The sequence below is a fragment of the Geotrypetes seraphini genome, chromosome 12, assembly GCF_902459505.1.
Source record: "Geotrypetes seraphini chromosome 12, aGeoSer1.1, whole genome shotgun sequence".
Lineage (NCBI taxonomy): Eukaryota > Metazoa > Chordata > Amphibia > Gymnophiona > Dermophiidae > Geotrypetes > Geotrypetes seraphini.
Genome location: NC_047095.1, coordinates 96,207,554 through 96,329,449, shown reverse-complemented (window position 1 = coordinate 96,329,449; position 121,896 = coordinate 96,207,554). Strand labels below are relative to the sequence as shown.

At 42.9% G+C, this 121,896-nt stretch overlaps 1 protein-coding gene across 1 annotated transcript; it reads right to left on the bottom strand.

Annotated features, from left to right (window-relative positions):
• Positions 1 to 1,510: 1,510 nt before the first annotated feature.
• Positions 1,511 to 78,661, bottom strand: LOC117346144 (vomeronasal type-2 receptor 26-like). Its single transcript, XM_033915546.1, has 7 exons — positions 78,522 to 78,661; positions 47,077 to 47,368; positions 41,527 to 42,318; positions 33,605 to 33,817; positions 25,745 to 25,785; positions 6,176 to 6,285; positions 1,511 to 2,400 (listed from the first exon to the last, which is right to left on the bottom strand). The coding sequence occupies exons 1-7, from the start codon at positions 78,659 to 78,661 to the stop codon at positions 1,511 to 1,513; spliced, it is 2,478 nt and encodes an 825-aa protein (XP_033771437.1).
• Between the last annotated feature and the right edge of the window lie 43,235 nt (positions 78,662 to 121,896).

The window sequence follows — 121,896 nt, the reverse complement described above, 5'->3', positions numbered from 1 at the left end:
TTTCCCATGTGTACCCTACCCCCTTTTCTATCCAGCAATATAGTTCACAACCTTTCTTCACATTCTATTGGTTTGTACTCATGTTCCCCACCTATTACTTCTCAAATTGTATACAATGTAATTTGATAAGCGGTGTATACAATAAGCCCCTGATACACTTGTTTTTATGTTACTAAGATGGCACAATGCATTGAAATTTAAAGTACAGTGGAACCTTGGTTTACAAGCATAATTCGTTCCAGAAGCATGCTCTTAAACCAAAGTGCTCATATATCAAAGCGAGTTTCCCCATAAAAATTAAGGGAAACTCGCTTGATTCGTTCCTGATCTCCAAAACAGGCCTATGTCTTTTTGTGGTCCAACACTTCTCCCACTCCCTGTTTCAGCATTTCTCCCTCTTCTCCCCTTTCTTTCCATTACCACAGACATCTTTCCCTTTTCTTATTTTCCAATCATCTTTCTTTCTTCGTTTCCCCCATCCCTCCCTTTTTCTTCCTCACCTCCCTCACAGGTACCGAAGGTAGCAGTCATTGTCTCTCCAGCAAGTCCGGCAAAAAATTGTCCAAAATGGGTGAAGTCGATGAGCGACGGAATCCAGGAGAAGGTGCCGCAGCACGCCGCTGTCATAATCAAGCAACGGCAGGAGCGCGTAGGCAGCAGAGGGGAAGGCGGGGCTCAGGGGCAGGCAGCACTGAGCCATTCTCCTCCGGCGGCGCATCCTGGCATCTGCGCTCTGTGGCCATCCCAAGCCGGGTCTGCTATGGTTTCACCCTCTCCCCTCTTGCTATGGCTTCTTAATCGGCGGCAGAGGAGGAGGAGGTGTGGCAGATTCCTTCCCCCCTCTCGCACCTGAACAAGAGCGAGTGCCCGACTTGCACTCTCGAAGCACGACGACACCGCAGAGGAAACACTGCAGCAGGAGCACACTCAGGCGTGTGTCCTCGGCTGGGAAAAGTCAAGTTTGACTAGGAGAGGAGAGTTGAGAAGCTTTTGGAATGGCAGCTGACAGACTTATCCGATTCTCACTTCAAAGTTCTACAAGTTTGTTTGACTGTTGCAAGGAGAGAGATTATATGATTGCACGTCTCTCATAAGCGGAAGGAGACCCACAGAGCCAGCCCACAGACACACACCTCCCTTTCCGGCAGGCCAGGTAGATCGTTGATCGAGTCAATGATCGGTTTGCGAGTTAAAGTTTGCTCGAGTGTTTTGCTCATCTTGCAAAACATTCGCAAACCGTGTTACTCGCAAACCAAGGTTTGACTGTAGTAGCTATTTAGAAAGTTGCTAAATATTGCCACTATCAAGATAATTTCCTAGCCTATCCTTGTTCAACCCTCTTGAGACCAATGAACTTATAGCTGATTTTGAATTTTGGAAGGACTGCATATGGGTTGGATGGACTGTGTATGAGTTGGACTATAACTGTAGAACTTAAAAATGTCTGAGGTCATGCAATATCATATTGTAATTATTATTTCCTTTATTATTCATGGAAGTTTAAGTAAATTTATTTTTTTGTGATATACTTCCTGTTATTCATATGAGGCCTCAACAAAATAATGTAGCACTTAGGGAAGAAGATACAGCCCAGTATTCCAGAAGTAGAGGCCAGAATAGCAAATACCTCCACTGCTACCATATATTTTCCCCTGGTGCTCAGATATGTTGGGATGAAAGAAACCCAGACACTGCAAAACACTAGCATGCTGAAGGTGATGTGCTTGGCCTCATTGAAACCATCAGGTAGATTTCTTGCTAGAAAAGCTACAATGAAGCTGATACCAGCCAGAAATCCCAAGTAACCCAGAACACAGTAAAATGCAATTGCTGACCCTTCATTACATTCAATTTGAATTGTTTCTGCTTGCATATTAAGATGTGGGAATGGAGGAGCTATATCTAACCAGATAATGCATAGGATGACTTGAAGAAGGGGGCAGGAAAAGACTATAGAGTATGAGACCCTGGAACCCATCCATTTTTGGAGCTTGCTTCCAGGCTTGGTGGTATAGAAAGCCATCACCACAGTGATTGTTTTTGCCAGGACAGAGGAAAGAGAGATGGAGAAAGTTATTCCAAAGGCAATCTGTCGGAGAAAGCAGGTCACCTTCTGAGGATAGCCTATGAATATCAATGAGCAGAGGAAGCAGAGCATGACGGAGACTAAGAGAATATAACTTAGGTTTCGATTGTTGGATCTCACAATGGGAGTGTCTCCGTAATGGATGAATATTCCCAAAATGACAACAGTGATGAGAAAGAAGAAAATACTGATAAACATCAAAATGATTCCCAAAGGTTCTTGATAGGAAAGGAAACTTATCCTTTTTGGGACACAGGCATCTCTTTTTTCATTAGGCCATTGATCTTCTGGGCATTGTATACAGTTGTCCATATCTGAGAAGAAAGAATATTTTCTTAGCATCTCAAAATTGGCATCAGAATTTCAAAATATTGCTTTTTATAGATTTAAATATATTTTTTTCTCTGTTACTTAGGCTATGCCAGAATTTAGGGATGAGTCATTATTTTTTGTAAAGCTTTACCATACATTCACAGGGTAATTTATAACAGATCTCTTATATGTGAAGAATAAGTAGGCTCCTGATTTGGTAGTATTTTATAAAAAGATTAGGGGCTGGATTCTGATTCTGATATTGGTGGCCACCTTAAAAGTGTCTGCTCACATCATCAGGGGTGTCTATTCCATTGCAGATTTTGGTATTATCTGCACAGAGGCAAACCATACCTGTCAGCCATTCAGCAATATCACTTACAAAAATGTTAAAAAGAGCAATCCCAAGAACAGAACCTTTAGATACACCACTGGTAACAACATCCCTTTCCTCAGAGTGATCTCCATTGACCACTACCCTCTTCAGTCTTCCACTCAACCTGTTCCTGACCCAGTCTATCACACTGGGGCCCATACCGAGGTTGCTCACTTTATTTATTAGACGCCTATGTGGGATACTGTCAAAGGCTTTGCTAAAATCTAAATACACCACATCTAGCACACTCCCTCTATCCATTTCTCTGGTCATCCAGTCAAAGAAATTGTTCAGGTTTGTCTGACAAGACTTGCCACTTAGTGAATCCATGTTGCCTAGGGTCTTGTAATCTACTAGATTCCAGAAACATCACTATTCTCTGTTTTAAAAAGTGTCTCTATTAATTTACTTACCACAGAAGTCAGACCTACTGGCCTATAGTTCACTACTTCTTCCTTACTTTCACTTTTTTGGAGAAGGACCACATCTGCCTTCTCCAGTCCTCCAGTACCACTCCTGACTCTAGCGAAGCATTGAATAGGTCTGCCAGTGGAGCCATCCCTTAGGTCTCTTCATTACCCTCAGATGAGACAGGTGTGCAAAACAGAAAAGGTGGTGGTTATGGGGGACTTCAACTATCCGGGAATAGACTGGGACATTGGGCACTCAAAGTGCACGCGAGAAACTAAATTCATAGAGGCAATAAGGGACTGTTTCATGGAGCAGCTGGTCACAGAACCAACGAGAGGGGATGCCACTCTAGACCTAATCCTCAATGGGCTAGAGGGACCCGCAAAGGAAGTGGAGGTACTAGCACCGTTAGGGAACAGCGATCACAACATGATCCAATACAAATTAAACATGGGAACAACCAAGGTGAAAAGAACCACAACGACAGCACTCAACTTCAGAAAAGGAAACTACAAGGACATGAGGAAAATGGTAGGAAAAAAGCTCAGCAGCAGCTCAGGAAAGGTGAAGACCGTAAAGGAAGCCTGGACACTGCTTAAATGCACAGTGCTCGAGGCACAAGACCTGTACGTCCCAAGGTTTAGGAAAGGGTGCAAAAAAAATCGAACTAAAAACCCAGCATGGATAACATCTGCAGTTAAAAAGACGATAAGCGACAAGAAATCATCCTACAAGAAATGGAAAAAGGAACCAACAAAGGAAAACCAGGAAGAGCACAAAAGACACCAGAAAGAATGTCATCGAGAGGTCAGGAAAGCAAAGAGAGAATATGAGGAAAGACTGGCAGGAGAAGCAAGAAACTTCAAACCCTTCTTCAGGTATGTGAAAGGGAAACAACCAGCCAGAGAGGAAGTGGGACCACTGGATGACGGAGATAGGAAAGGAGCGATAAAGGAGGAAAAAGAGATAGCTGACAGGTTAAACAAATTCTTCTCGTCAGTCTTCACCAGAGAGGACACAACCAATATTCCAGAACCCGAGGAGATTATAAACGGAGAACAAGATGAAAGGCTGGTAAAACTAGAGGTGAGCAAAGAGGAAGTCCTCAGGCAGATAGACAGACTAAAGAGCGACAAATCACCAGGCCCGGACGGCATCCACCCAAGGGTACTAAAAGAACTGAGAAATGAAATAGCAGAGACACTTCACCAAATATGTAACCTCTCCCTAAAAACAGGGGAGATCCCAGAGGACTGGAAAATAGCGAATGTCACGCCTATCTTTAAGAAGGGATCAAGGGGTAACCCGGGAAACTACAGGCCTGTGAGCTTGACCTCGGTTCCAGGGAAGATGATGGAAGCAATGGTAAAGGACGCAATATGCGAATACATAGAAAACAATGGACAACTGAAGGCGAGCCAACATGGCTTCTGCAAGGGAAGGTCATGCCTCACGAACTTGCTGTACTTCTTTGAGGGAATAAACAGCCAGATGGATAAGGGGGAATCCATAGACATCATTTACCTTGACTTCCAAAAAGCCTTCGACAAGGTACCTCACGAACGGCTACTTAAAAAGCTGTGGTACCACGGGGTACAAGGGGATATCTACCGATGGATCAAACACTGGTTGGCGGGCAGGAAGCAGAGGGTTGGAGTAAAAGGCCAATACTCAGACTGGCAATGGGTCACGAGCGGAGTTCCTCAGGGGTCAGTGCTGGGACCTCTACTGTTCAATATATTTATTAACGATCTGGAGGCAGGGACAAAATGTGAGGTTATCAAATTTGCTGACGACACCAAACTCTGCAGCAGGGTTAGAAACACGGAAGACTGTGAAGACCTGCAAAGGGACCTAACGAAACTGGAAGACTGGGCAAAAAAGTGGCAAATGAGTTTTAACGTAGAAAAATGCAAGGTCATGCATGTAGGGAAAAAGAACCCGATGTTCAGCTACAAAATGGGGGGAACACTGCTAGGGGTGAGTAACCTTGAAAGGGACCTGGGGGTGATGGTCGACACATCACTGAAACCATCGGCGCAATGTGCGACAGCCTCAAAGAAAGCAAACAGAATGCTGGGCATCATCAAAAAAGGTATTACAACCAGGACGAAGGAAGTCATCATGCCGCTGTATCGCGCAATGGTGCGCCCGCACCTGGAGTACTGTGTTCAATACTGGTCACCGTACCTCAAGAAGGACATGGCGGTACTCGAGGGAGTGCAGAGGAGGGCGACTAAACTAATAAATGGTATGGAAAATTTTTCATACGCTGACAGGTTAAAAATGCTGGGGCTGTTCTCCCTGGAGAAGAGGAGACTTAGAGGGGACATGATAGAAACCTTCAAAATCCTTAAGGGCATAGAGAGAGTAAATAAGGACAGATTCTTCAAACTGAGGGGAGCCACAAGCACTAGGGGTCACTCGGAGAAATTGAAAGGGGACAGGTTTAGAACAAATGCTAGAAAATTCTTTTTTACGCAGAGGGTGGTGGACACATGGAACGCGCTTCCGGAGGAAGTGATAGGCCAAAACTCTGTACAGGGGTTCAAGAAGGGTTTGGATAGGTTCCTGGAGGATAAAGGGATAGAGGGGTACAGATAGAACTTGAGGTAGGTTATAAAAGTGGTCAGAAACCACTTCACAGGTCGCAGACCTGATGGGCCGCCGCGGGAGCGGACCGCTGGGCGAGATGGACCTCGGTCTGACCCAGTGGAGGCAACTTCTTATGTTCTTATGTTCTTATGTACACCATCCAGCTTCACATATACAATCCTCTGAAAATTGATCAGGGTCTACCTCACCTCCATCCTTATGTCTTCTGTGGTAATCCAGATTGATCATTGCTGAAGACAGAATGCTGGACGGGATAGTCTATTAGTCTTTTTTTTCAATATGGTTTTTTATCATGTTCTTATAAATTTGATAGAATAGGCACCTTACTGAAAAGTATATCTCCATGAGCATCTCAAGTGTTACACATCACTCACCAGTTTGATTGGAGATTTCTCCATCTGGACAGGGAATACAGTCATAGCAGCAGATAGGCTCTCCTTTTCTGAGTAATTTCCTGTAGCCAGGAGCACAACTCTGACTGCATCTGGATTGTGGAGGTGTCTGAGGATTGAGGAAAATAAAAAACTGTCTTCAAATGACAATGGATTTTGATTTTAAAAGTGCAATATTCTCTTCCTGTTCCTCTTCCAATCCAGAAACTATTCTTTAGATGTCATAAATTACCTCCAGAAGAATCGATCTAATGTAACCATATTCTACTAATAATTTACCACTAAATCACCTGAATTATAGGCAGTTTACTGTATATTTAATTTCATAACAAGTAGACATTGCTGTTTAGGAAAGAAACATTAAAAAATGAAGGCAACCCATATGGCTTAATGTAAACCATCATTAATTAGCACCAGGGCTGAATTTTTAACATCTTTAATATGATTTATCATGTTGCAATTTTAATTCATATTAATCATTTTAATATATTAAACACATTAAAATGCCACTCGCAACTGAACCCCCTTTCTTTTTGCAGGTCCAGCATCTATGCTTTCCTTGTCCCTCCCTCAGCCCCTGCCACAGTGCTTTAAATGTTACCTTGCTAGCAGCAATTCCTACAGGTCTGCTCCAGGGGCTTCACTGTGCTGCATCAAGCCCTGCTGATATAACAACATGACAGAGGGAGTACCTTGGAGCAGGCATGTAGGAATCACTGCGAGCAAGGCAATGTTTGAAGTGCTATGGTGGGAACTGAGGGAGGAAAAGGGATCAAACAGATGCCTGACCTGCAGTTGCACAAGTAGGCGGCAGAAATGTGCTGATAAGCAGAGATGCTGGAGAGAAATAGAGGCTGAACCTGTGTGTGTGTGTGTGTGTGTATGTATGCGTGTGTGTGTGGGGGGGGGGGTTAGGAAGTTAAAGGGACCTTAAGAGGGAATTAGAGGGAGAGAATAGAGGTGCTGATCTGCACAGGAGGAGGCTGGAGGGAAAGGAGAGAGTTTCTGGACCTGAAAGGGGGTAGAAGGCTGGAGGGAAAGGCGAGAAAGGAGAGAGGTGCTGGGCCTGTAGAGGAAGGGGCTGAGGGAAGGGAAGAAGTCCTGGACTTGCAGAGGAGGACTTGGAGAGAAAGGAAAGAGTTGTTAGACCTGCAGAGGAGGGGGCTGAAGGGAAGGGAGAGAGGTGCTGGACCTGCAGAGGATGGGGTTGGAGGGAATGGAGAGAGGTTTTGCTATAGCACAATGTGATTAATCACAATTAAAAAATTAATATTCCTTTATCCTTAATTAGCATATGAAAATGCCTCATATGCTAACTGATTAGTGACATCCCCAAACATGCCCCTTCCCAGAAAATTAAAAATAGTTTTTAATATGTACAATATGTAATATGTATACACAAATTGTCCATTTTAACATAGGATACCAGCACACCTCCTGTGGTAAGACTTTTTAATGTATGGTAGGAGCACACTAACACTTAGGGCTCCTTTTACTAAGCTGTGATAGCGTTTTTAGCACACGTAGCATTTTAGCGTGCACTAAACCCATGCTATGCGGCTAGAACTAATGCCACCTCAATGCTGGTGTTAAGGTCTAGCACGTATGCTAAAACCGCTATCACAGCTTAGTAAAAGGAGCCCTTAAAGAGATTTAGTAAAAGGATCCCTATACTTCTTAGAAGGTATTTATCAGGCTGAATTACTGCTATAATGTGTGTTATATGTCTTTAAACACATCTTAAACACATCTATGGTTGTTTGGTGTTATATGCTTCCTTTTTTTATCTTTTTAAGGCTATCTATTTACATTGTTTTTATATTTTGTCTTTCATGTTGATGTTTTGTGGTCTTAGTAGTTATGTATTATTGACTTTATGAGGTTTTCATTGTCAATAATTCTGATGAAGTTTATTTTATTTCACCTGATTTATGAATATGATAAATCACTGCATGAGTATGAGATATTGTTAAATTATCATTTTGTGGTTATATGATATATACTTTGATGGTATATGTTATAATCAATGTTGTTCTTGTGATCTTCTATTTTGATAATTCAATGTTTTTTAGTTTTTACTTTTAATGTATTCATGATTTGATGCACTATTTAATATGATATTTTTATTTCTTCTATATGTTTATACATATACCTGTAGACTCCTGAGGCAGGCCTGGTTGGTCGAAACATGTACATGTCAAGTCATTGAGTCGGATGAATTATTGTGTCATTGGATGAATAAAGAGTTTTACACTATCAGATGAGTTGGAGGACACTTTTATTAGTGCACATCATTCTGATTTGGACAATTCCACTCTGTCTTTTACATATTTGTGTTTGTGGTTTTGTTTTCCCTTGTTTTGTTCCTCAGATTTATAGATGGCATATTCCTGATTTGGTCTGACACTGTTGGAAGATTTCATGAATTTTTGTCTTGGCTCAACTCGTTGGACCACCATTTGAAGTTCACCGCCTGTGTTCATCACCAATCTGTCACCTTTTTAGATACTAAGGTGTTGAAGAATGGTTCGGTTTTGAGTACTTCCATTTATAGGAAAAGCACTGATCAAAATACTTACCTTCATTTCAATAGCTATCACCCATTGAGGCTCAAACAAGCTCTTCCTGTGAGTCAGTTCCTTCGTGTATCCAAGGTTATAAATAAAAAAAATATTTAAAAAGATATTTCTGTAGGTTTAAGAATTTTGAGCTGTACATGTTACTTTTAGAATTTTGGACAGCACAGCTCTCTCCAGGAAGTGAGCAGTGCTGGAGAGAGTTCTAAAACTGCCTAGGAGAGTTGAGTTGGTTTGTTGGCAGAGACAGGTGTTTATTATATGTTGTCTCTGTAAAATTGGGTTTTAAATATAAATTGGATATTGGAAATTGGATATTGGATATTTATAGATCCTATAATGGAATTGTATTGATTTTTAATTAAACCTCGGTTCAATAGAAAGTGGGTGGGATTAGTTTTTAGGGAAATTCCAATTATTCTTTGATTTATTTGGGTAGCTAGTGTCACAGTGTTTATTGTTTTGTTTTTTTAACAAATAGGGATATAAGAGTTTTGCTTCCTTTGGGTTTTTATAGATAGGGAGTAGGAGATTTCACAATCAAGAACAAAGAAGAAGGTACCCAACATAGGAGAGTCAAACCCAAAACAAGGAAAAATGAGAAATTTACTTACCTAGATCCATCGGGTAGAGAAATCATAAGAGAAGGAAAAACAAGTATCAACTCTCTTAGCGACTGTTTAATTGGAGTAGCATTTTCAATATTTAGTGCAATGTTACATTAAAATTATTGTACTTATCAGGTGTGTGAATAGTTTTCTTTTAATTATTTATTTTATCCCAGTACTTAAAATTTTGGGTTAAAGAAATTTTATATGTAAATCTTTTACTTCCTTAAAGAAAACATAATTGAACCCTTGACCAAAACGACTACATTGTTGAGGAATACACTTTGAGGAAATAGCAAGTTACATTCGTATCAGACACATCTGTTCTACTTTTTGTGAATTTAAGACTCAAGCTAGAACATTGTCTCAGCTAGAGAATGACATGGTGGCTGTTACTTGAAGCTAGCTGCAGGTAGCAGCAGGTAACCCACCAAAATGGTGTGGGGGGGAAGTGCTCACTGCGGGTTTGGGGACAAGGCCATCCACTACCCTGTGGAATGGTGAATGGCTTTGTCCCCGCAGTTAAGGTAGGGAACACGTGCGGTCACCAATCACGTGTGGCCCCCCTCCCTCCTTCCTATCTACCGGATGAATCTATCTCTTGCCCTCCCTCCCCCTTACTTTTGTGGCATGTTAGTTTCCAGAGTAACTTGCTCAAGCCGCCGGAGCCTGCCTGCAGTCGCTTGCATCTGTGGGTAAAAGCTTCTCCTCTGACGCAACTTCCTGTTGCTCCAACGGCTTGAGCAAGTTACTATGGAAACTTAAAATGCACCGCAAAGATAAGGGGGGGGAGGGAGATTCTCAGACCGCACGAGGGGTGCTGAAGGGCAGTGAGGTGGTTAGAGGGAAGGGTGATGGTGCAAAGGAAAGGAACAGACGCTGAAGGGGGGTGGAGAGGAACAAACGCTGAAAGGAAATGGGGAACAGAGAGTGGGGAGTAGACACTGAAGGGAAATGGGGAACTGAGAGTGGGAAGACGCTGAAGGGAAATGGCGAACAGAGATGCCAGACTATGGGGGAGGGGAGGGAAGAAGATGGGTGCCAGACCAATTGGGGGGTGAAGGGAGAGGCACAGTAACAGAGCAAAAGGAAGACGCAGAGAGAAGACAGACAGTGGATGGAAGGAATTGAATGAGAAGATGAGGAAAGCAGAAACCAGACAATAAAGGTAGAAAAAAGATTTCTATTTATTTTCTTTCTTTCTTTTTTTGCTTTAGGATAAAGTAGTATATTAGTTGTGTTGATAAAAATTTTAACACAAATCCCTGCCAGCTGAACATCTCTTTCTCTAGTTCAGCAGCCAGAACTTTGACTTATAAGGAAAGAATAGGCTTGTATGGATGCTGCAGGGATAATAGTCAAGGGGACAGGGCAGGGACAGTGGTCGAAGGGACGGGGATGGAGCAGGGAGAGTGGTTGTGGGTAGAGAATGACACAAGGACAAAATTTTTCCCCGTCCCCATGGGAACTCATTTTCCCGTCCCGTCCCCGTGAGTTCTTTTCCTGTCCCTGCCCCATCCCCGTAAGCTCTGTCCTCATCTGCACAAGCCTCAAAATTTTAAAATCATAAGTGTTTGAGACTTGTGCGGTTAAGGCAGAGCTTACAGGAATAGGACAGGGACAGCGACAAAACTCACGGGGATGGGATAGGGAAATGAGTTCCTGCAGGGACAGGGGCAAATTTGTCCCCGTGCTATTCTCTAGTTGCGAGGACAGGGACAGTGGTCATGGGGATGAGGCGGAGGTGGTGACAGGGACACATTTTTTTCCCATGTCATTCTCTAGTCTCAATGTTTTTGAGCCTGGGATTACCCTGAATGGTACAAAAAAACAGAGTGGAATTGTCCTAATCAGAATGATGTGCACAAATAAAGTGTCCTTCAACTCATCTGATGGTTCAAATGTCTTTATTCATCCAATAACTCAATAATTCATCCAATGACTCAATGATTCGACATGTACATGTTTCGGCCAAACAAGCCTGCCTCAGGAGTCTTGAGAATCTTCAATAGTTATATTGAATAGCATTATGTGTGAATATGCAGTCACTCATATGATTGCTACCGAACTTCAGAAGAATGCTGACAAGATTCAGACCTGAGATTTTCTCCCTGTTTCCTGTGGAAAATGCTGATTTCTGACCCCCGGATTGCACTGGTGTGCCTCTTTCCAAGGGCTCAGGCAGGCTGAAGGTTGTTGGCTTCTCAGACTGAAGGTTGGTGGGGCAGTAACAAGGATGGTGGTTATGGGTACAGGGTGGTGATGGGGACAAATTTTTTCCCCATGTCATTCTCTAGTCTCAGTGTTTTTGAGCATGGGGTTACCCTGAATGGACCATCAAAATGGGCTTATCAAAGGGCAAGATTTGCCAAACCTGACCTTTTGCTTCAACCTCAGCATAAAGCCACCATGAACAGACAAGTATGTGTGATTTCATATTCTGATCAGGCCCGCTCTGTTGCTGATATTGTTAAAAGACACTGGCATGTTTTGAATATTCATGAACCCTTCACTGATGACCCTTGCATTGCTTTTTCTCATCCCAGGAATCTAGTTAATTTATTGACAACTAAAGTTCAGGGACTGAGTAGTAGCATGGATGCTGTAGGAGTGGTCACAAGCTGTGCGGTGCTTGTAGTATGTGTGCAAATTCTTTACAGCTAACCACATGGATTCATCCATGCACTCAATGCACCTATGTCCTCAGACAACAAACGAATTGTGGGTCGCAATAGGTGGTGTATGTCATCATCTGCCCGTGCTAGCACTTGTATGTGGGCCATACTATTCGCACCATGAGAGTGAGACTGGTTGAACACAAGAGTAAGTTACATACTGCCAATCTCACTGCTCCTCTGATGGCACACTGTTTAGAGTTTGAGCATACTTTTCAAGACTTGTCATGGTTCATTTTGGAACAGATTCCTGACACTATCACAGGAGACCACCTGGCTCATGTTCAATTTTGTGAACAGTACTGGATATTTCAACTTAATACTGTTCACCCAGGTGGCCTAAATTAAATGCTGGAATGGAATACCATAATTTAAAGCTCCTGCTTCTGTTTTTTTTTCTATCAGCTGTTTTTATTTTCTCACGTCACCTGCTCTGCTGTTTTAAATGGAGTCTTCCACTCTGGTAGCTCCTCCCTCCAGCCTCCTTTTCATATCTGGTTTTAGCAGCCATTGCATAGTTGGCGGCATCTTTTCTCCGGGCGTGGTTTAACACCAGTTCCTGATGAAGTGGATCTTGCAGTTCTTGAAACCTTGCTGGGCTGAACTATCCATGAAGTTGACTGAAGTAACTTCTTCCATCTTTGTGCTAGACTTGTCCGTTGCTGCAACAAGTTAAGTACCTTGTTCCTTGCCTTAACATTCTTTAGGGGCTGGAACAATTCTCCTATACCACACTGTGTTATTAGTCTACTGCTTTTGATTTTATTATTAATTTTTGAATACTAGCAAATTTTGCACTTTAAATAAGCACACATGTATGCCCAATGATGGTGTGTGGTTGTAGTGGGCTATGTGATTGGCTCACCCGACCTTGATCTAAGCTTGTGAGGTGCAATTTTTTGACTCTGCTTCCTACCCACACTGAGGGCTCATATCACATATAAATATATTTTTTCCTTAATATTACATTACATTGCATTAGTGATTTTTATTCCGCCATTACCTTGCGGTTCAAGGCGAATTACAGAAGAGGATTTCTGGACATGTCCAGAGGTATTACAGAGTAGAGCGGGTTGCTTCAGATGATTGAAATGTTTCATATGGTGTTAGTTAGTCTTCATGGATTTCTTAAATAGCAGGGTTTTTGAAAGTTTTGTAGTCTGGGGTCGCGATTAGTAGATTGGAGAGTTGGTGGTCTAGTTTTGCTGCCTGTGTGGCTAGAAGGCCATCACAACTGGACGATGTTCTGGGGGAAGAGCAAGCTATTCAGGAAGGACAGACTCCACCTCAGCAGAGATAGAATGAGGCTACTTGCAAGCAACATCCAGAGAGAAGTTGAGAAGTTTTTAAACTAGGAAGAAGGGGAAAGCCGACAGATGACCGAGAGAGAGAGTAGATGGTTCAGGAACTGGTATACCTGGAGGATACCGTGCAGGAAGATAGAGGGGAAGACTCACAGGATCACAAGAGGGAAGGAAATGCAAGAAAATAACAGGCCGCAAACTCAAGTGTATGTACACGAACGCAAGGAGCCTAAGGAATAAGATAGGTGAATTAGAAGCTATGGCACAAAAAGATAATGTTGACATCATCAGCATCACGGAAACATGGAGGACTGAGGAAAACATCTGGGACACTGTGTGTGGGATACAAACTATACCGCAGACACAGAGTGGCTCAAAAAGGTGGGGGCATTGCCATATATATCAAAGAGGGAATTGAATCTACTGGAGAGACTACACCACAACTGATGGATAAGTTAGAATCTATATTGGTCAAAATTACAGAAACAAATAAACTGGAAACTAAGATTGGCATCTACTACCGACCCCCAGGGCAGTCCGAAGAAATTGATGGAGAAATGACAGACGAGATTAAATGCAACTGCCAACCCAGTTATCATGGGTGACTTTAACTATCTGGGGATAGACTGGGACCTAGGCACCTCCAGCTACACTAGAGAGACCAAGTTCCTGAATGCTGTAGGCAATTGCTTCCTGGAACAACTTGTAAAGGAAAATACAAGAGGAAATGCAATTCTGGACTTAATTCTAAATGGACTGCGAGGACAGGCACAAGGTGTAGAAGTAGAATGGACACTGGAAAGCAGTGATCACAATATGATCTGCTTCGACCTGGATGCAGGGGAGAAACATCGGTCCAGAATGCCGACCATGGTGCTGAACTTCTGAAAAGGGAATTATGAAGGGATGAGACTCATGGTGGGAAGAAGATTGAAAAGAAGATAAGCACTGTAAAAACGCTAGAGCCAGCTTGGTCCCATTTTAAGAACACAGTCACCGAAGCACAAAATCTATGTATACCGTGTATCAACAAAGGATCCAAGAAGAAAAAGAACAAAGAACCGGTGTGGCTCACTGTAGAGGTGAAGGAAGCGATCAGAGACAAGAAAACTTTGTTTAAAGAAAGGATAAGGTAAAAAAATGGATAAAAACTGGAATAAGCACAAACAATATCAATGCAAGTGCCATAAGGCAGTAAAAGAGGAAAAAATTAGCCAAGGAGGTGAAAACCTTCAAGCCTTTCTTTCAATATATTAAGGGAAATGACCCACGAAGGAAGCAGTGGGACTGTTGGATGACCATGGAATAAAGGGAGTGCTAAAGGAGGACAAAGAAATCGCAGACAAACTGAACACATTTTTTGCATCTGTATTTACCAAAGAGGATATACACTGCATATCGGAACCCATCAGGCTATATGCTGGAAACAAAGACGGGAAACTGACAGGGTTGTTAGTCAGTCTAGAAGAGGTTTGCAGGCAGATTGATAGGCTTAAGAACGATAAATCCCCGGGACTGGATGGCATCCATCTGAGGGTCATCAAGGAACTGAAAGGGACTATAGCTAAACTGCTTCAACTAGTAGCCAATCTATCGATTAAATCAGAAAAGATTCCGGAAGACTGGAAGGTGGTGAATGTTATACCAATCTTTAAAAAAGGTTTGAGGGGAGATCCAGGAAACTACAGACCGATGAGTCTGACCTCGGTACCAGGAAAGATGGTAGAGGCACTGATAAAGGACTGCATCATTGATCACCTTGACGGACATGGTTTAATGAGGACCAGCCAGCACAGTTCAGCAAAGGCAGATCTTGCCTGACGAACTTGTTGCACTTCTTCGACGGAGTAAACAGGCAGATAGACAAGGGTAACACAGTCGACATTGTATATCTGGATTTTCAGAAGGTGTTTGACAAGGTCCCACATGAACGACCACATTGGAAAATTGCAAGCCATGGAATCGAGGGTGAAATACTCACGTGGATTAAAAACTGGCTGAAGCATAGGAAACAGAGAGTGAGGGTAAATGGACAATACTCAGACTGGAAGAGTATCACCAGTGGGGTACCACAGGGCTTGGTGATCTGGACATAGGTAAGATGAGTGAGGTGATCAAATTTGCGAACGATACAAAGTTTTTCAGAGTAGTGAAGACACAGGGGGATTGCAAAGATCTACAAAGATCTACAAAGTGACATAATCAAGCTCGAGAAATGGGCATCAACATGGCAAATGATGTTCAACATGGATAAGTGCAAAGTGATGCATGTCGGTAACAAAAATCCGGGGAGAACATAAGAACATAAGCAATGCCTCCGCTGGGTCAGACCTGAGGTCCATCATGCCCAGCAGTCCGCTCACGCGGCGGCCCAACAGTAATCATCTATTTATACCCCTCTATCCCCTTTTCCAGCAGGAAATTGTCCAATCCTTTCTTAAACCCCTGTACTGTACTCTGCCCTATTATGCCCTCTGGAAGCACATTCCAGGTGTCCACCACTCGTTGGGTAAAGAAGAACCTCCTAGCATTCGTTTTGAATCTGTCCCCTTTCAACTTTTCTGAGTGTCCTCTTGTTCTTTTATTTTTTGAAAGTTTGAAGAATCTGTCCCTCTCTACTCTCTCTATGCCCTTCATGATCTTATAAGTCTCTATCATATCCCCTCTAAGTCTCCTCTTCTCCAGGGAAAAGAGACCCAGTTTCTCCAATCTCTCAGCGTATGAGAGGTTTTCCATCCCTTTTATCAAATGTGTCGCTCTCCTCTGAACCCTCTCGAGTAACGCCATATCCTTCTTAAGGTACGGCGACCAATATTGGACGCAGTATTCCAGATGCGGGCGCACCATCGCTCGATACAATGGCAGGATAACTTCTTTCGTCCTTGTTGTAATACCCTTCTTGATTTTGCCTAGCATTCTATTTGCTTTCTTAGCGGCTTCTGCGCACTGTGCCGTCGACTTCATTGTCATGTCCATCATTACATTTCTCAACGTTGAACTTCATCTGCCATCTCGCTGCCCATTCCCCCAGTTTGTTCAAGTCCCTTTGCAATTCTTCGCATTCCTCTTTAGTCCCAGCTCCACTAAATAGTTTTGTATCGTCCGCAAATTTTATTATCTCATACTTCGTGCCTGTTTCTAGATCATTTATGAATATATTAAATAGCAGCGGCCCGAGCACTGAGCCCTGCGGAACACCACTCGTGACCCTCATCCAGTCCGAGTAGTGGCCCTTCACCCCTACCCTCTGTTTCTTACCCGCCAACCAGTTTCTGATCTACGTCTCCGTCCACTCCATGGTTCTTCAGTTTCCGGAGTAGACGCTCGTGAGGCACCTTGTCAAAGGCTTTTTGGAAATCAAGGTATATGATGTCTATGGGATCTCCTCTGTCCATCCGTTTGTTAATTCCTTCGAAGAAGTGCAATAAGTTTGTTAGGCACGATCTCCCCCTGCAGAAACCATGTTGGCTTGTTATCAGAAGTTTATTTCTTTCCAAATGTTCATCGATGTGTTCTTTAATCAGTGCTTTCACCATTTTCCCGGAACCGAGGTCAGACTCACTGGTCTGTAGTTTCCCGGGTCACCTCTTGATCTCTTTTTAAAGATGGGCGTGATGTTGGCTATCTTCCTATCCTCCGGGATCACGCCTGTTTTCAAGGATAGGTTGCAAATTTGCTGCAGTAGTTCCGCTATCTCCTCCTTTAATTCCTTCAGAACCCTGGGATGGATTCCGTCCGGACACGGGGATTTGTCAGTTTTAAGTTTTTCTATCTGCCTGTGTACATCATCAAGGCTCACTTCCATGGATGTTAATTTTTCTGCTTGATTTCCATTGTGTCTTCGTTTGTAAATACAGACGAGAAGAACATGTTGAGTCTTTCTGTGACTTCTTTCTCCTCCTTCACCGCTCCCTTCCTGTCTCCCTTGTCCAGCGGTCCCACCTCCTCCCTAGCTGGCTGTTTCCCTTTAACATATCTGAAGAACGGTTTGAAATTTCATGCCTCCCTGGCTAGCCTTTCTTCATACTCTCTTTTGGCTTTTCGAACCACACGGTGACATTCTTTTTGATACTTCCTGTGCTCCTTCTGGTTCCCTTCAGTTTTGTCCTTTTTCCATTTTCTGAATGAATTTTTCTTATTGCCTGTCGCTTCCTTCACTATTTTAGTCATCCATACCGGGTCTTCTGTTTGACTTTTTTTGCACCCCTTTCTGAATCTGGGGATGTGCAGATTTTGCGCCTCGCTCACCATGTCCTTGAAAAAAGACTAGGCATGTTCTCCTGTTTGCCATTTTTTGGAAGTGTTCCTAAGTTTCTTCCTTACCATTTCCCTCATTGCTTCATAGTTTGCTTTACTGAAGTTGAAAGTTGTCGCTATGGTTCTCTTTCCATTCGGTATTCCTACTTCAACCTTGAACTTGATCATATTATGATCGCTGTTTCCCAACGGTCCCACTACTTCCACTTCCTTTGCAGGTCCCCTTAGTCCATTTAGGATTAGATCCAGAGTGGCATTTCCTCTCGTCGGTTCTCTAACAAGCTGCTCCATGAAGCAATCTTGTATAGCCTCCAGGAATTCTGTCTCCCTAGTGCATCTTGAGCTTCCAAGACTCCAGTCTATCCCAGGGTAGTTGAAGTCTCCCATAAGAACTGTGTAACCGCTTTTGCATTCTCGCTTCATCTCGGCATCCATTTCTTTATCGCTATCTCCGGTTTGCCCGTGTGGACGATAGTATAGGCCCATCTTTATTTCATGCCCTTTCCTACCCGGTATTTTAACCCATAGTGATTCCAGTTTGTTGGTCGTCTCCGCTGTGTCCATTCTTGTCGATTGTATGCTTTCTTTTACATATAGGGCTATTCCTCCTCCTTTCTGTCCTGACCTGTCCTGGCGATAGAGCTTGTACCCCGGCAGTGCTGTATCCCATTTGTTTTCCTCATTCCACCATGTTTCAGAGATTCCAATGATGTCTATGTCCTCTGCATTGGCCATGGCTTCTAGTTCCCCCATTTTGTTTCTTAGGCTCCTTGCATTAGTATATATGCAGTTTAGATCCTGGCATTTTGTCGTCTTCATTTCTTTTCCCTGTGCTTCGATCTTTGGTGTCTTCTCTTTTGCTACAATCTTTCTAACCTCCTCTTCTGGGTTAGTTGACTCCTGTAATTTGTCCCTTGTTTCTTCCCAGCCTTTTTTCCCCTCTTCCGAATCATCGACGCTAGGTCGACTGTCGGCTTTCCCCTTTCTCTTAGTTTAAAGCCTGTTCTATTCCTCTCTTGACGTTGTTTGCTAGAAATCTTGTTCCCGCTGTGCTCAGGTGCAGTCCATCTCTCCTGTAGAGCTTGCTCTTGCCCCAGAACGTTGTCCAGTTTCTCATGAAGAGGAATCCTTCTTCCTCACACCATCTCCTCATCCACGCATTTATTGATTGTAGTTCTTCCTGCCTTTTCACAGCTGCCCTCGGTACCGGTAGGATCTCTGAGAATGCTATCTTCTGGGTCCTCATCTTCAGCTTCCTTCCCAGAATCTTGAACTGTTCTATCAGCGTGCCTCTTCTGTAGTCTCTCCTGCTGACATCATTCATCCCGATGTGGATCATTACTGCGGTCTCTTCCGTCTCCGCTCCTTCCAGGATCATCCCAATTTTGTCCACGATGTCCTTGGTTCTCGCTCCTAGGAGGCAGGTCACCAGTCGATCCTCTCTCCCTCCTGCTATGTGGCTGTCCACATGCCTCAGTATCGAGTCTCCCACCAGGATCGTTGACTTTCCGTTCTTCAATTGTCGTTTCAGTCTCAGGTCAATGTCCTCGGCATGCTTCGCTCTTTCTTCTTCTGGGCATCGACTAGCCAATTCTTCCCCCTCGTGCGGTATTCTTCTGTGGGTGTCTTCTATGAGGTCACCTGCTTCTTGCTTCCCCTTCCAAGTTGGTGTTGGTGAAGCTTCATCTCTCCTCTGGAGTTCGTTCTCTTCCATCCTCCTCCTGTATGCTTCCTCAATGAATTCCTCGAGTTCCCTGACTTCCTTCTCGATGTGTCTCTCACTCTTGAAGTCTTCAAATGCCCTGGTAGGGTCCTCTGTGGTGTAAAGTCCTTCTAGCTCCTGTATCTTGTCCTCAAGTCGCTTGACTTCTTTCCTCAAGCTTTTCAGCTCCTGACACCGACTGCATACGTATGACTGTCTCCCCGAGGGGAGGTAATCATACATATGACAGTCCGTGCAGAACACTGGAAAGCTCATCTTCTGGTTACCTTCTGCTTCCATCGGGGTTACTACTTTAAGAAAACAGTTAAGTTTACTTGCTCCTTCTGTGCCTGCTTCCTTCTGCACCTGCTTCTTGCCTTGCTGCCTTCTTCTTTGTGTGGGCTGCCTACGCTCTACCTTTCCTTACTTTTGCTTGTGTGTTTGTTCCTTCTGTGCCTGCTGCCTTTGCACAACCTTGCCTAACTTTTGCTTGTGTGTGGTTGTTCCTTCTATATCTGCTTCTTGCCTTCTTTTCTCTTCCTTACCTTACTGCTGCTTGAATGTGTTCGTCCCTTCTGCATCTGTTTATTCTTACCTTCTGTGTTTCTGTGCTTGCCACTTCTTTACCTTTCAGTCCTTCCCTGTGCTCTTGGGTGTAGTGACTTGGCCCTTCTTGAGGCCCTTCGCAAAGGCGCTCTCGCTAAGGCGAGCACCTTTGCCCCTCGCCTTCGCCGCGTGCCTAATGGCTGTGTGCCGTTGGCTCCGCCCCCTTTTATGGGGGAGTTCGGTTGCTGATTCTCTGACGTGGTGGGGGTGGGCGGAGCTAACTCTCGCCCTGCCCCTAGCCTCCTGCTCTTCTCTGTCTCCCTCCTCTGCTCGTTTCTGCTTTTAAAACTGCTTTTCTCCCTTTCTCCTGCTACTCCTCTTGCTTTCCTCCTTGCTTCTGCTGCTCCTCTTGCCTGATGCTGTGCAGGGACTGTAGGGACCTCCCAGTAAAGAGACTTGGGAGTTCTGATCGGCAAGTCGATGAAGCCTTCTGTACAATGCGCTGCGGCAGCAAAAAGGGTGAACAAAATGCTAGGAATGATAAAGAAGGGGATCACGAACAGATTGGAGAAGGTTATCATGCCACTGTACCGGGCCTCACCTGGAGTACTGCGTCCAGCATTGGTCGCCGTACATGATGAAGGACATGGTACTACTCGAAAGGGTCCAGAGAAAAGCGACTAAAATGGTTAAGGGGCTGGAGGAGTTGCTGTACAGTGAGAGAGTGGAGAAACTGGGCCTCTTCTCCCTTGAAAAGAGGAAACTGAGAGGAGACATGATCGAAACATTCAAAATACTGAAGGGAATAGACTTAGTAGATAGACAGACTGTTCACCCTCTACCAGATCAAATGCTGTGGTGAGATCTAGTTGTATAATCAGCATTTTTTTGCCTGTGCTGAGGTGTTGTCTAGCTGTGTCCAGAAGGGAGCCTAGTAGTGTCTCAGTGCTGAATTTGGTTCTGAATCCAGACTGTGTAGGGTGGAGTAAGTTGTGGTTTTCTAGGTTGTTGGTGAGGAGTTTATCTACGAGGCCTTCCATTAGCTTGACATATAGTAAAATTGAGGCTATGGGTCTATAGTTGGATGGTAAGATCAGGGTGGCGATGATTTCGGAGAGGTCTTATGAGAAAAGGCCATCTGTGAGCATAGTTTGTATCCATTGCATGAGAAGAGTGCAGAATTTTAGTCTGGAGGTTTTTAATAGGTATGGAGGGCATTGGTTGAGCTTGCAAGTTGCATGGCTGTATTTTTTAGAGTTTGTTAAGGTCGGACCATTGTATTGTAGAGAAGTGGGACCAGGTTCTATCTGCTGCAGCTGATTCTTTTTCTGTGGGGAGCATTGTGATATCTTCTAGGTGGGTTGGGGTTCCTGCAAAGTTTGTCGTGGTAGTTGTAATTTTGTTTTTAAAGTATTCAGCTAAAAGGGTGGCTGAAGGTGGAGGGTTTTCATTTTTGGCTAGGTAGGGTTTGGTGTCTGAGTTCTTTTAGTAATTGGAATAGTTTTTTGTGTCTTGAGCTTCTATGCCTATTTGGTTTGTGTAGTATGTCTTTCTTTTTTCTTTTAGTTTTAGTTTGTATTGTTGGTTTTGTTTTGTCCATGCTGCTCTTGTGTGTTCTTGGTTAATTTTTCTCCATTTTCTTTCTAGTCATCTGCATTGACTTTTGAGTAGGAGTAGTTCATTGTCGACCCATTTGTCTGATTGTCTGCTGATTCTGGTTTGTGTTTGTATTGGGGCTAGCTCGTCTAGGGTAGTTGTACTTATATTGCACCATTGTGCATTGAGGTCACATTCTTGGATTGTAGTGTCTGTTTTATTCCAGAATTTGGAGGGGTCGATATACTAAACTAAACTAAACTAAACTAAGCCTTAAGTTTATATACCGCATCATCTCAACGGAAGTGGAGCTCGACATAGTTTACAAAGCTTAAAAATATAAGAGCATATGGATAGAGGGGATGTAAACAGGAGAAGAAATGTTATATGTTAGAAAAAAGCCAGGTTTTCAGTTGTTTTCAGAATAGTTGGAGTCCAGGTTCCGCAGCGGGATAGTGAGATCATTCCAAAGGCCCATGATTTTGGAGAGGAGGGATTTTCCCAGTTTCCCCAGTATGTAATCTGTAGGTTAAGCTTTGGGATTATGGTTTGGTTTTGCCTTTGGCCCAGTTGATATTGAAGGTGTATGTGTAATGGTCTGAACAAATGGATCTGGACCGTTTTCCATTTGAGGTTTGAATCTCTGGTAGAATGGACTGTTGGGTCATGAAGGCTGCAATGTCAAGTTCTCGTGTGTGGTTTGTGGGTCTAAGATCTTGTAAGTTAAGGCTTTGAGGTAAGATAGTAGGTTTTCTACTTGCTTAGAGGTTTGGTCTTCAGATGGAGGTTTAGATCACCTAGAATTAGGTTGTAAGTTGCTGTTAGTGAGTTTTGGTATATAAAATCTTCAAATTCTGGTCTTGCTGTGTTCCAATTCCCTGGTGTTATATAGCAGAGCTTGCAGGTTATGGATTCTTTTAGTGTGGTGCATGAAAGTTGGCAGGATAGTAGATACATGTATGAAGTGGACATTTTGTCTAGTACATTTAAGTTTAGGGAGTTTCTGACTAATATGGCTAGACCTCCTCCTCTTTTTTTCCCTCTGCAGGCCACTGTTATGTTGTATCCCTTTGGGTAAATTTCTGTTATCCTGGGGTCTGAGTCTGAGGTTAGCCAGGTTTCAGTGAGGAAGAGGCAGTCTAGATTTTCTGTTTTTATCCAGTCTTATATGTGTTCTGTCTTTGGGCCTAGAACTCTGTTTATATAGGCACATGTTAGTGTGGTGTATTCTGTTTGTGTACTATTTGTTGTTTTTGGGTAGACAAGTGCTCTTGTTTGAGGGTGTGGTTTAGTCTTGGAAGGGTTTTTGGTCTTCTTCTCCATGTTGGTGTGATGATGTGGTATATACAGGTCTGGGAGTTTATGTTTCTGTCTGTAATGGTTCTCCTGGCTGGGTGGTGAATTCTATTTGTAGTTGAAATAATTGGTATTGGAGAGATGTTGTTTGCCATAGGATGCTCCCCTAAACCCCCAGAACCCATCTGGTACCTTTTCCCATTGTTAGCAACAGGGAAGTTTCAATTTTCAAGTTTGTTTAAATCTTGATATACCACTCATCAAATGTCTAAGCGGAAGTACAGTCCCTCTACCTTCAAGACCCACCGATCCAAAATGATGGGCCTTCCTTCCTTGGTGTATCATGTAATGCATGTGGAAGGGCACAAGGCACTGATTGGCTCAGATGCCTAAAGACCCTCCACGTAGGTCTTAGTCTCTCTATTACCATCTCCATTTTGCCCCTTTCCCAGCACAAATGGCACAGCTTCTTTCTTTGTCTCCTTCTGCTTTCCCATGTGTCCCAGCATATAGCCCTTTTTCCTCTCCTTCCCATTCTAGCTCCCCCATGCAAAATCTCTCCATAAAATTGCCCTATCCGCCTCCCCCACCTTCTACAGTCTACTCTGGCCCCTCCCCTCCAACCTGCCATGATTCCATGTTCTTAAACAAACAATAAAAAGCATAATAGGGCTATACTTCATGGTACAATGTGAGAGGTTCCAGCAGAGCCTATATGTAAAAGTAGCACCATGAAGCTCTGTGCCAGCTCTATCATTTTTTTTGTTAAAGAGTAAGGAACTGCAGCAGCCTGGAGGGGAGGGGGTTAGGAGTGGATTTTGGAAGGTACAGGAGGCAGATGCTGCTACTATTTGGGTTTTTATCAGGTACTTGTGACTTGGATTGGCCTCCATGAAGACGGGATATTGGGCTAGATGGACCATTGATCTGACCAAGTAAGACTATTCTTATGTTCTTATATGAGCCAATTGTAGAACAGTCAAGCCATTTTGATATCACTGATGAGGTTGACTCTTAGACATTGGTGGAATGAGGCATTATGACATCACAATCTCAGCTCTAGAATGTTGCTACTATTTGTGATTTGCCAGGTACTTGTGACTTGGATTGGCCTCCTTGAAGATGGGATACTAGGCTGGATGGACCACTAGTCTCACCCAATAAGGCTATTCTTATGTGCCTATGAGACAAAGAGGTAGCAGGGGCACAAGGGGAAGGGAGTCAAAGGAAGGAACAGACTAGTGGCAATTGGAGGGCAAAGTCCCCTCTTCTCCAAACTACACTCATTCTGTGAATCAACATTTCTTCCTTCTCTTCCTTGTGAGTTTAGCACTAGAGAATGAAACGGTGACTGTTACCCGAGGCTAGTTGTGCCAAAAATGGTAGAAAAAAATATTCACCACAACTAGGGGGACAAGGCCATTTACTGCCCCATGGAGCGGTGAATGGTCTTGTCTCTACAGTTAAGGGAGGGAATGTACATGGTCACCGATCGAGCTCCCATCCTCCTTACTAACAATTGCCGCTGCCGCCATCTGTTCGATCACCACCTCTGCAGTCAATCCGGACATCTATCTCCCTCTCTTCCTTCCCCTTACCTTCATGGCGAGTGATTTCTACATTTTTTTCTATGAGCAGCCAGAGCCTTGCAGTCACTTGTGGCTGCCTGAAAGGTCTCCTCTGATGTAATCGGAAACCAGAAGTTGCATCAGAGGAGACCTTTCTGGCAGCCACACATGACTGCAAGGCTCCGGCTGCTCATAGAAAGAAGGGTGGTGGATACCTGGAATGCACTTCCGGAGGATATGATAGGGCAGAGTACACTGCAGGGTTTTAAAGAAGGACTGGATAAATTCCTGAAGGATAGGGGGATTGAGGGATACAGAAAGAGGTGGAGATAGGTTATAGAAAGAGTAAGGGGGATTAAAGGATTTAGACAAGGATCACCTTACTGGTCATGGGCCGCCGCGGGTGCGGACTGCTGGGCGCAATGGACCTCTGGTCTGACCCAGCAGAGGCAACTTCTTATGTTCTTAATATATACAAACAAACCCTATGATGCAAGACTATGCATGCAGTACAATCCAAGAGAAAAAGAAACAAATACATTTCTTCCTGAACTGTACAAAATACTGACAGCAGATGTAAATTCTCAAAATTGACATAATTTATTCACTAAATTAAAAAATAAAATCATTCCCCCCTACCTTTGTTGTCTCCCTCCCTCCATGCTATGCCTTACCTTCTGGCCTGCTCCTGCCTGGCCGTTTTATGCTGCCCCCGGTGTTATCTTCAGGCTGGCTCCCCCTTCCTCACTAATGCAGTGCACAAAGCTGCGGGCAGTGGCTCCTATGCGCATCCCGTGCCTTATCTGGAAGCCTTCCCTCTGACGTTGCGACATCAGAGAGAAGGCTTCCGGTTCAAATGCAGGACACGTGTAGGAGCCACTGCCCGTGGCTTTGTGCACTGAGTCAGTGAAGAAGAGTGAGCCGGCCCAAAGATAACGCCGCATCGATCGCACCACGGACCGGTGGTTGAGGAACACTGTTTTGGATCTTATGCACGTGCCGGCCCTGTGGACTGGCAGGAAATTTCTGTGGACATGCACCAGTCCATGGACCGGTGGTTGAAGAACATTGGACTAGAGTACATAGAAAAAGAAGCATAAGAGAAGTAAGAACTATAGCATTATCATTTCATTGAAACTGTAGTCAAACCATTTAAAAATTGCGAGATCAACAAAGTTTTCAAAGTTTTACGAAATAATTGCAACTGGCGTATAAGCCCTGCCAGCTGAACATCTCTTTCTCTAATTCAGCAGCTAGAACTTTGATTTATAAAATGACAATTGTACAGAATATTCTTTATTTTTATACTTTAATAAAATAAGTTCAGTATAAAACTATTCAAAGTGGCGAGGCTTGTATATATGGGATCAGATGGTTTGCGGGGATGGGGCAGTGGTAGAGACTGAGCTCATGGGGATGGGACAGTGACGGGAATAGGGGACAAATTTTTCCCCATGTCATTCTCTATTTAGCACCATTTTCCCCTTGCCCCAGGTTACCAGACCTCTGGTTTTCCCTGGACATAACCTCCTTTTTGAGGTTATGAGGGGTCTGAATGGCTTTTCAAAACCTGGCACTTTGTCTTCTAGTGATGAGCGATGTCAGGATGGCATCTGCGCATGCTCGAATGGAATGTGGTAATATCTCATGCATGTGCATGACATCATTGTGTCACACTAGCACATGCGCAGATGCAATTCTGACAAATAAATAGGTTGAGGGGGTGGAGCTCGGGTAGAATGGGGCGTAACTCAGGCAGATTGGCGTGTGGCTGGGCCAAATTGGGGGAGGCTGGGGGGGACCATTGGTCCAGATTTTCATTTATGGAAATCTGGTAACCCTACCCTTGCCCTGTCATTCCTGAGTGCTGTAGTGCACAGAAATCTCTGGGTTTTTTTCCCCAGGTACAGTGGCGGTAACGTATTGGTGGGACCAACTGACATCCTTCTGCAGCACCCATCCCTCTAATATAACTTCCTGTTTATACATGGGTGTGATGCTGCAAGGGAAGGATCCAAGTCAACCATAGAAATGTGTTACTGCTGCTGGCACCTGATAGAAAAGCAGGTTTTTGTATATCACAGTCCTCAGAAAGGACAAGGGAAGACTTGTGAGAGGGAGAAGTGCTGGACTTGCATGGGAGGGAAGGGAAAAACACTATTTGAGAACCACTGGCCTAGCTTAACTTTTGGTCTGGTGAGGTCATGAGTGCAGGCATTTGGCATCCTTTAGCACCGGCACTCTGAACCTGAGCCTCACCCGGTTCATTGATTAAACCAGCCCTGGGCAGCAATAAATGTCTTAAAAATGGGATGAATAATGACCAATAAATACACATGGGGCACCATGTATAGTTTTCCCTGTAGAATCCAACAAAATTCTCCTTTTTAATGTATGTTTATGTTTATTTGTATTTATATACTGCTCTTTGATTATAACATCAGTGTGGTGTACATCAATTAAAAAAAGGAAAAGAACACCAAATATTCATGATACATGGATTAAAAATAAATAAATAAATACCGCATTTTTCGCAGAAGCACTTTTTTCCCCCAAAAAAGTGGGTGGAAATATAGGTGCATCTTATGGAGCGAATATACCCCCGGCACCTTTATAAAATCTTAGTCCAGCTCTGTATCGGCAGGAGCTTTCCGTGCTCCTGCCCCTCCCTCAATGGATGGCTGCCTCCATGTCTTGTGGCAGAATGGTACACAAGGCAGGAGTGAGCTTTTTGCACTCCTGCCTGGTCCCACACCACTCCCTGAATGGCTGCCATTAGTTCTTGTGAGACACGAGATCTAATGGCAGCCATTCAGGGAGTGGCATGGATCCAGGCAGGAGCGTGAAAAGCTGACATAGAGGCAGCTATCCAGCGAGGGAGGGGCAGAAGCGTGGAAAGCTCCTACCGATACTGCACTGGACCAGGATTTAAAAAAAGTTACCGGGGGGGTCTGCCTATGGGGGGCTGCCCTGTACCTGTGGCTGCCTATGAGGGGGCTGCCTCGTACCTTGTTCCCTGTCCCAACCTACCACTAGACAGGGTACATCATTTTTTCTTGGTTTTTCTTAATCTACAGGTAGGTGTATCTTATGGTCAGGTATATCTTATAGAGTAAAAAATACAGTAAATAAATAAAATAAAGTGAAAATAAAAATCATTTTGTTGCTGTATTGAGAGGTGCTTAATTGAAAATTAAATTCAAATCATAAAGGAAATAAAAACATACTTAAACTAAAATAAACAGGAAATGCCAATCCAAATAATTAAGGGTCTGTTTTACAAAGCTGCACTAGCAGCTGCAGTGCAGTAATGGCCCCAAAGCCCATAGAGATTTAAAGGGCTTCTGAGCTGTTGCTGCGCAGCTTTGTAAAACAGTCCTTAAGTTTTTAGCTTGGCTCTAAATGTAATATTAGTAAGCTCACCATGAAGTTCATTAGGAAGTGAGTTCTACAAGAAAGATACTGTTGCAAAAAAAATGCAGAATTTTGAGTTGACTCTTCATACAGGCACCTACTTGAAAAGAAGGCATGTTTAGGGGTAGAGTTTGGGCATGGATTATGCTAAGAGCTGGTATTATCCCAGGACAAGCAGGCATGTGGGTGACGTCATCCACGGAGCCCCGACGCGGACAGCTTTTCAAGCAAACTTGATTGAAGATTTCAAGTTTGCTGGTGCTGCACCACGCATGTGTGTGCCTTCCTGATCCACTAGAGGGCGCATCCCCTCCTCATGGTCTTCAGTTCTTAGTTTTCCGGGAAGCCAGAAAGCCCTGTCTCTCTTCTCTGCGTTCTTCTAAGTGCCTTTCTAGCACCACGGCTTCTTTATTTTGTTAGGGAGTCGCTGTGCGTTTGTTGATTGATCGTGTATTTCTTTGTTTAAAAAAAAAAAAATAGGACTTTTTATTGTGTTTCTGCTGGTTCCACCGGCAGGCCCTTCTTGGGCCTCAGCCATGCTGCTATGCCTCATTTGGCTGCAGCTGTATTTTCTTCTTCCCTGGCCTCTCTCTGGGCTCACCTCGATTGAGCAGAATGGCCGGGACCCTTTTTCCTTCGTTGGAATCGGACTGAGTAGCTTCGATCCCCGGTAAGTCTTCTTTCTTTCTTTTTGTTCTTCTAGGTGTGTTACCTCGGTAACGCCATCGACTGAGTCTCAGGCATTCCAGGCATCGAGTGCAGTCATGCCCGCCTCTACGAGACCTTCGAAGCGTGCCTCCTTTCATGGGAATACTCTTCTCGAGGTTGCCCTTTATGGAGCGCACTGCTGCACCTTTATTACCAGTTTCATTGGTACGGTGCTGACTTCTGAACCTCGACGGACTTTGGTGTGCCTCGACGTCGACTGAGGCTTCGTGCCTCGACGTCGACTGAGGCTTCGTGCCTCGACGTCGACTGAGGCTTTGTGCCTCGACGTCACCTGGGGCTTCGTGCCTCGACGTTGCCTGGGGCTTCGTGCCTCGACGTCGACTAAGGCTTCGTGCCTCGACGTCGACTGAGGTTTTGTGCCTCGACGTCGACTGAGGCTTTGTGCCTCGACGTCGTCTGAGGCTTTGTGCCTCGACATCGACTGTGGCTTGGTGCTGGACGTCGGCTGAGGCTTTGTGCCTGGACGTCGTCTGGGGCTTTGTGCCTCGACGTCGTCTGAGGCTTTGTGCTTCGACTTTCTGCCTTGACGTCGACTGGGGCTTGGTGTCTCGATGTCGACTGAGGCTTGGTGTCTTGACATCGATGGATGCTTTGTACCTTCGACGTCTGCTGTGGCCGTGTGCTCTGCGTCGCCTGACGCTTGTGCTTCGACGTCGCCTGAGGCTTGTGCCTCGACGTCGACTGAGGCTGGGGGCATCATCGTCGGCTGGAGCTCTGTGCCTCGTCATTGACCGAGGCTTCATGCCTCGCCGTCGACTGGGGCTTTGTGACTTGACGTCGCCTGGGGCTTTGTGCCCTTTGGTTGGCTGTGGCCTTGTGCCTCGAAGTTGACTGTGGCTTGGTGCCGCAACGTCGCTGGGGGCTTTATACCTCGGCATCGGCTGAGACTTTGGGTCTCAGCGTCGACTGCGGTTTTGCGCCCCGTTATTGACAGGGGCTTAGTGCCTCGATGTCATCTGGGGCTCTGTGCCTCAGCGTCTCCGGCTCCTGTTCGAGAGGGTTCCCCGCTTTCTCTTCGGTTCATTCCAGGCAGACGTGATGGAATCTTGTAGGATGGAGTTTGGTTTCCTAGAGGAGACTCTCTCCCTGCTCCGGCTCTATTGCTCCACCATGTGCTGTCTTGCTTGGCGCAGAGTGTGGCTGGGGATCCGAACCTCCAGGATTGTCTTGCCACTTTTACTTGCTTGAGTACTGCGCTTCTTGAGGCCTCTCTTGCGGAGGCCACTACCCGCCTCTCAGAACGCAACCGGTCCTTCACCTCTTGGGACGCCTTCAGCTGAATCCTTTCTGCCTTGGTGGTTTGGACTCCTTCTCCAGAGGGGCCCTCCGGATACCTTTCTTGTGTTATCTTGGCCTCCTTCGCAGCAGCCGCAATGGCTGCAGCAGCGCCGGGTTATGGTCCAGCCGCCTGCTTCGGCGACTCCTGGCTGTCTTTTTGACTATTCTCGCAGAGCCTCCGGGCTGCTCTCCTTCTGGGGATTCCTCCCCTCCCTTCGGGAGGGGTGTCTCCGTGTCTACGCACCGGGAGTATAGCCTTGCCTCTGTCAGTTGGGCGTTCCCATCCTCCCATCTGCGTCTGGTCCTGGCCCTTCGTGACCTGCACTAGTTTCTAGTCCGGGAGCGGTTCAGACTCTGTCCGCCCCAGTCTCGGGAGTCCATCGGGGCGGACCTGGACCCTTCTTGTCTCGGCCTCAGGGAGAGGCCCTTGTTTGTTTATGCCGGAAGGTGGCCCCTCTGTCCTCGGTCCGCCTCCGGTCTTTTCTGCCTCTGCCTCGGCAGGCCGCCTGTCTGCGCCTGAGTCATCTGGTGTCTCAGCGGTCTTCGGCCTCGGCTGAGCTGATGCTGATCCTTTTGGGATCATGGGTCTCCACGGTTCATGTCCCGATGTTCGCCTGGTTTCATCTTCGTGTTCCCCGCTGGACCCGAGCATCTCAGTGATGGCAGGATCGGGATCCCGCTTCCCAGCACATTGTGGTGCCTCCCTCCTTGACACATTTGTTTCGTTGGTGGGCCACCTCTTCGTATCCCCGCATCAGAAGGTTCTGCCAATGGACTCCTCGGCATAGGCTTAGGGGCACCTCGACGGCCTTCGGACTCAGGGTCTTTGGTCGGGTGCGGACCGTCGCAGCCGCATCAATCTGCTGGAGCTCCGGGCCATTTACAATGCCATGGTGGATTTTTGTTATTGGTTGCGGGGTCCTGGTGCGTCCCAACATCCCGGTGGCGATGTATTCTGTGACCAAGTCAGGGTGTACAGGTTCCCTGTTACTTTGCAGGGAAGCCCTTCGTCATTGGCAGGGGGAGTTACACCACTACTTCTTTCTTCGGGCAGTGTATTTCCAGGGTGAGCAGCATTGTCTGGTGGACACGTTGAGTCGCCCTTTTCGGCCGCATGAATGGTCGCTCCATTCTCAGACTCTGCAGCATGTTGTTGTTCGGTGGGGAACTCCACAGGTAGTTCTGTTCACTTCGCCCCTCACTCACTGGTTGCCTCGATATTGTTCGAGGATGTTCTCCCAGGGTCGCATCGAGGTGGATGCTTTCCTTCTCGATTGGATGAGCAGGTTCCTTTATGCGTTCCCTCCCTTTATTCTGATTCTCAGGTCTTTGATACACCTCCTGTCGGTCTGCGCCACCATGATCTTGATGGCTCCTCTGTGGCCTTGGCAGCCGTGGTTCTCCCTGCTCCTCCAGTGTGTCAGGGAGCCTCTGCTTCTACCTATGTTCCCTTCTCTGCTGTCTCAGTGTTGAGGTTTCTGTTGCATTCCAATCTGCAGTCTCTACACTTATCAGCTTGGTTCCTCGCACCGTGCCTCCCTCCTTCTGTTTCTTTCAGTCGGTGGGGGTGTTCTCGAGGCCTCTCGAAAGAGCTCCACTCGGCAATGCTATTCCCAGAAATGGTCCTGATTTGCTGCGTGGTGTGCTGAGCACCGCATGGATCCGCTCTCTGCCTCCTTGTCTTCAGTGCTGGATTATCTGTTTCACTTGTCTCGGTCTGGTCTCAAATCGTCATCTATTCGAGTCCACCTCTGTGCATTTGCTGCCTTTCATTGGCCGCTTGATGGGACGCTGCTCTCCGTCCATCCGACGGTTTCCTGCTTATGAGGGATCTCTTCAATGTACATCCTCCGCTCAAAGCCCCTCCGGTGGTTTGGGATCTTCGTGTGGTCCTGGCTCAATTGGTGATACCTCCATTTGATTCCATTGATAAAGCTCTTTTGAATTACTTCACCTGGCAGGTGGTATTCCTGGTTGCTCTCACGTCTGCTCGCAGAGTCTGTGAGCTGCAAGCTCTGGTTGCGGACCCGTCTTTTCCTGTATTTCATCATGACACGGTGGTCCTGCGTACTCAACGCCAGTTCTTGTCCAAGGTGGTTTCAGACTTTCCTCTCATTCATTCCATTATTCTTCCGGTCTTTTTTCTGAAGCCCCACTCGCCTCCTGGCGAGGTGGCACTTCACACACTTGACTGTAAGAGGGCGTTGGCTTTTTATCTTCAACGTACTCAGTCTCCTCGGATGGTTCCTCAATTGTTTTTGTCCTTCGACCCTAATCGGTTGGGACGCCCAGTTTCCAAGCGCACCTTGTCCAATTGTTGGCTGCTTGTATTTCCTTTTGCTACGCTCAGGCTAGTCTCGCGCTGCATGGTCGAGTCACGGGACATAAAGTCCGAGCGATGGCGGCTTCTGTAGCTTTCCTCAGGTCAACGCCTATCGAGGAGATTTGCAAGGCTGCCACTTGGTCTTTGGTTCATACTTTCACCTCCCACTACTGCCTGGATACTCTGTCCAGGAGCGACGGCCGGTTTGGCCAGTCGGTTTTGCGTAATCTGTTTTCTTTAATTGCCAACTTCCCTCCGTCCCTTTTTGGTTAGCTTGGAGGTCACCCACATGTGAGAATATACTGCCTGCTTGTCCTGGGATAAAGCACAGTTACTTACCGTAACAGGTGTTATCCAGGGACAGCAGGCAGATATTCTCACAACCCGCCCGCCTCCCTGAGGTTGGCTTCTTTGCTAGCTATCTGAACTGAAGACCATGAGGAGGGGATGCGCCCTCTAGTGGATCAGGAAGGCACACACATGCGTGGTGCAGCACCAGCAAACTTGAAATCTTCAATCAAGTTTGCTTGAAAAGCTGTCCGTGTCGGGGCTCCGTGGATGACGTCACCCACATGTGAGAATATCTGCCTGCTGTCCCTGGATAACACCTGTTACAGTAAGTAACTGTGCTTTTTAGACTAAGAATACTATGGCCTAGGGTTACCTTATTTTTGTCTGGAGAAACTTGGACACATGGCCCTAGCCCATTTTTCCCTTAGCCATGCCCTGTTCTGCCTCACGCCCTGACCCATTCTGCCTCTAGCCCCACCCTGTTCTGCCTCTAACCCCGCCCCTGAAAAGCCTCATCTTTGTTTTTTTAACATCCAAGCCACATCTGGAGGGTCTCTGAGCATGCACAGATGCATGTGACATCCTGTGTGCATGCTCAGAGTCACTCCAGATGCGGCCGGGAGATCAGGGCTTTCCAAAACCTGGACAAACTGCTAGCTTTTGGAAAGTCTGTCGAGGCATCCAGACAGTCCTGTAAAAGAGGACATGTTTGGGTTTTCCTGGACATCTGGTAACCCTACTATGGCCTAATGTGCAGGCACCTAAGTCTTTGATGCCTACTGGCACCTAATTTGAGTTAGACACCAGTAGACATAATTTTATAAATGATGCCTAACTTTGAATGACATGCCATTTTCCTAGATGCCTACTGATTTAGGAGCCATTTATAGAATCAATCCCATAATATCCATACCAGGACAGAAAACAAATTTCCTTGGCTAGATCATGATGATCTAATAGATTTGTAAGAAATAAATTTATTCCTCAAGTAATCTGGATTCTGACAATATAGTCAAGGTTAAGCCTACATATAAAACATTGTAATAATCCAGAAGGCTTAACATAAAAAAGCATATGTAATTGTTATCAACACTTTCCTATCCAAATGTGGCTTTAATTTTCTGATTATCACCTTCTTATAATTTAGCAAAATCATGAAACAAAACATCTACTTTGTTGTATGCAAAACCATATGAATTATGAGGTACCTTACATAATATTTCATCATCTAACCTGATTAAATGCAGCCTCCCATACTATCACTTTTTCATTGATTGTGAAATCCTCCCCAGATGGAGCATAAGGTTTATAACTTCCAACAATTTCATGTTTCACTGTCCCATTGGGCAGAAAAATCTGATTAATAATACTGTAGTCCATGGGCAAGTTTCCATTCTCATCAAAAATAATCTCTTCACCAAGAATGTTCTTAAAGTGCACATTCCTCAGATAATGATGAAGCTAAAGAATAAAGGGTATATTTTAAGAAATGCCTAGAGTTGCCAATTTTCTTTCTATGTATTTGTTTATGAACACATAATCTGCCAGTCTAATGTTCACTCACGATAGCATAAGTAAAACACAATATCACCTACAGTAGATTAAGGTTACCAACTGGACACAGATTCACTGGACATGGTGGATCCAGCCTTGGGTTTACCCCATTGCATGCAGGGACTTGTAGTTCTAATTGCCACATTGCATTGATACCACTGCAAGCAATATAGGCCTGAAGAATGTGCATGCACACCTTCCTTGAATCAGCAGTAGGACAAGAGTTAGCATGGCTTGCCTGTCAATATCATATAATGGGCCTGCTGCTTACAAGTGTCTTCATCCAACTGTTTGGAGCTAGTGGAGGAGCAGATGTTGTGATATTCAAAAGATTTAAGCAAAATTGGCCATATGAGGATTCATATGAGGTTGCTGCGGGTGCAAACACATCAGTCCTTCAAAAATAAATTGCAATTTTCTTCAGAACGGCCTTGAATGCATCACATCCAAGGGAAGACTACAAGGAGCTTTTTGAATTCTGTTTAATTTTTATTGGCAACTGTCCAGATGCAGATAAAGGAAAGCCATCATTTTGAGCACCTGGAGTCTCCCACCATGTACAATGAATGGCACAAGCCATCAACATTGTTCCAGCAGCAGTTCTCTCTTATTGCCAAAGAAAGGCAGGGAATCAGAGAACTTGTTCTCTTTGTTAGTCCAATCTACATTTTCTACTGGCAAAAACACCTACTCTTGTAAAAGCACCACTCAATGACATGCTTCTGCATTCAGATCTTCAGAAATATCTGAACCAGGCTGTTGCCAAAGCTGCATCAACATTCACCAGATATTTCTGGTACTTGTCAGCATTTTCGGCTGGTCTGGCCTTTTATGATGACAGACTAAGCAATGAAATAAAGTCCACAGTGGTGGAAAACCTTCAGCTTCAACAACTCATAAGAAATATTTTGACTGCCTTCCTAAATCACTTGGTCCCATCAGCCTGACATCATATATAACAAGGAAAATGAATGTCTTCTTTGGTGTTCTTGACACAAATGGACAAGAAAAGACTTAACAATTTCTGGTTAAGGATCCTTCAAGTTGGAGAGATGATCCAAATGACCAGTATAAAGCAATCAACATCATCAATCACAGTAGTCAATGACTAGGCTGAAAGAGCAATAGCTTTAATGCAGCAGTATAATTCAAGCCGCACAAAGAATGAGCAGCAGAAGCAGTTCCTCCTTCAACTTGCTGCTCAACATAGAAAGATTACTATATACTAAAGTGAACATAAGAACATAAGAAATGCCTTCACCGAATCAAACCCTTGGTCCATCTAGTCCGGTGACCCACACACGCGGAGGCTCAACTAGGTGCTTGCTAATGAAGGCCTAGGTGGTCCCAGATGAGACCTTGTTTACCTATATCCCTCAAGGAGGTGTGCATCCAACTTGCTCTTGAATCCTATAGTGGAGGTCTCCATCACAACCTTCTCCGGGAGAGCGTTCCAAGCGTCCACCACTCACTGTGTGAAACAGAACTTCTTAACATTTGTCCTGGGCCTGTCGCCTCTCAACTTCAGTCCATGACCCCTCGTCCGAGTCACATTTGACAACGTGAATAACGCTGCATCTTGCTGGATTTTGTCAAATCCTTTTAGTATTTTAAAAGTCTCTATCATATCCCCACGCATTCTTCTCTTCTCTAGGGTGAACAAGTTCAGATTTTGAAGCGTTCTTTGTAGCTCAAATTTCCCATACCTTTTACTAGCTTTGTGGCTTGCCTCTGCACCCTCTCCAGCAGGGTTATATCTTTCTTTATGTAGGGAGACCAGTGTTGGATACAATACTCCAGTTGTGGCCCAACCATTGCTCTGTAAAGCGGCATTATGACGTTAGCCGATCTACTTGTGATTCCCTTCTTAATCATGCCCAACATCCTGTTCGCTTTCTTTGCAGCCGGCGTGCATTGTGCCGACGGCTTCAGGGTCCGGTCTATCAGCACTCCCAGATCTCTTTCTTGTTCGCTCTTGCTCAGTGTTACACCTAACATTGTATATTCATGTTCCTTGTTTTTCGTGCCTAGATGCATCACTGCATTTTTCTATATTGAACTTCATCTGCCACGTTTCCGCCCATTTCTCTAGCAGGTTCAAATCTCTCTGGAGTTCTTCACTATCCATCTGTGAACCAACTGACCGACATAGTTTCGTGTCATCTGCGAACTTGATTATATTACTCGTTGTTTCATCTCCCAGGTCATTTATGAATATATTGAATAAGATTGGCCCAAGGACCGAGCCCTGGGGCACACCGCTTGTCACCTTTTCCCAAGTCCGAAAACCTCCCATTAATGCTAACCCTCTGCAATCTGCTCTCCAGCCAATTGGCTATCCATCTTAGTATATCCCCTTCAATTCCATGGCTTTGTAGTTTCTTCAGAAGCCTAGCGTGTGGAACCTTGTCGAACACCTTCTGGAAGTCCAAGTCTATTATATCCACCGGGTCACCACTATTGATTTGTTTGTTAACCTTCTCAAAAAATTGTAGCAAATTTGTCAGACATGACTTCCCCTTCCTGAAGCCGTGTGGACTATCTCTCATCAGGTCATGATTTTCCAGGTGCTGCACTATGCTGTCTTTGATTAGCGTTTCAACCATCTTCCTTGGAACCGACATAAGACTCACAGGTCTGGTTCTCCTCTCGATCCTTTTTTGTAGATTGAAATGACATTCGCTATCTTCCAATCCTCTGGTATTCGCCCGGTTCTGATTGACAAATTTGCTAAGGATTGTAAGAGCTCTCCGATTTCTATCTTAAGTTCCTTTAGCACTCTCGGGTGAATTCCATCTGGTCCAGGGGACTTGTCACTTTTTAGTCTTTCGATCTGATAGTATATCATATCCAGGTTCACACTCAATGTGGTGAGGCTATCCTTGATTTCTCCCATGAATACTTTCCCTAGTTCGGGCATTGATGTAGTGTCTTCCCTGGTAAAGACTGACACGAAGAATGAATTTAGCCTATCGGCAATCTCTTTGTCTTCCTTGATGTACCCTTTTATTCCCTGATCATCGAGAGGGCCCACTGCCTCCTTTGCCGGTTTTTTCCCTTTTATATATCTGAAAAAGGGCTTGAAGTTTTTGGCTTCTTGCGCTATCTTTACCTCATAGACCTTTCTGGCGTTTCTTACCGTGAAGTGACACTTCTTCTGGTCAGCCTTATGACTGTTCCAGGCCTCCGTTGTTTGTTCGCGTTTCCATTTTATAAACGAGTTTCTCTTTTCCCTTACCGCATCCTTCACCTCTTTTGTCAGCCAAGCTGGTTCTCCTTTGTTCATAGTTTTCCTTCTTTTGGCTATCCACGGAATGTAGAGATTCTGCGTTTCGGTGATGGTAGTTTTTAGTAGAGACCATGCTTGATCGACAGTTTGGATTTCGGATGTCCTTTTCTTGAGCTGTTTTTTAACCATGGCTCTCGTGCTATCGTAATTCCCTTTTCTGAAGTTAAAGATTGTAGTTTAAGTCTTGGTTCGTTTCTCATTTCCGATGCCGATTTTAAAATTGATCATGTTATGATCACTCGTCCCTAGCGGGACCGTGATTTCCACGTCTGATGTCCTTACTGTTATGCCATATAGGACCAAGTCCAAGGTTGTGATTCCTCTTGTCGGTTCCCCCACCAATTGTTCTAGGAAGGAGTCTCCTATTAATTCCAGGAACTTTGTTTCTCTTCCGCAGTTTGAGGTTCCAGTTTATCCCTGGAAAGTTGAAGTCTCCCATGATCGTTACATTACCTGTTCTACATTCATAGTTGATTTCCTCTTTCATTGCTGCATCTGTTTCTTCCGTCTGTGTTGGGGGTCGATAATAGAGGCCAATTTTTGTGTCTGCTCCACTCTGGTTAGGTATCCTTATCCAGAGGGACTCCAGTTTATCCTTTCCGTCCGATATCCCTTCTCTGCTAGACTCTACTCCCTCTTGAACATACAGGGCGATACCTCCCCCTCTTTGTCTGATTCTATCTCTTCTATATAGTTTGTATCCCTGAAGTGCTGTGTCCCATTCATTTTCTTCATTCCACCAAGTTTCAGTTATTCCAATGATATCTAGTTTTTCTCATCTTCCTAGTGCTTCCAGTTCCCCCATTTTGTTTCTCAAGCTTCTGGCATTCGCATACATACAGCTGAGCTCCCTTGTTGCTGCCTTCTTGGACTTTTTAGCCTTCACAGCCCTTTTTGTATCCAGCAGCCGGACTTGCAGTTTCAGGCTATCCAGCTCCTTGCAATGGCCGCAAACGTATGCCCTAGTCCCCGAGGGGAGATAGTCATACATACTGCAGCCGGTGCAGAAGACTGGAAAACTCATCTTCTGTCTTCCGTGGGCACTCATCTTCTGTTCCTCTTCTCAGTTGTGTATGTCCTGACCTCGTGTTAGCTATCCTCCTGTTGGTTGTCGGTTCCAAGTGGTGTTGATGGTGCTGAGTTGTGTGGCTAGGTAAAAACAAAAGGAAGATTGAAAGAGAGTAACTTATGTTTTGGGGACTCTTTGTTAGTTGGCCTAGTTTCCTGGCTCCTTCTACAGGCGCCTTCGCTCGCCTTCTCTGCGCGCCGTTGGCTCCCCTCCTTTTAAGGGGGAGTCCGGGCGCTCAGCTGATGACGCAGGCTGTGATGCGATGGGGGCGGAGCTTCCTCTCGCCGCTACCCCACGCTGCCTGCTTGCTTGTCCTTCTCTCCTGCCTCTCCTCACATGCTGCCCGCTTTCCTTCCCGGTGCCTCTGCCTTCTGCCTCCCGCACCGGATTAAAGCTGTGATATATCCAAATTGCTCCAAAGCCAAACTGATGAATACTGATTGAAAACATGACTACCATTCAGTGTTCACACATAAAAAAATATTTTGTATTTACTGTGGAATAATGACATTAGTTACCAGTAATCATTGAAGATTGAACAATGCATAATAAATCATTAGACCAACAAGCCTGTTTTGAGCTATAAATAACACAGTGGGCATTTTAACTTCTTTCTATGAACTTCTTTCCCCTTCTCCCTTTCCCTGTGCAGCAGCAGCAGCATTTCTCCCCCTTCTCCATCCCCTTTTCCCTCCTTCCCTGTGCAGCAGCAGCAGCATTTCTCCCCTTTCCCCTTCTCTGTGCCTCCCTCTGGTGAGTATTTCATTTCTGGCCGGCTCCCTTGCTGCCTATTCATAGCCGTGGGCGTCAGCTCCTTGTGCGATTTGCGGCTGCTTCAGAAGCCTTCTCTCTGATGTCATGATGTCAGAGGGAATGCTTCTTCCACAGCCGCAGATCATGTGAGGAGCTGACGCCCTTGGTTTTGAACAGGCAGCAAGGGAGCCGGTCAGAAATGAAACACTCGCCAGAGGGAGGCACAAAAAGAAGGGAAAAGGTCATGTTGGGGACTCAAGAGGGCGCACAAGCTGGGCCGTGGGTTGGACACTTCTTATTTAAAGGTTTGCTGCTGCTGGTTAAGAAAAGCAGCAGCAGATTAGGAGGGTGGTTCCGGCAGCGGGCCCCCTGACCATTTTGGGCCCTAGGCCTATGTCTACTGGGCCTACCCTTTAATCCACAAGTACAAGGGGTCACTCGGAGATGTTGAAAGGGGTTTAGAACAAATGCTAGGAAGTTCTTTTTTACCCAGAGGGTGGTGGACATATGGAACGCGCTTCCGGAGGCAGTGATAGGCCAGAGCACATCGGACGACTTCAAAACATTCCGAAAAGAAATCAAAACCCAACTTTTCAAAAAATTCATCCAAATATCTTAACCATTCTTCACCTACCTCAAGATATTACTTCCCCAAATAACCCACCTAAACACCTTCCAAGCAAACAGACCCCAAAAATTAGATGGTAATCTTACCTACTCTAACTATATTCTCTTTGTCCATATCACACAGTTCGGCACTGTCATTTTACTATCCAACCCCTAATTCTCCTTAGGAATGTATCCAGCTATCTCTCTTCTGTCAAAAAAAAAAAAAAAATTGTATCTTCACTGGAAAATGTCCAGTCAAATCTTTTGTAATCCGCCTTGAACTGCAAGGTATAGGCAGAATAGAAATCCGTAATGTAATGTAATGTAATGTAATAGGGGGTTCAAGGAAGGTTTAGATAGGTTCCTAAAGGATAAGGGGATTGAGGGGTACAGATAGAAGTAAAGGTAGGTTATAGAAATGCTCAGAAACCACTTCACAGGTCATAGACCTGATGGGCCGCCGCTGGAGCGGACTGCTGGGCACGATGGACCTCTGGTCTGACCCAGTGGAGGCAACTTCTTATGTTCTCATACATCCTTTGGTGCAAACCCTATATCATTTTCATCACTTTAAGTTTCAAGTTTCAAGTTTATTAAATTTTACTATACCGACTATCCGCAAGTATCTCTAGCCGGTTTACAAGTTAAAATAAGATAAAAGATAAAACTAATACAAAAAAAAGGGGATTGTGAACATTTAGATTTTAACTAGACATACTGGAAAGTGATGGTAGGGAATAAAGAAATGGAAGGGAGAAAGATTACATTGTTCAAAAATGAATGAAGAAAAAAAAAATGGGAAAGGGAAGGATGAAACATAAGGAATGGGATCGCTTCCTGAAAGCGGTTGAAGTATTGAAGAATAGATTATTCTTGGTAGCAGGAGAACGCGTCTTGGAATAAGAAAGTTTTTTAATTTAGTCTTAAATTTATCAATTGATATCTCGTGGCGAATAAGGGATGGCAATGCGTTCCATAGGATAGGAGCGACTACAGAAAAGTTACTTTACTCTGGATCATTTCAAGTCTTTTTACATCCTTAAGCAGATATGGCCTCCAAGACTGAACACAGTACTCTAACTTGGGCCTCACCAATGACCTGTACAGGGGCATCAACACCTCCTTTTTTCTACTGGCTATACCTCTCTCTATACAGCCCAGCATCCTTCTGGCTACAGTCACCATCTTGTCACACTTTTTTGTCAACTTCAGATCCTCAGACAATATCACCCCAATGTCCCTCCCCCCATCTGTTCATGTCAACCTCTCATCTCCTAGCACATATGGTTTCTCAGATGTCTATTATTCCCCAAGTGCACTTCTCTGCATTGAATTTTAATTGTCAAACATTAGACCATTTTTCTAACTTTGACAGATTATTTCTCATGTTTTCTGCTCTGAGGTGTCCACTCTGTTTCAAAATCTTGGTATCTATCTGGTAAACTATCTGGTGAATTGAGGGAATTTAGAGAAGATTTTGCTGTGTGGATCTAAGTAACCTTACCATCTAAACCTTCAGCAATGTCACTCACAAATATATTGAACTGAATCGGCCCCAACTAGACACTTTCGTGCATGTCTTGCATACAAAAATGTCTAGAATAATGGCATATATACATGTGTTTTAGGTACCTTCAATTACATCAGCTCCTTGGCTGGTATGAGTTTGGTCACCTACATGTTAGATGTGCCAGTACTGGGTTACACTAGTATTCTATAAGAGAACCTGGACCCCCTGGTTCTCTTAAAGAATGGGCTTCTATTATGTTGTCTCTGGGTAAAAATATGGAGGCACCTAGTTATAACAGTTTTTCCCAAAGGATTTCCTTTCATAATGTGCAAACTGTCACCAGTACTGTTTTCTGAATATAGTATTCTTTTATGAAATGTTTTTACCTTCCATGGCAAATAATCTGATAATCTCTGTCGGTCTCCATTCCACATGGTGCCATTTCCAGAGCCAGAATAAAGCATATCTTTCAGTGCATATGCCAGGGCGTACACTGCATTGTAAATATTATAACTGTTGGCAAATTTGGTAGTGTAACAGGTGATCATGAAGGAGTGATTTCCACCTGTACTACAGAATCTTTTGATGCTTTGAGGGCACCGGTTGTCACATAGTCCATTCCACCAAAGTTTAGTATGTTTGCTATGAGGAAACATAATAGGATTGACCTCTCGTATAAATTGTAAAAAGCTTGGAATATGTTTCTTTATTCCTGTGAATAGCAAGGTATTATTTTTGTATTTTTTATCCACAGGATAACCTGAGTATACATAAGGGTCAGTTATGGTGATCAAGACCTTGCCAGGTATTTCCAGAATACTTTCTTTTTTAGCCAAAGCCCATGTAGTCTCTATATTGAAATGACCAACAATCACATTAGTTGATTTATGAATAATCTGGTATATTTTATGAGCATTATCTTGTGAAAAAGCATCAACGTGACTGAATGTTTCTATGAACTCAATGCAGGCTCCATTCTGCTCAATCCCTTCCTTCAGGACCTGGACAAACTTCAGGCTTCTGTCATCATCAGGTGTGATGATACCAACCCAGGACCAATTGAAATGCTTCAGTAACTTCACAATCCCAATAATGATATGAATACCATGCATAGTCCAGTATAAATATGGAAACTTAGTTGCATCACTCATGAAATAATTCTGAGACATATAGCTGATCTGTTAGGAAAATGTAATTCATTCATATTTATCTGTGATCATGAGATTGCAAAGATAGCTGCTAAGCTGAAATACAAGATCTTATGTGACCATTGCTTAGTTTACTTTGAGAGTCTATAACACAACTTTTAATCATGACCAACCCCACAAGCCCTGATTTTTTTTCTGTTCCAGGAGTATTGGGCCATTAATGTGCAGTCCATTGCTTCTAGGTACCATCTTAGAGGGACCAGAACACGTTTAAAAGGGTTCCTCACATGTAAGAAGTTTTCAGATCTCCAGAAGCCACTTTCTCTCCTATCAAAATTATCAGCTACCTGAAGTCAATCCTATGTTCCAGAAGACCACATAATCCTCTCCACTCCCCAAAGACTCCACTGAATACTATAAGGGGTTCCCTGCTATCTAACAGCAGAGGCAAGATAAATCTCCAATTATTCCTGACTTATCAGGCTCTTGATTCAAAATGTTGGGGATCAGAGAGCCAATATTCAAATTGATTTAAATAGGCAGGGAACTCTTCTGCCTGCTTATATTGCTTTCAGCTGCCTAAGTGGGGATATTCAGTAATACTTAACCAGAGAGTGTTGCTGATATTCCCTCAAACTACCCAACTAAAAAGTGAACAGATTAGAAGTAGTGTTGTTGTGATACTAGGAAGGAGTCCCAGATTATACAGTGTTACAGCACCTGCATAGTTAAGGCACCATATTTTGATAACCCTGCTGACTCTACCCAAACATGCCACCTTGCTCTCCCTCTTCCTGACCCCCCTTTATATGCCCCCTTCCTCCTTCTAAGCCACAAGCCCCCTAGAAGACCCACCACCACCACCACTATCTAGGTTGGCTCGCCCAGGCCTTCCTTTCTCCCTAGTGGTCCAGGGGAGTCAGCAGGGTCAGGAGTACAACCTGTGCTGTGATATCTTGCAGAAGCTGACAGTACTCCAAGATGTACCACAAGCTGTTGTAACAGGTCAAAGCCATATATGGATAGGAGGGAGGGTGCTGTGCTCCTGCCTCGCTGACCCATGCTGACCCACCAGAAACAATGGTAAGCATGGGGGATTACCTAGACAGTGTTTTGTTTTGTTTTTGGGGGGGTTGTCATGGCCTAGGGAAGGGAGTGATGTATGTTCAGGGAGTGAGAGGGTTACTTTCAAAACTCTTCTTCTCACTTTCAAAGTTCAATCTAGTCATATCTGAAGGGGCACATATATTCCTTGTAAGTTTTCTATTCCTGCTTATGCTGGAATAAAAAAAACTCAGACACAGTTTTCATTCTGCTGAAATTCAGTTTTCATTTTCTCTTTGTGTTCTGACCTCTGTGTCTTACATCTTGTGCTTTAGAGAGATAAGAAACATTGCTAGACCTTAGATGGAAACTTCCCACTAAAACCCCCCTTATGTTTGCTACCTCTTTCTAATGTATCCTGTTACCAAATATGGTCTTTCCTACAGTTTTGTTACTTTTATGTATCCTGTTACCAAATATGGTCTTTCCTACAGTCATATGCTGAAAAAACTGATCCATGCTATAAAAATGGATGAAAAACTCATAATAAATGGACAATTTCTTTGGGACAAACCTGAGCCTGGGCGTCCTTTAGACTGTCCCCAGATGCATCTGACTTACAAACAACAGAGCGTGTGAGGCAGTATTGGGACCAGAACCTTTTCAATATCCCCTCATTTATAGACAGATTGATGATCCCCTATGAATCCCAACGATTACTACGTTCTTCTCAACAATATCGTCTTGCAGTTCCTTTCATCTGTCAGTTGTTTTATGATACAACACGCAACTTCTCAGTAGTCAACCCACATTGTGGAATGCCCTACCTTTGGCCCTGAGACAAGAAACTAACCTCAACAACTTTAAATCTAGCCTTTAAACCTGCAGAGGTGAAGGAAGCGATCAGAGACAAGAAAACTTCATTTAAGGAGTGGAAATGGTCAAAAACGGATTGAAACTGGAATAAGCACAAACAACATCAACGTAGGTGCCATAAGGCGGTAAAAGGGTCAAAAGAAACTACGAGGAAAAAATAGCCAAGGAGGCAAAAAACTTCAAGCCATTCTTTCAATGTATTAAGGGGAAACAACCTGCAAAGGAAGCAGTTGGATGACCGTGGAATAAAGGGAGTGCTAAAGGAGGACAAAGAAATTGCCGACAAACTGAACACATTTTTTGCATCTGTACTTACCGAAGAGGATATTTAGAAGATTGATGGGCTTAAAAAGCAGATTGATGGGCTTAAAAGTGATAAATCCCCAGGACCGGATGGCATCCATCTGAGGGTCATCAAAGAGCTGAAAGGGACTATAGCTGAACTGCTTCAGCTAATAGCCAGTCTGTTGATAAAATCGGGAAAGATTCAGGAAGACTGGAAGGTGGCATATGTTACACCCATCTTCAAAAAAGGTTCGAGAGGCGATCCGGGAAACTACCGTACATACTAGTGACTCTGACCTTGGTACTGGGAAAGATGGTAGAGGCGCTGATAAAGAACCACATCATTGATCACCTTGATGGACATGATCTGATGAGGACCAGCCAGCACGGTTTCAGTAAAGGCAGATCTTGCCTGACGAACTTGCTGCACTTCTTTGAGGAAGTAAACAGGCGGATAGACAAGGGCGACCCAGTCAACATTGTATATCTGGATTTTCAGAAGGCATTCAATAAAGTTCCACATGAACGATTACTTCGGAAAATTGCATACCATGGAATCGAGGGTAAAATACTCACGTGGATTAAAAACTGGCTAGAGCATAGGAAACAGAGAATGTGGTAAATGGACAATTCTTAGACTGGAAGAGCATCACCAGTGGGGTGCCGCAGAGCTCAGTGCTTGGACCCATGCTCTTCAACATCTTTATAAAAGATCTGGACATTGGTACGATGAGTGAGGTGATTAAATTTGCGGACGATAAGAAGTTATACAGAGTAGTGAAGACACAGGGGGATTGCGAAGATCTGCAATGTGGCATAATCAGGCTCGAGAAATGGGCATCGATATGGCAAATGAGGTTCAACATGGATAAGTGCAAAGTGCAACAGCTAGATTGATCTATGGATTGAAGAAATATGATCATGTTACGTTATTTTACTGTGAACTGCATTGGTTGCATGTGGAGGCCCGGGTATTGTTTAAGTTGGGCTGTTTTTGTTATAAGGCTCTATATGGCACAATCCCTACCTACCTGGTTAATAGTTTCTCCATAGCTACTCATAAATATAGTAGAAAAACTCATGCTCTGTTTAATTTTCCTTCTGTAAATGGCAAGAAATTTCTTTAATCACTCTTTAGCATCTCAGGCAGCTTCCATGAAAAAGAATTTCGATCATTGCTACTCACAGCTGATTCCTACAAACATTTTAGAAAACAGTTGAAAACCTATCTTTTCTCTAAATATTTGACTACTTGATTAATTCTATTCCATGGATCATGTTTACTGTTTATAATCTTTTGTAAACCGTGAAGAACTTTTTGGTAACACGGTTAATAAGCACAATGTTATGTTATGTTTGGGCTATGCACTTACTATTTCTTCTGCCTATTCTTTCTGTTTGAATAAAGAGTGATTTCATTGGCTGATAGCACACCTCCCTTGCCTGTGTTGTACTCTAAATCACACAAAAATCAAATATTCAGTCAGAATTTATGTTGCTACCTTCTGTTCAAAAATTGGTTTGATCTCAAAACCTAGCATAGACTTGACTTTGCAATTAGATATACTACTGAAAACATACCTTTCAATTGTCATTTTTTTTGTTTTGGTAGATTACATGTATGCAATCTTACATTATAAACTTTCCTTTCATCAGCAAATCAGCTCAGTTGTTCAAAAATGCTTCTATAAACTAAAAATGATTCACTCTGTCTCTGCACTCTTGGATTCCAAATCTCTCAACATTCTTTATTCACTCCCTAGTCATCTCTCATTTAGATTATTGTAACTTATTTTATCAAGAAATCACACAAAAATAAGTCAGAAGGCTTCAGATTATACAGAACACAGCCGTAAAAATTATCTATAAGGCCAAAAAATATGATCATGTTACCCCTCTTCTGAAAGACGCTCATTGGCTCCACATTGCTCATTATTATTTCTTACTTTTAAGGTAAAATCAGAACATTACCTGGCATTTATTGATAGATTATGAGTTCTATATACTACTTCAAGATTGCTTCGATCCACCCAGCAAAACCTTCTTTCAATTCCTTCCATTCACCAGATAGTTTATGATACTACCTGCAAAACTGTTTGTTTTTTTTCAGTCATGGAACCTATGTTATGAAATTCCCTTCCTAACAATCTCAGACAGGAAAACTGTGCTTCTAAATTTAAATCAAACCTTAAGACATTTTTGTTCAAAGATGCTTTCAAGGTCTAAGATGAGATTTTTTTTAAATATTTCAGGAATCGTTTTTTAAAATGTATTAACCCTCTCCCTCCATTGTTCCTTTTGTATCCCCTTTTAAATTTTAAAATTGTAGCATTTCAACCTATTTCATTTTGTACCTAGTATTGTCTTTCTGTTGTATACATTTGTCTCTGTTTTTATATACCTTTAATGTATATTTGTCAATTTTTATGTAAACTGCTTACTCTACATTGGGTGATATATCGCCTTAAAATAAACCTGAAACTTGAATAACAATTTAGATTCAATTTTATAAAAGATGATGGTCTGTAGAAAAGAATTATACACTAGAGTAGGAAATAAAGTAAAATGAAGACATCTCCTTACTTGTGGATAATGATATATTGAGAGCACATTGGATATTTGGCTTGATTGCTCAGTTTGAAGACCTTCAATGATAGCAGCGAGTGTGCCAGAGGTTTTGCAGCTGTAATTAATGTCCAGTGTGTCCTTTCCTGAAAATATATTCATGGCAGCCCTTAGTGCTATGTGTGGATGACCATAAGAGTTGTAAATGCGAAACCCAAGTGTGATGTTAGGTAAGAGTTCTGAGCAGCTGTTAATCTCCTCCACTGCAGACACAAAGGCTAGGAAGTTGTAGTATCTCTCAGGCATAAAACTGTAATGAGATTCAGTGTCAAACAATATAAATAAGTACCCAAATAAAAGATCTAATACATGAATACTAACTGAGAAATTAATTGAAACATATTTCTTTGGTTATGCTATGTTATTTGTGGTCTTATATCCCGCCAAATCCTCCAAGTTGGAGTTTGAGATGGGTTACAGTGAGAAAACAATTATTACATAGAACATTTATGTATCACAGTTACTGCATATCTCATTCTACTGTTAGCCCTGATATAGGCACCTATATCAGTACATAGAACATTTATGTATCACAGTTACTGCATATCTCATTCTACTGTTAGCCCTGATATAGGCACCTATATCAGTACATTTAGCTGATAAGAACATAACATAAGAATAATCAATTTAGCCCAGTATCCCGTCTTCACGGAGGTTAATCCAAGTCTCAAATACCGGCAAAAACCCAAATAGTAGCAGCATTCCATTCCATTGATCCAGGACAAACAGTGGCTTCCCCATGTCTGTTTCAACAGCAGGCTATGACTTTTCCTCCATGAACTTGTCCAAACCTTTTTTTAAATCAGTTATATTAACATAGGCACCTAACTTATTTTTAAATTGTTTATTCTACACTTTTTGTTTCAAAAAGTTTCATGTTTCATGAATTAACAAAAAGTTTCATTATTCAAGTTTATTCCACTCTTTTTGTTTCAATGAGACAAATGCATCTAGTAAATGGGCACAAGTTAAACCAAGCCATTGTGACATCACCGATGAGGTTGGCTCTCAGGTATTTGTGGAATGAAAAGTTCTCAGCCCAACCAAGACAAGAATGGGGAAAGTGTGGCACAGTGGTCAAAGCTACAGCCTCACCACCTTTCAGTTATGGGTTCAAACCCACACTGCTCCATGTGACTCTGGGCAAGTCACTTAATCCCCCCATTGCCTCAGGGACATTAGATAGATTGTGAGCCCACAGTGAAAAATGTTTGAGACCATGGAATTTTCCTCCACAAACTTGCCCAAATGTTTTTTTTTTTAACCAGTTACATTAACCTAGGCACCTAACTTTTTTATTAGTTTAATCGGTGATTATAATTGAAAGCACCATTAAAAACCGATTTAAAAATGATTTTTTTTTTTTTTTGTATTCTTTATTCATTTTCAAGATTACATAAAGTGTTATAATATATTCACTCACATAAATAATAAATACATCACTTAGAATTATTCATTGATACATCTCATAAATTCTTAACCCCATCCCTATCCCATTCCACCCACCCATATATTTTATTATCATATAAAACATGTGATATTAAAATACCCCCCCCTGCATCTTAAAATAATAATTAATATAAGGGAATCAGTTTTACTTTAATCCTTACAATATTTCGTTAATGGTTTCCATAAATCCTGAAACCTTTTAAGATAGCCCCGTTGTACTGCAATAAACCTTTCCATTTTATAAATATGGCATAAAGAGTTCCACCAGAAATTGTAGTTTAATCTCTTCCAATCTTTCCAGTTAAATGTGATTTGTTGAATGGCAACTCCAGTCATTATTAGTAATAATTTGTTGTTATTTGCCGAAATCTGACTTTTGGTTCTCATTTCCATACCAAATATTACAGTATCATAAGTCAATGCCACTAGGTTTTCTAATAAATTATTAATTTGGTCCCAAATTGATTTCCAAAAATTCATAATGTATGGGCAATGAAACAATAAATGATCTAAAGTTCCTACTTCTAAATGACAATGCCAGCATCTATTAGACAAAGAACTATCTAGTTTTTGTAATCTAACAGGGGTCCATAACGTTCTATGCAACAGAAAAAACCAAGTTTGTTTCATAGATGCTGAAACCGTACATTTCATCCTCCAAGACCAAATTCGTGGCCATTGAGATGCAGTAATTTCATGCTTAATCTCAATGCTCCAAATATCTCTTAAACCAGTTTTTAATTTCTTCTTAGTAAATCCATTTAATAATTTATACCACTGGGAGGCCTGGTGACCCAGGAAGTCTGTCTGAAAACAAAGGAATTCCATACTATAATGATTATTAAGATTTTTCCAGTCAGGGAACCCCGCCTGAATGGCATGCTTCAGTTGCATCCATCTATATTATATATTGGTTTCAAATTCATTAGTTCAACTAGTAACACAAGCCTCCATAGATCCAATTATTTTATCTGATCATGGTGGAGTGTGGATTAAAATTAAGATAGTTGATAAAGAAGACAATAGACCTATATGGAGATTTGATAATGCCTTGCTTGTTGAACCAAATTTTATTGAGGAATTACAAGTGAAAATCAAAGATTATTTTCAAACTAACAATACAAAGGATATTTCAATAGAAATATTATGGGATGCTTTTAAAGCAACCATTAGAGGTCAAATTATTTCCTTTTCGGCATATATAAAAAAAAAATTAAAGAACAATTTAATAATTTGGAAAAAGATATAAAATTACTGGAATCTAAATTAATTAAAAAATGGGAATATTCTACATTACAAGACCTCTTGAAAGCTAAAGGGAAATATAATGAATATTCTTCTAAGTTAATTAGGAAAGATTTATTTTCTCAACAAGCATTGTATTATGGAAATTCAAATAAGGCGGGAAGAATATTGGCAAATTATCTAAAAGCTAAAAAAAGGAAAACAAAAATAGCAATGATAAGAGATGAAAAAGGAAATATTTATTCTCAAAATGGACCGATTATAAAACAATTTTTAAATTTTTACAAAAACCTGTATTCTTCTGAATCTTATTTGGATAAAGAAAAAGATGGTAAAAAATTTTTAAAATCAATTAAGGGACCGAAAATTCCTGAGCATATAAAAGAAAATTTAGAAAAGCCAATATTAATAAACGAATTGCAAACAGCATTGAAGTCCCTTAGAGTTGGATCCGCTCCAGGTGGAGATGGTTTTACTATAGAGTTTTATAAATCATTTCAAATTACCATATTACCATATTTATTAAATTTATATCAGACTCAACTTACTAAAGGATATATTATGGGTACCATGGCTGAATCGTTAACTATTGTTTTACCAAAGCCAAATAAAGATCCCACACTGGTTTCCAATTACAGGCCTATTTCTTTAATTAATATTGATGGAAAAATATTGGCTAAGATTTTGGCTATTCGTTTAGCTAAAGCTCTCCCTTTTATTATTGGAATACACCAAACAGGATTCATTGCTCAAAGACATTCTTCTAACAACACTAGAATGGCATTACATATGTTGACTTTGTCCAAAACCTTAAAAGATCCAGTTTTCTCTGTATCTCTTGATGCAGAGAAAGCTTTTGATCGTGTTGAAAGGACCTTTATGTATCAAGTGATGGAATGGTTTGGAATTGGATCAGGATTCGTTCAAATGGTTCAAACTTTGTATAGTTCTCCTGTTGCTAAATTATATATTAATAATAATTTTTCAGAAGTTTTCAAATTGCAAAGGGGAGTTAGACAAGGCTGTCCTTTATCTCCTCTGCTTTTTGATATTGTATTGGAACCCTTATTATTAACTATTCAACAGACAGAGGAGATAGAAGGTATTCCGCATAAAGATCGAGAATATAAGATTTCAGCTTATGCAGATGATATATTGCTCTATTTGAGAAATCCTGAGACAACCATTCCTTGCTTACTTAAGTTAATTGAGAATTTTGGGAAATATTCAGGATATAAGATAAATTGGTCCAAATCAGAAGTTCTTCCACTCAATGTACATTGTACAAAAGGCTTATTCGATTCATTTCCTTTTCTCTGGAAGGAAGATGGAATAAAATATTTAGGCATTTTTATTAAAAACACATTGGAAGAAACAATAAAAATAAATGAAAAATTATTATTGCAAAAGGTCACGGAAATGTGTGAGCAATGGAATCCTTTACACCTTTCATGGTGGGGGAGAGTTCAAACTATTAAGATGATGATTTTGCCTGTAGTTTGTTATCAGTTGGGCATGCTAACTGTATTTTTTCAAGGGTCCTTTTATAAAAAGTTAAATAGCATTCTATTAAAATTTATTTGGCTGGGGAAAACTCCTAGAATAGCTTTGGTATCTTTACAAAGATCAATTTCAGAGGGAGGGGTAAATTTTCCAAACTTTTATAGGTACCATCAAGCCTATATTTTGCGTCATGGTATGTATTGGATCCTCTCAGAACTCATGGAAAAACTCCCAGATTGGTTATATATAGAATGGCAACTCATGTCTCCAATTCGATTGTCACATGTTCTCAGTATCAAAATGCCTAGTTATAGTAAAGATAATAAAATACTAGCAGATACATGGAAAACTCTAAGATATATAAGCAATTTAACAACTATTCCAATTTACAAATCTACAAATCAATCTATATGGGTAAACTCCAGGATTCAAATTGGAGGAGAAAGACTACTCTGGAAGCATTGGATGATAGCAGGAATACGTATATTAGATGATATCATTTCTAATGGTACTATGCTTGAATTTTCACAGTTGCAACATAAATTTGGACTGAATAAATCAGAAAAATTAAAAATGATTTTTAAAATTAGACAATGGGCACCTAACTCAGTAGGCACTTTGATGAAGGCATTTACACTGAGGCACACACCAGTACCTATTGGCAAGTAAGTGTGGTTAGGGGCAGATGGACTTTGGGCATGGATTGACTTAGGCACTCACCTTAGGTGCCAGTATTTTAGGCTGAGAAAGCCCTGACTTACCTACAAGGCTTGATTCTACAAATGGTGTCTAATTTTGACACACTGTAGGAGTCACTTTTCAGGCACCTACTGAGTAAGACACCGTTTCTAGAATCTGGTCCTCCTGTTTTGAATTTTTAGTGTTCACGAGCTCACAAGTTCTCAACATTTTGACAAGAGCACTTGACATGTTGGCACATTCTCACTGTGCAAGGTTTATCATATTGATGTTCTGACAAATACCATCTGTCACTCTGCAAAGTAGGATGTACGAGGGTCATTTTTATAAATAATGCACATTATTTTTTTAAATTTACATGTTTTATTTTTTTTTTAAGTATTTCTTTATAATCCTTCAATATATTATCCCTGCTTTGCAATGACCGAGTCCCAACATCTGGGAAACTTCAATATTCCATTTTCCCCATGGCCAAAAAATTTTTGACAAGCTCAATCAAAATCAAACAAATGATGATTTTTGCTTATGATCATGAAGGCATTATCATTACAGACAAAGTTCCATGTGGAAGAAGTTTCACAGCAGTGTATTATCATGATTTTTTTCCAAAAAATGTGCAGAAAAAATGCACAAAACCCAACCTCAGTTGCTCTTGGCTGTGCCACTCATTCTTCACGACAATGCTTGCCCGCACATAGGGAATGTCGTCATTGAAAAACTATACAAATACGGCTGGGAGGTATTACCTCATGCTCCCTACAGTCCAGACATGAGTCTACTAGACTTTGATATTTTCCGAAGTTGAAACAACCTATGCGTGGACATTGTTTTACATCTCTGAAAGAGCTTTTTTCCGCCGGTACCTAAGCCATTCGGCAACTGAACAAAAACAGTGTCTTGGATGGAATAATGAAGCTTCCCGGATGTTGGGACTCAGCCATTGCAAAGCAGGGAGATTATATTGAAGGATTATAAAGAAATACAGTGGTACCTCGGTTTACGAGTGCACCGGTTTGCAAGTGTTTTGCAAGACGAGCAAAACATTCAGCAAACTTTTGTCTCGTAAACCGAGCACTGCCCCAATAAACGAGCACTCAGCAATGGTGCAGCGGGTACAGCAGGTGCTGCAGTGATTCCAAAGTCATGCCTTCCTTCCCTCGGGGTCCCCGTGCGGCTGCCCTCCCACTTCGGCCGATGCCTCTGCCGTCGGTCAGCGCCTCCCGGCTCCCATCTAAGCCTGCCGCCATCCTGAATGAGCATCTGCATGGCTTCACCTCTCCTCTCCTAAGTCAGCCGCTGCCCTAACAACACACTCACCACGTATAAGCACGCAGGACATCTTTTTACTAAGGCACGCTAGCTGTTTTAGCACTCGCTAAATATTAGCCTATGATAAATGCTAACGCTTCCATTATAGTCTATGGACACATAAGCGTTTAGTACACACTAATATTTAGCACACACTAAAATGGCTAGCGCACCTTAGTAAAAGGACCCCCATAATTCTCCAAGTAAAATAAACTGCTGAAGTGAATACTGTCCTTTACAAACTTCACAATATCATCCAATAAGTTAGTACATAATGTGGCGGGGCCGGGGGTAAGCCTAGCGCCAGCAACCCAGCTCCCGCCCCAGGCGTAAGGACCAAGCGCTCCCAGGAGGACTTCCGCTGGGAAACAGTGAAATAATTAATGGAGGCTGCGTTAGTGGTAAAGTTCAGCTTTTCGTTTATTTCCCTCAGTTTACAGCACTAGGGTTCAGGCAGTCCCTCTGTGTTGAGGAGACTTAAACAAAACATATTTTCATACAGTCCAGCCTGATGTCCAGGCAGAAAAGCCAAAAATAAAACCAAAAACGTTTTCTCCTGATTTTGCTTTTTCTGTTTGAAAAATGGTTAGGAAGCTTTAGCACTGTCCCACCTGAAGCCCAATGCCCCCACTACCCCAAGCTCTTAGGGTAGGGCTAGGGAACTTTATAACCCAACCGTTTCAGACTGCTGTTAGTCCCCTCCCAAAGTTCCTGCTTCAGGGTTAAACTATATCGGGACTCTAAGTTCCGTGCAAGCTTTCTGAGGAGGTTAATTACAGGTTCTCACCTCCTTCCTTATCTTCACAGGCTTTCCTCTCGGGCTCTAAGTAATTTATTCATGCTAGTTCACAGTTAGACTAAGGGAGAAAGAACGCTACTTCCAAACATTCACTTTCATTCCCCTCCCCCATTCATACCTCGTTATCTGGGACTCTCCTGGAGCTCCCATGCTGCGAGATTGCATTCCATGTCACTGCTCTCAGATAACGCCCTTTCTAATTCCATTAGGGAATCACCATTCTCTGAGCTAGGGTAAGAACTCCCTTCAGGGCCAGCTAACGGACAGCCCTGTCCTGGAAGTCTTGCTACTTCCCTGCACTGCTGTTGAGGAGTTAGAAGTCTGGTCACTCGGGAGGGTTGTAAGACCAGCTGTGCCTTAGCTAAGGTCTGGGACAGAGACCTCTTGGCAGGCTCTCTCCTGCTTAGTGCAGCCTGGCTCTTCCCTGCATTCCTCCTTCCAGTCTTCTCTCCAGTATTCTCCACAGTGTTCGTAATCTCCTCAGCCCTCCCTCTATTGTTTCCACCTGGGCTCATTTTATGCTGCAAGCCTAATCTCACTCTCCCTCTGGGTTCGTCCTGCTTGCTAGCCACACCCTCCTCATTAACCATGCCTGTGCTGGTTTTCTTTCTCATAGGTTTTGTCAGATCTTTGCCCAAGGAATCATAAAAGGAATTATAGTGCCCCAAACTAGACGTTATGGTTTCTGTCCTTGCCTCTCTGCCTTGCCCTGCCTGTTGGCTCTTAGTGATAGGCACAGGGATACTAGACAGTTTCCTGGGCTTAGGAATAGGGACAGCCCTTTGCAAGGCAGGGTTTAAAACCAGGTTTAAACCGCTGACAGGCACTTCCCGGTCACAATAAGTATATAAGAATTTCCAAACTGGGACAGATCAAAAAGCCCATCAAGCTCAGTATTCTGTTTCCAAGAGTAGCCAGTCCAGTTCCCAGTTACCTAGCTAAAGCCCAAGTGGTAAAGTATATTTTTATGCTACTTATCTTAGGAATAAGCAGAGGAGTTCCCTAAGCCATCGCAATAATGGCCTATGGACTTCTCTTTTTGAAATTATCCAAACCTTTTTTTTTTTTTTAATCCTGCTATGCTAACTGATTTTACCACATTCTCTGGCAACAAATTCCAGGAAGTTGGGAAAGTGCACTGTTCACTGATGAATTCCTTTATCTCCAGATGCTCAATTTTGCAAGTGCCAACTATAAGAACCTGAGAGCTTTTCCACATGCACACAACACTTTGGGGCACTTTTACTAAAAGATGTTGAGACATTATGGGCAGTTAGTGCCAGAAAAACAGGATAGTGCAATATTCATTAAAGTGTTTGTGCTATTTGCCTGTCTTTTCATATTAACTGGTGTGTTACTTTTTATAGAAATATTTTTTTTCAGAGGCATGTCATGAGATAGATCTTATCTGGACAGTGGTAATATTGTTTGTTATCCAGTTTTCTGTCCTAAGTTATCCAAATAAGTTATCTGAATGGCAGACTGAACATTGCCACTATCCAGTATCACCCTAGCACTATCCACACAATGTAGAGGTGGTCTAAAAAGACATACAGATACTATTCAAATACAATTGTATCCAGATAACATGTGCTCTTATAAGGAAAAGTACTTTTCACTATTAATACATTAATTTCCTCCTCTGTCATTACTCAGCTTCATAGCCACTAGATAATGACACAGAGACAAATTTATCCCCGTCCCCACAGGAACTTAATTTCCCCATCCTGTCCCTCTAAATGTTGTCACTGTCTCTGTCCCTGCCCCATTCCTGTATTCTCTGCCTTAACCGCACAAGCCTCAAACAGGGACAGAAAAAGAACTCATGGGGACGGAACGGGTAAATGAATTCCTGCGGGAATGAGGACAAATTTGTCCCTGTTTCATTCTCTAATTAGATACCAATATTTAAGAACCTAAGGCCCTCTTTTACTAAGGTGCGTTAATCGATTAGCACAAGCTAAACACTAATGCGTGCATGTTAGTCTATGCATGCGTTAGCATTTAGCACGCGCTAATTTGATTAGTGCATGCTAATTTGATTAGCATGTGCTAATCAGTAAGCACACCTTAGTAAAAGAGGGTAAAAGAATCCTAACTTTAGGTAATCCATCCTAGTCAATTCTGAAAGGATCCAAAGCTTAACCCTGAAATAAACCATGATACTTACGCCACAAATTTAAGCAATATAGGAGGATTTGTGAAAGAAAACTTAAATTGAAACAAGTTGCTAACAGTTATTATTCCCCCAATTATGATGTCTCCATTCTTGTGATATCCAGATGAGCTCATCAAATCCTGCCCTAAAGAACACGAACATTCAGCGAACTTCCATAGGTCATGAAACAGCACTAAAAGAATCAGAATAGAATAAGCTTGCATCTTTGGAACTGTGAAACAGTTTATCCAAAGAAACATCTGCTCTGAATAGACTTAATTCATTTGCCTGATAAAGATTTTGAAGGGGTCTTGCTCATCTCACACAAATGTATCTTTAAATTACTGACAAAAGATGCAGTAGCTTTATAGTGTCATTCTCCTAAAGTTTACACTCAAGGGACATGTGTTCTAGTTTTGTGTATTTTACATTAAATATAGCTTTCAGTTGTTTATAAGCTAAACTTATATTAATAGATAGACAAACATTAATCAGGCTGAAATGTGTAGTCATCAGTATGATGAAACTAATCAAGGACATTGCATATGTGGGGAGGGATTTTAGAATAGGGCACCTAAGCTCAGGTTGGAAAAATAACCTAGATTTCTTACATTCACTAAGGGGCGGTAGCAATTTTAGCACGTGCTAAAGATTAACATGTGCTAAATGTTAAGGCATGCTAACGCATCCATAGGATATAATGGACGCACTGCCACACCTTAGCATTTAGCGCATGCTAAAACGGCAACCACACCTTAGTAAAAGAGGGGGTCAAAGTAAAGATAAAACATTCCCTGGCATTTATAGATAGAATACTACTTCCTCGCTCCACTCAACAAAACATTTTTTTTATTCCATCCATATGCCAAATAGTATACAATACTACCCTTAAAACTATATTTTCAGTTGTGGTACCCACTTTATGAAATGCCCTTCCTAACAATCTCAGACAAGAAAGCTGCATATCTAAATTCAAATCAAATTTTAAGACATTTATGTTTAAAAATGATTTTATTAACATTTTATTAAACCGCTTAAGCATATTACAGATCTATGCGGTTTACAGATAAATTAGGAAAGGAACTCCATTAGAGATAGGAAAGTTAGAGATAAGATAAAGAGGTAGAGTGGCATAATAAAAAAAAGATCTAAGTCCCCTTTTGGCCTAAGTCACAGCAATTTGGGGAGTGCCGGCAGGAGAGATTGGTCATCTGTCCTGCCAGTTCATGGCAGTTTGAGGGGGGTGCTAGCAAGAGAAATTGCTACAATTTTTGTGTGTGGGGCAGGATTCTGTAACCAGCATAGTTTTTGAAAGACGCCGGTTACAGAATCCTGCTTTTAAGTGAAGGACTGGCCCCTCCTTTGCCTAAAAGGTCTTGTTTTGGGCGTTTGGGACTTGGGCGATTTTTTGGTTGGAAATGTGTTCTAAGGTTAGACATAGTGATGGTCTGGGCAATTAAACTGCTGAATGTAGATATAGGCCATTTAAAAACAAACAAACCTCATTTTGGACTGATAATGGACATTTCACTGCTGCCTACATTCAACATTTAGGGACTTAAGCCAAAAGGGGACTTAGACTTTTTTTGATTATGCCCCTCCATTGCTCTTTACACCTGCATTGTGAGGTCAGAGAGCTTTATGGTTATATAAACATTGACCCTCATAGGAAAAACATCCAAAAATACTCCCATCACTGCTCACAATGTATCAGAATGTCATCTACAACAGTGGTTCCCAACCCTGTCCTGGAGGAACACCAGGCCAATTGGGTTTTCAGGCTAGCCCTAATGAATATGCATGAAGCAAATTTGCATGCCTATCACTTCCATCATATGCAAATCTCTCTCATGCATATTCATTAGGGCTAGCCTGAAAACCCGATTGGCCTGGTGTTCCTCCAGGACAGGGTTGGGAATCACTGATCTACAATATGCCCAAAAAAATTGGAGAAAAGATCTGTGTCTAATTGGGGTACAATCCAAGTTCCACACCCACATAGACATACCTGCTTCATTGTACACTTTTTGAAGCAAGGAGACATATCCTCGGTCTGAAAAACTCCAATAATTGGTGAAAATACTCAAAACACCAATTTTACATGCAAATAAATAATAGTTGTATAAATGTAGATGTCACATTTGTCTGGAAAGAGTAGACTTCACAGTGCTGGACTGTAGAAGCAGGAAAAACTGCAAAGTGGAGCAAGAAGCAAAGTGGCTACTCAATATCCACCGCTTGCACCATTCTTCACCACAATTTCCAACAGGGCCCCTGTTTCACCAAAGCTTTGTCAGGGAAATGCTGAGAAAAGCAAAAAAATCTATGTCATTGCTCCAAAAACATCACAAAAAGATACAAGACCCCCCCCCCCCAAAAAAAAAATACCCAAAACCCAGCTTCACCACCTGTTGTACAATAGCCCCTTGCCATTCATGCCAGCTTAAATCTTCAGACATCACTACATATTGACATGACGACGCCCCCACATTAAAAAAAAAAACACGGCACATATAGCACTTGTTAGTTGTCAAACTTGGCTCACTACTTCACACATAATTAAAAACATTTTTTAAAAAATCTCTCTATTCCATGCAATTATTCAATCCAATTGGGTCACAGGTCTGCAAAAAGAAAACCCATCTCTGTTCTTTACATATCAAAAGTTGTTTAAAGTCCCCTCCCTGAGCAGAAGAAAAAACACATTCCAAAACCCAGCATCGTAAATCTTGAAAAGTATGATGATGATCCAAACAGTGCTGGACTAGTGGGGCTTCCAATCTTTCTCTAGAAATACACGAACTGTGCTCAGTCAACCTCATTTTAAATGCCTGAGAGGTCTGCCCTGCATAAAGCTTATCACAAGGGCATATAATAAAATATATCACCCTATAGCTCTCACAGTCCGTGGTACTGCGCAAAACATACCTCTTATGATTTGCTGTATTCATAAATGTTGTGCACTCTTCCTAACAATGCTATTCGCACTACTTAAGCTTCTGTATCATATTAATATCCACAAATAATGCACAAACACCAATCTTTGTGGAAAAATTCTTTGGCCGCAGCTTTATTAACCAAATTTCCATAACAATATAACAACAACAATAATAATAATCATAATAACCAAATAATATCCAAACCCCATCTTCCAGGCCAGCCACTTAATACAATCTTGACTGTCAGCTTCTCGGTGCCGACCTAGCTGTTTCCAAACCCCACTTTGTATTCGTGCAACATCCACATTATTTCCTTTCCAATCCCCCCTCCCCCCAAGAGACCTCTGGTATCTCCCAGCCTTATCCCTACTTGTAGCGATATCACATACAAGTAATAATCAACAATTCCATTTTACCAAATAACTTCAACCACTTCAACAAACTGCTTGGCCCTGGAAGATCCTACATTTCGCTACAGCAGAGATGCTAATGCTTATCACTGCTCCTCCCTCCCATAAGACACATCAGCTGTGGCCACAAGCAGAACCAAAAAGGGATTCAAACAAATCTTGAATTGTAGATAAAAAGACATGAATGTGTTAACAAATTATACGAGGACACACAACATATAATATGTTAATATATTGTTTAAAAATGTGTGATAATGGCACACAGGTAATCCCCCTTCAAACCCAGCATGCACCCAAAAAGAGGGAGAAAAAGCCTCAGACTAATGTAGCAGTATAGAACCAAAAGGTACAATTCAAAACTGTTTTTTAATACTTTCACTGGCAAAAAACTCCCTCACAGAACAGATAAAAAGATATCCCATCCAATGTCGGATAAATGTACCGTACTCTATCTGGCATAAACAATCCAGGACAATCATAAGAACATAAGAAGTTGCCTCCGCTGGGTCAGACCAGAGATCCATCACGCCCAGCAGTCCGCTCCCGCGGCGTCCCATCAGGTCCATGACCTGTAAGGTGATCGGCGTCTAAGCTCTTTTAATCCCCTTATCCTTCTCTGTAAGCCCTTTCATAACTTATCTCTACCTCTATCTGTATCCCTCAACCCCCGCGTCCTTCAGGAATTTATCCAATCCTTCCTTGAAGCCCGGTAGGGTACTCTGTCCTATTATAACCTCTGGAAGCGTGTTTCAGGTGTCCACCACCCTTCGAGTGAAAAATAATTTCCTAGCATTAATAAATCATGTGTTAAATCCACCCCCCCCCCCCCAAAGCACTCACACATCTAGATACTTCCATATTTACCCTTTTTCGCAGACACTCAATCCCCTTGATACTTCAGGCCTCAGCCCAAATTAAATGAGGGATAATCTGTGATCATACCACCCTGGTAGAAGGAAAAGCACAAAACAACTGCACCAAATCCTGCTTCATTTGACTTATTAATTCAATACCATTAACCCTACATAAATCATTACCCCCTAAATGAATAAAAACTAAATCAAGGTAAGAAAATCTTTGCACATTAAATACAGTAGGCAATAATTGACTCCATTGCATTCCACGAAGTCCCATCCAATGGACTGTGATGCCCAAATGAGTCAGGCCCAGATTAGACCCCCAACAGGATTGAGCTGCGTGCTTTCCAGCCCAAAAGATGAATGAGTGCCCAAACATCCAAATGCAGAGTTGTGGAGGCATACAACCAGGCACAGAAACTAGTAAAGAAAGAAATAAAACATTAATACTAAACATTCCTCACATAAACTAAATATTTTTTGGAAACCCAGCACCCTATATGCTGAATAAATTTAAAAGACCCACCGCATACTGCAGCAAGAGATGCTGCACCAATCCTGAAGGAATGAGTTCAAAATAAACCAGGGTCCAGATCAATGTTCCCTCTAAGGATTGATGAGGTGTGTGCGAAAAAAATATGCATGAGCGACAAGTTACATACTCCACAAATTTATGAGCAGGCATGGAGGACGAGTGCCTGTGAGATTGTGGGAGGGTTAAATACTCAAAACTTAAAAGAAAACCAATTTACTTAAAGTTTTTTAAATTACGTAATATCATCAGTTCTTCAATCTTCACAAATATTCTCTTTGATTGTTTTCAGTTTTCCAAAAACCCGTTTCAGCCCTGTCTCCGCGAGCTTGGTCCTCGCAAACCATCTGACCCATCCGCACAAGCCTCAGTTATGATTTTATACTGAATGTATTTTATTAAAGTACTAGTCTTTAAGCCCGTTACATTAACGGGTGCTAGAATATATGTATGTCTTTCTTTCTTTCTTTCTGTCTCACTCCCTGCCCTTGTGTCTTTCTTCTTTTCTTTCTGTCTCACTCCCTCCTATTATTTGTCTTTCTTTCTATTTGTCTCTTTTTCTGCCCCCTATGCAGCATTTATCTCCCCTTGTCTACTTTCCTGTACAGTAGCCATTTCAGCATTCCCTACTCCTCCATTTCCTTGTGCATCAGCATTTCCCCCCTCCCTACTTCCCTGTGCAGCATTTTCCTCCCTTGGGTGCTAGAATATATGTGTGTGTCTGTCTTTATTTCTTTATCTCTCTGTCTCCTTAGCCACTTTTTCCTGTCCATTCTCCCTTTTTTTTACCTCCCCTGTGTCCACCACCACCCCTTCACTGCTCCCCTTATCCAGCAGCAGCCCTTCTCCCTTTGTTTTACCTCCCCCCTGTCCATCATCACCTCTTCCTGCTCCCTCTGTCCAGCAGTAGGTCTCCCTTCATTTCCACACCCCCCCGTTCATCAGCATCTCTTCCTGCTCCCCCTGTCCAGCAGTAGGCCTCCCTTCATTTTTTCCCCCTGTCCATCAGCATCTCTTCCTGCTCCCCCTGTCCAGCAGTAGGCCTCCCTTCATTTTTTCCCCCTGTCCATCAGCACCTCTTCCTGCTCCCCCTGTCCAGCATTAGGCCTACCTTTATTTTCCCCCCCTGTCCACCACCACCCATTCAAGCTCCCCTTATCCAGCAGCAGTCCTTTTCCCTTTGTTTTACCTCCCCCCTGTCCATCAGCACCTCTTCCTGCTCCCTCTGTCCAGCAGTAGGCCTCCCTTCATTTCCCCCCCCCACCGTCCATCAGCACCTCTTCCTGCTCCCCCTGTCCAACAATAGGCCTCCCTTCCTTTTTCCCCCCCTGTCCATCATCACCTCTTCCTGCTCCCATTCAAGCAGCCTGTGCAGCAGTCTTCACACGCTGCTTCGGGTTCTTCTACTGCCCTGATTTACTCTGGCACGTCCCTGATGACATCATCAGAGACGCGGCAGAGCAAATCAGGGCAGTAGAAGTGCCTGAAGCAGCATGTGAAGACTGCTGCTTAAATCGCCGGGTAGGTAGTCGGGTCAGTGGCAAGGGAAGGGTGGTGAGCGGCAAAGGACTCTCTGAGAGGGGGGGGCAAATGCGCTGTGTTGGGGGGAAGGGTAGGCAGACGCGGGGACCGGGTTGCGCGTTTTCACAGCTTCTGTGGTGCCTGAGCTGCAGGAGAGGGAGCGGGTTGTACGTGGCGGGGGAGGCCCCGACTTCCCGAGCTGCAGCTTCTTCGTCGTTGAAAGTCGCCGCCGCCGCAGCTGTGTAATTTTTTTTTTAAATTATTTGAAAGCCGCCGCCGGGGCCGCGCATGCGCAGTCGTATTTTCGCGACAGCTCAGGGAACACGTTTTTTTTAGTGCGCATGCGCGGCCTAGCATTTTATTATATTAGATAAAAAGAAACAATATTCTGTACAATTGTCATTTTATAAATACAAATAATACAGAGCAAGGATCAACAAAACCCTTGTCTCCCCTCCCCTTCACATATATCCCCTCTACTATCAAGAAAACTGAATAAGCCAAATTATTACAGAATGCTACACAGAAATATCATGCTAACAGAATACTGCAGTCACACATAGCAGAAATAGGGTTAGGGGAGTGCAACTAGGGCAACTGCCCCCCTGGTCAGAGAGAGCCCTAAGCCACTGCCTGGACTTTGCAGTCCCCAAGTTATGTCTAACACCAGCTCTAGCAGGATATATATTTCAAATCTGATATATTCAAATCACAAAATAGAAATAAAATTATTTGTTTCTACCTTTTGTTGTCTCTGGTTTCTGCTTTCATCTTCTTTTCACTCTCTTCCTTCCAGCGTCTGCCTTCTCTGTCTCTTCAATCCAGCATTGGTCCCTTCCATCTACTGTCTGACCTCTCCCCCTTCCATATGGTATTTGTCTTCTTTCTATGCCCCTTTCCCCTTTTCATCCAGCCTATGCCCCTCTCTTGTTTTTACATGATTCATTCCAGATTCACTGCTCTCTTCATTTTTATCTCTCCTACACCGATCTAACATTTTTTCCCTCTCAATTTCTCTGCTGACCCCCTTTCCCATCTCATTCCTGTCTCACCCCTTCCCCTCCTCTATTCTCCCTGCCAGCTGTTTCCTTCCTTTTTTCTCATCCCTTCCCTCTTCCCCCTGTCAAGCAGTAACTCTCTTCCCTTCCCTTTCCCTCCTCCCCTCCCAGCAGCATCTCTCCTTATCCATCTCCAGGCCCAGTAGCAGCTGTCCCTTTTTTTTCTCACCATGCCCAGCAGCTTCCCAGCCTCTAACAGTGGCTTTCTCCCCTCAAGTTTCAAGTTTCAAGTTTCAAGTTTTATTTATATTTGATTAATCTCTTAATTAAAATTATATCTAAGCAAAGTACAGTGTATGAATAAACATAATACTAAAGTAGTAGGTAACATGAAATATTATAAAATTAACAAATTTATACTAAAATTTTCTAACATAGTAAATAACATAAAATATTATAAAAATTAACAATTTATACATTAAGTAATAGTATATATTAAAAAAAAAAAACTCTCCTTATTTGCCAGCCCAGCAATTCAGGAAGGCAGCCTTGGGTCCTTTCTTGGGTCACACCGCCTCTGAGGAAAGCGGAAGTTGCATCATCAGAGATGGCCGTGACTCAGCAAAAGCCCCAAGGCTTCCTTCCTGAATTGCTGCACTTGTAAGTAAGGAGAGCCGCTGGGAGGGGAGAGAGCACACTGTCGGATTGCGCGAACTACAGCTCGTCGATCTTGCCGGTCCTGTGCGGACCGGCAGGAAATTGTTGATGTTGATCTTGCCAGTCCTGCGCGAGCAGGGCAGACCACCGCCGCTTCCTCTCACCTCTGCCTGCGCTCGATTGAGCGACACGAGAAAAAGTATGAGCGACGCCACTGAAAATAGTGAGCGATCGCTCATGCGCTCAGCTTAGAAGGAACATTGGTCTAGATCCACCCTATTCAAAGCCTTGAATAGCACAGCCCCAAACTGAAAATGAGTCAACGGAGACCCATTGGCATGAATAAGCCAATACAAGCCACCATCCAGCCGTATGTCAGCATAGGACTGAGCTAAAGATACAGGACAAAAATACAAATGTAAAGATGTCTGTAAATGAACCCATACACCCTTCCCCACCTGATCCATATTTGAACGACAAATACAAAATGAAAGAACTGTATTAGACAAAACCACATCAACCCACAACAATCCAATCCATCCAGAGGCATGCTTGGATGGAGCCACCAACTAGCTCACTCTCATGGCTCCAAAAAATACTACAGAAAAAGCCAAGCAAAATAAAGAAACTTTAAAAGCAGAAAACATATCTGTCCCAAAACAGATAATAAAGCTGCCAATCTCTTAAAGAATGGGCAACTGAACTCGATGAGGACTGACAGGAACAGCCCCTCTCCCATATTCGGTTAGCAACTTACGGATCATAAAGGAAGCAGTATGGTCAGAACGGCCCAGCAACTTGGACACAAAAGCCACCCCAGCGAGTGACTGATTAACTAACCCATAAGACCATCCAGCCTGTTTGGCAAATATCAAAAATTGCACCACAGAACATTCCTCCACAGAGTAGAGCGAATCACCCTCCAACTGCTGCAAAAAAAGATTCAAAGCACGACCAACCAGCACAATAATATCTCCAAGTGCTGGAGGCTAATGAATTCTTTAAAAGTGTTGAAAATAGTCCAGAAATTTCCTCCATAATGTTGCAGGAATGATGGTGGGGTAATCTGCAGAACCAGGAGCCAGTGCTTGGAAGCACACCAGCTATGAACGAGAAAGGGCGTCAGCAATTTCATTAACATAACCAGGTGTATACCTCGCCCCCTGTATTACCACGTATCTTATCTAACAATGGTGTATAAAAGTACCATCCAAGAAAAGCCATCAGAGTAATATGATCCTTTATTGCATAAACATCAGATAACACTAAATAATGCAGATAAACATCAGATAATATACAAGATAGAAGCAAAGGATATCTATATATACAAATAGAACACTTCACCATGTCTGCCAGGCTCCGTCCTGATGCTGATCGGGAACCTGGGCGATCAATAGGTCAGCGCAGTACATGGTCCCCGCGGCTGCAGCTGGATTCATTTTGGAACTGTCCCAGTGTTTCTTATATACCTTTTTTTCATACCACTTTTATCCTGTCTCACTGCTGTCTCTGAAGTAAACAACAGGTGTCTCTCTTATCTCCTAGTTGGAGTTCAAAACTCTATTCCTTATCACAGTACACACACCAAGATGCTGAAGCAAGTTGTTTTGCAAGTCTTGCATAAACAAGGTTGAGGACAGAGTGTGCCCCACGGCAGATGGGCCTTGCAAGGTCAAAGAGAAGACATGAAACAGCACTCACGGTATGCTCTTGGTAACAAAGTTCACATTGGTCAGGAGATCAGGATAGCAAATAAGCAGACTTGAGGAGACATGTCATGTAGTATGCGAGTTTCAGTTACCCCCTGGCCATAGGCATAACACACCTCAAAGTCAAGTTCAACTGCAGCCGCAACATATCCACCAATAATGGACAATGTGCAGACTGTCTGTTTACAACATGAATCACAGTCACATTATCTGAAAATAACAATAGCATGCAGTTATGCAAGTGCTCACCCCACAACTCTAGAGCTAACTAGACAGGAAAAAGCTTCAGTAAAGCCACATTAGTGCACCACCTACCCAGCCAACCCACCTACCCAGGCTCCCTGGAAATACACACCAAATCTTAACCCGTCGGCAGCATCCATAAATAACTGCAAGTCAACAGATGATACAGGCGGCTGCGACCACATGCATACTCCATTGAAGTCCTGCAAAAATATTTGCCAAAGCCGCAAATCTGCCCGTATCCCCACAAGAATAGAAATATGATAATGCTTCTGCCACACACCGTGAGTCAACAAAGCTAACTGGCGAGAAAAGTTGCACCCCATAGGGATGACTCGAGCAGCAAAATTAAAATGACCCACCAAAGATTGAATAACTCCCAAAGTCATCTTTTGCTTACTTAAAGCTGCACCAAATACTTCATTCAACATCTCTACCTTATCTGCAGGTAAGCGAGATTCCATCTGGATAGAACATAAGAACATAAGATAAGAACATAAGAAGTTGCCTCCTGCTGGGTCAGACCAGAGGTCCATCGCGCCCAGCAGTCCGCTCCCGTGGCGGCCCATCAGGTCTATGATCTGTAAGGTGATCCTTGTCCAAATCATTTAATCCCCTTTGTCCTTCTATCTATACCCTATCATAACCTATCTCTACCTCTATCTATATCCCTCAATCCCCGTATCCTTCAGGAATTTATCCAATCCTTCTTTGAAACCCGGTAGTGTACTCTGTCCTATCACAACCTCCGGAAGCGCATTCCAGGTGTCCACCACCCTCTGAATGAAAAAGAATTTCCTAGCATTGGTTCTAAACCTGTCCCCTTTCAATTTCTCTGAGTGCCCCCTTGTTCTAGTGGTTCCCAATAGGCTAAAGAATCTGTCCCTTTCTACCTTCTCTATGCCCTTCATGATCTTGAAGGTCTCTATCATGTCTCCTCTGAGTCTCCGCTTTTCCAGGGAGAAGAGCCCCAGCCTTTCTAACCTGTCTATGTATGAAAGGTTTTCCATACCTTTTATCATTTTTGTCATCTTCTCTGAACCCTCTCAAGTATCGCCATGTCCTTCTTGAGTACGGTGACCAATATTGGACAAAGTACTCCAGATACGGGCGCACCATCGCGCGATACAGCGGCATGATGATTTCCTTTGTCCTTGTTGTAATATCCTTCTTAATAATACCGAACATTCGGTTTGCTTTCTTTGAGGCTGCTGCACATTGTGCCGTTGATTTCATTGTTGTGTCCACCAGCACACCCAAGTCTTTTTCAAGGGTACTTTCCCCTAGCACTGATCCCCCCATTTTGTAGCTGAACATTGGGTTCTTTTTCCCTATATGTATGACCTTGCATTTCTCTATATTGAAGTTCATTTGCCATTTATTTGCCCACTCTTCCAGTTTGTTTAGATCCCTTTGTAGGTCTTCACAATCTTCCGCGGTCCTAACCCTGCTACAGAGTTTGGTGTCATCCGCAAATTTTATAACTTCACACTTCATCCCCATTTCTAGGTCATTTATAAATACATTGAGAGAGTCACGTGATGTGCTGAGCCGAGCAAGACGTGCTCTGCTCGAGCTCCGGGGCCCCAGGTTCCTCTGCGCCTTACCTGCCCCTGCATCTACCTTCCTTTTTGCCAATTTTGACTGCTCGCTGCATGGAGCGCTATCTCCAGCCTGGAAGCCCGGTCATGAGTGGAAAAGGGGGCCGTGCTGCTAAGGAACGATAGGTGCGGGCCTCGCGGGCTGATTCAAAGATAGCGGCAGCGGCTGCTGAACTAGGTTCCGCGCTCCCCTTGTCGGCGGCTCACATCAAGGCGTTGTCTGCCTCGGTGGTGCGGGCTTTGGACGCTTGTTTTGATCAGCTTTCTGCCCAACTCACCTCGATGGAATCCCTCTTGACTGACACCACCCGCCGTACCGGGGAGCTTGAGACCCACGTCGCCCACGTGGAGGAGGCCCAATCAACTTCTACAGCGGACCTTACCTCTTTGAAGGCACAGATTCGGCGAAAGGAAGTCAAACTTGAGGATCTGGAGAACCGTTCGAGGTGCAATAATTTGCGCCTGAACGGTATACCAGAAGAGGTTTCCGATTCTCGCTTGCTCCCCACTTTGGAGTCCTGGCTCCAGGCTGCGCTGCTGCTCCCTGCTGGAATGGGCCTCTCCGGCTGGAGCGCGCTCACAGACTTGGCAGGCAGACAGAGGATCGAACCCGTGCACGGGTCACTATTCTCAAAGTACTTAATTCAGCCCATAAAGCGGAATAGATGCGCTCCTATCGGAAGAACTGTAACACGCTCATGTACGAGGGAACTCCAGTCTGCTTGTTTCAAGACTATTCCCCTGCCTTGCAGGAGCGGCAACATCAGTTCTCTAGAGACTGCACTGCCTTATTTGAGCACAAACAGCGCTTTCAGCTCAACTACCTTGCCCTACTACGTATCTGAACGGCTACCGGGTGGAGGAGTTTCACCTCGGCGGAGGACGCGCAAGCATACCTGGATGCTCTCCCGGGGGAGGCTGGCCCCTCATCGACTTCATGAGGATCTTGCCTTATTTACTACTCCTCCCTTCACATTGTGGTTTTTCCATCAGGCACTTTTCACATGAAAACACCGATTCCAGCTCCTCTACCTGGCGCTACTGAAGATTCGGACCCCCACAGGTTGGCGGATATATGCCTCGGCTGAGGCTGCACAGACCTATTTGGATGCGCTACTGGGAGAGGCAGGGCCTTCTTCGGCCCCCTGAGCCTGTTGACACGGCTGGGGTGCTGCCTTGATACTCTTCTGTGGAGCAGCTTTTCTACATTTTGATAGTACTGGCTCAGTGAGGTGTGATGCCTCTCTGATTCTTTTCAGACCTCCTAGTGTTCTGGACTATTGTGGTGTTTGGTGTTTACCCTGCTCTTGCGTTGGTCAGTGCCCCCTTTCATGTTATCTCTGTACGGTGTTACCACAATCCTACTTACTAATGAGTTTGCACCCATGTTTCCTTGCCCTGCACTGACTGCATACCCTATATGACCCTTTCAGGGCAGTTCACCTGTGTACCTTGTTTGATCCAGATATTTACATTACATTACATTAGTGATTTCTATTCCGCTTGTACCTTGCGGTTCAAAGCGGATTACATAAGAAGAAGCTGGACATTTCCAGGAGGGTACATGACATTTAGGGTAAGACATAGTAACAGAATGAGTATAGTCTTAGTAACATTGGATGAAAGCAGTTATATTACATTGCATATCAAATCTTTTCCAGGCATTGGTAGGTAATATGAATCGGTATGATGAATTGGGTTTAATTTTTTTTTTTTTTTTTTGTCGGTTGAGGGTATGGTGCCAGGGGGTGGGTAAACCTGGTCGGTGTACGTGGAAGAGGAGAGTGAGTTTAGGTGTTTTGAATATGCTTTTTGAAAAGTAGCGTTTTGATTTCTTTACGGAATGCTTTGAAGTCAGATGTTGAGGTTAACAATCTGGTTATGGAGGGTTCGAGTTTTGCTGCATGTGTTGCTATGAGGTTATCATAAAGCTTTTTGCGATGAGTGCCGTTGAGTGGTGGGTATGAGAATGGTGTCAGTGATCTTCTTATTCTGGGTGGAAGGTTACGGTTTAGACGATCGATTAGATAGGCAGGTGCTGTACCGTTGAGTACCTTGAAGATTAGACAGTATAGTTTGAATTGGATTCTGGCTCTAATCGGTAGCCAATGTGAATCTAGGTAGGCGTTAGTTATGTGGTCATATTTTGCGAGGGAATAGATTAGTCTGAGAGCTGTGTTCTGGATGGTCTGTAGTTTTTTGATCATTTTTGTAGGACATGGTAGATATAGGATATTGCAGTAGTCCACAAGTCCTAGTACCAGGGATTGAACAATGATCCTGTAGTGTTCTTTGTCGAAGAATTTTCTTATTTTTCTTAAGTTGCGCATTGTGAAGAATGCTTTCTGGGTAGTTTTGTTGATTTGAGTCTGCATAGTGCAGCATCTATCTATCAGCACTCCCAGGATTTTGAGGGAGGTCTGGATTGGGTATTTGATAGTTTTAATTTCCAGGTCTGTTATGGATGGGATTTTGTCCGTTTCAAGCATTAAGAATTTGGTTTTGTCCGAGTTTAGTTTTAATTTGTGGTTTGTCATCCATTTTTCTACTTCGTCCAGTATTGTTTCCAAGTGTCCAGTTGCGGAGTTGTCTTGGGTTTCAAAGGGGAGGAGGATAGTTATGTCGTCTGCATAACTGAAGGATGTTACATTTAGGTTGTCTAGAGTGGTACCAAGGGAAGAGATGTAGAGGTTGAATAGAATGAGTGAAAGTGGAGATCCCTGAGGGACTCCACATGGATTAGACCATGTGTTGGATTTCGAATCGTTTTTCTTAACTCTGTAAGTTCTTGTTTTAAGGTATCCTTGGAACCAGTTGTACACCACCCCTGAGATCCCTATTGCATCAAGTATCTGGAGTAGTATGGTATGATCAACTAGATCAAAGGCTGCGGAGAGATCTAGTTGGATAATTAGGATCCTGTGACCTTTACTGAGGTGTTGTCTGGCTATGTCCAGTAGTGTTGCTAGTAATGTTTCCGTGCTGTGGTAAGATCTAAATCCTGATTGGGATGAGTGAAGTATATTGTGGTCAGCTAAGTAGTTAGAGAGGTATTGAGCCACAAGTCCTTCAATTAGCTTGACATAGAGTGGGATCGAAGCGATCGGTCTATAGTTGGTAGGTGTGTCTACAGGACCTTTTTGGTCTTTCAGTATGGGTGTGATTATGATCTCTCCTAGATCTTGTGGGAATTGGCCTTCTATGAGAGTGCTTTGTATCCACTGCATGAGGCTGGTTTTGAATTTAGGGGAGGCATTTGTGAGTAGATACGATGGGCAGTAGTTCAAGTCGCATGAGGTGTGGCTGTATTTTTTATATAGTCGGTTCAGTTCAGGCCATTGTAGAGTTGGGAAGGTGGCCCATGTTCTGTCTGCTGTTATGGCTTCTTCTGTTGTGGGGGTAGTTATTAACTCGTTGAGTATGGTAGTTGAGTTGTTGAAGGTAGTTCTGATTTTGATGATCTTGAGTTTGAAATGGTCAGCAAGTTGGGAAGCTGTTGGAGTTTTGTTGCCTTGAGTGGCAAGGTATGGGTTTGTGTCTGTAAGTTTTTTTACTAAGTTGAAGAGTGTTTTTGTATCGGGGTTGTTTGTGCCAATTAGTTTAGTGTAGTATGTTTTGCGCTTTTCCTTAAGTTTGTTGTTGTATAGTTTGATTTGGGTTCTCCAAGCGGATTTGGTTTGGTCGTTTCTCTTTTTTCTCCAAGATCTTTCAAGTTGTCTGCAATGCCTTTTTAGTAGGTGGAGTTCTGAGTCGAACCACTTGTCTGATGGTCTGCAGGTTCTGTGTTTGGTTTTTTCTGGGGCTAGCTCATTCAAGGTTGTTTCACTTAGGGTGCACCAGTGTTTTGTGAAGTCTGAAGGGTCTATGGGGTCAAGTGCAGGGTCCACTTTGTTCCAGAATGTGGCTGGTTCAATTTTCTGTCTAGATTTGAAGGTTGTTTTTTGGGGCATAGATTTTATGTTATTTTGAAGCCAGTTGATAGTGAAGGTGTATTTGTGGTGGTCTGACCAAAGAGAGGGATGCCATGTACCATTGGTGATGTGAATATTTGGGGAGTGTAGGTTATGAGGTGTGAATGCTGCAATGTCAAGTTGGTGGCCTTTATTGTGCGTGGGTTCCTGATTGAGGACCTGGAAGGATAGGGCGTCGAGGTAAGAGAGTATTTCGTTTGCTTGTTTGGATGTGTGGTCTTCGAGGTGGAGATTAATGTCTCCTAGGAGCAAGTTGTATGAGGAGGATAGAGAGTTCTGGAATATGAATTCTTCAAGATCATGTTTTGAGGTGTTCCATTTTCCTGGAGTGATGTAGCATAGTAGACAGTTCAAGGTGCCTGTGAGTGTGTTGTCGGATAGTTGGCATGCAAGGAGGTCCAAGTGAGGGGTCGATTGTTTGTGTAGCACTTTTATGTTGAGATTGTTTTTTACTAGAATCGCTAGGCCACCCCCTCGTTTGTTATCTCGACATACCATTTCTACTTTGTAACCTATGGGGCAGAATTCGGTTATGCATGGGTCCGTGTTGGATGTTAGCCAGGTTTCGGCTAGGAAGAGACAGTTTAGTTGTTCTTTGATTATCCAGTCTTTGATTAGATTTGCTTTTGGGTTTATTGATCTTATGTTCATGTAGGCACAGTTTAGCGAGGTGTATTTTGTGTTGGAGTTAAGGTTGCGATTGAGGTAGAGGATGTTATTTGCTGGTGCTTGTTGTTTTTGCGTGGTGGTCTTTTGTTTTGGTGGAGGTCGTTTTCCCCAGATCGTGGGAATGTGGTCTAGGCTGGTCAGTGGGCAGGATGTTAGGGTTCTGGTGGTGTGGATTTTTCTGGGTGGATGTGGTTGTCTGAAGGTTGATGTCAGAATTGGGATGGGTGATAGGTGATATCCTGTGGTTTGCCAGTTTGAAGTGAGTAGTGAGAGTATTAGGAGTGCAAGTGTGATTTTGTATGCGTGATTTTCCATTTTGTTTGTATAGTGGAAGATTCTTTGGACCTAGTAACTCTTTGGTCAGAGTTGAGGCAATGGTGTTAGAGTTTATGAGAGGGATTTCTGAAGAGGAGGAGTTTCTGATCGCTCTCCTTTCTGGTGAAGGTAATCGCCTATGTGTTTAGACTCTAACTTGTGGTGGCGTATGATGAGTCTGGTCACTCGCAGATTGGGGAGAGGGGCGACGTGGCTGGACTCTAAAAACTAATGACAGCGCTGCGGGGGTGGAATTGGGTCCCTCACTGGCCGGGGGGAGGGCGGAGCAGGGCTCCCACGCTTCCTCTCCTCTGCTGGGCTCTGGAAGAGACAAAAGTTCGCTGCTGCAGGGGAAATCGGGTCTTTTGCTGGTCGGGGGAGGGGCGGAGCAGGGCTCCCACGCTTCCTCTCCTCTGCTGGGCTCTGGAAGAAACAAAAGTCCGCTGCTGCAGGGGAAATCGGGTCTTTTGCTGGTCGGGGAGGGGGGCGGAGCAGGGCTCCCACGCTTCCTCTCCTCTGCTGGGCTCTGGAAGAAACAAAAGTCCACTGCTGCAGGGGGTGAAATCGGGTCCCTCGCTGGTCGGGGGGAGGGCGGAGCAGGGCTCCCACGCTTCCTCTCCTCTGCTGGGCTTTGGAAGAGACAAAAGTTCGCTGCTGCAGGGGAAATCGGGACTTTTGCTGGTCGGGGGAGGGGCGGAGCAGGGCTCCCACGCTTCCTCTCCTCTGCTGGGCTCTGGAAGAGACAAAAGTCCGCTGCTGCAGGGGAAATCGGGTCTTTTGCTGGTCGGGGGAGGGGCGGAGCAGGGCTCCCACGCTTCCTCTCCTCTGCTGGGCTCTGGAAGAGACAAAAGTTCGCTGCTGCAGGGGAAATCGGGACTTTTGCTATTTGTCTGTATGGGTTGCAGTGTCCGGGGGGGGCCCCAGCTGGGACTTTTGGTGAGAGCGTTTCCCTGCGGGGGAGTGGGGCATTGCTTGGATTCTCCCCGGGCTGTTTGCTGTGGGGTCCGTTCTTGGTGCACTTTTTCTGGATGGCTGCCTGGCCTCATCCCTTGTGTGGACCCCCCGGGTGTTAGCGATTTTAGTGTTTATCATATCCTGCTTGGTTGGGGTCTGCTTGTGGAGATTCAGATTTTGATTGGTGTTCTGGAGTGGCTGTGTTTGGAATGGTTCAGATTGCAGAGGGGGGGGGGAGTGCTTGTTTCTCTGTTCGATTGGGTCCTCTTGTGGTCTTGGAGTTCGGTTTTTCAGATTTCAAATATTTTTATTGAGTTTCCAGTAACAAATAGAGAAATAAATAATGGAACAAAATCATCAACTGTCAAGTGAACAATGCGGTTCAACACCCCCACAGGCTCAGGGAAATCTACACTATGGCTACCTGCTTGCAGCTACTTTTATTGTCCTCCCCTACCCTGTGCAGAGTTTTTCTTTCCCTTGCTATGGGAAGACCTAGTGTCCTGAGGTATATGTCTTTCTATGACTGACTTTTCAGAGGCCCAGATTAACTGAAGAAAGTGACTCAATCACTGTTGGCCAATTCTCTGGCTGATTTTCAAACAGCGATTGATTCACTATCAAGTTTGCATGCAAATGATTTTCACAGAAGTGCAAATCATTTGCATGCAAACTAACCGACTCAATCGCTCAGTGAGCAATTGAGTCATGCAGAGCCCTGACAATAGTGACAGGAGAAGCAGCCTGCTGTCACTCCTGTCAGGGCTTCTGCCGGGGTTTTTTCCTTTTTTTATGGCACAGATATTTTGCATGTATTACACACATAAAATATCTGCCCAATAAAAATATGAAAAACCCTCCCCAATGAAAAAACCCCTCCCTCCTTTCCTCCCTCCCCAAACACAAAAAAATGCCCCCTCCGCCACCGAACTTATGGCAGGAGGGAAGCCCACTCCTTCCTGCCACCAGACACCAGCCTGCTGTCACTGCCACACTATTAAATATCCCTCAATCAGTACTTGAGAAAGGTTGAGGTCCCTGGGAGATATAGACCATATACCAATAAAAAAATATTAAATTAATAAGTGTGTGTATCCTCAGTGTTAAGCTATAGCAATGACTGCCGAAGCAGAAGTCCAGGCTTTAGTCAATCAGCAGGCTATTTTCCAAGCCACACCCACACCATCATAGGCATACATATGTGTGTACTGCAATAACACAAAAGTGCTCTCAAGTGAATTTTATAAATATAAAAATCTAAGGAAATAATCTCAACCAATAATTTGCTTAGCAATGGAATCAAAAAATTCAAAAATAATACTTAGCCCAAAAATAGTGTCCAAAGTTCATCCATAATTCATCCCAATCAAAAAATTTTTTCAAGAATGCTCAACTGTGGAAAAATCCCAACTGTGGAAAAATTCTTTCAGGCTCTACTAAGCCTAGTTTCGGGTAGATCCCTTCCTCAGGAGCCTTACACCTGTCAACAAAAGCAGCTTTGGGCTAAGAAGTTGAAGCATGGGAAGTGGCCTAAAGCCCTGATTGGCTCAGATGCCTCAAGCCCCTCCCCTTGGGTGGGTTTTTAGGCATATGAGCCTATTGGGGATTCCCTTAAGCTCTCTCTGTATCCCGGTTACAAGGGGGATTCAAGGGGGAGGAGGCTAAGGGAGGGGTTTTGTCATAGGGATTGACTAAGGCTCCTCTCCCTTATATCCAGGATACAGAGGGTGCCTAAGGGAGTCCACAATTGGCTCAGACACCTTAGACCTCACCCAAGAGGAGGGGATTGAGGCATCTAAGCCAATCAGAACCTTAGGCTCCTCCCTATGCATCAGTTGATGTACAGGGAGGGGCCTAATGCCTGCATTGTGGACACCAGTGGCCAGCAGAGAAGAAGGGACTCATCCTGTTCCTACCGAAAGGTAACAAGGAGGAGGGAGCCAAGGGAGGGTGGTCTCCACTGGCAGGAAGGAGTGCGCATCCCTCCTGCTATATTTAATAGTAAAGTGGTAGCAGCGGGTTGGTGACTGGTGGCAGGAGGAAGTGGTCAGTCCTCCTGCCATAAGTTTGGCGGTGATGGGTACTTTTTTTTTTGGTTTAGGGAGGCAGGGAAATAGGGAGGGGTTTTCTCATGGGTCGTTAAGGAGGGCTTTTCATTTTTTTATTGGACAGATGTTTTGCATCTGTAATACATGTAAAATATCTGTGCCATTAAAAAAATGAAAATAAAAACTGATAGACCTGTAGGTAACACAGTTACCAATGCAAAATAGTCAAGAAAATGTTAGTGAATCTTTCTTTTTAAAGATGCTTTTAATCTATAAATTATGTTTAAAAAATTTTACATTATCTTCTAGGTTTTCACCTACCCCTCCTAATGTTTTTTTTCCATTTATGGTTCTCTTCTGTACCCTAAAAATATTGAATTGTAGTTCCGCCCTTTCTTTTTTTTTTTTACCTAGTGTTTCGGTTGGTCTGTATGTCTGTTAGTCTTAACTACTGTTTTAAAAATTTTTAAGCATTATGTTAAAATAAATGTTATTATTTGTTGTAACTCGCTTAGTAAAAATTAAATTAAGTGACTCATCAAATTAAAATAAAACTTGAACTTGAATAAAACTTGGCTATTTTGCTTGGGGTTTCACAAATTTGCATGGCCGGATCAGAAAATGGGCGATCAAGGGGAAAAACACCTTCTTTCATCTATAGAGTATTGATTCCCTTTACTCCCCCTAGATCACTTAGATCTATTGACCAACATCTCTTGATAGTCCCTTCTCTTAAAACTATAAATACATGGCGACACTCTATTTTTCTGTCACAGCTCCTCAAATGCGGAATTTACTCCCAATTCATGTACGAGAAGAATTAAGTTTGGATAGATTTAAGAGCAAGCTAAAATGCTTTCTTTTTAAAGATGCATTTGACAGCCAATAAAACTAGAATGCAGGATTTGATTAGGGTTCTCTCCTGAGCCCTGGGCTTTAAATTATCTGTTTCTTATTATTCTCCCCTTACCTATTGTTGTTTTTCCCTTATATGTTTCCTTTACTATCTTTTAAACTTGTATTTCTTTTCCTATTCTCTTCCTCTTGTGCCATTCGTTTGTCTTGTGAGTCATATTTACATTGTCTGTTTCCCTTTAATTATTGTAATTTAATATTTTAATATTTTGTACATCGCTTAGAATGTGGAATAAGCGATTAATCAAATATTTAATAAACTTGGAAACTTGTGAATCAGGTTGGTTAGCAGTAGTGCTGCCCGATTCAGGAAAAACATTTTGATTCGATTAGATTCAGCCTATTGAATCAATTTTTCAATTTGATTCGATTTTCCTGCCCAATTGGGTGTTTTTTTAAAACATCCTGGTGGGTTTATTTTATTGCCTCTTCACCCCCTTCACTGTGCTGTGGTGTAAACAAAATAAACAAACAAAAAAGACTTTTCCTCTCTGTGTTAAATCCTAGCTCACGTTTGCGGTCTAACACCAGCTCTGGCAGGATACACTTTTCAAATCTGACATATTGTAATCACAAAACATAAAATAAAATTATTTTTTCTACCTTTTGTTGTCTGGTCAATATTCAAATCTTGTTAGTCCCAGGCTCTGATTGTCTTCTGTTAAATTGCTTGCCAGGGTCTCCATCTTTCTTCTTTCTCCGTGCTAACCATCAATCTTCTATCTCTGTCCTCCATTTCCATTTCCATTTCCCTTCCCTTCCCTGGAGGTCTAGCATCTTTCCTTTTTATGTCTCCATCCACAGAGCCACCTTTTCTCAACTACCCTTTCATCCAGGATCTCTCCCACCTTCCCCACCATCCCAGGGTCCACCTTCTCTCCCTTTCTGTTCCTTTCAGCCCTAAATCCCATTGTCCACCACCAAGAAAGAGGAAGAAAGGAACAGAAATCAGGGGCTAGCAGCTTATGAGGGGGACAGCAAAAGGAGCAAATCACAAGGAAAAAGAAAAAAACAGGACTTAAATTGCTTATACGCAAATGCGAGGAGCCTAAAGACCAAAATGGGTGAACTAGAAGTCACTGCCAAAAAAGAGGACCTAGACGTCATTAGAATCACGGAAACATGGTGGAATGAGGAAAACAAATGGGACATAGTACTGCCAGGGTACAAACTCTATAGAAGAGACAGGACTCACAAGAAGGGTGGAGGAATAGCACTATATATTGTGGCCCACTGTAATGCAAAACAGTTCTGTATATCCATCACAATGGCACCTCTCACTAATAGCACCCAGACGTGTGGCCCGGACTGGAGCCACCCTGCAGGACCAGATTCCAAGATGGAATCAAAAACAACACAAAGTCATTATCATCTATTTCTTCAAAAAAACATAAACATATTTATTCTTCCTGAATTCAGGTAAGTAGTTTTCTTCAAACGTTTGCTACATTGGTCAGAATGTTCAAGCAGCTTCCTCCCACCAAGAGAAACAATTCAAATAGGGCAAAGCCAGTATACTAACCAGTCTTTGCTTTGTCTTCAGAACTGAGGACACTTCAGCTGTGCCCAGGGTTTGTAGTCCAACTCAATCCAAACCCAGACTGCTACTAAAGCAGGCAATTTTCAAAATCAAACAAAAAAAAACAAAGCAACAATACAGTCTTAGGCATTTATCTTCACCTCCCAGAAGTGCCATAGTTTCTACAAGCCTCTGGCTAGTTTCATATATTGCCAGGAAAAAAACCAGGGAGTGATAGGTTTTGCAAACAAACAGTCATTAGTTTGACTCTCACAATTCCCACCCAGGATAACAGCAAAACCTCTCCCCATTAATCACTCCCAAGCTTGTAAAAAGAAAAAAAAAACATTCATTAAACAGTCCAGCATCCAAAATCACACTCACTGTTTGGAAATGGAGGCAAAGTCCACCTGCATTGCTTCAGGGACTTGAGGAGCAAATTCTGACCAACCTTCCTCCAATTCCATCGGTAACTCTCCAGGGAACACAGGATCTTCAACCTGACCTTCCTCTAGTACCTCCATTGGAACGGGGCCATTGCTCCTGCTTGACTGGGAGGATTCTTTAGGGAGGAAAGGATTAAACCTCCTCCCTAGCTGGCTTCCCTCTCTGTTCTTACACACAGGTTTAAGTACCTTGGGGAAACGCCCTGCTTTGTCAGCCCTGGCAGTGTTCCAAGGGCCTCCTGGGCTCCCCCGGTGGACAGTGTTATTATTATGTTCAGCAACTACTTGTCCCTTCCCAATTCCTCTCCAGGATTTCTTTTCTTCTACTTTTTTCTCTGTCCTAACTGGGACCTGAGCAGGTAGAATATCTGGCTGGTCACATACCCCCACCCTTAGACGATGCTTATCCCTATAAGCACCAGGATGAATAGTATTTTCAGGGATGCGGGAAAGTATGTCCACATTGGTGTTTAGCCGTCCCGGGCGGTGTACTACCGTAAACCTAAAAGTTTGTAGAGCTAAGTACCACCTGGTGAGGCGAGCATTGTTATTTCGCATGGTCCCTAACCATTTAAGGGCTGCGTGGTCTGTGACTAACGTGAAGGGCCTCTCCCCTAAATAATGGTCCAGTGTTTGCATTGCCCACTTAGCGGCCAAACACTCTAACTCTACCACAGCATAATTTCGCTCGTTAGGATGTAATTTCCTACTTAGATACAAGATGGGATGTTCTAGGCCATGACTTTCCTGACTGAGTATGGCTCCCAATCCACAGCCAGACGCATCTGTCTGCAGAATCAAGGGTTTGTTATAGTCAATAGCGGTCAGTACCGGCTGTTTACACAAACTATTCCTCAGATCCTGAAAAGCTTTTACCCCGTCAGTTCCCCATTGTAAGGTATCGGGGTTATCCTTTCTTAGCATATCAGTGAGTGGCGCAGCCCTGGTGGCAAAGTTAGGAATAAATCTCCTGTAATATCCTAACAAGCCTAAAAACCCTCGCATATGTTTTTTTGTGCTAGGCTGAGGATACCCTTGAATGCACTGCACCTTATCCACTAAGGGTTTGACTTGGCCTCTTCCCACCGTGTACCCTAAGTACTTGACTTCCCTCTGTCCCAGAAAACACTTTTTGGGGTTCACAGTAAACCCTGCACCCCTTAATGCTTCCAACACAGAAGTTACATGCTCAAGATGTTGAGGCCACGAGGGGGAGTAGATGACAATGTCATCCAGGTAAGCCTCTGCGTAGTCATGGCGCCCCCTCAAAACCTCATTTACCGCTCTTTAGCAAGTAGCCGCTGCCCCATGTAGTCCGAACGGCATGCGAGTAAATTGGAACAACCCATAGGGAGTGCTAAAAGCAGTCTTGGGCTTGGCAGCAGCTGTTAGAGGGATCTGCCAATACCCTTTTGTAAGGTCAATGGTTGACAAATACTGCGCTTGACCAAGGCGATCCAACAGCTCATCTACCCTCGGCATAGGGAACGCATCGAATTGAGAAACTTCATTGACCTGCCGGAAATCAATGCAAAAACGTGGTGACCCATCGGCCTTTGGGACAATCACAATCGGGCTGCACCAGGGGCTCTGTGAGGGTTCGATAACCCCCAGTGTCAGCATTTCCTGGACTAAACTATTAACTAATTTCTTTTTTTCCTCCGACAACCGGTACGGACGGACCCTCACTATCTTCCCTGGGGTGGTTACAATGTCATGGGTGATTCCTCTCGTATGACCCGGTATGTGTGAGAACACATCCGAGAACCTTCCCACTAGGGTCTGGACCTGCTGGGCCTGCGTTACTGAGAGCTCTGGGCCTACGTTGACCTTCTCTTCTTGCCCTAAATCGGTTATTTGGGGCCCTAAATCGTCCTCTTGACATCGCTGGGCGATCAACGCTAAAGTCTCCCTATCCTTCCAGGGCTTAAGCAGGTTAACGTGATACGTCTGAATGTGTTTCTTTTCATCTTTCACCCTATAATTTACAGGGCCTACCTTCTCTATCACCGTGGCTGGCCCTTTCCAGTGCGCCAGAAATTTATGAGGGTCAGATGGCACAAGTATCAGTACCCTATCACCTACTTCAAACTGGCGATCCTTAGCCTTTCTGTCATAGTAGGTCTTCTGTTTTTTCTGTGCAAACTCTAAATTTTCCTTTCCCAGTCCGGCAACTTGAGCTAGTCTCTGTTTAAGTTGGGTCAAATGAGACAACACATCTAATTCAGTTTCCTCTGGTGGGTCCCAACCTTCTTTTACTACATCCAGAAGTCCTCTAGGTACACGTCCATATAACATTTCGAATGGGCTGACCCCCAAAGAATCCTGCACTCTTTCCCGGGCCGCGAATAAAGCATAGGGAATAAACAAGTCCCAATCTCTCATATTTCCTTTAAGACCTTTTTTTATCATATGCTTGAGAGTTTGGTTGAAACGTTCAACCAGGCCATTTGCCTGGGGGTGATAAGCAGAGGTTTTAATATGTCTTATACCCAACTCCCTCCAGAATCCTTCCATTTCCTTTGATAGAAAGTTACTCCCACGATCCGATAGCACTTCCCTTGGAAAACCAATGTTACAAAATAGTCCCATTAATTCTTTCATTAGAGCCTTAGAAGATGTTTTCCGAAGTGGAAAAGCCCAGGGGAATCTTGTGGCCACATCCATTACCACAAAGATATAATTATAACCCCTCACCGTCTTTTCCAATGGGCCTATTATGTCCATTGCTAATCTTTTAAGGGGTTCGTCTATCACAGGAATTGGAATTAGGGGTACTCGTGGCGGCCGATTCATAGTCAGTTGTTGACAGATGGGGCATGTCTTACAAAACTCCTCCACCTCCTGTCTCACTCTCGGCCAAAAGAATCTGCTCAAAATCTGGGTCTGGGTCGCTAGTACCCCTTTGTGACCAGCCAATGGGGAATCGTGTGCCAATTGCAGAATGATTTTTCTAAACCCCTTCGGGACCACTAATTTTTCATCCTTTTCTCCTGATCGTTCTGGGCAAGATTCTACCTTGTGAAGTAGACCCCTCCTAATCTTAAACCCAGCTTTTCCCAATGATGGCCCTGTAGCCTGTTGCCACAGTTCTTGCAAAGAGGGGTCAGAACGTTGTTCCCTCAGAAATGTGGGAAAGGTGTCCGCTATTTCCTGAGGCAGTTTTGGGAACTCCTGTGTCCGACCAACCTTTTGCAAGGCCTGAGTACGTTGCTGTTGCTGCCTTCTCTTCTGCGCCCTTGAGGCTCTTGCCTGCTTTTGGGAAGGTTTTTCTACAACCCCGTCCTGAAACGGGAACACCCTTCCTAGCTCTGCCTCAGGACCTCCAATGGGTAAACCCTGGGATCTAGTATTGACGAGCCCCTGTTTAGTGTCCAGATATTCCCTCAACCCTGGCCAGTCATGCCCCAGAATCAGGTCATATGGGGCTCCTGGGACCAAAGCCAGTGAAATCTGATACACTCTATCCTGGTATAACACAGTGGTGGGTCTCAGAGAATACCTCACTTCATCCCCGTGTATACATCTTATAACCACCCTTTGAGTACGGGAAACTTCTTTCTCCCCAGGGAACACTCTCTCCCAAAATTGCATAGACATCATTGACTGATCCGCTCCGGTGTCAATGAGAGCTTCCGTGTCTTGTCCCCCCACAGAGACCCTGACTGTACATACGGCCTGTAATCCAATACCCTGGGCTCGGGATTTGGACAAATCCGACTTAACGCGGGCACCCTGGCTAGATAGGTTAATTACTTTACCTTCGTTTGATACATATTCCCTCCTTCCTTTCCCAACTTGGTTTGAGGACCTACGTTTATGAGGAAAGGACTGAAGGACTCTATGGGTAGCTTCCCTAACATTTTTCTTACTAACCATAGTGTGAGGGGGTTCATATGGGCCTATCTGGGACTGGATATTTGGTTCTGGATCATCAAGGTCGGCCCCTAATTTTCCTTCTTCAGTCAAGCAGGGTAACAACCGATCCCTCCCTCCTTGATCTGGAAACCACCCCCCAGTTATGTCTTTGCTTGCTATTGGCAATAAACTAATAGATGGCAAAACAGTCAGTCCTACCGGATCCGCAACCGGTACACTTGGTGACAGTGGTCCTCCAGGATGTATAATCCTCTGCTCCAAGAAATGCTTAAAGAGCCGATTCTGCTGTCGCATGGCTTCTAGTAGGCTACCCTGTCGTTGTTCCATCTCCTCCTGGCTAGCCTGTCGGCGTTCGTCCCGCGCCTTCAAGAGGGTTTCCAGGTACTCACGCTGCTGCTTATGCTCCTCGGTCAGCTCTGCCAAAAACTGGGCCTGCTCCATAGTGAAACCTAGAAAATAAAACAACAAGAGAAGGAACCCAAGTGTGGCCGCTTGGAAATAGTGTCCTCCCCTGGCTAGCCTCCCCAGCTTCCAGTCCTCCCCAACCAACACCACTTTATCCTCACCAGCTACCCCTAGGTACTCTTACCGGAGGTACTGGTGAGTCTTCGCATTCGTGCTGATTGGGTGCACCGCCCGTGCTGTATCCGGTCTGGAACTGGTCTCCGGCTCGGTCCACTGGTTCCTCTGGGCGCTCCTGGAACTCGGCTCTGGAAGTCTGGAACTCCGGTCTGTCTCCTTCCTCCTCCGACCACCAACTGAGCTCCACGCTGTCCTCTACAGGATATGCGGCTGTTTTGGATTCTTGGTTTCCGGTTTCCGGCTGGAAACTCCTCCTTAGACTTGGACACAGGAACCCCAGCCAAAGTCTTTCAAAACGAAAGGTTTCTCCAAACAAAGCAATATTGTCAATAGTTCAACAATCTTCAAAGAACATCCAAGACACGCCAGTCCAACAAAATGGCGCAACAAAAGAAAAAAAAAAATATTTTTTCCTTTTTTTTTTTTTTTAAACTTGCAGTTCCTCGGATGTCCTGCAGGAGGTGCTACATCCCACTTCTGACACCAAAATTTATGTGGCCCACTGTAATGCAAAACAGTTCTGTATATCCATCACAATGGCACCTCTCACTAATAGCACCCAGACATGTGGCCCGGACTGGAGCCACCCTGCAGGACCGGATTCCAAGATGGAATCAAAAACAACACAAAGTCATTATCATCTATTTCTTCAAAAAAACATAAACATATTTATTCTTCCTGAATTCAGGTAAGTAGTTTTCTTCAAACGTTTGCTACATTGGTCAGAATGTTCAAGCAGCTTCCTCCCACCAAGAGAAACAATTCAAATAGGGCAAAGCCAGTATACTAACCAGTCTTTGCTTTGTCTTCAGAACTGAGGACACTTCAGCTGTGCCCAGGGTTTGTAGTCCAACTCAATCCAAACCCAGACTGCTACTAAAGCAGGCAATTTTCAAAATCAAACAAAAAAAAAACAAAGCAACAATACAGTCTTAGGCATTTATCTTCACCTCCCAGAAGTGCCATAGTTTCTAAAAGCCTCTGGCTAGTTTCATATATTGCCAGGAAAAAAACCAGGGAGTGATAGGTTTTGCAAACAAACAGTCATTAGTTTGACTCTCACAATTCCCACCCAGGATAACAGCAAAACCTCTCCCCATTAATCACTCCCAAGCTTGTAAAAAGAAAAAAAAACATTCACTAAACAGTCCAGCATCCAAAATCACACTCACTGTTTGGAAATGGAGGCAAAGTCCACCTGCATTGCTTCAGGGACTTGAGGAGCAAATTCTGACCAACCTTCCTCCAATTCCATCGGTAACTCTCCAGGGAACACAGGATCTTCAACCTGACCTTCCTCTAGTACCTCCATTGGAACGGGGCCATTGCTCCTGCTTGACTGGGAGGATTCTTTAGGGAGGAAAGGATTAAACCTCCTCCCTAGCTGGCTTCCCTCTCTGTTCTTACACACAGGTTTAAGTACCTTGGGGAAACGCCCTGCTTTGTCAGCCCTGGCAGTGTTCCAAGGGCCTCCTGGGCTCCCCCGGTGGACAGTGTTATTATTATGTTCAGCAACTACTTGTCCCTTCCCAATTCCTCTCCAGGATTTCTTTTCTTCTACTTTTTTCTCTGTCCTAACTGGGACCTGAGCAGGTAGAATATCTGGCTGGTCACAATATAAAGGACACCATTCACTTGACCAGAGTGGATATGGCAACAAAGGCGGAAGGACTGGAATCATTATGGGTTAAATTACCAGGAAGAAATGGTTTTGACATAAAATTGGGACTGTACTATCATCCACCTGGACAAACAGAATCAAATGACAAAGAGTTGGAAGCAAAATTGAGGCGAGAATGCAAGAAGTGAAACGTGATGGTAATGGGGACTTTAACTTCCTTGGGATAGACTGGAGTATTGGAAACTCAAACTGTGTGAGGGAAACAGAATTCCTAGAGGCTTTGAGGGACTGCTTCATGGAACAGCTCATTAAGGAACCAACGAGAGGGAATGCCATTCTCGACCTAAGGCTAGAGGGACCTGCAAAGGAAGTGGAGGTAGTAGGACCACTAGGAAATAGCAACCACAACATGATCCAGTACAAATTAAAAGTAGGAACATCAAAAAGGAAGAGAACCACAGCGGCAACACTCAACATCAAGAAGGGGAACTATGACGCTATGAGAGCAATGGTGAGAAAGAAACTCAGAAACAGCTCAAGAAAAACAGAGACCATGGAGAAAGCCTGCTCCCTATTCAAGGACATGGTGCAAGAAGCACAGAATCTGTACATCCCCAGTTTTAGAAAAGGGTGCAAAAAAATCAAACAAAAGACCCGGTATGGATAACCAATGAAGTGAAGAAGGCGATAGGAGACAAGAAAAAATCATTCCGAAAATTGAAAAAGAACTAAACCGGGGAAAACTGGAAGGAACATAGGAAACACCAAAAAGAATGTCACTGAGTGGTCAGGAGAGCGAAAAGAGAATACGAAGAGAGATTGGTTGGGGAAGCAAGAAATTTCAAATCGTTCTTCAGATACGTTAAAGGGAAGCAGCCGGCGAGGGAGGAAGTAGGACCGTTGGATGATGGAGACAGAAAGGGAGTGGTAAAGGAGGAAAAAGAGGTAGCTTCTCGTCAGTCTTCACAAACGAGGACACATCCAATGTACCAGAACCCAAAGAGATCTTCGATGGAGACTAAGAAGAAAAGCTGTCAACAATAGAAGCAATTTTATTTAACTCATAAAGTGGGAGGTCTCAAAACGTTTTCAAAATGAGTAGTATCTTATTTTCTCACGGACCTCAGTGGTACCGTCTGCATGCCACTAGACTTTTAGAACATGCAGAGCAAGTGGCACCCCTAATCGTCATTGGTCCCTTATACTTTTTATCATTTTATCATTTTTCATAAATAGTTTACTTATAATTTATATCTTAAATATATCGGTACTTATCTTTAGCTACGCGGGTGGGGGTAGGCACTCCGACGCAGACTAAGTTTCGCCCCACAGGGCTGTATCAAGGAAATCCCCCTGCAGAGTAATAAAGTAATAAAGTATATAATGTCAGCTTTCTATAATAACTTTGACACCATTAAAAACAGTCTTATTATTTGCTAGGTTACCTCAAATAGACCAGCTCATGCTCCCCGCGTTAGAGTTTAAAGACAGGAAACATGGCCGCGGCGTTCACACTTTTAAATACCCTAGATCTCTTTCAGAACGTGATGACATCAATCTTAACGTAAAGAAATGCCCCCTTTTTTTTAAGCCTCATATTAAGGTGGTCCATTCTATTTCAGCATTCAAACCGGTAGGAATTACTGAGTTCAAAAGATAGATCCATTTTTGCTCCCTATAGTTTAGTTTACTTTTAGAGTCGCCACCCTCCCACCCTACATGAACCTGATCGATAACCCTCCATTTTAGATCTGTAGTTTTATGTTTATTATCCCTCCAGTGTTGTACTAGAGGCGCTTCGAGATTACCAGTGTTAATACGGGACTTGTGTTCGGTCAAACGAACACTAATCTTGCGACTTGTCCTCCCGATATAAAGGAGTTGGCACGGGCATTGGATCATGTAAACTACCATCGAGCTCTGACAGGAAGTATTAGAGATAGCATATCTTATTGGTCCGCGGGTGTCTCCAGTTCGGACTAGTAACAGCGTACTCACACCATTGGCAGTCATTACAGGCTGAATGTTCAAAAATAGTAGAGCTATCTCTTGTTTTCTTTTCAAACGTATGATAGGATAATATCTCTCCTAAGGTTCTCCCTCTCCTATAGGAAACTATAGGGTAGTTTTGAAATTAAGCATCTAGTTGGAGTATTGGCCAATGGCTTTTAACAATCTCAAAAAAAGAAATGCTTAGAGTTGTAAAAGGAAGCACCATAATCATACGATCTTCTTGGGCCTCTATCTGTTGTTCATTCTTATCAATAAGTAGAAGGGCCCATTGAGCATATTTGGCCCATAGGTAGGCTCTACGGACAGCTTTTTTAGGGTAGCCCCTTTTATAAAAACGTTCACTTAGTATTTTAGACTGTTTCTCAAATTCATCCTGGAAAGAGCACAATTTTCGAATTCGCAGGAATTGGCTAACAAGGATATTGAATTTAAGGAAATACGGATGAAAACTAGAGAAGTGGAGAAAATGATTTTTATCCACTTCTTTCCTATAGAGAGTAGTATATAACTGGTGATTTTCATCAGCAGTGGATATCCAAAAGTTTGGAAGGAAAGAGGATGAAATTGAAGGGGGACAGGTTTAGAACAAACGCAAGGAAATTTTTTTTCACACAGAGGGTGGTGGACACATGGAACACCCTTCCGGAAGCCGTGATAGGAAATAGCACAGTACAGGGTTTCAAGGAAGACCTGGATAGGTTCCTGGAGGACAAAGGGATTGAGGGGTACAGATAAGAGCAGTGGAAGGTTTAGAGATAAATGAAGAGGTAGGTATAAAATTAGTCAGGGACTGCTGCTCAGGCAATATGCCTGATGGGCCGCCGCGTGAGCGGACCGCTGGGCGGGATGGACCTCTGGTCTGCCCTGGCGGAGGCGACTACTTATGTTCTTATGTTCTTATGTTCTGCTGTTGGGAGATTTCAACCTGCCGGATGCGGACTGGAATGTTCCGTCTGCAGAATCGGAAAGAAGTAGGGAGATTGTGGATGCCTTTCAAGTGGCTCTGCTCAGACAAATGGTGACGGAACCCACAAGGGAAAAATCGATATTGGATCTGGTCCTCACAAATGGAGAGAGTATCTCTAATGTTCGAGTGGGTGCTCACCTGGGAAGTAGCGATCATCAAATGGTTTGGTTTGATATATCAGCTAAAGTGGAGAGCGGCCGCATGATACTTAAAGTCCTCCAACAAATAGATAGACTGAAAAGTGACAAATCACCGGGCCCGGACGGAATCCACCCAAGGGTATTAAAAGAACTTAGAAACGAAATAGCGGAAATACTCCAACGAGTTTGCAACCTATCCTTGAAAACTGGGGAGATCCCGGAGGACTGGAAAATAGCAAATGTTACACCTATCTTTTTTTTTTTTTTTTTTTTTTTTAGTTCAAATATTTTATTCAGTTTTCAACAACAGAACAAATAATAGAACATCAAGATCAAATTCCATAAAGCAATGCATCAGCAATATTGATTAGTTTAGACAAATTCCAATACCTGACAGCGCATTATAAATCTAGAAAAGAAAAAGAAAAAAGTAATAATAAGATCCTAATAGTTAAGAGAAAATAGGAAAATAAGTGGAAATAAATGACTGCTTGGCTAGGAAACTCAAAGCACATGAGTAAGTTATCTAACATACAATGAGATAACTCTATGTCAATCAGTACAATAGTCTAGAAAAGGCTGCCATATGGCATTTATTTTGCGCAGTGACCCTTTCCGTTCTGCTGCTGCTAATTCAAATTTGGCAATAAGGCAGACTTGATTCCACCAAGCTGTATAGGATAATGAGGAGGAATTCTTCCAGTTGAATAATATCTGCTTAATAGTAATAGCAATTAGGGCCTTGAGTAATTTGGTGTGAGGTTCAATAAGAGAAGACTGAAGTCCATGATGGCCATACATCACAACTGCTAAAGTGATGGGTTCCGAAATGTGCAGAATAGCACTTATAGTACGCCAAATTTGAGACCAATAATGGCTAATGATGGCACAATGAAAGATCATATGATCTAAAGTTCCTGGAGAGTTGTGGCACGACCAACATTTTCCTTCTGATACATTGGCCTTGTGTGCGATTTTGGCCAGCTTTAAAGGGGTCCAGTATGCCTTGTGGAGGAGAAAGAAAAGGGATTGAGTTATAGCTGAAGAGGCAAGCGTGGAATGGGATGTCTTCCATACCTCTTCCCAATCGGATGTATCCAGTTTCAAGCCAGTGTCATTGTTCCATATTGAGTGCAAAGTATTGAGTGAAAAAGTATCATGCTTCCTCATGGTTTTGTACCATTGTGATGATTCATGTCTGTTAGAGGAAATCTGATTGCACAAGAGTAGTATCTGAGGAAGTTCATCTTGAATAGGTTGTCGTTTTATGTGAGCAGTAATGGCTGATTTCAGTTGAATCCATTTAAAGAAATGCGATTTTGGAATCTGATAGGATTCAGCCAGTTGTTGAAATGGGATCCATTTTGAATTCGAGTAGAGTTGACAGAGACGACTTATTCCTTTGGATTTCCATGTTGGATTATGGACCGGTGAGTTTTGTATGCGGATGTTTTGATTATCCCAGAGTGGCAGCTGAGTGGTTTCATGCCATTTCGGAGAAAGCAGAGCATCAACATGTCTGATGGCTGTGCAAGTGGATGCAATGATTGGTTTTAATAGTTGAGAGTTGGTTTTACCAATGAAAGGCAGGTTCTCAAGGGGTACGTCTGTAGAAATAGAACGTTCCAGTTGAAGCCATTTGGGTTCTGTGGTGATATCTGTGGGTAGGAGCCAACGGGAGCCTTGTCGGAGCAAGAAAGCTATATGGTAATTTTTAAAGTTAGGAAAGTTAACTCCCCCAGATTCTTTAGCATTTCTCAGTTTTTGTAAGCTTATACGTGGTGGTTTATTGTTCCATAGGAAGGCTGTGAGTATTTTGTCCACTTTAGTATAGAAAGTTGGTTTCATCAATATAGGTAACATGCTCAATGTATAGTTTATAACTGGAGAAATCATCATTTTAATTGTGTCCAGTCTACCCCACCAGGATAGTTTTAGTGGGGACCAGGTGGTAGTAAGAAGTCGTATTGAATCGAGTATGTGATCCGAGTTGAGATCTACAGTTGCTTCCAAGTCAGATGTGTAATATAGTCCAAGATATTTCAATTTGGTAGGTGACCACATTAGTCCAAGGTCATTGATGGACTGACCTACTTCTGGACAGTTCAAAGGCATTACCTCTGATTTGGAGAGGTTTAGTTTGTATCCAGAATGAGTGGAATATTCCGACAACAATTGAAGTAATGGTGAGATGGAGTCTGGTGTGAGGTATAACAGAATGTCAACAGCATACGCTGACAGTTTAATATTTACTCCAGCATAGGTAAATCCTTTGATATGAGATGATGTACGAATTGCAATCAGGAGAGGTTCCAGAGCTATATTGAAGAGTAGAGGGGATAATGGGCAGCCTTGTCTTGTTCCTCTGCTGGGATTGAAAGGTGAGGAAAAATGTTGATTAGCATAAATTTTATTGGTCGGTGAAGAGTACAGTACCTTTACCATATTAAGAAATTTAGATGGGAAACCAAACCATGTCATTACATTAAAAATAAAAGACCATTCTACACGATCAAAGGCTTTTTCTGCGTCTAAGCCAACGGCCACAATTGGGTATTCCAATGTTTTGGCAAGAGAGATTATGTGAGTGAATGTTCTTGTGTTATCACTAGAAAGGCGGTTAGCCATAAAACCAGTTTGATCAGTGTTAATCAATTTGGGGAGAATCTGTTGTAATCTAGTGGCTAAAATTTTAGCATATATCTTAGCATCTGTATTAATGAGAGATAAAGGTCTATAGTTGTGAACTTTAAGCGGATCTTTATTGGGTTTGAGTAATACAATAGTGGTTGCCTCTGTAAAAGAGCCCCTGATGTCACCAGAGTTCTGCATGTATTTGAATAATTCTAATAAGTAAGGGCATAGCAACTTTCTGAATACCTGGAAGAATTCAGCTGGTAGGCCATCAGGGCCAGGGGCCTTTTTAGTGGACATGAGATCCAATGCCTCACTAATCTCATCAATGGTGATATCCATTTCCAATCCTATTGTGTCAGCATCAGTTAAAGTGGTGTGTATGAGATCTTTAAGGAAAGGAACAGAGGTATTTGTTAGCTGTAGTTCTGATGTATACAATTTGGAATAAAAAGTGTGGAATTGATTGACAATCTCCTTCGGATCAGTGATCAAGGTATCATCGGGGGTGGATAAAGCTGAGATAATGGTCTTGTTACGTTTCCCTTTCAGATAGGAAGCAAGGTGGTGACCACATCTATTACCATCGGAATAGTATTTAGCTGAGGTCATAAAAATTTGTGAAGCTGCAGTCTTACTTAAGCTAGTATTATATTGAAATCTAGTGTGTTGAAGTTGTTTGAGTGTCTGGATGTCACTAGGATTTGCTTGGTGAATAGTCTCTAAATTTTTAAGTTCAGATTCAAGAGCAACTAAGTCTTTATTGAGAGACCTTTTTATATGAGCATTATAGGAGATTATTACTCCCCTGATATACGCCTTGAACGCATCCCAAATTGAAATCCAATTACTATCCTGAGGGGAATTAAATAAAAAATAATCTTTAATTGCTGCAGATATATGCTCGCAGAAGTTCCTATCTTGTAAGAGAGATGAATTGAATCTCCATGCTCTCTGTGGAGAAGGTGGTTGTAGATTAGTTAAAGATAGAATGACTGCAGCATGATCTGATACGCTGATCGTTTTAATTTCAGATTGGAGTATGGATTTAACTAGGGAAGGACTTATTAAGAAGTAGTCAATCCTTGTGTAGGATGAGTGAGGGGCAGAGAAAAATGTGAATTCCTTATCATCAATGTGGGTTATGCGCCATGGGTCAGTTAATCTAAATTGGGTAATAATATCCTGTAGGTATAACCATGTCTTTGATTTTTTATGTTTATATATGGATTTCCTATCTTTTGTGGGGTCAATTGTTAGATTGAAATCTCCCCCAACTACAAAAGGAATGTCTTGATAGCAGTTAAGCTGATCAGCTATGTTAGTGAAAAAGGCACAGTCATCAGTATTGGGTCCATAAAGATTTAAGAAGTAAATTTCCTGTGATAGTATACTTAATTTCGTAGAGATCCACCTGCCCTGATTGTCAGTAGTATGTGATAATATTCTAATATGGTTTGAGTTTCTAATAAGAGTAATGACACCATTTTTCTTATCTACAGCAGGGGAGAAAAGTGGTGGATATGCCCAAGGGAGAGTGAGTTTGGCAGAGGAGATAGCATCTAAATGTGTTTCTTGGAGAAATATTATATCAGCTGATAGGGAAGATATGTAGTTTAGTATTTTCCTAGCTTTGATAGGATTGTTTAAACCTTTAACATTTAATGTAACACAAGTGAAAGACATGAGGTGCTATAAGATATAGATTAAGTATATGTATACCAAATGATATGCATAGAGTAATCCATATAATCTATTGACATCTGAATATAATACAAAACTTAGCCAAGCAGTCAAAAGGAAAAAAAATAAAATGAAACTTAGGTATTGCATGTAATGAGTGAACTAGGAAGTTAAACACGGGTCAGTGAGCCAGGTGGAGTAACAGAGCATCACTGCCCAGCAGAATCAAACAAGTTTAAATTTCAAAAACCCTGTATTAAATATGGGACACAGCTATACAGGTAAACATTCTGTAAGCATACTGAGATGAACCCATGAGGTGAAATAACACTGCAATATAACAAAGATACGAGCAGGCTTTATAACAGACACTAGTTTTCAGGTACAATCAATTGTACTCGGGCTCAAGCTTTCTATGTAATCAGCCAGTTCAAGAGGGTTAGTAAAATCCTTGGTGTGATTGTTGTATGTAACCCTAAGTCGGGCAGGATACATCATGCCGAACCTGGCACCCAGTTGCTTCAATTTGGGACGATATTCCAGCAGTTGTTTTCTAAGTTTGGCTGTTTGTTTCCCCAAATCTGGCACAAATAAGAGGGTATTACCCTCAAACTTAATTGGCGCTTTAACACGTGCCTGCTGCATAATGGTCATGACTTGTGTGTATCTCAGGAGACGCACTACTGTTGGCCTAGGATATTGGCCGGTTCCATGAGGAAGTGAGTTTGAGGGAACATGGTGCGCTCTATCGATTTCAAAAGGTAAATCGAAGTTTAGATCGAGTAATTTCGGTAGATTTGTAGTCAGAAATTCCGACATGTTACGTCCCTCTCGGGATTCAGGGATCCCGAGGATTCTGAAATTATTCCTACGAGATCGATTACTAAAATCCTCAAGCAATGTCTCTAATTGCGCTATACGCTTTGATTGCCTGTGTAGATCTTTTATGTTATTTTCAGCGACAGACATCCTGGTGTCAGTCGCTTGTACCTGGAGTTGCAACGCTGCGATATCTTTTTTAAAGGCAGCCAGTTCCTCTTTGATTTCTTCGGTGTCGGCCTTGACTTCCGACCGCATGGCTCTTATTTCCTCCAGTATGGTTTGTGAGGAGGCTTCGTCGGCCTTGGATGTTGTCGCTTTTTGTGGCGAAACCGGGTCCGTATTACGGCGCTTTCCAGGCTTGGTGGATGCCATATGGGTTTAGGGCACTATTTGTACAGCGAAAGCCGAAAGAATAATGCTCAAATTGCAGGGGAAATCGAGTCTAGATAAGATTCTGCGGGAGCTGCGTCGCTATGCATCCACCATGAATCGCGCTCACTAGCGCCCCCACACCTATCTTTAAAAAGGGATCGAGAGGTGACCCTGGAAACTACAGGCTGGTAAGCTTGACTTCAGTTCCGGGCAAGATGGTAGAAGATGGTAGAAGCACTGATAAAAGACAGGATTTGTGAGCACATAGAAAAAAATGGAGTAATGAAAGCAAGCCAACATGGCTTCTGCAGAGGAAGATCATGCCAAATGAACTTACTGCACTTCTTTGAAGGGATAAACAACCAGATGGACAAAGGGGAACCCATAGACATCGTTTATCTCATCTTCCAGAAGGCCTTTGACAAGGTACCCATCAGGAAGCTGTGGAACCACATGGTGGAAGGGGACGAACACAGATGGGTTAAACACTGGTTGGCAGGCAGGAAGCAAAGAGTTGGAGTGAAGGGACACTACTTGGGCTGGAGGAGGGTCACAAGCGGTGTTCCACAGGGGTCGGAACTCGGACCGCTGTTGTTCAATGTATTTATAAATGACTTAGAAACAGGGACGAAGTGTGAAGTTATAAAATTTGCGGATGACACTAAACTCTGTAGCAGGGTTAGAACCGTGGAGGAATGTGAAGACCTACAAAGGGACCTGAACTAACTGGAGGAGTGGGCGAACAAATGGCAGATGAACTTCAATGTAGAGAAATGCAAGGTCATGCATATAAGGAAAAAGAACCCGATGTTCAGCTACAAAATGGGGGGATTGGTACTAGGGGAAAGTAACCTTGAAAAAGACTTGGGTGTGCTGGTGGATACAACAATGAAGTCAACGGCACAGTGCGCGGAAGCCTCAAAAAAAGCAAACAGAATGTTGGGTATTATTAAGAAGGGTATCACAACCAGAACGAAGGAAGTCATCATGCCGATGTATCGTACAATGGTGTGCCCGCATCTGGAGTACTGTGTCCAATATTGGTCACCATACCTAAAGAAGGACATGGCGATACTTGAGAGGGTTCAGAGAAGGGCGACAAAAATGATAAAAGGTATGGAAAACCTCTCACACGCAGACAGGCTAGAAAAGCTGGGGCTCTTCTCACTGGAGAAGCGGAGACAGAGAAGACATGATAGAGACAAACAAGATCATGAAAGGCATAGAGAAGGTGGAGAGGGACAGATTCTTCAGCCTATTGGGAACCACAAGAACAAGGGGGCACTCAGAGAAATTGAAAGGGGACAGGTTCAGAACCAACGCTAGGAAATTCTTTTTCACTCAGAGGGTGGTCGACACCTGGAATGTGCTTCCGGAGGAAATGATAGGAAAGAGTACATTACAGGGTTTCAAAGAGGGATTGAATAAATTCCTTAAGGACTCGGGGATTGAGGGATACAGATAGGGGTAGAGATAGGACTATGAAGGTTAATAGATAGAAGGGAAACGGGGAATGAACAGGTTCCAGACAAAGAATCACTTTACAGGTCATGGACCTGATAGGCCGCCGCGGGAGCGGGCTGCTGGGCATGATGGACCTGACCCAGCAGAGGCAACGTCTTATGTTCTTATGTTCTCTCTCCCTCTCCTCTGTGTTTAGACCCATTATTTCTTCCCCCCAAAGTCTAGCATATGCACTTCTCTTTGAGCCCCCTTCCCTCCCTCCCTCTTTCCGTGTACTTCTACACCAGGGCCCCCTCCCCTGAAGGCCTGTACCCCTCTGAAGGCCTACATCCCACCCCTGAAAGCCTATCTGTCCCCCTGAAGGCCTTCACCCCACCCCTGAAGGCCTGCCTGTCCCCCCTGAAGGCTTATACCCCTACCCCTGAAAGCCTGTACCACCCCCTGAAGGACTGCACCCCCTGGAAGACTTGCATGTTCCCCCTGGCTTCTTGGCATCAATTTACCTAATTTCAGCATCCTGCATAGGATCGCTGGTGCTAGCGATCTTTGCAAACTGCTATAGGTCTTCGGAGCTGTTTCCTCTGCCACTATCCTGCCTCTGATGTCAGAGAAGGGGCGGGACCGTGGCAGAGAGAAGACAGCTCTGAAGAGTTATGGCAGCTTGCAAAAATCACTAGTACCAGTGATCCTATGCAGGCTGCTGAAATTAGGTAAATTGATGCTGGGAGACCAGCGCGGAAGCCGGACACCAGCAGGTGGCCAGCGCGGAAGCCAGACACCAGCACTTCCCGACTGACCCTCCCCACTCGCCCTCTAAAGCAGGAGCGGCAGCAGCCGGCCAGCAAGAGGCAACGCTGCCACACCTGCTTTAGGGGCGAGGGTCAGTCACCAAATCAGGAGGCCGATTTTTTGTCGTTGTAAATCGATTCAAATCATTTCACCCAAAGTGAATTGGTGAATCAATTTGAATCGTGAATCGGGCAGCACTAGTTAGCAGCGATTGTCGCTAAACCTGTGAAAACAGGTTTTGCGATGATCGCTGACTTTAGGGACTTGGGGCCAGAGTCCGCTGTAGCTAATTAATTCACCTGTATCCTACTTTTTTTCCTCTTGTTTTTTGTTTGTCTGTATTGTAAAGTTTTTGTTTTTACTAATCTTCCCCCTTTGAGCAGGAAACTACAGGCCAGTACGCCTCACTTCAGTTGTTGGAAAAATATTGGAAGTGTTGCTGAAAGAAAGGATAGTGAACTTCCTAGAATCAGAGTTGCAGGATCTGAGGCAACATGGCTTTACTAAAGGTAAATTGTGTAAAATGAACCTGATTGAATTTTTTGATTGGGTGATCAGAGAACTGGATCAAGAACATATGCTAGATGTAATTTACTTAGATTTTAGCAAAAACTTTTGACATGGTTCCTCATAGGAGGCTTTTGAACAAACTTGAAGGGCTGAAGTTAGGACCCAAAGTGGTGAACTGGATTAGAAACTGGTTGTCAGATAGATGCCAGAGGGTGGTGGTTAATGGCAATCGCTCGGAGGAAGGAAAGGTGAGTGGTGGAGTACCTCAGGGTTCGGTGCTGGGGCCGATCCTGTTCAATATGTTTGTGAGTGACATTGGTGAAAGGATAGATGGAAACGTATGCCTTTTTGCAGATGATACCAAGATTTGTAACAGAGTAGACACCGAGGAGGGAGTGGAAAACATAAAAAAGGATCTATAAAAGTTAGAGTAATGGTCTGGAAACTAAAATTCAATGCAAAGAAACGTAGAGTAATGCATTTGGGAATTAATAATCAGAAGGAGCCATATATGCTGGGAGGTGAGAGGCTGATATGCATGGATGGGGAGAGGAACCTTGGGGTGATAGTGTCCGAAGATCTAAAGGTGAAAAAACAGTGTGACAAAGTGGTAGCTGCTGCCAGAAGGATGCTAGGCTGTATAGAGAGGCATAACCAGTAGAAGAATAAAGGTGTTGGTAAGGCCCCACTTGGAGTATGAAGGTGTTGGCGAGGCCCCACCTGGAGTATTGTGTTCAGTTTTGGAGGCCGTATATGGCCAAGGACACAAAAAGACTTCAAGTGGTCCAGAGGAGGGCAACGAAAATGATAGGAGGTTTGTGCCAAAAGATATATAAGGAGAGACTGGAAGCCCTGAATATGTATATACTTCTCCATCCATATTCGCGGTTTCCGTATCTACGATTTCAATTATTTGCGATTTTTCGGCCGCTGACTCCGCACCCCCTAAAAAATGTCATCACTACATTTTTTTCCTTTAATTGTACAGTATCGATAAAAAAGTTTATCACTTACCATTACTGTACTGTAACTCTGAAAATCGCTGCTTCCATGTTTTCTCCCAACTCCATCTGCAGCTTCAATGTTTCCCAATATACACTCATAAAAACACTGCTTCCCAGCATCCCTAGAGAGAAAGTTTTCTTCCCAGCATGCCTGAAATTGCTGCCTGCCCTGAAATCACTAGTTGTTGCTTGCACTGAAATCACTGGTTGGCTTGCTGCCTGCCCGGAAATCGCTGTTTGGCTTTCTGCCTGCCCTGAAATCACTGGTTGGCTTGCTGCCTGCCCTGAAATCGCTGGTTGGCTTGTTTCATGCCCTGAAATAAGGAACAAATCAGATCAGGTCTCCCACTATGGCTACAAAGCACAAGAGTTCAAGTGGTACTGATAGTGCTCCTAAAAGGGAAAAAAAGTAAAAACCTTACAAGAAAAGATAGAATTACTGGATATGCTTCAGAGACTAAAGTCATCCTCTGCTGTTGCTCGACATTATGGCATAAATGAGTGAACCATTAGGTACATTTAAAAAAATGAAAAAAACATCCTTGAAGCTGTTGCGGCAGCGGCACCAGCGGCTGCAAAGACATTACATGCTGTGAGAGATGCCAATCTCTCTCATACAGAAGCTGCAACATTTCTGTGGGTGCAGGATTGCTACAAAAAGAGAATCCCTGTAGACTCTGTGATGATAAGATCAAAAGCTAAATCTTTATATGAGAACTTCAAGAACAGAGAAGGTGAAAGTTTGCAATCCACCGACTTTCTGGCCAGTAAAGGGTGGTTTGATAAATTCCGTCACAGATATGGCCTGCAGAATGTGAGAGTGACAAAGGAAGCAGCATCTGCTAACCAAGAGGCAGCTAGAGAGTTCCCTGCAATTATTGAAGACAAGGGATATGAACCTGAGCAGGCATTCAATGCCAATGAAACTGCTCTCTTTTGGAAGAAAATGCTACAGAGGACTAGCGAGCACCAGGTTTCAAGCTTGCAAGGGAAAGATTAACCATGCTCCTTTGTGCAAATGCAGTAGGCCATATGATAAAGCCAACCCTGATTTATAAAGCTGCAAACCCCTGAGCCTTGAAGGGAAAAGATAAGTTCCAGCTGCCTGTTTACTGGATGAGCAACAAGAAGGCTTGGACAACCAGAGCTCTGTTCCTAGAATGGTTTCATCATTGTTTTGTGCCAGAAGTAAGAAAATACCTGGCCAATAAAGGAATTGAATTTAATGTTCTGTTGGTATTGGACAATGCCCCTGACCACCCTGACACACATGAGTTCCACATTGAGGGTGCTATGGATGAAGGCCACAACGTTGGGAACATCATGAAAAATTGGAAGGAATTCACTATTGCGGATGCCATCAATATTATTGAAAGAGCATTGAAAGCTGTCAACCCAGAGACTGTGAACTTGTGCTGGAAAAATCTTTGGCCTGAATGTGTAAAAAAAGATAACACTATCAATATCACAGAGCAAGGCCAAAAATTATTGAAAATATCATTGACTTGGCAAAGCAGGTGGGTGGGGAAGGCTTTGAAGATATGGATATGGAGGATAATAGACACCAGAGCAACTGAACTAAGATGATCTCATTGACCTGACTGCTTCTGAAGGAGAGTTAATACCAGATGAAGAGGAAGAAGGAGGATTAGAAGAAGAAGTGATAATATACAAGTTTACACTGGATAATATTGCAGAGGGCATACGCAGGTTCAATGGTGCGATTGATTTTTTTCTATGACATCGACCCATCCATGGTATGTGCATTAAAGGTGAGGAAGTTAGCAGAAGCAACAATTTCTATATACAAAAATATATACAAAGAGATGATTAAGCAGAAGACCCAAACAGAAATCACAATGTATTTCCCAAGGATACCTAGAGTCAGTGCCTCTCCATCCACTGCCTCACAATCCACCAGTTCCGCCCATGAGTAGACATCCCCTTTGTCTCTTCATCTTCCTCCTGCTGAAGACACACTTCCACTGCATGAGGAGGCCCCTGGTGCTCGCTTATCCTCTTCATCTTCTCCTCCTGCAATACTTGTACAGGACAATGAGGATGAAGACACTGCCTGAATATTCCAGTATTGAAATTTATTTAACTCTCAGTACTGTATTTGAACTTTTTCTTTGCCCAGGATATATGACTGTACAGTTGTATACAGTAATAAAAAATTGATAATTTCAAAAGTAGTAATAGTGGTAACTTATTTCAATAGAACTGTAGTAATGTAATGACAGAGTAACTTAAAAACTGCAAATAACATATTAAAAAGTTATTTGTGTTTTTTTCATATTCGTGCCTATGGCCGGAACTTATCCACCGCGAATATGGAGGTGTACCTTAGAGGAAAGGAGGGACAGGGAAGATATGATTCTGATGTTCAAATACTTGAATGGTATTAACGTAGAACAAAATCTTTTCCAGAGAAAGGAAAATGGTAAAACCAGAGGACATAATTTGAGGTTGAGGGGTGGTAGATTCAAGAGCAATGTAAGGGAATTCTTCTTTATGGAGAGGGTGGTGGATGCCTAGAATGTGCTTCTGAGAGAGGTGGTAAAGATGAAAACAGTGACAGAGTTCAAAAAAGTGAAAGCAGAGGATGAAGCAGAGGATCTAGAATCAGAAAATAATAGTAGATATTAAAGAACTAGGGCCAGTACTGGGCAGGCTTGCACGGTCAGTGTCTGAATATGACTGCTTGGTGGAGGATGGGCTGGGGAGGGCTTCAATGGCTAGGAGGGTGTAGATGGGCTGGAGTGGGCTTTGATGGAGACTTCAGTAGTTGGAACCTAGGAACAGTACTGGGCAGAGCTTTGGATTCTTGCCCAGAAATAGTTAAGAAGAAAATAAAAACAAACTAATTTTTAGATTGAATCAGGTTGGGCAGACTGGATGGACCATTCGGGTCGCTATCTGCCATCATCTACTATGTTACTATGTAATGTGCTGTAATGTTTTTAACTTTGTTCTTTGATTGTTGAATGTTGTATACATTTTAATATTATTGTAGAACACTTAGAAACACAAGCAGTATAAGAAATTTTAAATAAACTTGGAAACTGATCTTTGGCAGAGGCTTATGTGACTGCACTTTCCCCATCTCAGCTTCTCCCTCTTCTGTATTGATTCTTTCACCTTAGCACTGGAAAAGGAGGAATAGGGACTATTTTCTGGTTTTGGAGCCTGCCCAACCTGATTTCCTATTGAGTGCAAAGCCTTTGTTTCAAGATGTGTTGTCCTCACAGCACTACTTTTACACATGACAAAGGTCTGACTGTAACAATACACTATGGGCTCCTTTTATCAAGCCGCGCTAGATGGGTTAACGCGCGCGATGTTTCATCACGCGTTAACCCCCGCATTGGCCAAAAACTACTGGCTGCTCAAGAGGAGGCGGTAGCGGCTAGCGCAGCCAGTGGTTTAACGCGTGCTATTACGTGCGTTAAATCAATAGCGCAGCTTGATAAAAGGAGCCCTATATGGTTTTGATAAAACCTTTTCAATTTTGATTCACACTACAATTTTCTCCCCTTTGTGGATTAATTATCATATATAGATAGGAAAGCAACCCATTTACTGGAGCTCTTGAGTGTGCCATGGCATATATTTCCTGAAAGACATACTTTTAGATAATCAGATTTGTTCCTTTGAGTCTTTACAAAAATAATATGGCCTGGCATCCACACAAGGGTATAGATATATGCAACTTAAGTGTTGTATAAACAAATCCTACCCATGTAGCCTTCCTTGCTTGGTAGAGCAAGAACCCCAAATTTACACTGTGTTGAGGCATGGCTTGCATACAAAGCATGTTTTATCAAAATTCTGCACAAGTAAGAAACCCTAAATGGATAGTAGCCAATAAAATCCAAAGAGTAATGAAAGTAAAGAGGAATTGGCTAACTCACCTGATCCTTGGGGAAAAAAGTCTAAGGAGATGGGGCAAATCTACAGATTAGTAAATGAATAATGGACATCAGTATGAGCCCTTCGTACATGAATGAACATAAACCTCTGGCTCAGGCAATATCTCAAAAGGTGACCAGCACCAGACCACAGTCTAATTGAGAATAGCCTCATACATCATATAGTCCATATGTGTCTGAAAATGCAAACTGCATTACACAACCTCCCAAAGCTGAATAGACTTTTTTACACCAAGGAAAAGGGGTTTAAATGGGCAACACATACATACTATCCCTAAATACACACCTTGTGAAAAAAATATATATTTCTCTGATACACGCAACAATAAATATAATAAATACTATAAATATGCATATAAAAATATATGTAATATAACAGTGTCTTTGTGTAAAGTGCGGATGAGAGAGATAAATACATAAATACTTAATAAATAATCATACAAAGTGCAAGGTGCTTCATAAAGTACAAAATGTGTGGCTAGAATAAGACATAAAGTGCAAATGCAACCTATAGCACCATAAGTGAAAAAATACCTGGTCAATAAATGTCAAGAAAATATAAGGTGCAAGAAAATATATGGCAAGAATAAATAATAAATACTTAGCTGGCAAATGCTAAACACTCACACATGTGCCACACAAATACACACACTCATACACCGGCTCAAATAGAGCCGAATCAAATGTCCAAGTGTATCACTACTTAAGAAATCACTCATAGATATCACCACTCGACAGAGCTCCGTTTTGCCACTTCGTCAGGAGCGGAGACAGGTTTAGATGAATATATATATATAAAGTGGATGAAGAGCCCAACATAAACTGTTTAGTTTGTCGGTGGAAAAAATCCCACGGTTCCCAAGCATGTTGCAATCAAAAACGCTGGGACCGAAAAATGAAACATGGCGGCTTCGGGCTTTAAAGACGCCCTGGAGATCCTGCATGGCTGACGCCCAAGAACGTGTAAGCGTGAAGACGTGAACCTCCCAGCTTTGGGAGGTTGTGTAATGCAGTTTGCATTTTCAGACACATATGGACTATATGATGTATGAGGCTATTCTCAATTAGACTGTGGTCTGGTGCTGGTCACCTTTTGAGATATTGCCTGAGCCAGAGATTTATGTTCATTCATGTACGAAGGGCTCATACTGATGTCCATTATTCATTTACTAATCTGTAGATTTGCCCCATCTCCTTAGACTTTTTTCCCCAAGGATCAGGTGAGTTAGCCAATTCCTCTTTACTTTCATTATCAAAATTATATCATACAAGTCTCCATTCCCTTTTTCCCATTTGTTGATATCTGTTTTTGTCTCCATGCTTTGACAATTTTTGTGAGTGTGTTTTCGTGATTGACTATTTTTCATCATATTCAACCTAAATGAGGAGCACTAGAGCAAGAAGTTATGTTTTAAATTGGGAAAGACCACTACAGAAACATATGAAATGTTGAAAGTGGCTTATGAGGAACATAACATGAGTTGTGGAAGGTGTTTTGAATGATATTCATGCTTCAAAAGTGGTCAGAATCAGTGGAAGATGATTCACAAACTGGTAGACCATAAACATCAACTGATGATGATCATGTTGATCAAGTGAGTGTTCTTCTGTGCACTACTCAGTGATTAACTGGTAGAGAATTAGCAAAGGAATTCATTTCCATTGCTTCATGCTGCAACATTCTAATAGAGAAGGACAAGAAGGTCCTGGAAACAGTTAAAAGCACAGAGAAATAAAGTCACCAGCCAACAAAGGTAGGGAAAATGATTTTATTTTCAATATAGTGATTGAAATGTGTCAGTTTTGAGAAAGGAAAGATATTAAACTTTAAATGTGAGAGCTGCAGAAAAAATAGGGTACTTGGAGGGCCGCAGAAAAAATAGTTAATGACAATTTTGCATAAAGGTAAAACTCTTTATCATTTATAAATATTTCCTTTAACTGTTAAAGGAAAGATTTATAAACTATAAAGAGTTTTACCTCATGCAAAGTTGTCATTTCTTTAATAAGACATTAACTATTTTTTTCTGCAGCCCTCCAAGTACCTACAAATCCAAAATGTGGCCCCACTAAGGGTTTGAGTTTGATACCACTGATATAGAATAAGGGGTAGAACGTAAAGTAAGATTAAGAATCTATCTGACCTGTGGGTAATGATATATCTGGAACATATGTTTCCTCATCTGTAAAGCCTTCAATTATGGCAGCCACTGTGTGAGATGAATTACACTTGAAATTTACTATTGTGCTCTGTCCTGCCAAAATATTCAAGGCTGATTCAATTATTTTCCTTGTATACCTTAAAGACTCTTTAATATGGAGCCCAAGTGTGATGTTGGGTAAAAGCTCTGAGTTGTTGTTAATTTCTTCCACCACAAAATCAAAGGCCATAAAGTTATAGTTACCAATTGGATAATATCTGTAATGATATTAAGATTATAATTTCATAGCAGTGTACCTGAAATATTTGCAAAAATGTACATATTTGTGCATATTTATTTTTTTAATAGAATATCAGAATATAACCCCCCCACACAAAACTATAGGCTCTTTTACCATGCAATGTGAAAAAGAAACCTGTAGTAGTCCTGGTACAGGTCATTTTGATGTTCTGAAGCCACTTTTTAAAAAAAAATCTTTATTCATTTCAAATCTTAAATCAAGTACAATATTGACATTTATCTGAAGCCACTTTTAATGCTACCAGAAAAATGTAGCTTTTTCTATTTTTTTATAACGGCCATGAGCTAATTTCTCCACTAAAGCAAGGCCATTAGATTGTGAGCCCTTCCAGCACCTCTTTTGCACATAGTATGAGCTCACACAGTATTCCTGAGCTAATCAGTTAGCAATGCACAAGTGCTGATGGATTTGCATAGTTGTGTCTACCCTCTATTCCCTACAAGTATATCTTATAGAACATAAGAACAACCATACTGGGTCAGACCAGTGCTCTCCTGTTTCTAAAATTAGCCAATCCAGGTCAGAAGTATGTTATGTTATGTTAGGGTATGTTAATCAGGTTCTCTGTTCCACCTCTGCCTATTCAGTTCAAGGTCAGATTACATTTCAAGAGGTTGGTTCAGTCACCCAGGAATTTACAATGGACCGTTAGACACAGCCATTTAATAGAGTTGGAAGTACAGGTGGATCAGTACGAGTATTAATACAATTATGTTGTAGTTAAAAAATACATAATTACAAGTTACAAGTCAAAAACAGCCTGAGAAATTTCACTTCATGTACAACATTGAACATAAGAACATAAAATTGTCACTGCTAGGTCAGACCAGTGGTCCATCGTGCCCAGCAGCCTGCTCCCGCGGTGGACCTTAGGTCAAAGACCAGTGCCCTGAGTCTAGTCTTACCTGCGTATGTTCTGGTTCAGCAGGAACTTTATGTACTCTGGTGCCTTGCCCATTAATTTAGGTGGGTAAAACATGAAGGCTTATAAAAATGATGCTTATTGAGCATTGAATTCACTTCCCAAAACAGGTCAAGAACTCACCTGTAGCTGCACATTGTTTGATTTCCACTATACTTTTAATAACTTATAAGTCACAGTTTTGGAGACAATTCAGAATAGTCCAAGGAGAAGTGGCTTTCATAGCTTCTTGATACAGAAGGAGAAGCATTGGATTTTTTATTTAACCAGCACTATATATAAAGGACTCTATCCACTCAGTCGGGATGGATATGGCAACGAAGGCAGAGGGGCTGGAATCGCTATGGGTCAAATTGCCGGGAAACAAGGGTGCAGGCATAAAACTGGGGCTGTACTATCGCCCACCTGGTACGCCAGAAGGAGTCGGACACGACTTGGAAGCGGAACTGAGACAGGAATGCAGGACTGGAAGTGTAACAGTGATGGGGGACTTCAACTACCCAGGAATAGACTGGAGTACGGGTCACTCCAACTGCACTAGGGAAACAGGATTTGTAGAAGCTGTGAGGGACTGCTTCATGGAGCAACTAGTCAAAGAACCGACGCGAGGGGGTGCTACTCTTGACCTCATCCTAAATGGATTAGGGGGGCCTGCAAGAGGGGTAGAAGTGGGAGGACCACTAGGCAACAGTGATCACAACGCGATCAGATTCACATTAGAAAGGGGGACACCCATAGTAAGGAGGACCGCAACAACTGCGTTCAACTTCAAGAAAGGGAACTATGTTGCTATGAGGGAAATGGTGGGGAGGAAGCTCAGAAACATCTTTAGGATGGAGACTGTGGGAAGCACCTGGACCCTATTCAGGGACACCCTGCAGGAAGCACAAAGAATGTACGTCCCCAGTTTCAGGAAAGGCTGCAAGAACAAGCGATCAAAGGACCCGGTTTGGATGTCAACTGAGTAAAGAGGGCAATAAATGACAAAAAAGTATCCTTCCGGAGATGGAAAAAGGACCCAACGGAGGAAAATCACCAGGCGCACAGGAAATGCCAAAAGGAATGCCACCGAGAGGTTAGAAAAGCGAAAGGGGAATGCGAAGAGGGGCTGGCCAGGGAGGCGAAAAACTTCAAGGCATTCTTCAGTTACGTAAAGGGGAAGCGACCAGCGAGAGAGGAGGTGGGGCCGTTGGACGATGGGGATAGGAAGGGAGTGATTAAGGAGAATAAAGAGGTAGCTGAGAGGTTGAACACGTTCTTCTCGTCGGTTTTCACGAGCGAAGACACATCTAATATACCGGACTCAGAGGAGTTCATGAGTGGGGAACAGGCCGAAAAATTGGAGCACATAGAGGTAAGTAAGGAGGATGTCCTCAAACAGATAGACAGGTTAAAATGCGGTAAATCACCGGGCCTGGACGGGATCCACCCAAGGGTTCTGAAGGAACTAAGACAAGAAATAGCGGACACAATCCAACATGTTTGCAACCTATCCTTGAAAACTAGTGAGGTACCAGAGGATTGGAAATTGGCGAATGTCACACCTATCTTCAAGAAGGGATCGAGGGGTGACCCCGGGAACTACAGGCCGGTGAGCCTGACTTCAATTATAGTGAAGATGGTGGAAGCTATGATCAAGGACGGCATTTGCGAGCACATCGAGAGGAATGGCCTACTGAGAACAAGCCAGCACGGATTCTGTAAGGGAAGGTCATGCCTAATGAACCTTCTGTACTTCTTTGAGGGAATAAGCAGTCGGGTGGACAATGGGGAACCCATAGACATCATTTACCTCGATTTTCAAAAGGCTTTCGACAAGGTGCCACATGAAAGGCTGCTTAGGAAGCTGTGGAACCACGGGGTGGGAGGGGATGTGCACAGATGGATCAAGCACTGGTTGTCGGGTAGACTGCAGAGGGTCGGAGTGAAGGGCCAATATTCTGACTGGCGGGGAGTCACAAGCGGTGTGCCACAGGGATCGGTGCTGGGGCCGTTACTCTTCAACATATTTATCAATGACCTGGAAAAGGAGGCAAAGTGCGAGGTTATAAAATTTGCAGACGATACCAAACTGTGCGGCAGAGTTAGGTCCAGGGAGGAGTGTGAGGACCTGCAAAGGGACCTGGACAAGCTGGAAGACTGGGCAAACAAATGGCAAATGCGCTTTAACATGGAAAAATGCAAGGTCATGCATATAGGGAAAAAGAACCCATTGTTCAACTACAAATTGGGGAGGGCATTGTTGGGAGACAGCAGACTTGAGAGAGACTTGGGTGTGCTGGTGGATGCATCACTGAAGCCATCTGCACAGTGCGCAGCAGCCTCGAAAAAAGCCAACAGGATGCTGGGCATCATAAAGAGGGGCATAACAACCAGGACGCGGGAAGTCATCATGCCATTGTATCGAGCGATGGTGCGTCCACATCTGGAATACTGCGTTCAGTATTGGTCGCCGCACCTCAAGAAGGACATGGCGGTACTTGAGAGAGTCCAAAGGAGAGCAACGAAACCTGTAAAAGGGCTGGAACACTACCCATACGCCGAGAGGTTGGATAGGCTGGGGCTCTTCTCTCTGGAAAAAAGGAGGCTCAGGGGAGATATGATAGAGACCTTCAGGATCATGAGGGGCATAGAGAGGGTGGATAGGGACAGATTCTTCAGACTGAAGGGGACAACAAGTACGAGGGGGCATTCGGAGAAACTGAAGGGAGATAGGTTCAAAACAAATGCAAGGAAGTTTTTTTTCACCCAAAGGGTCGTGGACACTTGGAATGCGCTACCGGAGGAAGTGATCAGGCAGAGTACGGTACAGGGATTCAAACAGGGATTGGACGGATTCCTGAGGGATAAAGGGATCGTGGGATACTGAGGGAGGAGCTGGGATGTAACACAAGTATAGAAAGCTAACCAGGTAATAAGTATAGAAACCCAACCAGGTCGTGCATGTGCAAGACCGGAGGGTTAGAACTTCGATGGGAAGATAGGACTTCAATGAGAAACCAAGGTGGCAAGGGAGACCCTTCTGGTGATTCAGACAGGTCGTGACCTGTTTGGGCCGCCGCGGGAGCGGACTGCCGGGCAGGATGAACCTATGGTCTGACCCGGCGGAGGCACTGCTTATGTTCTTATGTTCAGTGTGTTTCCAAATGGTTAGATTCATGAGTGTGGCATTGGAGCCCCCTTTTTGCATTCTAGGCATTAACTTACAGCTTAGGAGGTATTAAGCGTGTTTATATTTCTTTATTTATGTGATTCAGATTGTATATGAAGGGAGTTTTGCTATCATGCATGTTTCTGATGGTGTTTTTTTGAGGGTGGGAGCAGCTTTAAAGCTTTAAACATCAATGCTACTGATGTTTGGTGAAGTCATTTTATATATGATCAAATTCTCTAACAAATTTTTCAATTAAACCCTGGTTACTTAACATGTCATCATCTAATTACACACAAGCGAGTGTTGTTAATTAGCAAGGGTTATGGACTCTCCTTGAGCCAGGAACCTTCTTGAACCATGAATTGTTTTGAATTAGTTATAATAGAGCAAGTTTTGATTGAGTCAATTTTATACTTGTTAGATGTTGGTGTAGGTGGTTAGTTATGGACTTTTCTAGGGTATTGGTGGCATGAATCTCCTGAAGAAGGTTGTGTCAACCAAAAAGCTTTGTTGGTCAGCATTGAGAGTTACATTTTACCAGCGTTGGAATCTGGAAGCTGAGAACTGGGTGCCTTAAGTCATTTACCAATGTTTGGAATTGAAAAAGGGATATCTTTTGGAGTATTTTTGAATTTTCTGGGTACTCTACATTTACAATTTGATAGTGAATGCTAACAACAGAAAATGAATAGGGAAAAAGAGTCACTTAATTAAAAGCTTACATCATAAGATCGGGACCTGGACTGAGAAACAAAATATACAAAACAACAAGTAGGCAATACTAATGCAACAAATACAAAACATTAGTCAAGAAAAGTTGTAAGAGTATCTTAATAGCTGCCATAATTACAGAATTTAAGCAAAGGTTCCCATATTCGGTCAAATCTCAAATTGCCACACTTAACTGCAAACATTTTTTTCATATTAAGCATATAAACACACCAAATTCCACCAATTGTTGTATTCCAATTTAGAAGTGTCTTTCCATTGGAAAAGGATAGATTTAATAGTTCTTATAATTAGATTATTCACTAATTGGTCTTTATAAGTATCCAGCACATCAACTGCATCAGTAGTGCCAAAATAATTAATCTATAAGGCAAAGGAATTGATATGGAAAGTATCTTAGAAATGGATGACCAAACTTTATTCCAGTAATCAGCCACATAAGGACACATAAAAAAACATTAGTTCCAGAGTAGCAACTGCCAAATTGCAAAACCAACAAACATTCCTTTGTTATCAATTTCAGACAATTTCAGTGGTGTCCATAAAGTTTTGTGCATAAGGAAAAAGAGAGATTGTATTATGCTTGCTGAGTGTAAAGAGGATGTAATTGACATCCAAATTGTTTCCCAGTGTGCTTCACCTGGTTGAAACCCCAACTCAAATTCTCAAGTGCTTCACAGACCATGAGAACACTTACAAGTAGCTTATTTTAAACATTGATACCATATAGAGGCAGCTCGCTACAATTATTTAAAGAAGAACATAAGGAAATACAGTCTGGTTCTTTGATTTTTAATTTATGATGTAAATAAGCCAATTTGATATAGTGTAAGTTCTGGATCCATCTATATTGTTGGTTTTCAGGTAACCCATTATTACCAAATAATTTATAAAATTAGACCCAATCCTCATTATTCTTTACCTCTTTATTCTTTAAATAAAGCCAAATTCCAGTCTTTTTGCATATCTTCCAAATAATTATCTTATCCTGTATTTTATAATTAAGATTATTTCAAATAGGTGCCCAAATAGTATCTTTCCAATGAACCTTAACATCTTTTTCTAATTCTTGAAAAGCAATTCTTCTAACCAAGAATATATTATTCAAATTTTGTTCATTCCTAGATTTCGTAAACGGGATAGTCCACAATGGCTCACCAATTGATAGGGAATCTTCAAATTTCAACCAAGCAGGTATTAGTGGGATTTGATCTGAACATATCCACTTAAAGAGGCATAATAAAAAAAGTTCTAAGTCTGTTTGGGGCCTAAGTCAGTAGCATCCAAGGTCCATTTTCAAAAAAATACATCAAAAATATATTTTTTTTCAAGAATTGTCTACTTCTATGTCCAGCCATTTGATCGTCCAGACCGCTAAGTCATTTATCTTTATACCTCATTCTTATCCATAAAATCATTCAAGCCTAAAATGCCTAGAAAAAGACCTTTCAGACATGGAAGAGGTCAGCAAAGTAATGGACTGGACACCCAGACATGGCAATACAGTAGTGGGGTACCATACAGGGCACTGCTGTGAATTTCACAAAAAGAGTGCCACATAAACATCTCACCACAATACCCTTATAGTTCATTGTGAGACCCCCCAAACCTACTAAACCCACCTGTCTACCACCCCAATAGCCCTTATGGCTGCAGTTGGCATCTACATGGCAGTACAGTAGGGATTTTTTTTTTTGGGGGGGTGTTTGTGAGTACACATGTTCCACCATGAATGCAGTGCTTAGAGTGACTTACGGGCCTGGGTCTACCTATCTATGGTTCAGTAGCCCACCCCCCAGACTACTTAAGCCACTTCTGTGCAGCTCTACTAGGTTTTCCTATGCCAGGTGCTGATGTTCTGGAGGCAGGTATGTACTATTTTTAATCTAAAATTACTGAGTTGTGGAATAATTTTCCTGCTCAACTGTACAATCTGGGCTCGTTCCAACTATTTCAAAAATATCTGAAAACTTGGCTATTTTCAAAGTTGTAAATTCTGCTCTTCTCCATACTATTTCAAATCAACATTGAATTTGTTCTCTTTTCTAATTGTTGTAAACCATGCTGAGCTCTACTGTTATTGAGAAGCTAAACTAAACTAAACCTTAGGTTTGTATACCGCATCCTCTCCACAATCGTAGTAAGGGAGGGAGAATGCCGTGTAGGATTTTGAACGCTAGACAGGCGCATTTAAAGTGGACCCTGTGGTATATAAGCCTAAGATTTAGTTTAGTTTAGTTTTATGGTGGTGATGGGGGATAAGTGATCACTGGGGGAGTGTATGGGGGTCTGTACTCTGTCCCTGAAGTGGTTATCTGGTCATTTAGGATAGTTTCCAGCACTTATACCTGTTCTTAGATCACCTAACTCACAATGTATAAGTTCCGTCTAGGCAGTCTCGTTAAACTTTTGATTATCTCTGCAGGATGACTAAGTCTAGGTCGGCTAACATTCCATCTATCTCCCACCCTAACCACTCCTTCAAAAATACCCTTTTTCACTCTTGGCATACAGCGACAGTGAAAAGGCCTAAGCTACTTTTAGATGTGTCTTACACCCGTTTTGATTATCGGCACTTAGATGACCTGTCTTTTTGATCGTCCAAGTGCCAATTGATAATTTAAGAGGGGACCAACATGAGATCAGTTTTGTTATAGTGTGATATAAATATATAGTGTTATATTCCAGTGTTTCTTCAACTGTCGGCCCAAAGTAAATGCCAAACTGTTTAAACTTACAGGGTGACCATTGGAAACCTAAATCTTCTATATATATATAAAATCGGATGTATGTACGCATGTTCTAGAATAACTCAGAAACACATGGAGTAATTTCAACCAAACGTGATATACATATTACTTACTATATGGGAAAAAATACTGTGAGGGTGGAAAGGGGTGGCATGTAAAAAAGAGGGTGACGTAAAAATTATTTAAATTATTGTCTAATCCATAGTTTTTGCAGCATAACTCATAAACGCATGGACAGATTTCAACCAAACTTGGTATACATATTGTTTACTATCTGGGAAAAAAATACTCTGGGGTGGAAAGGTGATGACATGTAAAAAAAAGGTGGTGACATAAAAGTATAAAAAATGACAGATATTACTGTCTAATCCATAGTTTTCATAGCATAACTCTGAAATGCATGGACAGATTTCAACCACACTTGGTATACATATCACTTACTATCTGGGGAAAAATACTTTGGGGTAGAAAGGGGGTGACATGCAAAATAGGGGGTGCCGTAATTTTTTAAAAAAAATAACAGATATTTTTGTCTAATCCATACTTTTTGCAGCATAACTCTGAAACGCATGGAGAGATTTCAACCAAACTAGGTATACATGTGATTACTTTCACTTCATGTACAACATCAAGAGTACTTTATGTACTGTGGTGGGTAAAACATGAAGGCTTTTAAAATTGAGGGTTATTGAGCATTGAATTCACCTCCAAAAACAGGTCAAGAACTCTCTTGTAGCTGCACATTGTTTGATTTCCACCATTCTTTTAATAACTTATGATTCACAGTTTTGGAGATAACTCTGAAAAGTCCAAGGGGAAGTGGCGTTCATAGGCTCTTGATACAGAAGGATAGGCATTGGATTTTTATTTAGCCAATGTGTTTCCAAAAGGTTAGAATCATGAGTGTGGAATTGGAGCCCCCTTTTTGCATTTTAAGCATTAACTTCCAGCTTAGGGGGTATTTTGGAAACAAAGATAAGTGCATGCCATTCCTTGTGTTAGGCAAGTTGAGTGTTGTAAAGGTGTTTATAGTTTTTTATTTAGATGATCCAGAGAGCATATGAAGGGGTTTTGTGATCATGCATGTTTCTGATGTTTTTTTTTTTTGTGGGGGTGGGAGTAGCTTTAAAGTGGTTATCTAGATATGCAATGCTACTAATGTTTGGTAGAGTCATTATATATATGATAAAATTATTTTGAGACAGGCTAGGCAGCACTGAGAAGCTTGAAACTTCATGAGTAATCTCCTTTTTCCCATTTGTTGATACCTAATTTTGTCTCCAAGCTATGACCAGTTTTGTGAGTGTGTTTCATGATTGACTATTTTTCATCATATTCAACTTAAATAAGCAGCACTACAGCAGGAAGATCTGTTTTAAATTGGGTAAGACCATTGGAGAAACATATGAAATGTTGAAAGTGGCTTATGGGGAACATGTCATGAGTTGTAGAAGGTGTTTTGAATGGTATTCATGCTTTAAAGATGGACATGAATCAGTTGAAGATGATTCTCAAACTGGAAGACCATCAATATCAATTGATGATGATCATGTTACATTGCATTACATTACATTAGTGATTTCTATTCCGCCAATGCCTTGCGGTTCAAGGCGGATTACATCAAAGTTATCAAGAATTACATAAAAGTTTGCAGGAATAGCATAATATTTACTTAAGAAGTACCAAAGAGGAATAGCATAAGCAATGTCATAAAATTTACTTAAGAAGTACCAAAGAGTTGTCGAGATCTTAAGGTGATAAATGTTGGGTAATAAGAATTACCAAAGAGTTGTCGAGATCTTAAGGTGATAAGTGTTGGGTAATTAGAAGCATTTTAGACTTTGTTGGGTAGTTAGAAGCACATTAGAGTGTATTAAGAGTATAGAGAGGATAGGAGGGGTTTGGTTATGGACTGGTTGTGCTAGATGGGTTTTATGTATTTTTTGAAGAGTATGGTTTTAATATCTTTCTTGAAGATTTTGTAGTCTGTGGTCAATGATAACAGAATGGTGATTTGTCTGTCCAGTTTATCTGCTTTGGAGGCTATTAGGTTGTCATATAGGTTTTTTCGTTTGACATTTTTGGATGATGGGTGTGTGAATAGTGAGTGGGTTCTCCTGTGCCTGGTTGAAGAGGATTGATCAAGTTGATCAAGTGAGTGTTTTTCTGTGCATTTTCTGTGAGTGTATTTTCCAATAAACCCTGGTTACTTAATATGTTATTACCTGATTACAGACAAACAAGTTCTGTTACTTATCAAGGGTTGTGGCCTCTCCTTGAGCCAGGAACCTTCTTGAACCATGAATTGTTTTGAGTTAGCTGAAATAGAATGAGTTTTGATTGAGGCAATTTTATTCTTGTTAGATGTTGGTATAAGTAATTAGATATTTAATCATGTTATATATTTTTCTAGGGTATTAGTGGCATGAGTCTCCTGAAAAAGGTAGTGTCAACCAAAAAGCTTTGTTGGTCAGCATTGAGAGTAACATTTTCCTAGCACTGGAGTCTTTGCAGACAGATATCTAGGTACCTTAAGTCATTTACCAATGTTTGAAGTTGAAAAGGGAATATCTTTTAATTTTCTGGGTACTCTGCATTTACATGTTGATGGTGACTGCTAACAACAGAAAGTAAATAAGGAAAAAGAGTCACTTAATTAAAGGCTTACATCATAAGCTCAGGACTTGGAATAACTGTGTGTTATAGGAAGCTGTATGATAAAGTTTTCAATAAATATTTTTTTTAGATTTTAAATACAAAACAACAAGTGGACAATACTAATTCAATAAATACAAAACATTAGTCATGAGAAGTTGTAAGAGTATTATAATAGTAATGTAATGTAATGTAATTTATTTCTTATATACCGCTACATCCGTTAGGTTCTAAGCGGTTTACAGAAAATATACATTAAGATTAGAAATAAGAAAGGTACTTGAAAAATTCCCTAGCTGTCATAAGTATATTAATTACAGAATTTAATCAAAGGTTCTCATATTCGGTCAAATCTCCTCAAATTGCACTTAACTGCAAACATGTTTTTCATATTAAGCATATAAACATCAATTGTATTCCAATTTAGAAGAGTCTTTCTAGTTGAAAAGAATTGATTTAATAGTTATCAAAACTAGATTCTTCAGAAACTGGTCTTTATAAGTATCCAGCACAACTGCATCAGTAGTACTAACAATAATTACTGTATAAGACAAAGGAATTGATATGGAAAGTATCTTAGAAATGGATTACCAAACATTATTCCAATAATCAGCCCCATAAGGACACATTAAAAAACATGTGTTCCAGGGTAGCAACTGTCAAATTGCAAGACCAACAAACATTCCTTTGATTGTTATAAATTTTAGACAATTTCAGTGGTGTCCATAAAGCTGTGTGCATAAGGAAAAAGAGAGATTGTATTATGCTTGCTGATTATAAAGAGGATGTAATTGAAATCAAAATATTTTCCCAGTTTACTTCACCTGGGTAAAACACCAACTCAAATTTCCAAATGCTTTGCAGATCGAGGGGATTCTTACAAGTGGCCAATTTTAAACATTGATACTATTCAGAAGCTACTCCTCTACAACTATTTAAAGAAGAGCATAAGGAAATACAGTCTGGAATCTTTCCTCCTACAGGGATGTGGTGGGAGTGGCACACAGCTGGGATTTCAGGGCAGTGGGAAAATGTGGGCATCTCTCCCTCTGCAAGGGGGTGGAGGGGTGGCATGCAGCTGGAATTTCAGGGCAGCGGGAGAGTGTGGGCATCTCTCCCACTGCAGGGGGTGTCACCACCATTCCAGGGGAGGTGTTCAATGTCACTGCAAGGTAGGGGTATTGTGATGTAGTGGGAGAGAATGGGCATTACTTCTGCTGCTGCTTTGCAACACTTTCTAGCAGTCTCTGACACTGACCGGCACCCCTGGACCAGTCATTTTTTTGTTGCTAAAAGCTAATGTGGCTTTTAGAAAATGGCTCAGCATTTTTTAAGAATCCAACGGAGGGCTCACTTCAATGTTGAAAAGCCCATTTGCATGTCATTGTCAGAGACTGCTAGAAAGCTCGCTATTAACAGAGATAATCCGTTTTGATAATCCGCCGCTAAAATGCATAGTCTAAACGATTAGTAAACAGTTTAATAATGGTGTTAAAATTTTGAGAATATGAGCCTCAGTGTTGTAACAATGGTAGGATGTACCTCTTCACTTCTTCTGCACCCAACACTCCTTCCCTGTGTCCCTGTAAAATGTATGCCTACTTTTTCCCCATACCTATTTAATCCAATATTGATCAATTAGGACCAAACATTTACTATTTCAAAGTATTCATGATCCTCAGAGGGCTAGACAACCCCAATGGTTCATGTGAAACAGATCACAGAATCTGATCTTCATTGGATCAACAACTTGTCTTTTTAAGAATTTTTTAAAATTTTACTTTTTCTATTCCTTTTTTTATAATATATAAATTTATTTATTCAGATACTTAGCTTAATCGATTTCTATTATAACTATTCTAGTCATTAAGCCCGTTACATTAACGGGTGCTAGAATATGTCTATCTGTCTTTCTTTCTTTCTATCTCTCTCTCTGCCCCTGTCTCTTTCTTCCTTTCTTTGTCTCTCTCCCTCCCACTGTCTGTCTGTCTTTCTTTCTGTCTGTCTCTCTCCCTGGCTCCCTTTGTCTGTCTGTGTTTATTTCTTTCTATCTCTCTCCCTGCCTGGTGTCTTTCATTCTCATGCGCTTCCTGCCTGGCCCTCTTTTGTCTCCCCCCCAAAGCAAACCAAGATTGCTCCCTGGCCCCCTTTCCCTTCTACCCTCCCCCACTTCCCTGTGCAGCAACAGCAGCATTCCCCTCCTTCTCTGTGTAGCAGCAACAGCATTCCCCCTTCCCTGTGCAGCAGCATTCCCTGTACAGAAGCAGTATTCTCTCCTTCCCTGAGCAGCAACATTCCCCCTTTCCCTGTGTAGCAGCAGCATTCCCCCCTTTCCCTGTGCACCCACCCCTTGCCTGCTCCTCCTGTTCCCTTCCCCCGTCCATCAGCATTCATTTCCTGCTCCCCCTGTGCATACGCTCTACTTGCCTCAAAGAAAAGCGATGCACCGCGCTGTTGCTGGCCTTGGTGTCTTCTCTACACTGCGGCCAACCCTAGCGGAAACAGGAAGTTGTGAGAGGGTGGGCTGCAGTGGAGAGAAGATAGTGAGGCCAGTGGTTAAACGCTGTGAGTAGGCGAGAGGGAAGAGGGGGAAAAATAGATGGCGGCAGGGGGTTTGGAGGTCGGGGCATGTGCTGCAAGCCACCGCTCGCGTCTGAAGATTTAAAAAAGGCGCTTGGCATTGGGGCGCGTGCGGCAAGCCGCCGCTCACACCTGAAGATTTTAAAAGCTCCCCTGGATCGGTCTGCCCAGCTCCTTACCTTAGTTGAAAGATGTGGCAGCGGTGCCTCTTCGCAGGAGCAAGGCAGACCGAAGAACAGCACAGCCAACAGCCGCCGCGTCTGACATCCGTCTCAGGGAAGGAGAGAGAGTGTTTCGTGCGCATGCGCACTCCTATCTGAGGTGCCCTACAACGCACGGAAAACAGAACACGCGATGGGAGTGCGCATGCGCGGCGTAGCCTTTTATTATATTAGATTAAACATACTAATGAGGACATCTCTCCAGTGATTTAAATTTTATAACTTAAAATATACTAGACTTACTATCATGCTTATGAGAAACCGTTCCTCTCCATAGAATATCATGCTTTGATGGCGTCTGTCATCAGTTCCGGTTAAAACCAAAAATCTGATAGAAGCAAGTTCCCATTGAATTTTAACGGGAGAGATAGCTCATCTCCCTTGCCATGATACAATCACCCCTCTACCCGAACTGCCGTGACCCGCGGCAGGAGAGATGCCCAATCTCTCCTGCCACAATAACAATCCCAAAGTGCCATCAACCGCGGCTCTTTGGATCATTATCATGGCAGGAGAGCTTGGCTATCTCCCCTGCCACAATGCGATCACCCCCCCTTGACAAGATCGGGCAGGAGGGAGCCCCAGCCCTTCTGTCCTGGTGAGCCATGATCCCCCCGACAACATCAGGGCAAGAGGGAGCCCAAGCCCTCCTGCCTCAGTGAGCCGTGACCCCCTGCTGATTACAATCAGGCCAGGAGGGAGCCCAAGCCCTCCTGGCCAGGTGACCCCCCTATCCCCAACCCCTACTAAGATATGGGCAGGAGGGAACCCAGGCCCTCCTGCCCTCGACGCACCCCCCTCCCAGGATCATCCCCTTGAACCACCGATTGGCCCCCCGCCAAACCGTGAGACTCCCCCCGCTGACCCCTCAACCCCCCCACCCCCAATCCCCCTCCCCGAACCTGTACAACAAGTTGACTGAACAGATAGGTTCGTTCATTGCTACCCTGTTTGATTTGGCACAAATTTTGTTTTTCGCTGCTTCTGTCTACCAACTACGGAGGAGTGATTTCTTGGATCAGAAGAAATATGGAAAATGGTATAGAGGATTGAAGAGGGAAGGGAAAAAACTGAAGAATTTCCAGATCGAAATGAAGCTGTTGTTTGTTTTTTTATAATGCTACACTTTCAAGGCAGGTATCACAGGCTGCAGATTCTTCAATATCAATATGACTTTGAGATCTGTGGAACCAAGCTGCATTTTCATGTCAGATTTATTAAAACTTGCTGCAAATCATTTTGCAGTTTTTTTCTCTCTCCTCTGTCTCACTGCTTTAAAATAGCTGCGTTTAAAATAGCTCTCAACTCATCTTGTTTCAGTATCAAAAATGAGTTTTCTTCTATGCTACCAACAGGGGAAGAGAGGGAAAATGTACAGAACATCGAAAGATTGGTGCAGAGTAACTCTTTTCTAATTTTGGGATGCTTATAATTAAATTCTAATAAGCAACTGTGACCTAATGCCCACATATGAATGGAAAGTACCTCGGTAATGAAGATGTGGGGTTGCTGTAGTAAAGAAGTGGGCTGTCAGGCTTCTGCAGCTGAAGGCAGCCACTCTCCTAGTCACTTACATATCCTTTAAGGCTTATATATATCTTTAGCTCGTTATGCTTATTAATTTCAGAGGGCATGAATGTTTGAATTAAGTTAGTGCTTTATCTATTGATATTCATTTGGTATATTTGCACAGGGAAATGTTCTATAAAAGCAGATGACACGTTTCTGAACTTAAATTTGATAAGGCAGAACATGTGAAGGGGCATAATCGAAAGGAACGTCTAAGTCCATTTTCGTCCAAGTCTCAAGTCATCCAAAGTAAAAAACAGCTTATGACACATTTTCAAAAATACGTCCAAATTATTTTCCATTTTGAAAATCATATAACTATACACCCATCTTTATACCACATTTTCATCCAACTTTTCGTCCAAGGCAAAAACACCTAGAAACAGACCTTTTGAATGTGGGAGGGGTCTACAAACATAGAAACATAGAAAGATGATGGCAGAAAAGGGCTATAGCCCATCAAGTCTGCCCACTCAACTGACCCACCACCATACGTCTGAATGCTAATGACCCAGTTCCTTACTCAACCTTCGTAGGGATCCCACGTAGATGTCCCATTTATTCTTGAAGTCAAGCACGCTGGTGACCTCGACCACCTGCACCGGAAGCTTGTTCCAGTGATCCACCACTCTTTCCGTGAAGAAGTACTTCCTGGTGTCACTACTAAATTTCCCTCCTCTAAGTTTAAGCGGATGCCCTCTTGTAGCCGAGGGTCCCTTGAGAAAAAGGATGTCGTCTTCCACCTCGACACGTCCTGTGATGTATTTAAACGTCTCAATCATGTTTCCCCTCTCCCTGCGTTCCTCCAGAGTGTAGAGCTGCAATCTGTTCAGTCTCTCTTCGTACGAGAGACCCTTGAGCCCCGAGATCATCCTAGTGGCCATCCGCTGAACCGACTCAACTCTAAGCACGTCTTTATGGTAATGTGGCCTCCAGAATTGCACACAGTACTCCAGATGAGGTCTCACCATGGTCCTGTACAGTGGCATTATGACTTCTGGTTTCCGGCTGACGAAACTTCTATTGATACATCCCATCATTTGTCTTGCCTTGGATGAGGCCTTTTCTACCTGTTTGGCAGCCTTCATGTCTGCACTGATGATTACTCCCAAATCCTGTTCTGTTCAGGTCCTAGCCAATGTTTCTCCATTTAAGGTGTAAGTTCTGCATGGATTTCTGCTACCGAGGTGCATGACCTTACATTTCTTAGCATTGAAACCCAGCTGCCATGTTGAGGACCAGTTTTCCAACGCAAGAAGGTCCTGTGTCATATTATCCTGCAAACATCCTTCACTTACTATGTTGCATAGTTTGGCATCATCGGCAAATAATGTTACCTTACCCTGCAGCCCTCATGTCAAGTCCCTTATGAATATGTTAAAAAGGAGTGGACCCAGGACCGAGCCCTGCGGCACCCCGCTGGTCACCTCAGATGTTTCAGAGAGGGTGCCGTTAACCACCACCCTCTGATGTCTATCACCAAGCCAATCCTTGACCCATGCAGTTATTGTTTCGCCCAACCCCATCAATTTCATCTTGTTTAGAAGCCTGCGGTGTGGGACGCTGTCAAAAGCCTTGCTGAAATCTAAGTACACTATGTCCAGAGACTCTCCCGAGTCTAGCTTACCTGTTACCCAATCGAAGAAGCTGATGAGATTGGATTGGCATGACCTACCCTCAGTGAATCCATGCTGGTTTGGATCCCTTAGATTCCCTTCATCCAAGATCGTGTCTAATTTACGTTTAATTAGTGTTTCCATGATTTTACACACTATCGATGTGAGACTCAGTGGTCTGTAGTTCGCAGCCTCTGCTCTGCAACCCTTTTTGTGCAGAGGAACGACGTTAGCTCTTTTCCAGTCCAGGGGGACTCTCCCTGTATTTAGGGAAAGATTGAAGAGCATGGCTAATGGTTCCGCCAGGACATTGCACAGCTCTCTGAGCACTCTCGGGTGCAATTCGTCTGGACCCATGGCTTTGCACACCTTGAGTTTTGACAGTTCGCTGTAGACGTCAGCTGGTGTGAACTCAAAATTCTGAAATGGTCTTCCGTGCTTAACATTGCTTCCAGATGTGGTCCGTGCCCTGGCGCCTGGTGGGTAAAGACCGAGCAGAAGTATTCGTTCAGTAGTTTGGCTTTATCAGAATCAGTTTCCACGTAGTTCCCGTCCAGTGTTCTAAGGCGTACTATCCCGTTTGTGTTTTTTTTCCTGTCACTAATATACCTGAAGAAGGATTTGTCCCCTTTTTTAATGTTCTTTGCTAGAGTTTCTTCCACCGCAAGTTTGGCCTCTCTGACTGCTGTTTTGACTGCTGCAGACCTAGTCCTGTATTCAATATTAGCTTCCCCTTTTCCCGTACGTTTGTATGAAAGAAATGCTCTTTTCTTTTCCTTCACGAGGTGCAAAACCTCATCAGTGAACCATTGGGGTTTTTTGTTCCTTTGTTGTTTATTTACCGATTTTATGTAGCGGTTAGTCGCCTCGTGTAGGGTCAATTTCATGGTTGACCACATTGCTTCCACATTATCAGTTGCTTCTTGATCCTGATGAACGAAATCTCCCATGCGTGCGAAGTTTGTGCCCCGGAAATTGAGTACCCTCATTTTTGTTTGTGATTTAGGGAAGCCTTTCCTAAGGTTGAACCGTACCATGTTATGGTCACTTGTGGCTAGCGTTTATCCCACCGAGGCCTCCGAGACGCTCTCCCCGTTTGTGAGTACGAGGTCTAGGATGGCCTTGGCTCTAGTGGGCTCTAGTACCATTTGTTTGAGCCGTACTCCCTTCATGGCCATTAATATCCTCCCGCTACCACAAGATGTCGCTGAGAGTGTGTTCCAGTCTACATCAGGCATGTTGAAGTCCCCTAGCAGAACAGCGTCCCCCCGTAGAGTGATATTCTCAATGTCTTCAATTAATTCTGCGTCCTTGTCCTCCATTTGTCTTGGAGGTCTGTATACCACACCAAGGTATAGGCATTTTTCTCCGCCTCTGGCCAGGTTTACCCAGATGGATTCCCCAGTGTACTTGACATCTGTGATCCTGGCTGTTTTGATGTTCTCTTTGATGTAAAGTGCTACCCCTCCTCCTAACTTACCCTTCCTGTCTTGACGAAGTAGATTGTACCCTGGTATAGTTATATCCCACCCATGAGAGTCTGCGAACCATGTTTCGTATATTGCCACCACGTCTAGGTCGGCATTCACTATTTCTGTTTCTAGTTCTAGAATTTTGTTCCCTAAACTGTGTGCGTTAACATACATAGCTCTCCACTCTTTGTGCTTGTTAGACCCCTGTAGAGAGTCCCCTATCTGAGACAAAGTGTTTCCTAACGAACCTTCTGCAGTGAGGGTACTTACCTTGGACTTAGAAGCGGAGTTTTGGATTACCACATCAGGATTGTTACTTACTGCACTGGTATATAAGTGGGTACCCTCCCCCAACTTACCTAGTTTAAAGCCCTTCTAAGCAGGTGGGCTAATCGGTGTCCGAAGACGTTCTTACCTCTGCTGGTCAGGTGAAGTCCGTCTGGTCCCTGGAGTCCCTGTAGTACCTCTCCATGATTCAGGAATCCGAAGTTCAATTCCCGGCACCATCATTGCAGCCATTTGTTTGTCTTCAGGATACGTTCGTCTCTATCCCTTCCCTTGCCCCTAACAGGAAGAATAGAAGTGATGGACTGGACAACCAGACATGGCACTTAAATAGTGGGATACCTTATAGGGCACTGCTGTGAACTTCACAAAAAGGGTGCCATGTCTTCATCTCACTACCTGTGGGATACCTTATAGGTCATGGTGAGCCCCAAAGTCACCTCCAGAATCTCCTAGACCCACCTATCTACCACCCCAATAGCCCT

Bases quoted from the DNA above. Each gene is read 5' to 3' on its own strand.
- LOC117346144 (XM_033915546.1), bottom strand. From the start codon at position 78,661: ATGGAGGTACTAGAGGAAGGTCAGGTTGAAGATCCTGTGTTCCCTGGA. The intron at 33,818-41,526 runs GTAAAAACATTT...TTTATTCTTTAG, and splicing joins CAGATTATTTGCCATGGAAG to CTTCATCATTATCTGAGGAA. The intron at 2,401-6,175 runs GTGAGTGATGTG...CTTTCTTCTCAG, and splicing joins AGAAATCTCCAATCAAACTG to ATATGGACAACTGTATACAA.